The sequence below is a fragment of the Malania oleifera genome, chromosome 4 (genome assembly GCF_029873635.1).
Source record: "Malania oleifera isolate guangnan ecotype guangnan chromosome 4, ASM2987363v1, whole genome shotgun sequence".
Lineage (NCBI taxonomy): Eukaryota > Viridiplantae > Streptophyta > Magnoliopsida > Santalales > Ximeniaceae > Malania > Malania oleifera.
The window spans coordinates 57,972,493-58,116,671 of record NC_080420.1 but is presented as its reverse complement, the minus strand read 5'-3'; the positions used below and the strand labels follow the sequence as shown (position 1 = coordinate 58,116,671).

At 36.3% G+C, this 144,179-nt stretch overlaps 2 protein-coding genes across 7 annotated transcripts in view; both read right to left on the bottom strand.

The window, feature by feature from the left end:
- LOC131154350 (RNA-dependent RNA polymerase 1-like) overlaps positions 1 to 34,524 on the bottom strand; it is a 64,309-nt gene extending 29,785 nt beyond the window's left edge. The window contains exons 1-3 of one of the 4 annotated variants that reach the window (XM_058107057.1): positions 34,307 to 34,495; positions 34,097 to 34,165; positions 8,064 to 8,601 (exon numbers count right to left, since the gene is read on the bottom strand). In XM_058107057.1, the coding sequence (XP_057963040.1) occupies positions 8,064 to 8,579 (516 nt within the window). In that variant the 5' untranslated portion in view covers positions 8,580 to 8,601; positions 34,097 to 34,165; positions 34,307 to 34,495. Of the gene's footprint in view, positions 1 to 8,063; positions 8,602 to 21,319; positions 21,591 to 34,096; positions 34,166 to 34,306 lie in introns of those variants that run through there. The other 3 variants (XM_058107058.1, XM_058107056.1, XM_058107059.1) reach the window with 3 other exon arrangements.
- Positions 34,525 to 79,649: 45,125 nt separating this feature from the next.
- On the bottom strand, positions 79,650 to 133,503 carry LOC131154281 (RNA-dependent RNA polymerase 1-like). Of its 3 annotated transcripts, none has more exons than XM_058106955.1 (5): positions 133,363 to 133,503; positions 115,043 to 115,580; positions 83,608 to 85,505; positions 81,680 to 81,830; positions 79,650 to 80,680 (listed from the first exon to the last, which is right to left on the bottom strand). In XM_058106955.1, the coding sequence occupies exons 2-5, from the start codon at positions 115,556 to 115,558 to the stop codon at positions 79,847 to 79,849; spliced, it is 3,399 nt and encodes a 1,132-aa protein (XP_057962938.1). In that variant the 5' UTR covers positions 115,559 to 115,580; positions 133,363 to 133,503; the 3' UTR covers positions 79,650 to 79,846. The 3 variants fall into 3 exon arrangements, with proteins under 3 accessions (XP_057962938.1, XP_057962937.1, XP_057962939.1); XM_058106954.1 differs by having other exon boundaries at positions 133,233 to 133,497; XM_058106956.1 differs by lacking the exon at positions 133,363 to 133,503 and adding an exon at positions 133,023 to 133,057.
- Between the last annotated feature and the right edge of the window lie 10,676 nt (positions 133,504 to 144,179).

Below are 144,179 nucleotides of genomic sequence, written 5' to 3'. Positions count from 1 at the left end.
ATGATATATGAAAGAGGGAAAAAGTGAGAAGAAAAAGTAAAAAATAAAATAATTTTTTGGTATAACAGTCCTGTAGCATTTACATAATGGCCGTAGCGGCCTTTACGTAACGGTCGCGGTCCATAACGGCCGCTACGGCCATGATTTTTCTTCCCATCGATTTCACGGTGTGAAACAATATCAATAACCTAAAAAATCGTTACGTAACAGCGTTATGTAACGTTCGTGGCCGTTATTTAAAACCATGTTGTTGCTCCAACTCACAGAGAACAAGTTCAGCAAGTTTCTTGACCTAACAGAAATCAACACAGGTGGCTAGAGGGTCATCACCATCCTAGAAGGCCTCAACTCGAAAGGATGGGCCAATCATCACCGCCATGAAATAAGTGGATCGTAGAGTGATCCCTAGCTCACCAGCCAATTCCAAGACTTGGTCAAGGTCAACAACCGAGTCATACTATTCGAAATCCCAATTGACCCCAAAGGAGCTTCACCCAAGCCTCTTCCAGTGCTTGATTGAGCTTGCCGTCACTGTGGTGGCTGCATCAAGCTCTCGGTTGGCAAATCGCAGATGAAGGTTGCAAAGAAGGTGAATGAGTGCATGGAGTCCTTCATAAATATCGTCCAAGAAGCTGCCAGAACCCCAAATGAACTTCTATCTTTAATCTTCTGGGCCTACCATCTTCAGCCCAGCTAATTTGCAAATTTTAAGGACATGGGTTCCAGGTTCACTACAGGCCACTCAATTTCAAGCTCAGGTTCCTTTCCTTCCAGGCTTTAACTCTCTGGGTCTTCCTCTCCTTCACCATCTGTTAAGCCATCTGCCTCCCCCCCCCCCCCCCCCCCTCTCTTTCTCTTCCAGCTCTGGCCCTTCTGTTTTCATGGACTTCCAAATCTGGTTTGGGGCTCCAGTTACACAGCAGGTCCAGCTCGAGCAGGCTGACTTTCTTTTGGCTGATAAGCATCCTATTGGAGAGCCTCCAAAACCCAATTCTGTGGAGGAAAATCTGGCAATCATCCCTGCAGCGGTCACAGGCATGCTGTGTTTTGAAGACTGCCCCCTCTCACCATCTTTGAGGGAACTCAATGAGCTGGAGGCTAGGGTTTTGAGGATTTGACCCTGCGGTGCCTACTAGTCCCTCCAACGTTACTAAAGAGACTAGCAAAAAGTTGCTGTAACCTTTCTGAAACAGTGCCAAAATAGGTAATGATTTGAGGAGTTGCTGTTGTGCCCAGAAATTGTCTTACTTGCAGAACAGAAACTCACAGTAGTCATCTGTTTGTTATTTTACGGATTTAGTAATTGCTTGAGTCAAAGAAGGTTGCCAAAACACTATTCTGAAATCTCAGTCTTTATTTCTAATTTTTCCTTTTATTCCTACACCTATTTGCATCAAAAGCCCAGCCTATACAAAATAATTTTAGTAAAGATATTTTAAAAAATGAAAGAATGTAGAATCTTATGATCCTACCAATCCTACTACGATCCTATTACGATCCTACCAATTTATGATTTTAGGTAGGATCAGGATCATTTTAATAAAGTAGATCAAATTGCAATTTTACAACCATGCTGCCATCCAAACCTCTTCATCATCCTCCAACACTTCCGTTACCGTAGTCAAAGACAATGCTACCATGGCTGAACTATCACAAGAAGAAGCTTGAGAAAAAATCTTCGGTGATATGTTGGATTCTAGCATGTTCTTCAATCATGGAAGGTACAGATTCATCGGCAAGAATCTGATCATAGATCAGTTGAAGCTAAGGACTCGATCCAAACACAAACTTGGTGGCCTAGATTTTTTCCTCCTGCCTCTTAACCATCTCAATGTTAACACTAACTATTTGATAGATAATGAGTTTGTCCCATATACCATTCAAAGTGCTATAATACTCACCTATGGAGCTACCTTTTGGTCATGTTTGGAAACTTTCTCATACAAGTAAAAGACGCGAAGTTTCATTTTTATCATGTGAGAAGCTTTCACGAAGATCGTCACGTATGACTTTGGTTGTTCTATAAAACATGTTTGCAGAAATTCATGGCTACATGCTATTCTGCATTCTACAACTACACTAGCAATATGTCATTCTCTTTCATACACTACTCATAATCCTCAGTCTTAAGAGAGAGCAGATAATGAATCAAATACTCGGGCTGCACTTCTGTGTTAACATACACATGTATTTCCAGACACCACAAGTACTTGGAGGACTCAACCAGTTTGGTGGCTGTGATTTGTACCTTACATTTAACAGCATTAGCCAAAGCTCTCCCTATAGAGGTCCAATCAGCACACACCAGTATCAAGAATGAAGAACACAACATGAAGAATTAGTTGCAGTTAAATAGCACTACATACCACACATAACTGAGCATGCCACACTTTGACAACACAAAATAGAGTAGACCACAACAAAGCATTGCAAACACTTAAATTACAATACAAGTGCCCTATAAACAACCTAGCACATATACAGGCATAAAAAATAAATCACATCATTGTAAGAGGAAACATCAGATTGTAACAAGTCTGCCAGAAGTGCGGTCTCCTTCTCCTTCTCCCATGGTGGCAAATAGTAGCGTAGGCTTCTTCTAAGCCCTATGGTCCTAAACTCTTATTTTATATATCATTCTGATTTAAATTTATTTTTTGCTACTTTCTACTTTCTAGCCAATGCCAATATAGAAAGTGAGGAGATCTAGAGAGCATAGACATGAGTCAAGCTCATAGCTCTACCCACCTAACCCTTTTAAGTTTCCACTTTCCACAATCTTGCAAATGAAGAAAAGTGCCCATGATATGAGAAGCGTGAAAATGTGTGGAATAGCTTGGGCCTTCGTACTTAGGGGAAGTCTGAAACATGGGCATGAATTATTGCACAAACTAATACATATTCTCATGAATCTTGGATATTTGGAATTTCATGTTACTATGCATTACCTAATATTTTAATTTAATTGCATGTTCACTAAAATTCTTTAAAGTGAATAGTAATTATAACGTTTTAAACTAATTTATTATACAAAATTACATACTTTTGGTATAATTACTTTTTTATATTCTATTTTGCTTAAGTTGTTTGTTGTGTGTCTTATATAGTTATGGGCTAATTATAAATATTTTACTTCAAGAACCTCTAGATTATTTTACACATTTATGTTTTACTAATTAATATAAATTATATAAAATATATAGAATTAATTTTAGTTTTGCATACATATATGTTTGACATTATGCTGAAAACACCAGTTTGACTACCTCATTGACCGACCAGCCCAATGGCTTCACTGAGTTAGACACCGGCACGGTTTTTAAAATCATGGTTAGAACTGCATCAAACTAGTCAGATTCACAAAAGTTTAATGCTTCGATACCATGTTGTAAATTTCAATTGAAGAAAATAAAAAACACATAGGGTTAACGATAGAAAAAAGGACAAAAGGAAGAGGAGGCCTAAGTTGCAGTCTCTTGGAGCATTCGTACAACTCTTGTTCTTCCCTCTTTTATATTAATAATAAAAGCATCAAGGGAAAAACTCCCCCCACCCACACCACCTTATTACTGAAAATAACATATTTTCTCTAAACAAATAATAAACCTATAGAACACTTAGCCCATTCTAACCAGATTTATTATTTGTATACCGTTGTCGATATAATGAAAAGGAAACAAAAAATAAAATTTGTTGCAGATTTGAAATAAATTCAAGTTTCAAAAGAAAATACAGACCTAGGGTAAGAGAGCAAAATAGAGGGAGAAAAGATGAGGAGATTAGAGGGACAAGTCCCTCCAGCTGGCCTTTGGAGCTTACCTACAACTCCAAATTTGCCTCCTTTATATATTAATAGGATATGAGAGACTAAAGTAGCCCAACTCACACCACCTAATTACGAAAATAGCATATTATTTTAATATCTTCAAACATTCCACTCAAGCAGGAGGTGCATAGATATCATCAAACCCTAATGTGTTAGGTCCTCACAACCTTAAACATAGCATCCCTCACAAAATGGCAATCAATCTCAATGTGCTTTGTCCTCTCATGAAACACTACACTAAGTTGCCAACTATGGCTCAACAATCACAAGAAAGAGCTTGAGAAGCAGACTAGAGTCGTGTTTGGTGATATGTTGGATTCTAGACGGTATGGATTCATTGGCAAGAATCTACTCATGGATGGATTGGTCAACCCAAACAAAAGTTGGCAGCCAAAAACTCTCCTGATTTCCTCTTAATCATCTCAACATCAGAACTAATTGGTAAATTGATATTGGGTTCCTCCTACATATCCTTGAGAGTGCTATAATACTCATTAATGGACCTACCTTCTTGCTCATATTTGAAAAACTTCTCATACAAGTCAAAAACATGAGTTTGGTTTTTATTTTGTCAAACATTCTCGCAAAGATCATCCATACAACTTTGGTTGTTCAATGATACATCACTTTTGCAGCAATTCATAAATGCATGTTATTCCGCAACCACACAAGCAGCGTCATTCTCTTTCATCCAATCTTCATAATCCTTAAGAGCCTAAAGATGGAACAGAATGAAACAAATACTCATGCTTCACTTTTTGGTTAATTTACACCCGCATTGCTTGAGAACCAAAAAATAAATAAATAGTTGGAGGACCCAATCAGTTTGATTGCAGCGATTTGAACGTAAACAATATCAGCAAAGCTTTCTTTGTAGAGGACAAAAAAATCCACCCCTCAATATAGACGGTACACACCAATACAAAGAATTAAAAACACAGCAAAAGTGCAAATTAGGCAGCACACACTAGCACAAAGCAGCACTCTAACTTCAAAGGTTGAGAAATTCAAAAGGCAGCCACGACTACAGAATTCAGCATTCTAGGAGGAATCACAGATATAAACAGCCTCTGCAAGGTTCGCTTTGACCACATAATCCACAACGAATAACTGCAGGCAATTAAGCAGGCATGCAGACACTCAATAAACAATCTAGCACCAGCTAGAAGCATTTGCAAGCATGGCTAGGTTATCACATACACACACAACATCATTACAGAATCTTCACTTGACAACCAATCAGAAGCATCAGAACAGCAACAACAATTTACAAGAAACAGTATGTAATTGTCTTTAGTCTTTACATCAACAAACTACCACAAGCCAGACAACACCCATAAGAGTCGCTCACGGCAGAGAGGAGGAGATGAAATCCTAAACAAATCTCAAACCAGAGAAGAGATCTTTATTTTAAGAGTTGGCATGGGAGAGAAAGGAAGAAAGGAAGAGAAATGAATACGACTTAGATTAATCAGGCTTAGTTAGGTTTGGTGCTCTAATACCAAGTTGCAAATCTAAAATAATTGAAGTTTCAGTCAAGAAAATACAACTCTAGGCTTAGAGAGGAAGAAGAGGAGATTAGAGGGAAAATACCAATTGACAGTTCCTCCTTTTGATAGAACATGGAGGATAAAAATACCCACACTCACACCACCTAACCACTAAAATAACATATTCTCTTCTAACCAAAACAAAGAATCAACAACATACGACTAAAGGAAATCCGAATTACAAGTGAATCCAAGATGAATGTGCCAAAATCCAAGTAGTCCCTACCATGGTTTGAAAACTTCCATGGTTTGAAAACTTGGACCAGCTTGTCTAACCTGATTTAATTGGATTCGGCCAACAGGCTGGTCTAGTCAACTTACCAAAACTGAAATTCTTATGAATTGGGATTGACCCGGCCAAACCAACCTGAAATGGCCAAAACTGGTCCGAACCGAGGTTGAAGGAGGGTCAACCTAGTCCTTGCTTAAAAAATAAAAAATAAAAAAAATTAATAATGTTGAAAAAAGTGAAGTGGGCTAACTTAAGCCTAGGACCCATGTGAGAGGAAATGAATAGCTTACAACTACACCAATTTGAGGCTTATGTTTATTCATGGAATCAAGGTTTTAAATTTCGATTTCGACTCAAATTTCGAAGCTCCAAAAGTACGGAAATTTTGATTTTGATGTCAATTTCGATTTCGATTTGAAAAAATAACGGAAATTAGTAGTAAAACATAAAATTCTTTGTGAAACTTTAGAAATGGTTAACAAAGATAATAATATAAGTTCTAGGACTAATATATAATAAATTAAATACATCTATATTTTGCATGAGATGGAAAAGTTGTAAAGTAGCATGTGTATCAAACATTTTGTGAGATAATGTATCATTTAAATATTATTTATTATACAAATAATGATAATTTAGACATGAATGATTAAATAAAATGTTACTATAAGTTTTTTTTTTTTCATATAATTTCAAAAGCACTTGTAATAATATTTTGTTTCGATAAAATAAATAAAATAAATTAAAAGAAAAATTCCACTTAACTCCTAAATCTCTCATTTGAATTCCGACAAAATTTCAATGTATAGTTAAAATTTCGATAAGTTTCGCTAAAATTCCGAGATTTCGATAAATTTCGGACGATTCGTTGAGATTTCAATGGAAATTATGCAAGACGGAAATCGACTGCCATTTCGATTTTGAGGGTGACGGAAATCGGAAATTTCGATAATTTCGTGGAAATTTAAAACCATGAATGGAATATGTCATATGTAATGCATTTACTCACTGTTTCCCAAGCAAACAAATTTATCGTATCTTCTTCCAAAAAAAATTTTGAAAAAATAATATAATAATAAATTGACATATAATACGACCACAATTGGCTTGTTTCAACTAATATTATTTACTAAAATATTATATAAATTATAAAATATTTTTATGAAAAATAAGAAAGTGATTCAATTTTTTTAAGGTGGTTGCTTGTCATTGTTTTTAGCTTTCATTGGACTAATAAAAGTGAATTTAATTAACATTTTTATAATATTTATTTATGTAATGATGTAATATTATTTTTGTAATACAATATTATTACATAAACAATATATATACATAATCATATTACAAATTATATCTTACTAGCATTACCGGTTCAACCATTCAACCCACCATTAGACCGGTCGAACCAACTAGGTGGCTTAACCAGCTCAGCCACCATTCTGATGCTTAAAACTATGGTCCCTACATTGAAATTTGGATAATTTACCAATCCTTGCTTCCTTTTTTTTCACTCAATATCAAATCTCTCTTTATTCTAACTATTCTTGGTCCTCTTAAGATTGGTGTAGAGGGGATTCTTGAAAAAGGAACGACCTCTACATCGTACATAAGCAATGGATATTCTCAATAAAGCCCAAAGAGGAGAACTAGGCAATCTTTGAGAAGCTTGAGCGTGATTGGTGGCAGGTGACAAGTTATGATAGCTCGAGAGATATATAGAGCTTGAGGTAATCCAAAAGTTAATGGGATTTCAGAGAGAGAGAGAGATCTCCCCTTGCCTAATAAAGGGCAAGGACTCACAACTCCCCTTACAATCCCTATTTTGAGCCTACCAAGACAAGATCTCCAAAACATCCCAAGATTAGGATTGGTAATGAGATCTCACCATGTGTCCCACGATCAATACAAACACACACATGTTAGTGTGACCTTGTGCAAGGGTGCAAACATAAATGGTTAACAATTAGTTCACAACTATCTGCACGCAAGTTCAATGCGTGCGAATTTCATAATTTAGAGCCAAACAGTAATTATGTGCATTTAGAATGGTATCACCATGCTGAAAAGAAATCCCCATTTGCTATCATAAGCATGAAGGGAAGCAAACAACAAACTTAAAACAAGAATCAAGTCAAATTACCAAACCTGAATGAGGAGATACTTTGCAAGATTAGGATTGGCAATGAGAACTCACCATGTGTCCCACAATCAATACAAACACACACATGTTAGTGTGACCATGTGCAAGGGTGCAAACATAAATAGTTAACAATTAGTTCACAACTATCTGCATGCAAGTTCAATGTGTGCCAATTTCATAATTTAAAGCCAAACAGTAATTCTGTGCATTTAGAATTGGTATCACCATGCTGAAAAGAAATTCTCTTTTGCTATCATAAGCATGAAGAGAAGCAAGCGACAAACTTAAAACAGAAATCAAGTCAAATTACCAAACCTGAATGAGGAGATACTTTGCACTTCGACTGCGTGAGCGATATAGCTTAATTTTCCATATGTTCTCATAGTCAATCTCAAGCTTGTATTCTACATGACAGTAGGAAAAACAGAAGTAGATTTTTCTTAGTTCAAGACCAAAATTCACAATAACATTTTTCCTTTTCCAAAGAACAGAAAATTTTTCATTTGAGATCTGGCACCCAAAGTGCAGTGTTATATCTTCCATGCTATGCAAAAAGGCCATAGGCTTTGGCACAATATCAAGTTCCATTTCCCGAGCCTTCAAATAAGAGTTCCCATACCATAGGCATTGATTAGCCAACTTAATAATCAGTTCAGCATCTTTGGAAGTTGTGAATTGGACAATAGCAAATGCTCTTGAACCTCCATTTTTGGGCACCCTAACCTTCAAAGCAAAAATAGTTCCACTACCTGTGTATCCCTCCAAAAATTCCTTAACTGCTTCCAGAGACACGTGAGATGGGAAGCCAAACACCTGAATAGTCTTACCCATCTAGTCCAAGTGAATTTAAATCCTGTTTCAAAATAGAATACAAAATCAGTGATTGAACACAAATATTATTTTGATCAGCATGCATGCTATGCTTAGATTAATAGGGAAATTAAAATTTACAGATTTTTTAGCCTAATTACTAACATTTCTTTTGCTAGGCTAGCCTAATAATTAACATGCTTTCCCTATAGTACAGTAATTATGCATTAGTACCTCACTATCAGAACAGAAAAAAAAATGCCACACCTATATTTATAAATAATGCCCGGTGCACAAGGATCTCACACCATCAGGCACCTAGGGGGCAAATATATGCAATCTTACCTCCACAGTCCACACTTGGGGGAACTGATTCTATGATTTGAACCTGTGACTTTCAGGTTTGGATGCAACACCCACTCACCCACATCATTGGGTCAGGACTTGCCCTATGCAGCCACAATTACATACACTAAATTAGTACAGAAACGACAAAATATTTTGCATTCTATGAGTCTTGCAGCAGAGCTTCCTACTCCCAATTGTAGAATCTTATAACACGACAACCAAGCAATACATCTTATAAGCATTCTCACACGAATGATTTTTTTTCACTTCCCCAACCCCTTTTCTTTTTTCTCAGGGGAATCAATAAACTATCTATTAAGCTGCGAATCTTGGTTCTATAAGAAAACATTTAAAAATACAATCAACATGACTGAAAAATCAAGGCGAGCAGGGGCTAGGGCTGCAAACGAACCAAGCTGCTCAGAAGCTTGGCTCAACAAGAGCACGTTCAAACTCATTCATAATGTAAAGGAGTAACTCCCAAGTCCAACTTTGTGGCTCGTTTACTAAGCGAGCCAAGCACAAACATGGATGGGCTCGGTTCATAAGTGGCTCAACTGCTTGGACTCGTTTAATAGACTTGAATTAGAACCATTTATGGGCTAGTTTAATAGCCTTTATAGACTGCAGTGGGTTTAGAAGTAGGGACTATTTATGCATAGGATTATTCAGCTCAAACTCCATACCTTAATTTAGTGATAAGCCTAATGCTCAAGGCCAATAGGCCAAAAAAACTCAAAGGCACTATTAGTAAGAGCCCCTTTCACCTTTTTGCCTAACAAAAACCTCTCATATCTCAAAATGAGAGGTTCCAAAAGAATCAAGCTGTTAGTGAGCACCTCAATAGCTCCGCTCAATAAGGGCTCATGAGTTCGTTCATTTGCATAATTAACAACTTAAGCCAAAATATTAAAGGTCAGTCTGAGCTCGGCTCAAGCTTGAGCTCAGTTAAAAATTTAATGAGCAAGGCAAAGCTTGGCTCGGCTCATTTGCAGCCCTACTAGGAGCTATAACTTCTTAAAAGGAAGGTCATTTATGAACCTATAAAGATGAAGCAAGGAAGCACTAGCAAAATTAAATTATGTTATCCACATCTTAATAATGCAGGAAACACTGGTTTAGAAAAGATCCAAATCCAAAATACAAGGTTCCTGCCTAGAATTTTGAAATTGCCAACACTATTAATTACAAAAGTTCAAAGAAGCTTGAGTAATACAAATCCATGGCATAATAATAAAAAGAAACTAGTCAACCCTCAGTATTGACCAAAAAGGCCAACTGAGATCCCAAGGCATCCCACCTCAAATTTGAACAAGACTTCTAGATTTATTTGGTCTTTAAGCTTGCTTCTTCTTATATTTTTGCCTCCAAAGAACAAATATTTGTGAAAGTTCACAAAAATTCATGATATTTAGGAAGTCCAAAAAAAGATATAAAGAAATCTTAAACTAGTCTAGAACTTCATACACATTGGAAGATACAATTATTCAAGGAATCCTCTAAAGGTTCTTGAACTCAAAAATAAATCACTACAAGGAAATTATTAAAAAACAAATTAGAATAGTAAAAACAAAAGGAGCAACACATGCCACATATGTCAGCAATGTGCATGGATTGAAACACCGGCCCTAGTCTGTATGAAATTGGCCAAGACATTGACCTCCATAAGAATTTGACTTTGGTTCCAGTATTTCTACCATATCCACAAGAAATTGATAGTTTTATGCCATATTTTGGCTCTCATGTCTTGAAATTGATCCCTCTTCAAGAAGAAATTTGCATGTAATATTTTTCTTTGGAGCAACACATGCCACATATGTCAGCAATGTGCATGGATTGAAACAACGGCCCTAGTATGTATGAAATTGGCCAAGACATTGACCTCCATAAGAATTTGACTTTGGTTCCGGTATTTTTACGATATCCACAAGAAATTGATAGTTTTATGCAATATGTTTACTCTCGTCTCGAAATTGGTCCCTCTTCAAGAAGAATTTTGCATGTCATAATTTTCTTCAGACGGCAATAAATTGGTCTCTTCCTACAATAAATTCAGCCTTGTTCACCAGAAACTGTGTCTGAACTAAACTTTATTTAGTTCTTAATTGAAGAAACAATGGAAACAAAAGAGCCAATTTGGTCCAGTTTCTCAAATGTGGTCAGATATATATATGCAGAAAGGAAGAACTACGAGATAGATGGATGAACTAATCTCTTAACTAGCCGGTTTCAATTCTCAAGTTTCTTTGCTGCAAAATCAATTTGATTACAAGATTTAGCCGTTGAATCCATGCATGAAATATCATAAGATTCATAACAAGCCTTAATCTAGATAGAAAACAAAAAGGAACTCTTGGACATAGATGCTAAGCACTACAACCTAAATTCATGTTCATAGTGCCATACCATCCAGCATGCAATCTTATAGTGAGTTGGGTTATGGACTCAAAAGTTCTTTACGTAAATTCACCGATGAAGGGGGTCCAAAAGTGTTATTCAATTGGTTCAATCAAATTGAGAACATCTTCACACATCGAGGCAACAAACTACAAGGCTGGCAGTTGCTTGCCTCAAGGGATATGCTTGTACTTGGTGGCATATACCAGCACAACAACACAAACTTCTTAAGCAAGCTCTAGTAAAGTGAAGTCCCACAAGGCATCTTATGGAAGATAAGTCTTCCTAGTCAACTACAAGCAGGAGATATAATTCTAGTTGTCTCTATTGTTCCCAAATGATCTACTTTACCTAAAAGCTAAAGTTGTTGGGTTATCGGTTGTCGGCCAACAATGTATATCAAGCCTACACTCCTCACACATGCAGCCCAATTGCACATGGCGAGATGAACAATGAATAACAACAATATTGGGAACAAGATAGTGTTTTTACTTACAATGGACATGGCAATAAAACTAGAACACAGAACCTCCTGGAAACCCTGGCTCACGTACACCACATTAAACAATCACTTTACCTAAAAACTTAAGCTGCTATGTAGTGGGCCAACAATGTATTTCAGACTTTAACACAGAAACATCAATAATTATATGCCTAATTTTCAATAGGTTGCTGATGCTCACTGTTCCTTCTAGGGAGATGAGCAACAATAAATTTTTTGGAGTTCGTATCAAGAGGTCAAAAGGGGCTTCCAATTGGAATGTCCAAAGACTTACAAGGGTAGAGGCTACTAAAACGAAAGGAAGTCAATACCTAAGAGTGCCATGATTAGGTTGTGTATGGAGTTATAGTTTGGGTATGAGGATGAAAAGTATTGAATGGCTAGTGTTTGCATGTTTGCCTTTCAACTCCAAGCCAAGGTTTTGTTTTTACTCCTAACTAGTGGAGATTACAAAATGTGAGCACCATTTTGTTTATCATTCTTTTTTATTTAGCATTATGACAATCATTTAGATTCTAATGTATTACATTTTAGTAAAATTGTATTTGTGATTATTTAGGTTTCAAAATTTGTTAATATGTATTTCTTGTTTGCAAAGCATTCCCAACATATAAAAGACCCCTGTGCAACAGTTTGACGAGTTGAATAGGAATAAAATTGTGTTGGATGTTTCCTAAATCAAGCTTGTTCTCATACTTTTCATATATTTGTTATGATCTCAATGCAAAATCCTTAATAGCAAAACATTGACTAATGATGACCATCTCAGTTATGTTTATACTTAAAAGCTGATTCTTAGCCCAAATCATTCCTCCCCATTCTGAAAACAAAACCAGAAACAAAGAAAAAGACCAAACTTAAGAGTTGATTAAAGATTTATAACATGAACAACATAAATGCTCAAAAGTAGCATATGCTTATCAAATGGTCATTGGTCATTTGTGATGATTGTACTTTCAACTTGTTTGATTTTATAACAGCTAAATTTACTGTGTTTTTATCAATTCAAGTTATATGAGTGACTGTCAAAGATGGTACAATGAAAGGAAAGGGAGTAGCAAGCTCACTCGCCAAGCATACACAAGCCACAAATCAGCAAGATAGGGCCCATAATGAGAACAACCTGCAAATATTTGCGAGTTCAGGATATTCAATCCTTCGCAAAATCAATCGACCCAGAAAATTTCTCAGATGTGCAAGTCACTAAGGTTTTCAAGAAGTGCAGCAAGTCATAACAAGGAACTGTAACTGCATAATATCAGAAGTCATGGAAGACCATGAGTGTAGAGAACAAATTACAGGTTCCATGTTGAAAACATCTCAAATTGGTTTGGCTCCCAGTCTTGAGCAGAAAAGGCCCCTTAGGCAGCAAAAACTTCATGCCGGAAGCAGATTCTTTGCTCCATGCTCATGCAGAAAATTCAACAGAGGCTCATGAAATGCTTTCAGGAAGGGGATTGGGTACTGCAATGTGATCATAAGGGTAAATTTGTAGTGCTCATCTGATGATGATGAGGAACTGCCACTAGAAAAATTAATATTGTCGGAGGTTACCAACTGTCCTCCTTGTTCGCGTAAATATCTTATCTTGCAGATGCCGAACTCATTTTATATGCACAGAGGAAAAGAGAAATATGAGGATAATACCATGAGTGATCAAAGCACTGCACAGAGGCAGACATTGCTTTTAATTGTTATTCACTTATGCAATAATATCTGTTTTCAGGTGTGGCTGTGGATCACAAAAAACTAAAATGAAAATGAAAGAAATAAAAATATTCAATGAGAATTAACTATTTGCTTCTAATTCCTCAATATTCTCCCCTCGTGCAAGATTTAACCATGACTGAATTTTCAAGGGCTCCTAGGGAACAAAGATCCTAATAAAGGCATGTTACCAGCGTCGTAGTCATCAAAACTAGCATGAGCTCACTGCACTGCCAGATGGTGCAGAAGGTTTCTGTCAAAACACCTGAAAACACCCCCAGGACACAACAACCTTCTCCTTGTGCACACGCTCACCAACAAGGAAGAAGGAAAAGCACAAAACTTAACCCAGATAGCAGAGAGTTCAAAGATGACTAAGATTTTGAATTCTGCAGCAGGTTCTGATAAAAATTGCAACATCTATATCCGAAAGATTGGAGACAGCAATATATACACAAATAAAATACTCACAAGGAATTGATAACAGTTAATTAATGACATAAAACAAAAATAAAAGTCGTCAACTAATAGCTATTCACCAAGTGCAAACTAAAATGGAAAATATTTTGGGAGGTAAACAAAGGCAACAATAAAATTGAAAGGATCAAAAGCCAAAACATCCAAATTGAGCTGGACTTCAGGCCAACTGTGAGGCTTGAAACTGAGATTTGCACCCCCTGTGCACAAAGACTGCATGTGTCATGCTTTGTTATCTTGTTTTCTGGACTGGGACCCCCCTCATCCTGAGTAGCATGAACTCTTAATGCTTGTTTATTATAATACCAAGGAGTGCACCTATACGGTGGTGAGGCAGCCAAACAAGCAATCCAAAAAGAGCTAAAAACTAACAAATTGATGAACAAGGCACCAAAGATAGGAGGAGACCAATGATTCAGGCTTTTGAAATATGAATCAAATACTTAAAAGCCGACAATTCTTTACATATTTCAAAAGGCTAAAGGAATGTCAATCAAGATGTAATGCATTTTATGTTGTGCCTTTTCGGCTATGAACTAGACTTATAATGATAAAGTGTCATCCATTAATATATAGTGTGATTTTAAATCTCCATTAACCACAATTCCATTTAATGAGTAATTGGGCTTAGCATCCATACCACATTTTTCAAGCATAGTTGTCCTACATGGGCTAACATGAATAAGCGACATGCTTGGCATTGATTGTATGAGTGCTCCAGCAATCTTGCCTAAGATCACTTAGGAGCAGCCACACTCAACACTTATGTAGGTGAATCCATTAGGTGTGCGCTAAGCACACCAACCCTAAGGAATATGGAATTTGTAAAGCAAAAGCCCAACCTCACAGATTGCACTGTCAAATTATTTTCACTATAGGAATGGGCATAAAATAATATGTTCTTAGAAACCACATTTCCAAGCCCTAGTTCCCACACCCCCCATCCCCCCAAAAAAATAAAAATACTTAGGCCTCTTAACAACTTCCCAACCAACTAGGTGATCCCTCTTATCCTCCCCAAAACTTGACCACAAGAAATCTCTTTTAATCTTCTCCAACTTCCCAACCATTCTACAAGGTATTTTGAAAAAGGATAAAAAAATAAATGGGAAGAGTAGCAAGGGAAGCACTACAAAGGTGATTCCCCCCCCCCCCCCACCCCCCCACCCCCTAATGAAAGACAAGCCTTCTTCCACCCCTTGATCAGCACTTCAAGGACTACACATAGTGATGGGCTGTTGGGCCTCCAGCCACCACTGCTGCTGCCATGGCTGCCAACACAGATCTGCCGTTGATGCAACCATCATTAGCACCTCTCCATGGTGCCTCATCCAGCAGCTACAATGCAGCCACCTAATGGTAATTTGGAAAGGAAAATAAAGAATGTAAAGTGCAATACCTACTATCATGAAATTTTTGTTGTGAGGGTGGAAATTCCAAATATCGCTATGAAATTGAATTGAGGAGAGTGACAAGAGGAGATGCATAAAAACTGTGATGCTTAGAGAAGGGGGAGAAATATGGAAAACAGTTTTAGCAAGAAATCTGAATTGATTTATTTTACTATTTTACACCTTTTTTTTTTTTTTTTTTTTTTGTTCTTTTAGAATAGATAAACCTTTTAGTTAAGAACATATTAGAAATTTTACAAAAAACATAAGAGGGCAGTTATTGCTCGTTTAAAATTGTCACGCTGAAAGCTGTTTTTGTTAAATGCTCTTGTCATAATGCTTCCCATTGTCTATTATTTCATTGCCTATTCAAGCAATATTTACCCCAAAAATTACAGAGCCTGTTCTAGATCTTTCACATCAAATTTTGAGGCTAGATTTGCACTATATTTAGCCCCAAAATTTAACCCATCATCCATATTTGTAACACAATTGCCATTTTTAATATGCATCTACCACATCATAGTAGAAAAGTTGTTACAAGCCAACACTTGGAAACTATAAGTTGCACTATGTTCTACATATCCAATAAACCTACAACCAAAGGTCATAAACCCAAGTTTTCTCTCTTTGTAGGTTTAATTAACATAACCATAACCAAACACGCTCACACTTATAAGATTCTAAATTAGGAGTATAGCAATCCACAAGTCATTTTGATTCTTACAGAGAATTCTACTTTGCATGTGACATGCTGAAAGTATTGCTTCCCCCACCCCCACACCCCAAATAATAATAACAATAATAGCAGCAGCAGCAGCAACAACAACAAAAACTAGCCATGGTGTCACGAATCAAATATTTCACACCTCGTGACGGGTCGTGCAACATTAGCTAAAGCACCCTTGCTTAACTAGTGAGCCAAAGTATACCACGGTTTACCACAAGAACATTCACAACAATCAAAAGCAAAGTAGTGGAAGCAGTAAGCACTTCATGGAAGCAAATGTCAAGCAAGGTTGTCAGAATCGGGATTCTACGTAGGATCGTTGGAGAGGTCTGCAGGATCGGATCATAGAATCGGATCGAGAATCATAAGATTCTACTTTCAGTGTAAAAAAGATATTTAAAATTAATGTATATGGAATTTTATGACAATTCTTAGGACTGTAAGCTTAATTAATAAGTCAATTAATAAAATTAATTAAAACATATTTAAAATAAATGTATATGGAATTTTATGATAATTTTAAAGACTATAAGCATAATAAGCACAGCTGCAAAAAGAAGAGGAAGAAAAGAGTCGATAGAGAGAAGAGTGCTGACTCTGCTGGCTGCTTAGGTGTTAGATAGAGAGAAGAGGACTGAAGAAAGGAGTTGACCACCAAAGAACAATCAGAACTTAGTGTCGACAGAAGAGTCGACTGTCAAGTGCTGAACTGAACATCGAAGCCTTACATAAGTAGTTGACTAGAGTAGAGGAGAGTCGGAGAGAGACGAGAGTGTTCAAATGGTTCACTGGTTGCTGCCTTGCTGCTGATTGAAGTATCGAACACCTCAGCTGTCGAACAGAGCCTCTGGTGAGTAAAACTGCACATCAAACACGACAAGCCTGTTACAGCCTTACAGGAGTACTCGACTAGAGTAGAGAAGAGTCAGAGGGAGACGAGAGTGCTCGAAGGGTTTGCTGGTTGCTGCCTTGCTGCTGATCGAAGAATCGAATACCAAAGCTGTCGAACAGAGCTGCAGGGAGCTATTTTGCCCTAGATTTTCAAGATTTTGGGCTTAATGTAAAAACTTTGGGCCCTCTTTTATAGTAAAAAACACACATTGGGCCTTACAGTTCAAGCCCAAAGAGGGAAAAGACCCATTCCAGGCATAATTGTAGAATCGTTACAATTTTACTCATGATTCCGGTTCCACAATTCCACCGATTCAAGTACGATTTGGGAGCTGAATCGTCAGGGTGATTTTGAATCGTATGAATCGTCCAATTCTACGATTCAAGTCATGATTTTAACAACCATGATGTCAAGCATGCAGTAAACGTTGAAGCAACATCATTCATTAACACCTCCATATGCAACATGTGTTTAGCGAGGGAAACACTCACCCTCCCTAAAAGAGCTTAATATGCTTCTTTAGCTTTAGCAATAGGAAACATTAAAATGACCGAGGAGTCACACTCCCACTGTACACTAAGTTTTAAACATACTCAAAGCATAAAACCTATACCACTATTTACATGATGGTTACTCATCCCATGCACACAAGACAAGTAGTCACAAGCAAGCATAATGCCCTAAACAAACTGGGCTCATGACACATGGGCATGCACCATGTGTGTATTATACAACTCTATAAATTTTTATTTTTAAAATTATAAAAAAAATTATTAAAAAAAAAAAAAAACACTATAAAGAAGGGCATGAGGTGAAGAATATGATTTAGTTTGATTAGAAGCGCAATTATAGGGCTGTTTTGGACATTTGGAAAACTCTAAGTTATGGGAATCTCCTTTCTTCATAGTATAGATAATAATACTAAATGGAAGGTCCCTCTACACCTAGTGGCAATAAGTTCATCATTTTTTTCAAAGTTATATTATTCTTTCTCCAACTCCATTAAAAATTCGAGTGAGGTGTAATTTCGAGTGGGCCTAGAGTCTCGTATAAACATAGATTCTTCTATCTTTTCTTTCAACAACAAGAGTTGGCCTAGAGTCTCCCATCAATACACAAAATCTTCTCTTTCCCTATGGATGTCTAAATTTTTTTTTGCAACATATGTGCCTCATGTTACCAAAGTCTACCACCCAACCCTTCTTGTCCACAAACCGTGTTCTCAGAAATGATAGCAGCTGCAACATCTAGTTTGAACTTGGTTTGGCAAGGTCGTTGTTCCTCTTCCTAGGTCTTGAGGAGCAAGATGCCCCGATTTTTAGCTGTTTGTGCAATCTTTGTACACATCGCCATAAGAATACAACTATCCAAGAAAATTCTCAAAAGAAACGCGAGGAAAGTAAAAGTTAGTCTCATTCACCGAGGTAAGGATCACCCCAAACAACAAACGAGAGTGCCAAGATGGCAAAAGGATTGGGCAAGTAAACAATTTCATTCACCCTCACCTTGCTTAAAATCATTCGCCTAGACCTGATTCACTAACCAAAGAATTGCCTCAATTCGTAAGCTGAGAAAAGACTAACACCCAAAAACAACAAGAAACTAAGACGAGTTGTGCATCTCCCACCTCAAACGTGTTACCCAAGTTGCCAATAAAGTTGACCCAGGGAGTAACCAAATAAGGAGCATGTGAGAAAGAAGAAAAGAATCAGAAGACAACTACAAAAAATCAAGATGTTTTGTTTCAGCTATAATTGTTTGTTGATTGCAAGATGCTTCAATAATTTGCTTCATTTAAGGGCTAGAATTGGGGGTTTCTTGTAACTCCAGGTTTGACTTGGAGAATAGAGACGTAGAAATATGTGACTAGTTTAATCTTTGTAGGGACCTTTCAATTATATTCCAACACATAATACAATTAGCCCAATGCTAACAACCTAATGTCATTTTAGCTCTCTCTCTTTTACAACTTCCTCTTCCTTTGATCTATTACTTTCTATCTCCTTCTCCCCTATTCTAATCTATATCTAATCACCTTCCTCCTTTCCCTTTTCTATGAATATCTAAAAAAATACGAATCATATCCAACTATTTACTATTCCACAAGGCATCCCTTGTGTAATAGGGACACAACCCCAAAAACCTCTAACATGATGGTTAGGAGAATGATTCCATCCCATCGATAACAAATCACCAACCTCCACATTATTATCAAAGGGGTGCTCCATGCATTTATGCCCACCATTAGTATACAAAACAACCCCTTTATTCTTCAGAGTTAAATTGTTGGTTCTAGGTTTGAACTCAAGTCTCATATGCTTGTTGTGTTGTTCAAAGTTCTTATTCCAATGTTTAGGATTTTATTCAACTAAGTTGGCCTTGGAGAATAGCTCCTTAATCTTTGAGCCTTAATCTGAAAGTTTGGTTAGGTCTTCTATGATTATTTGTACAATGACAACCGTGAAGGATTCCTTTTGTGTTCTAGCTACTATAGTACTCTTCTACCCTAGCAACTACAAAATCAAGCACTTCAGAAATAGATGATTTCACTTTTAGGTTTTGCTAACATAACTGTTAGAGGTTATATATGTATTTTAGTATTATTATTATTGTGTTAGTATGTTAATTAGTGAGAGTTAGTAAGGGTATTATTGTCATTAGAATGTATCAAAATTTGTATTATAAATAGATGGAGAGACCTATCTTCGAGTTAGGTCATTCATTTTTAATCAAATCTAAACATGGTATCAGAGCATGATCCTATCTAAACCCTATTTCCCTCAGCTGTCGCCAGAAAACACCATTCCCACGTTTGTTCTTCCCTAATCCACCTCCACCCCATACTAAATCACAAAACCAACCATATACCCATAATCAAAACCCCCTCCCCCCGGCGGGACAACCCACCCCACAAAATCCCATCATTGGAGGCCCCCCCACGCGCTAGCCAAATGCCAGCAAGGCTTACCCCATGGGCCGGCACGTGAGAGCAGTTGTGACCACTTTTTTCTTTTTTTTTTCTTTTGCGATCTTCTGATTCCTTCTTTAGACTACACTATCAAGCTGTTAGGCCAATTTTTTTCTCAAAAATTCAATCTTTATCGACCCTGCACTCGTGGTATTCCGTTAATTTCTGTTCAAGGTTTGTGAAGGCTTCCTTGTGAGTTTTTTGGTGCCGTGGCAGCGTTCGTATGTTCAGTTGTGAGGCTGTGGCAGTGCTATATCCATCGGTCGGCTGTCCTTGTCCGTGGTCGCGTCAGTGCTTCAGATGGTTTGTGATTGCTCTTGTTTTTCGTGTGGTTGCTGTTTGTGAGTGCTGTGGCAGCGCTATATCCATCGGTGAGTTGTCCACCTCATCCATTGTTGTGTCGGTGCTTCACATAGTTTTTGATTGTCCCGATTAGTTTTGATTGTTCTTCTTGTTTTTTATGTGATTGCTAATTTGTGAGTGTTGGGATGGAAACTATGAATCCCAAAAATTTGTTCCCTACATCATTGCCACAAATAACGACTCAAAAGTTGGATGGAAAGGACCATGTTCAATGGTCTAAAGTTGTTCGGATTTATTTAGCAGGATTAGGGAAATATGACAACTTGCTCCAATTTGAATCTTCTAATGAGAAGAGAAAAGACATGTCGGTTCAAGAAGATGCCTTGATTGTTTCCCTTTTATGAAATTCGATGGAGCCACAAATTGCACGGATGTGTATGCATCTAGGTACATGCAAGTAGATTTGGGATCATGTCAAACTTCTTTACTCCAGTAACATTACACGTATGTATGATTTATCCCAAGAATACTTTCAGTTACAACAAGATAGGAGCATTGCAAATTATTTTGGAGAGATGAAACGTATTCATGAGGAGCTTAACGTTGTGCAACCTATAACCAAGGACTTAAATTTCGGTCAAAATGTCGAAATTTCGACCGAAATTTCGGATTTCGAGGGGTCCCGAAAGGAAATTGAGAGACAGATTTGATTTTGTAAAAATTCGACCGAAATTTCGAGCTTTCGGCAAATTTCGTTCGAAATTTCGAAAATTTCGGCTGTTCTTCCGAAATTTCCTGGAATTCATGTGGAAGAAAAAAAAAAATAAATTGGAGGGAGGAATTTCAGCACTATTCTGAGTATTCTCAAATTTTTTTTTGCCTTTTCCCACGTGATTGTACACGTTGTGAAACCCGTGAGCTTATACAGTGAAAAAAAAAATCTCGCAGAGATACTCTGCACTCTGCAGATCCATTATTCAAACAAATAATTCCATCGACCACTACACAAATTATTTCTATAAATTAGCATGCATTCGGATACATACCTCAAGCTCAAACTCTCAAAAGCCTTCTTCTTCTTCTTCCATCTTCAAACTTCAAAAAAAAAACCCCAGATTCCAAATTTCTGCTGCCACCTGCATCCACTTTTGAAGTTCGAACTCCGAAAAGCCCTAACCTTCGAATCCCCTCCTGCCAGCCCTTCGAGCCTCTGCCTCTAGCCTTCGGCTTCACCTTCCACCTCCATCGTTGTCGGCGTCACACACAGTCGCAGCCAGCCGCAAGAACTCCAGCCTGCACTCTTCCTTTCTGCCGAGGCCCTCGCTAAGCTGCGAGCAAGAAACCGAGAGAAGAGAAACGAGGGACGAGAATTGGAGCCTTTGTCGCCCCTCCCTCCACGAGCAGCAGCAGCCAGCAGCTCCACAAAATAAAAAGGCTGCCTTAAAGGCTGGTTTATATTTTAAATTAGATGTCTTAACTCTTAAGTTTTTACATTTACTCAAAATCCCCCTTTCCCCCAATATATTTACAGCAATGCCCTCCTCTCTCATTTACTATTTACCCCTTAGTTAATGTTACTAACTTACTAGTTACTAACTTACTACTTACTACTTTACTAGTATACTAAATAATAAGTTAGTATAAATGTATAATAAATAATTAGTTAATAACTAGTAAATTTAATAATTAAATAAAATTAAAATAATTTACTATTATTGTCTTATTATAGTATAAATTAAAAAATTATTTCATTTATTTAAATATATTCATTTTAAAAATTTATTACTTAATAATAATTTTCTAAAAATTATCATTAATTTTGTAATTTTAATTTAATAATTTAATATTTCTCTTAGTAATTAATTTATCTTTATTTAGCATCGAAATATTTTTATTTTAAAATTATAGAGTAACATCCAAATAATTTTTTTTTTTTTACAAATTTAGAGTAATTTAACATCTAATCAATATAGCCTAGTAATTAAATAAATTAAAGTACTTATTAGCTTAATATAGTTTAAATTATTTCATTTATTTGACTAATTTAATTTTCATAATTTATTGGTAATTTTGTACATTATCATTAAATTTTGTAAATTTAATTTAATATTTTAATGTTTGTCTTATTTATTGAGATTATATTGATAATAAAACATCTCAAATAATTTTCTTTTAAAATTGTTGACTAATTTAACACCTAATTTTTGATTCATTGTTACCTTGTAGGAAAGTAAAATTATCTACAAAAATGTCTGAAGGAAGAAAACAAGATCCAGCATGGGAACATGGATACCCGATGTTCCAATGTCAAGAATGGATTTATTTGCAAATACTGCGGAATACAAATGAAAAGTGGTGGTGCAACAAGATTAAAAATGCACCTAGCAAATTACGACCCGCAGCATAATATAAAATTCTGCGACAAAGTACCTCCAGAAGTTAAGCAGGAAATGAGAATTGTTTTAGAAAGAAAAACAACAGCTAAGGCCAAAAAAATAGAAAGAATGGATCAAATAAAAAATGAATTGTGTGGGAACTTGATGCAATCACAACAAATTGATGAAGTTGATGATGTTGACGATATTGCATACCCGCCTGACATTTCTTCCTATGAAAGGTCTGCATATCGTCAAGCATTCTATGCTTCAAAACAGACGGAATGGGAAAGAGACCAATCTCGTAGGTTTGCAGGTAGGCAACAAGGAGGCAGTTCAGGGGCTAATAGTAGTGCAGGGCAACCTCAGATGAGGCGATCTCAAAGTGTGAGAGAGCCAGAAATAGAGCCATATATTTCAAAGCCTTCTCAACATTACAAGTCAGATGCAGCAAAACAAAGAAACTTGAAAAATTTCTTCAAAGGAGGTAAAATAAAAGAAGAAATGAATAGGTTGATTTCGAAGTTTTTTATATATGATAATGTTCCGCCTGAGAAGGCAAAATCACCTCATTTTAAAAACATGGTATGGGGTTGCCAATCAGCTGGAACGGGAGTCGATCCACCGACACCCTATGAAATCAGAACAAAATACCTTGATTTAGAGGTAAAAGAAATGGAAGACCACGTACAAGAAGTGAAGAAAAAGTGGGCCACGTATGGCTGCACTATAATGTGTGATGGATGGACAGGCCCTACAAAATTATCCATCATAAATTTCATGGTTTACTCGAAAGGAAGCACAATTTTTCTAAAGTCGGTAGATGCTTCTGACAAAATAAAAGACCATGAATACATATATTCCTTATTAAAACATGTTGTGCAAGAGGTAGGAAAGCAACATGTTGTCCAAGTGGTGACCGATAATGGTAGTGCCTACAAGAAAGCGGGTCTAAAATTAATGAAAAAATTCAACTTGTATTGGACTCCTTGCGCCGCTCATTGTATTGATCTCATTTTTGAAGAGATCGGAAAAAGAGAGGCAATAAGCATAGTGATCTTGCAGGGGAGACATATCACTAATTTTATATATAATCATGGATGGTTGCTTGCTAAAATGAGGGAACACTGTCAAGGGGATATTGTGCATCCAGAGGCCACACGATTTGCTACAAACTACATTGCACTTGATAGCCTACAAAAAAAAAGAGTAGGTTTAAAATCTCTATTCACATCTGATGAATGGGCTAAGCATGCTCTTAGTCGAACAAAAATGGGTAGAGAAATTGAAAGTACAGTTCTTAACCATCAATTTTGGGATAGAGTGGCAAAAGTTTGTAACATTTATGAGCCTATATATCGAGTATTGCGTATAGTTGACAGTGAAGTGTGGCCAACATTAGGAGTTGTGTTTGAAGCAATAAGGGTGATGAAAGAGGCCATTGAAATAGGTGCAAGAAGTGCAAGATGGGTTCTCAAAGTCATCAATGACCGGTGGGAAAGAACCCTTGAACATCCTCTTCATGCAGCAGGTATAAAATATTTATAAATTTCAAGAAATTCATATATCAAAATACTTATTACATATTTATATTTTACTTTATTTAATTGGCAGCTTATTTCTTAAATCCAAAATGTCAATACAAAGAAGGTGTTGGGGAAGATCTTTATTTTCTTGATGCAGTTCACAAAGTTTTTAACACCCTTGAGCCACATTCCTCGGGCCTGGATCAAATTGGAAATGAGGTATATTTTTAAATAAAATAAGTCTTAATCCATGTTTAATTATTCAATAACAATATTTTTTTTTAGATTATTATATTTAGAGATGCTAAAAGAAGCTTTGGAGAAGCAGCTGCTAAAGCAGCTAGGGCAACCATGGCACCTGGTAAGTATTTTTATATAAATGTACAATACAAAGTTACAAACTTCAAGTATAATCTACTAAGTAGTAAATACTAACTTGTGTTCTTAAAACATCTTGCACAGCTGATTGGTGGATGATGTATGGATCAAGTGCTCCAATCCTAAGAAAGCTAGCATTGCGCATTTTGTCACAAACCGCATCTTCATCAACTTGTGAACGAAATTGGAGCACATTTGCACTCATTCACACAAAGCAAAGAAATAGACTAGCCTACAGCAGACTTCAGCAGCTTGTTTTTTGTTATTACAACATGAAGCTTCGAATAAGAGATATGGAGGCCGAAATGGACAAAGTGGCTGAACAAGATCCCCTGGACCTTCTTGACATATCAGTTGAATTGGGTGATGAGGATGAGTATCCACTTTTTCAATGGATTAGGCCATCTCATCTTGATGAACGAGACGGAAGTCCCCATCCACAAATGGCCAAGCATGCACAAGATGATTTTGGCATCGATGTTAATCAGGTAATGGTAGAAGAAGTAATATCCAGTAGTGATGATTCTCAAATGAATCTTGGATCTAGATATGGAACTTCATCTATGCCCTCTGGTGGTGATGATGATAATGACGACGATGATGCTGGTGGTGACGGATCTAACCCCGGCGATAGCAGTGGGCAAGGTGGTGATGGTGGGGACTATGGAGGAAATGAAGGATGGCAAGATTATAGACCAGAAGTGGAATATACACGTCCTTCCCAACTAGAAGATGAGGGTCCACAAAGAGAAACACGTCCAGTTGATAGGCAGTACAGTCGTAGAAAAGGAAAAGGGAAGATGCATCAAATAGAAAAGGATACCTTTTCCCTTAGTATGGAATCTAAGAGTATAGGAACAGAGCACGACTCTAATAGTTATGGTAGTTATGAATCTACACAGAACAGCTCCTCACAATCTACATATGGCCAACCGTTTTCACATGCAAATGAGCAGGCACAACAATATGGAAATTGGCAACCACATGTCTATGGGTATGGACAAACACGTCAAGAATATGGGTATGAGTATGACCAGTATGTAAATGCAAAACAATCCTATGGACATACACAACAAGTAGAACATGCAAGAAGAAATCCTAGCACACGAAGATCTTCTAACCGAGTAGAAACTGCCATGAACCAGATGACTACGGAGGAGTATGAACAACACATGTACACCTATACTCAATATTTTGGAAATTATATGACATGGAGTGATTATTGTAAACAATATATGTCATCTCGAAATCCTAATGATAGGGATAGGAGAGATGACTTTGAGCCACCAAGAAAGTCCATGTGGTATTAGATCATTAAATGTATAATTTTTATTGAAAATGTAGTTGTTTAAATGATAATTTGTTGCCTTAAATCTTAAAGGAATAGCTTCAAAACTTTATAATCATTTGAATGTTCTTCAGTTCATAGTTTGTTTCGCGATATGCAGTTTAATATCCTACACACTAGAAACTTGTCATATATGCATTTTTTTAATGTATTTTGATACCATATTAAGCATAATCATCTATTCTAATATTTCCTAAAGTTTTATTTTAAATTTCCATTATTTACTATAAATTTCCGTAATTTCTTTAAATCGAAATCGAAATCGAAATCGAAATCGAAATCGAAATTGAAATCGAAATTTCCGTAAATTGAGACCATCGAAATTTCCATCGAAATCGAAATTTAAGTCCTTGCCTATAACTACCAACATTCGTGAGATGCAGAAGCAAAAGGAGCAAATGACAGTTCTTTGTGTTCTAGCAAGCTTGAGACCTGAGTTTGAGGCAGTTTGGTCCAAGATACTCAATAGTGTCGAGCTGCCATCATTTGTTGATGTTTATTCTCGTGTCCTTCATGCTTCCTTTAGCACGCATTCTCCTGTTCTTGCATCTAGCTCTGAGAGGACAGCCTTCGCTACGTAGAGTGATTCTAGTTCTCTACCAAACAACCGCAAAAGTTATAGCGGTGGTTCAAGTAGTCATAATGGAAGAGACAGACGAGGCAGAGGTACTCCTTGCAAGTGCACTCAGTGTCAACAGAATAATCATAGTATTGAGCAGTGTTGGGATCTTCATGACAGATCTTCACATGTTTCCAATGCAACCACCATTGACTTCACACCTTTAGGGGCAGCCAACGCAGCCACCACCGACTCCTCACCTTTAGGGTCAAGTGGGGGGCAATGTACTGTCTCTATGTTAGAGGAAGAGTATTCCAAGTTCCAGCAGTATCAAGTGTCACAACAAGCTTCTCTTCTCATTGCATCTCTTGCCCAATCCAGTAAGCACATAGTATGCGTGTCATCCAGTACTTCTCGTCCTAGTCCTTGGGTCATAGACTCCACTAACACTTATCATATCACAGGTATATCTAATGTTTTCTCCACTCTTCAATATTTTGCAAACTTACCTTGTGTTACTCTTGCTGATGGATCCACCACTGCAGTCAAGGAAATTGGGATTGTAAATCCCACTTCTTCTATTTCTCTTCCTTCGGTTTTATATATTCCCAAATTTCCTTTCAATCTTATGTCCATCCACAAAATTACTAAATCCATGAATTGTTCCGTGATATTCTTCCCTCATGTTGTGGTTATTCAAGATTTGAAGACGAGGAAGATGATTGGCGGAGGGCGTAAAGCTGGTGGACTCTATCACTTTGAGTTGCTATCTCCCTCTACCACCTTCACTACTATTGCCACACCTTTCCAAATTCATTGTCACTTGGGTCATCCTTAATTGGAAAAGTTAAAATGTCTTGTGCCTAATTTGAGTTCTGTGTCTAGTCTCAATTGTAAGTCTTGTCAGTTGTGAAAGCACAATCATGTTTCTTTTGCTTCCCGAGTCAATAAACAGGTTGCAAGCCCTTTTATGCTAGTTCATTCATATGCATGGGATCCGAGTAGGGTTGTGTCTAAGTTGGGTTTCCAGTATTTTGTAATCTTTGTGGATGATTATTCAAGAACGACTTGGTTATATTTGACAAAAGATTGTTTTGAGTTATTTAACGTATTTTGTGCCTTTTGTTTTGAAATAAATACTCAACTTGGTTTGCCAGTTCAAATACTTCAAAGTGATAATGCTAAAGAGTTTTTCAGTGCATAATTCACTACTTATATGACTCAATTTGGTATTGTTTATCAATCATCCTGTGCCCACGCTCCTCAAAAAAATGGGGTTGCAGAGTGGAAAAATAAACATCTTCTTGAAATCACTCACACTTTACTTTATCAAATGCATGTATCTAAAGTGCTGTGGAGTGATGCTATACTTACTGCTTGTTATTTAATCAACAAATTGCCATCCTCTGTTCTTAGTGGTAAAATTCCTTACTCCAATCTCTTTCCTAATTCACCTCTATTTTCTCTTCCTCCTCGTGTATTTGGGTGTGTGTCCTTTGTTCATCAACTAACTCCTTGGGTTGATAAGTTGGATCCTTATGCTATAAAATGTGTCTTTCTGGGCTACTCATATACTCAAAAAGGGTATTGTTGTTATAGCCTTGTGTTGCATCGCTTCTTTATTTCTACCAATAATACCTTCTTTGAGCCTACACCTTACTACACCCAGTCACTAAGCGCTTCTAAGATCAATGAGTCTCTTCCGTTACCTAATCTTCCAGATTCTACGTTGGCGTCCTTGCCCAACCAACCATCTGAGTCTTCATGTCGTTTGAGTCCATATCGCCTTGATCATCCTAATTTGCAGGTGTATTCACAACAACGGCTCCAAGGAAGAGAGTCCCCTCTAGCTTCTACTACCACACCTTTGGTTTCCTTGTTTGATGATCATACTTCATATGATGTTGATCCTCCTATTGCTGTTCGGAAAGATAAATGCACATGCTCTCAACACCCCATTTCCAACTATGTTTCTTATGACTACTTATCACCCTCCTATTATTGTTTTGTCATTACTCTATCATCTACTACCCTTCCTAAATCTGTTTCGGAAGCCTTAACCCATTTAGGATGAAGGGATGTTATGGTTGATGAGATAAATGTTGTACATGACAATGGTCTTGACAAGTTTGTGGTTTGTTGTCCCTGGTTTGCACTGTGAAAGTCAACCCTGATAGTTCAGTGGCTCGTTTAAAGGCTCATCTTGTTGCTAAGGGATACACTCAGGTGTATGGTCTGGATTACTCTAATACTTTTTCTCCGGTTGCCAAACTTACATCAGTACATCTGTTCATCTCCTTGGCTACTACTTGTCACTGGCCTTTGCATCAGATAGATGTAAAAAAATGCATTCTTGCATGGTGACCTTGAGGAGGAGGTTTATCAAGGGCAACCACGTAGGTTTGTTGCTCAGGGGGAGTCAAGATTAGTGTGTCAACACAAGAAGGCTTTCTATGGTTTAAAACAGTCTCCCAGAGCATGGTTTAGTCGTTTCAATGTTGTAGTACTTAAGTTTAATCTTCGATAGTGTGTTGTGGATCATTCCATGTTTTATCGTCATACTTCATCGGGTAGGATCCTTTTCCTTGTTTATGTGGATGATATTGTTATTACAAATGATGATGACAAAAGTATTTCGAGTCTCAAACTTTTTCTACGCACTAAGTTTCAGACCAAAGATTTGGTGTCATTGAAATACTTCTTGGGTATAGAAGTATCGAGATTTCGTATTGGAACTATTGTGCCACAAAAGAAGTACGTTCTTGATCTGTTAGATGAAACTGGCTTGTTAGGATCTAAACCGGTTGACACCCATGGATCCTAACAACAAGTTAATGTCGGATATGGGTGATTTGCTACCTAATCTTGGACAATACTAGAGACTTGTTGGAAAGTTGAATTATCTCATAGTTACTCAGTCGAATATATGTTTTGCAACAAGTGTTGTGAGTCAATTTCTAGATTCTCTGAGCACAAGTAGTTGGGACAGTAATTCACATCTTGAGACATCTCAAAGGTTCACCTAGGAGAGATCTTTTATATCTTGATCAGGGTCACACTTATATCCATGGATATACAGATGCAGATTGGGCTGGATTACCTTTTGATCGGAGATCCACCACTAAGTACTGTATCCTGGTTGGTGGTAATTTGTTTTCTTGGAAAAGTAAGAAACAAATTGCGGTGTCAAGGTCAAGTGTTGAATTAGAATATAGATCTATGGCTCACACTAACTATGACCTTGTCTAGTTGAAGAACATGCTGGAAGAATTGGGTTTTCCACATTCTTAGCCTATGAAGTTGATGTGTGATAATCAAGTTTCTCTTCATATTGCCTCCAACCCAGTCTATCAAGAGCGGACAAAGCACATTGATGTTGATTGCCACTTTGTTCGAGAGAAACTTGTGCAAAAGCTCATTACAACCGCTTATGTGAAGTCGGACATGCAGTTTGCTAATTGCCTTACCAAAGCGTTGAGGGGGTCCTCGTGTTAGATTCATTTGTGACAAGCTAGGAGCTTATGACATTTATGCTTAAGCTTGAGGGGGAGTGTTAGAGGTTATATATGTCTTTAGCATTATTGATCCGGTCACAGCTATACCCCGTAAGATCTGAACTGAACTATGTCAGAAAGGGGAAAGATATTATTATTATTGAGTGTGTTAGTATGTTAATTAATGAGAGTTCGCAAGGGTATTATTGTCATTAGAATGTATTTAAATTTGTATTATAAATAGAGGGAGAGACCTATCTTCGAGTTAGGTCATTCATTTTTAACCAAATCTTAACAATAACCATAGCTGAACAGGTTCACACTTAATAGTATTTTAAATTAAGACTATACCCCTTCCATGATTCAATTGCTTTCTAATACAGAATTCTACTTTGCATGTGACATGCTGAAAGTATTGCTTCCTCCAACCCCACACCCCCAATAGTAGTAATAATAATAATAAGGGCAAAAGAGCAAAAGACACTCACCTCCCTTGAAGTTTGCCAAAAAAGATCAAGAACTCGCCTGAGCTTTTTAAAATCCCACAAATCTCTCTTCAAGTTTGAATCTATGGACATTCACACCCCCTCATGTCAACTTTCTGTTAGTATTCAAACAAAAGTTTAAAAGTTATTTTTTTCTAATTATGCCCTCAATCAAGAGTTGCTAGCTCCCTACACATGATGTGGTTGAAAAAAAATTTTCCTTTGTGCCCTTATTTACATAATGCATTTAAAAACAATTTTGAACAAATATTTTTTTCAGTTATGCCCTTAATCAAAGCTACTAGCTTCCTACATGTGATGTGGCTGAACATATTTGAAAATATTTTTCCCCTTTATGCCCTTATTTACATAATGCCTTTAAAAACAATTTTAAAAAATATTTTTTTTTCCAATTAAGCCCTCAATCAGGAGCTGCTAGCTTCCTAACATGATGTGGTTGAATTTTTTTTTTTCTTTTTTGCCCTTATTTACATAATGCCTTTAAAAATAATTTTTCCCTATTTTGCCTTTGATTATATGTTGCCAGCATGGTACAATTTGCCTTTAAAAATATGCTTTTTCCCTTTTGCCCTTAATTTTCCTTTGAAATTTTTTTCCCCTTTCTTTACCCTTATTAAGTCATTCCATGTTGCCTACCTTCAAAACAAAATAGACATATCTATCAAATCGAAATCAACATTCAATTTTACATGCACATCTAATTGAAACAAAAATAATAAATTTTTGGCCATTAGATCCATATCTAAAACTATACTTTTTTATGATATGCTCCCCTTATTGCATGGTTAGTATCAATCTAGAACTCATTCTACTAGCAAAAATAGCCAGTAAGAATTGACCCACGGCAAAGTCTAGAAATGCGAAGAATATCAAAAACACACAGTAACTAATTAGACTAAAGAATAATATTCTTTACCTATTTTAGAATATTGTCAAACAAATGAGTTTGCAAGTAATTCGAAGTTACATAAATATTGAAGTAATGAGAGCCAAAAATTTATTATTTTTGTCTCAATTAGATATGGATGTAAAATTGAAGGTTGATTTCCATTTAACAAAGATGTCTCGTTTGCTTTGAGATAGGCAACATGAAATGGACTTCATAAGGATAAAGAAGTGGTTAAAATTTTCCAAAGGCAAATGAACCTTCTATAATATGTGATTAAGGGCAAAAAGGAAAGAATATTTTCAAAGGCAAATTGTACCATGCTGGCAACTTATAATTAAGGGCAAAATAGGAAAAAAATTACTTTAAAAAGCATTACGCAAATAAGGGCAAATAGGAAGCTAGTAGCTCCTGATTCAAGGCATAACTGGGAAAAAATTACTTTAAAAGGCATTACGTAAATAAGGGTAGAAAGGGAAAAAAATTCAACCATATCATACGTAGGAAGCTAGCAGCTCCTAAAACAAACTATTTTTTTAACTTTCGTTTAAATACTAACAAAAAGTATACATAAGGGAATACGAGTGTGCATAGATGCAAACTTGAGGGGAGGTCTATGGAATTTTAAAAACCTATGGGGAGGTCTTTTCCTTTTTGGCAAACCTCAGGGGAGGTAAGCGTCTTTTGCCCTAACAATAATAGCAACAACAATAACTTGCAACGAGCATGCACTCTATGTGTGCTCCAAAGCTCCCCAAATTTTTATTTTTTAAATTATAAAAAAAAACAAACAAACAAACAAACTATCTATAGAGAAGGACATAAGATGAAGGATATTTTGATTTGATTACACAAACAATTATATGGGTATTTTGGGGCATTTAAAATATTTGACCAAGCTATGGGAATCTCCTACCTTCTTAGTAAAGATAATAATACTAAAATGTTACATTCTTCTACATTTAGTGGCAATAAGTTCATCATTTCTTTCGGAGTTCAATTTTTCTTTCTCCAACTCCATTAAATTCGAGTGAGGTGCAACTTTGAGTGGGCCTACAATCTTCTATGAATATAGATTCATCTCTCTTTTTTTCGAAAAAAAGAGTGAGCCTAGAGTCTCCTATCAATAGAAATTCTTCTCTTTCCTTATGGATGTGTAAACTTTTGTTGCAACATGCGAGGCCTCATGGCACCAAATCCTTTTGGTGCACAGTAGTGTTCACTTCAAAAATGGCCGCAATTATGGCATCCAATTTGAATTTGGTTTAACAAGGTTGTTGTTCCTCTTCCTACGTCTTGGGAAGCACAATGCCTAGTTCTTAATATACAAAACTCCTTTATTCTTCAAAGTAAGGTTGTTAGTCTTAGGTTTGAACTCAAGCCTCATATTCTTTTGCTGTGTTTAAAGTTCGCATTCTAACGTTTAGGATTTTATTCAACTAAGTTGACCTTGGAGAACAGCCCCTTAACCTTCACAACCTTGATCTGAAGTTTGATCAGGTCTTCTATGACGGTTGGTATAATGACATCCAATAAAAACAAACATGTTTCCTTTTGTGTTCTGGCTACTATTCACAAGTTCTTTACTATTCTGGAAACTTCACAATCAGGTACTAGAGAAAGAGATGTTCATTTTTAAGGTCCTCCAACAATTGGTGATATTTTCTAAGTTAGGATTGTACAACCCTTACATTCAACCATCTAGAAGTGTAGAAAATTCTTTACAACAAATTTCAGTGTCCTAGAATCCTTAAGTTCAAAATTCTTGCCCAATGACTCCCAAAATTTACTTGCTTCTTCATTTGAGTAATGGCTCCTAGTTTGTTACATGACAAATAATGGCTTCTATTCAAGAGAGAGTGGTTGGAACTCACAAGTGAGGAGGAGATTGTTTAGAAATCTACTTAAGAGTTTGTCCCACATTGAAAAAATAGAGTAAAGAATAGGTGCTTATATACATGAGTTGGGCCCAAGACCCACCCATGGACTCCTTTGTCCCTAACATTTTGAAATATGAATCACACAAAAATCAACAACGAATAGAGAAAATTCCTGCAAAAACTGATGAAATTAAGAATATCTATTCCTATGAGTATGATGAAATGCAATGAGAATGAAATAAAAAAATTATATGCAAACATAAATTTCAAAAACAAGTCAGTCATGCAAAAGTGTATATTATTCCACTCAACATGTAATAGAATGGGAATAGACATTCCCATGATGACATTTAGAAATAATTATTCTTTGACTTTTCTTTGTCATGGACTCAAAAAATATTTTACATTATTATCCTTTTTATGGTCTTAGCACAATTTTTTATGCAAACTATCAAATGCCTCCATTATAACTATTCTACTCCTAGAATAGACATTTGAGCAAATATTGCCTCAGCAAGGCAAGTACTTCCTTTCTTCGAAACCAAAACAAAACAAAGACTTGGAAGAAAGATTTGGAGAATGTTATGTTAATATTATGACAATTTGACCCATTACAGTGATGTGAGGCTCACATCATTTGGATCCGCAGCAAAACATAACTCTTTTTTTGTCCCAGCGAACGTGGCATTTTATGATAAATTCCAAATCCTACATGGAAACCCATTCCTTTGCCAGCATCTCTCAACAAAACAAACCATTAAATTAAAAGGTTTTTTCCATTACTTTACCTATCTTCTACAGCAATTTATTAAAGAGTTTCCAAAGGCATTAAAAAAAAAAAAAACTACAATGCAGAAATGCATAAACATACTGGGTAAAATCACACACACAAAGGTCAATGAAGATGTCCAGACTGGTGACGACAGCAATGCATAAAATCCTGAGTTATCCCAAAACAAACATGAAGTAAGCATCAAAGATGATTTTTTAATATCCAAATCAGAGAGCCAGGAGAGCGACAGACACAGCGTGAGTGAGAGAAATACAGTAAAGAAATGGCAATGGAGGAAGAGCGTCTCACCGAAACCAAAGACGCAGAGAATAGCCAGGAGAGTTTTTAATATCCAAATCAGAGAGCCAGGAGAGCAACAGACACAGCGTAAGTGAGAGAAATACAGTAAAGAATGGCAATGGAGGAAGAGCGTCTCACCGAAACCGACGACGCAGAGAATAGCAGAGCAGAGCAGAGCAGAGGAGTGTTTCGGTCGTCAACCCCAGTCAATCTTACCGTGCCCTGCAAGGAAGAGGCATATGTGGGTCCCTCTTCTGTATAATATAAAGGCCCTACATAAAAAATTTTATATATGTTAATTAATTAGCTTAATATTAAAACGTTTCAGCTCTCTCTCTCTCTCTCTCTTACTTATTTTCCTCTAAGTGAGGAATCAAAAATTGAAATGTCAATTTTCTCTCTCATATTTAGTTCAACACCGAATTGGAATTAAAATTGTATTATAAAGTTTAGTATATATAGATATAGGATTTAGATACAAGGCTAGTTAGAATAAAAAGTTTATTCAATTAATTTAGTATGACATAATAATATTATAAATATATAATTATTATATAATATTATTTTGTTAAGCTATATACTAAACAATTTTTTATAATAAAATCATTTCGATAATCATGTACTTGATTATGTTTTACATATTATATTTTATCATGTTTTTTATTATTATTATTATTTTTAACTGTACATTATTAATATTATATTTTATCTTATATTATATAAGTTATATTTAATATGTAATTTATTGAATGTAAATAAAAATATCATATTTTATAACCATATAACACAATTTATTATTTAATATAAAATAATAATATAATAAAACAACCACCATAACATTATATTTTATTACACAATAGTATTTTATTTTTTTATATATTATATAAGTAATAAATTTTGCTATTATATATCTGTATTAATATACAATAGTATTATATTGTCGAGTAAAAGTTAGGAATCAAAATGTAAGTAAAAAGGGGGAATATCATTCCTGCATGGAATGAAAATCGGAATAAGATTGTCATAAAATAAATATTAGGAGTGGGAATCAACCATTCCGATTTCAATTCTTAGAGTTAATTATCAATTACCAACACCATCTAAATTTAATCTTTTCCATAATGTCTCCGTCTTTTTTCTCTTCTAATGTGTCTTCTAACTTCCTTTATTTTCTCCTTAGTTATATGACTTCTACAATTCCCTATCTACAATTTTTTTTTTTTTTTTTTGCACAAGGTACCCCTCATAAAATAGGACACTATTTCAAAAATTCTAACAAGGGTTGGGGATTACAATTCATTACTTCATCACATCCATAACCAATCACCAATATCCACATCATGAAAGGGTGTTTAGGTACCTATTTTCTATAAACACCTTTTGACATAACTAGTGGGACAAAACATTTTAAAAGGTGTTAACGCATAAAATTATCGAAGACCCTTTTGGCACACCTACAAGGGTGACTTTATGCTGCTAGTTACAAAAGGTACATGACAATAAAGACGTCATGTCATTGATGTTAGCCAAATTTTCCAATGTTGATTTGACGATGTTTCGCCAAAAAATTGCCAAGGAAAATCTTTGTGTAATTTCCCACACCTCTCACGAGATAGCAACCACAACAAAGATGTTCGTGGACAATATAAAGGGTGAGATAAGATCATTAATGGAGAACATATAGGAAACACATGTTTAAAGATTTAAGATTCACAATCGAAACTTTGCTACAACTTGCCCACAATCTTTTTATGAGTGTGGCTGAACTATCTTCTATAACTATTGTGATGGGTTTAACAACCTGCTTTTAGTTGAACCATCATTGTGATGATTTCAACCATACTTAATAGCATGTGAGGCATCAGCATGAATATTCCATAAGAAGTATCTTAAGGGATAATCCGGATAACTATTGAAATTAAATAATAAAGAAAAGAGAGGGAAAAAGAATTTTAAAAGGGGACACAGCAAGCTTCGTTGACAAATGCGGAGCGTTCGTTGATGAAAAGTCTTCTCGGGCTCGTCGATATGGACGCATGTCTCATCGATGAGAATTTACCAAGGGGCTGCTTTCAGAGCCTGAATTTCGTCGATAAGGACACCGTTTTCGTCGACGAACTGCCTCCATAGGCTCGTCGACGAGGCGACGTGGCTCATCGACGAGGCCAACGTGGCCAGCCACCTATAAATATGCAAAAAATTAGTTTTTCGCGAAAAATTTTTCTCTCTCATTTTCTCTCTCTAGAAAATGGTTTCTCTCACTTCTCTCTAAATTTCTGGCTCTGATTCTCCTCAGTTCGATGATCAAAAGCTAACACGGTAATCTTAGGGAGATTCTTTACAACCTAACTTGGGCGAAAATTCAATTTGAGCAGTTTGAGAACCATCCCAAATTTTGGATAAGTGGATTTTTAAGTATTTTCAGTATTACTAGTATTATTTGGGGCCAAATTTTGTATTCTACAAGAATATACTAGTGTTTTGTGGAATAAATTTGGGGTGTCATATTTTCAGGAATAGGGTGTTTTGGGCCCTTATAGTCATGGGTTGAGGACCCCACCAAGTATCCGTTTGGGAGCCTAGGTAAATTACAGTTCAAGAAATTATGAATAGGCAATTTCAGGAAATATGGGTGTATTAATTTACTGGGAAATTTGCATATGTAAATGCAGGTTTTTAGGGTTGGTACACCAAGAGTGCGAGAGTTGAGTGGAGGCCAGCCTCCCAGTCAGATAGGTAAGGGAAATATGCTATGCTAGGAATTTAGAAAGTTTATCAGAAAATTATGTATATATATCAGTTTATTATTCTGTTTTTCCAGAATATTATTATTATAGTAGGAGTTGCATATTTTAGAGCATGAGAATCTAATTACTTAATCGTGTGACATGAGTTCACAATAGTTTAGTATAGTATTTATACCATTTTTACAAATATCATTTTTTACAGTATATCAGCAGAAAACATCGATATGTAGTTTTCGTAAAATATGATTTATAGTATTTTCAGAATACCATGACTTTAGAACCATAACACTCAGTTATTCATTTATTTAGTCAGAAATTCAGATTATGCATATCAGTTTAAAAATGTTGTTGGTATTTCAAAATCATGGTAAAAACTGTGAGATAATTATAAATATCAGTACTAAATAGTATCAGATCGTGAGGAAATATTCAGTTAGATTCAGACAGCTAAGCACTGTATCGTTGCTACATTCAGATCAGAGTGCAACCACATATCTCAGATAGTATGTGAATTTCGTTAATCGTGTCTATGGAAAGATTGCAGTCTCCCCAGTATTCTGGGTGGAGGAGGCCGGTTTGACGAGGTAAAGATTAGTTATCAAGCTCGGAGAGATTGTAGAGGGCCGGATTGATGATTGGTAGAGCTTCATATTGACTTACCTGGTGGGTCAACCAATGTTAAGTCCCGCCTACAGGCCGCACAACCCTATCATGAGGGGTTAAATCATGACATTCAGTTCTAGGGTATTATCACAGTTGTTTCCATATACACAGATATACAATACAACAGCAAATTTATTATAATACTAGAATTATGCGTAGCTAGAAAACTCATATATGCAATTGTATTTTAAATTGTAATAAATGTAATCAGTACGGTATACTAGACTAACAGTTTTACAGTTTCAGTATTATATTAGTATTTTAAATGTGTAACTCAGTTGCCACACACTAGTGATAGCATATTTCTTCTTACTAAGCATTGTCTCACCCCTATGACTTAACATTTTTCAGGTGATCTAGTTAGGCGAGCATATCAGGCTCACAGGTAGAGAGATTCTCACGCTGCCCTTTTTGAAGAGTGAGTGTTTCCTGGGTGTTGATTGTTTGGGTAGATCCCAGGGTTTTTGATGGATGTCACTAGGAGTTTTGTAATGTATATTTTGGGACTTTTTAGATTTCTAGTATTGTAAATATAGTACACAATTTTATGTTTACCACTGCTTAGGAATGTAATGTGAACAGAGTTTCCTTAGTGCTTCCTTAGGGGCCTGAGATGTTTTTAGCAAATAATACAGAGAGATTTGCTATATATGTTTAAGTGGGAAAAAAATGGCACAAAAAATCAAGTCGTTACAAATTTGGTATCAGAACCTAGGTTGCTAGGTTTTGTAGACTCTAGAGTGCAGCGAAAACAATACCAGAATATAGGAAAAGGATTGGAGGTTTTTCTTATGTGGTCTGGGTACAAGATTTACGTGGTGGTTTCTGTGTCTTTCTTAGGGTGATGATTTCAGGAAAGTCATAGTAAACTATTGATGAGTCGTGTGTCTAGGTTACAAGATTGAATTTTGAGTTAGGAATAGGGGGGATCATTAATAATGAATATGAGATTTCAATTAGATGAAATAAATTAGATTTGTGTGGGAGATAGGGTCCTTATATTATGTTCTTCATCTTTTTAGGATGGACCCAAGGAGTAGTGGTACAAATGCTAGGGGCGACGGAGCTGGACCTTCTAGCATGGGGGGTAGAGATTTTGATGCATTACTGCGTAACGTCACCCAGCAGGTGATGGTTGAGATGGCTAGGAGCTCGGGGGAGCATGGTTGCACGATCGAGCAGTTTATGCGGATGAAGCCCTCATCTTTTGCTGGAGGAGCTGACCCGATTGTGGCTGAAAATTGGGTTCAGGACATTAAGGAGACATTGGCGGTGTTATCATGTACAGATGAACAGAAGGTGTCATTTGTGTCGTTTAAATTGATAGAGTCAATTTAAGGAGCTATTCTTCGAGTGATATTTTCCTGCTATCATTCGGAGAGCGAAGGCAGTAAAATTCCTATGTTAAATTTAGGGGCAGATGATAGTATCACAATATGCAGCACGATTTATTGAGTTGTCTCGATTTGCCCCACACTTGGCACCAGACAAGGAGAAGAAAGTAAGGAAATTTGAGGAAGGTCTAAGGAAGAATTTGTTTGAGTAAGTCATTGGTTTTTGGGCTTAGATATTCGTGGAGGTGGTGGATTGAGCTGCCGTTATCGAGAGTGAGATGCAGAGGGGTGCCGCAGCTTAGAGTTAGAGGAAGAGGCCCACACCTCAAGATTTCCAGGCGGGTTCTAGCCGGGGGCCATGGAGGGGAGACCGATATGGAGGAAGTTAGGGATGGATGATGGGGCGCAGTGGTCCTCATGGTGGACGGACTATTCTTATTTGTCTTAGATGTGGCCAAAGGCATCCATGGGAATGTAGTATGGGTGAGAACGTCTGCTATCATTATGGGAGGCCCAGGCACAAGTCTTGGTCATGTCAGGGATTGCCGGTCCAGGCACCAGCTCTCAGACCATTTCAGGGTGATCATTAGACGCCTCGTGGAGGCTAACAGAGGAACACTACACCGGAGAAGGTTTATATGTTGACGCTAGGTGACGCTGAGGCAGCTGGATACGTAGTTATAGGTACCTTTACTGCTTTTTCGTATAAAGCTGTTGTTTTGTTTAACACAAGTGTCACCCATTCTTTTATCAGGGTATGCTAAATTGACTAGGTATGAGGCACGGTTGTTAGATGTCGAGTTAGCTGTAGCTATGCCGACTAGATCAGTGGTGAGGTGTAGGAAGGTACTTAGGGATTTTCCAGTGGCTATACAGGGAAAAGTACTACCAGCTGATCTTGTGATATTAGACGTGCAGGGGTTAGATGTAATATTAGAAATGGATTGGTTGGCAGCTAATCATGCCAGTATTGATTGTCATTTGAAAGAAGTGATTATTATACCTCCTGTTAAGCAAAAATACAAATTCATTGGTTCATGTGTGTGCGCTTCGCCACAGCTTGTGTCAGCTATTCAGGTGAGAAAACTGATTTAAGATGGTTGTCAGGGATTTGTTACTTATATAAAGGAATTGCCAAAAGAAGAACTGAAATAAGTAGATATTCCTGTGGTTAGAAAATTTTTAGACGTTTTTCCAAAAGAATTATCTGGTTTACCACTAGATCGTGAAATTGAATTCACCGTGGATCTTTTAATAAGGTTAAAACCGGTATCTAAAGCACCTTACTGAATGGCTTCAGTCGAGTTAAAGGAACTGAAAGATCAATTGCAAGAATTGCTAGATAAAGGATTTATCAGGCCCAGTGTGTTGCCCTAGGGAGCACTAGTTCTATTCGTGAAGAAGAAAGATAGGACCATGAGGATGTGCATAGATTATAGGAAAATAAATAAACTGATAGTCAAGAATAAATATCCTCTTCCTAGGATCAACTATTTGTTTGATTAGCTTCAGGGGACCCAAGTATATTTTAAAATTGACCTTCGGTTGGGTTACCATCAAGTGAAAGTTAGGGTAGAAGATATTTCAAAGATGGCATTCCGAACTAGATATGGGCATTACGAGTTTCTAGTGATTCCATTTGGGTTGACTAACGCACCAGAAGTATTTATGGATTTAATGAATCGGGTGTTTCATCAGTTTTTGGATCAGTTCGTTGTAGTTTTTATATATGATATACTGGTCTACTCGAGGAGTTTTGAGGAGCACGAGCATCATCTGAGGCTAGTGTTGTAGACATTGAGAGAAAGAAAGTTGTACGCAAAATTCAAGAAATGTGAATTCTAGTTAAGGTAGGTTACGTTTCTCGGTCATGTGATCTCCGAGGACGGCATATCAGTTGACCCAAGTAAGATAGAGGCAATGGTGAGTTGGGTGAGACCAAGGAATGTCCAAGAGTTTAGAAGTTTTCTGGGTTTAGCAGGCTACTACCGACGCTTTGTTAATAGTTTTTTCAGATTATTGGGCCCGTTGACGTGACTCACTAGGAAAAATGTGAGGTTTGAATAGACCGATGACTATGAACAGAGCTTTCAGGAATTGAAGTAGCGGTTGGTCACCACCCTAGTGTTAGCTATTTCATTAGAAGAGGATGAGTTCATGATATACAATGATGCGTCCCTGAAGGGACTTGGGTACGTATTGATACAAAATGACAGAGTTATCGCATATGCTTCTAGGCAGCTTAAAGAATATGAGAAAAATTATCTTGTGCATGATTTGGAACTAGCTGCAGTAGTGTACGCTCTTAAGATTTGGAGGCATTATTTGTATAGGGGGAAATGTGAAGTCTTTATGGACCACAAAAGTTTAGAATATTTCTTCACTCAAAAAGAGCTAAATATGAGGCAAAGAAAATGTCTAGAACTTATTAAAAATTATGACTGCACTATTGGCTACCATCTAGGGAAAGCAAATGTGGTGGCAAATGCATTGAGCCGAAAGTCAGTGGGAGCAGTATTATCAGCAGTGGAGATTCAACACCCTATTTTGATGGATTTGGAGAGATTAGGCATGGAGCTAATAGAGGATGATCACCAGTAATTCATTGCTAATGTCGTGATTCAGCCTACATTGCAAGAAAAGATTAAAGCTAGCCAAAATTTTGACCTAGAGTTAGCGGAGTTGATAGAGAAAGTGCAAGATGGACAGAAGGAGGATTTCAACATATCAGATGACAGAGGCCTGTGGTTCCATACTAGACTATGTGTTCCTACAGATGCCTAGATCATGACAATTATATTGGAGGAGGCTCACAAATCTCTATACACCGTACATCCAGGTAGTACTAAAATGTATCAGGATCTACGGGAATCCTTTTGGTGGAGCGGCATGAAGAAGGATATTTGCAAAATTTGTAAAGCAGTGCTTGACGTGCTAGCAGATAAAGGCTGAGCACCAGAGACCCACGGGGCAGTTGCAGCCACTCTTCATTCCAGAGTAGAAATGGGATCACGTCTCTATAAATTTTGTTAATGGGCTACCTCCAGTGTGACCGAGGTTGAATGCTATTTGGGTGATTGTTGATCATCTGACGAAGATTGCTCACTTCATCCCTATTAAAGTCAATTATTCCATGAACAAACTGGCAGAAATATACAACAACAACAACAAAACCAAGCCTTAGTCCCACTAAGTGGGGTCGGCTATATGAATTATTTTCCGCCAACTATGCGATCATGGACCATTTCTTTTGATAGATTCAAGGATATTAAATCCTTACTCACTATGTCCTCCCAAGTTATTTTAGGTCTACCCCTACCCCTTCTACTGCCCCCTATAGTAACTAAGTCACTCTTCCTTACAAGTGCACTATAAGGCCTACGTTGCAAGTGTCTATACCATCTGAGTCGTCCCTCCTTTATCTTATCTTCTATAAGAGCTACACCTAACTTACCACAAATGTGTTCATTTCTTAATATATCTTTCAATGTTATACCACTCATCTATCTAAGCATCCTCATCTTGGCAACTTTTACTTTTTGGATATTATGTTTCTTCGTCGCCCAACATTCAAATCCATATAGTATAGCTAGTCTTATAGATGTCTTATAAAACTTCCCTTTCAATTTTAGGGGTATTCTACGATCAAATAGCACACTTGAAGCACTTCTCCATTTTACCCAACCTGCTTTAACTCTATGCATTACATCATCTTAAATTTCTCCTTCAGCTTGCATAATAGATCCAAGGTATCGAAATCTACAAGTGCTATTTATTTCTTCATCATCAAGTTTAACTTTGTCTCCAATATTCCTCCTATCATTACTAAAATTACATTTCATATATTCTGTTTTATTTCTACTTTCTTAAAGCCTCTAGATTCCAAAGCTTCTCTCCATAATTCTAACTTAACCTCTACTCCGTCCCTAGTTTCGTCAATTAATACAATATCATCTGTAAACAACATACACCATGGAACCTCCTTTTGTATACTCTTAGTCAATTAGTCCACCATTAAAGCAAAAAGATAAGGACTCAAAGTAGATCCTTAATGTACACGTATGATAATTGGAAATTCTCTAGTTTCTCCATCTATAGTCTTTACACTAGTCATTACTCCATTGTACATATCCTTAATGACATCAGTATACCTACAACATACACCTTTTTTTTTCTAAAACCCACCATAGAACTTCCTTAGGTATCCTATCATATGCTTTCTCAAGGTCAATAAATATCATATGCAAGTCCCTCTTCTTTTCCTAAACTTTTTCATTAGTCTTCTTAAAAGATAAATAGCTTCTGCTGTAGATCTCCCACGTATAAAACCAAATTGATTTTCTGAGATCTTCGTTTCTAACTTTAATCTTTGTTCAACTACTCTTTCCCATAGTTTCATTGTATGACTCATAAGTTTAATTCCACGATAGTTATTACAATTTTGAATATCTCCTTAATTTTTGTATATAGGTATTAAAGTGCTTTTCCTCCATTCATCTGGCATTTTCTTAATTTTTACAATTGTATTAAATAAATTAGTTAACCATATAATTCCGTTATCACCCAAGCATTTCCAAACTTCAATTGGGATGTTATCTGGTCCCATAGCTTTCCCATTTTTCATCTTTTTTAGTGCAGACTTAACTTCGTTAACTCTGATTTTGCGAAAATCTTATATTTTTAGTCTTTTCCTCATTTGACAATTCTAAGTTTAAGCCTTCTATTTGGTTTTCGTTAAACAACTTACTAAAGTAACTTCGCCATCTTTCTTTAGTATCTTCATCCTTAACCAAGACAATATCATCCTCACTTTTTATACATTTTACATTTCCTAAGTCCTTGTTCTTCCTTTCTCTAGCTTTACCAAGTTTAAATATATCTCTTTGTCCTTCTTTTGTACCTAATTTATCATACAAACTATTAAATGATCTATATTTAGCTTTACTAACGACCCTTTTTGCATCTTTTCTTGCCTCCTTATACTTTTCAAAGTTATCTCTATTTCTATATTTTTACCACGTTTTATACCAAATTCTTTTTGTCTTTATGATTTTTTGTACATCTTTATCCCACCACCAACTTTCTTTGCTATTTGAGAATCTTCCCCTTGATTCACCTAAAATCTCTTTTGCTATCTTTTTAATAGAGTTATTTCAAAGAGTATTTGTATCTATCCCCTCATCGAAGGTCCAATCCCCATCTTTGATCATTTTATCTTTAAATTTTATTATATTTTCTCCTTTAAGGTTCTACCATCTAGTTCTCCTACACTGGTTTATTTTATCCTTTTTCTTCCATATTTTAATGCATATATCTAACACTAAGATTCTATGTTGTTTGGTTAGGCTTTCACCTTAAATAACTTTACAATCCTTGCATGATAAACGATCTACCCTCCTAGTTAAAAAAAAAAAACTATTTAACTTCTATTTTGTCCACTTTTAAAGGTTATTAAGTGTTCTTCTCTCTTCTTAAAGTAAGTATTCATTATACTAAAATCATATGACATAGCAAAGTCTAAGATCATCTCCCTAGACTCATTTTTGTCTCCATATCCATATCCTCTATGTATCCTCTCATAATTTTTATTATCTCTTCCAACGTGTACATTCAGATCCCCTTCTATAAATATTTTCTTAGTCCCTGGTATGCCTTGTATAATACTATCCATATCTTCCCAAAACTGTCTCTTAAGATTTTCTGCTAAGCCAACTTGAGGAGCATAAGCACTAATGATATTTATTATTTGTTGTCCTAATACCATCTTGATTTTTATAATTCCATCTCTTGCTCTAGTTACATACACAACGCTATCTTTTAAGTTTTTGTCTGTAATAATGTCTACTCCATTCTTATGTTTTTCTTTTACAGTGTACCAAAGTTTAAATCCTGATTTATCAATTTCTCTAGCTTTCTCCTCCACCCACTTAGTTTCTTGAAGACAAATTATATTAATTCTTCTTCTAATCATTGTATCCACAATTTCCATGTTTTTACCCATAAGTGTCCCTATATTCCAAGTTGCTAATCTAATCCCAGTTTCCTGAACTAACGTCTTTACCTGCTCACGTCTAGAATGATGTAGGAACCCTCGTATATTTGACACCGTACCCGAGTGTCGACACGGTGTGTCACTTCGGGGTGACGACCTAGCCTACCCTCACCCATTTTTCGCTACACCCGGGTGGTTCAAGTGCAACGTGTCGCTCGTAGGGGACGCCACAGCAAATATTTGGTAAGGATTCATATCATACTTATCTGACAAATTTTACGCTAGTTGTCATCTACCTAACGCAACCCTCCTCCTTAACTCGAGCTTGGGACCGGCTGTGTGTGAAAAAATTAGAACATTAAGTGCATGACAGGCAGAGTTAGACTGGTAGAAATATATGTTCAGGAAATAGTTCACGTCCATGGTGTACCGGTATCCATAGTCTCAAACTGAAATTTCTTGTTTACTTCATGATTTTGGAAAAACTTTTAGGAGGCTATGAGAACATAGTTAGCATTTAGCACTGTTTTTCACCCTTATACAGATGGTCAGACTGAGAGGAAGATCCAGATATTAGAGGATATGCTTCATGCATGCATGTTGGATTTTGGGGGGAGTTGGACCCAGTTTATGTTGTTGGTTGAATTTGCTTACAATAACAGCTATCAGGCCTGCATCGGCATGACACCTTACGAGGCGTTTTATGGTAGGAGGTGTCATTCGCCTCTTTTCTGGGATGAAGTAGGTGAGGGGTGAGTTTTGGGTCTAGAGATGGTACAACAGGCATATGATAAAGTCCAACTAATTAAAGAAAGAATCAATACAAATTAGAGTTAGCAGAAGAGCTATGTAGACATTCGCCACCGGGAGTTAGAATTTGATGTGGGGGATCGGGTATTATTGAAGGTAGCTCCTCTAAGAGGGGTTATGAGGTTTGGGAAGAAGGGCAAGGTGAGCCCTAGATATATTGGCCCTTTTGAGATACTAGAGAGAGAGGGGTCGGTTGCCTACAGGCTAACTCTGCCACCAGCTTTGTCTAAAATACACGACGTATTCCGTGTTACCATGCTAAGGAAATACGTCCCAAACCCATCCCATATAATCAGTTATGCAGAAATAGAGCATAAAGATTCACTAGCCTATAAGGAAGCACCAGTACAGATCTTAGACTAAAAGACACAGGAATTGCACACTAAGGAAATTTAGTTGGTGAAAGTTTTGTAGAGAAACCAAGCTATAGAAGAAGCTTCGTGGTAGCTTAAGGAAGAAATTAGATAGAAATACCCACATTTATTTAATGAATTATAGTATTAGTTAGTGTTGTTTAGATAAAGACAAAGTTTGTTTAGTGTAGAGTGATACATATATAGTTGTATTGTAGATTATAGGATAGGTAATATTTTGATTTTGGGAGAATTTTCTTTTATGAGTATATTTGTAATCTCACAGGATCTTAAATGTAACCACAGTATTCCATCGCCACAAGTGAGGGTAATTAATAAAATAAGTAGTCAATTTTCTTCAGAGAGTGGTGTATGGTACAAATAGTAAATTTCGAGAATGAAATTTTATAAGGAAGGAAGAATGTAATAACTCGGATAAATATTGGAATTAAATAATAAAGAAAAGAGAGGGAAAAAGAATTTTAAAAGGGGATGCGATAGGGCTTCATCGACAAACACTCCGCTTTCATCGACGAAAAGTCTTCTTGGGCTCGTCAATGTGGACGCGTGTCTCGTCGATGAGAATTTACCAATGGGTTATTTTCAGGGCCTGAATTTCATCGACGAGGGCATCATCTTTGTCGACGAACCGCCTTGGTCCATTGATGAGTCCACGTGGCCAGCCACCTATAAATATGCAAAAATGAGTTTTTCGCGGAAAATTGTTCTCTCTCCCTTATTTTCTCTTTCTAGAAAATAGTTTCTTTCACTTCTCTCTAGATTTCTGGTTTCGATTCTCCCCGGTTCAATGATCAGAAGCTACCATGGTGATCCTAGGGAGATTCTATACAACCTAGCTAGGGCAGAAATTCAATTTGAGCAATTTGAGAACCATCCCAAATTTTGGGTAAGTGGATTTTTAGGTATTTTCAGTATTACTAGTATTATTTGGGGCCAAATTTTGTATTCTACAATAATATACTAGTGTTTTGCGGAATAAATTTGGGGTGTCATATTTTCAGGAATAGGGTGTTTTGGGCCCTTGTAGTCATGGGTTGAGGACCCAAGCAAGTATCTGTTTGGGAGCCCAGGTAAATTATAGTTCAAGAAATTAGGAATAGGCAATTTTAGGAAATATGGGTGTATTGATTTATTGGGAAATTTGTATATGTAAATGCAAGTTTTTAGGGTTGGTACACCGAGGGTGCGAGAGTTGAGTGGAGGCCAGCCTCCTAGTTAGATAGGTAAAGGAAATATGCTATGCTAGGAATTTAGAAATTTTATTAGAAAATTATGTATATATATCAGTTTATTATTCAGTTTTTCCAGAATATTATTATTATAGTAGGAGTTGCATATTTTAGAGCATGAGAATCTAATTACTTAATCATGTGACATGAGTTCATAACAGTTTAGTATAGTAATTATACTGTTTTTACAAATATCATGTTTTACAGTATATCAGTAGAAAATATTGATATGTAGTTTTCAGAAAATTTGATTTATAGTATTTTTCAGGAAGATTTCATTCTACAGTGTAGAATTATGCACATAAGGGTAGGTTGTAATAAAAATTCTAACTAGCTAGGATAAAGAGGAGGTAGCGACATTTTCTGGTAACACTGGTTTAGGTATGAGACAAATTAATTAGAGTTACTGCCATGGTCCCTTGCATGGCATGTAAACCCTAGTGCCCCCCTTTTGGCCGCAAAACTTGAACTAAGATTGTGATAAGGGATTTGAAAGCCTTCCAATTAATAGAGGATGTTGCCTTAGATTCACAAAATCATAGAAGAAGATTCATGTAGCTAACCCTAGGTGGTGGGACTTAAGGCTTGGTTCTGGTGGTTTTATTCTTGATACTCTTTTAACTTGTTTTTTTTTTTTTTTTAATTTCAAAATATACACTTACCATTATAATGTGTGCTAGCTTTATTTCGTCTATTTGTATAGTGATATTTACCCTTTATTGGAAAGTGTATGCCTAGAGGGTAATTGTGTTCAATCCAAATTAGTTATTTCTGCAATTGTTGCATTAGGGAGTAGTTTAGAGCCATATGTATTCTTTGAATTGTTTGAGGTGCATATCTTCCTGTTTTGCTCGCCAGACTATTATTATTATTATTATTATTATTATTATTATTATTATTATTATTATTATTATTGTTGTTGTTGTTGTTGTTGTTATTTTACTCCACTATGCAAGTTATATGCCATTACACTTCTTCATATTATAAGAAGGTTTATTATTATTATTATTATTATTATTATTATTATTATTATTGTTGTTGTTGTTGTTGTTGTTATTTTACTCCACTATGCAAGTTATATGCCATTACACTTCTTCATATTATAAGAAGGTTTACATATATATTTTTTATTTGTTTAGAAAGTTGTGATTTATCTGCATGTTAGGGAGAATATACCAACCATCTAGCAATCTTTGGAAAGCCCCTCACTTTGAATCACACTCCTAAAGCCCCTTTGCAAATAAGAAGGGCCTTACCTATGACTATTTCTTCTTATATTTGGATAGTGTCTGTTATATTTATAATAATGTTTTCATCAAAACATTTATTCATTATATGCATTTGTTCATTGAAGCTTAGACTTATTCAATAATCATTACTATACATTCATGTCTTATCGTAAATGTAAAACAAATCAATTAATATTCAATTGATTATTAGTTATACTATCTAGATTAATAATCAATGGAACATGTTAATTATTTGTTTCATTTACGATTAACGATGTTTGTATTTCAACCATTCTTGAATTGTTCCATCTGTGGACAATTTAGGAATTTGTATTTACATTATTGTCATCATTCATGCTTTGTTCATTCTCATTATATATTTCGATGGCATCTCTGCTTATGTTCTCTGGGCGCATATTCGGGTGCTCTGACAAGTTGTTAATGGAAAAATAGCAACATGTTCACTTCCACCATCTCGTATACTTGAATAACCATGAGAAGATGCTGCCAAAGTTTAGAATGAGTATGATCGAGGAATTTGAGCGATTGACTGCAATGTAAATGCATAATTCCTGAATGGGATAGGATTCGTACCCTTTAGACAAAAACTTATTGATTTTAGGATTCTTGATGCATGCTTCAGAAACATTATGAAATATAATAAAAATTATTTACTTGAACTTGTTATAGGCTAATTAATTAATGAACATGGACAAGAGTTGTATGAAGGCTCATGGTAGGTTTCTATCAGAATATGTACAAGGGGTACATGATTTCATAGAGCTCGCGCGCCCTCATGCTTACAAATCTATTAGAATATGGTATTATTGCAAGAAATGCCAAAACATAACATTTCAACATATTGATTTAGTTTGAAAACATTTATTAGACTATGAAATAGATAATAACTACATAAGATGAGTGTTTCACAATGAGGATTACAAAATTCTAAGTGATGAAGATGAAGATGAGGGGAACTATATCGAAGGTGGTGAAACACATTCGGATGGGTTCATTGAAATGTTAGGTGACTTGAAAGGGGGAATGCAGTGGACATAGAAGAGGGCAATGTGTCGCATACTGCTCTTGAATCTAGTTCAATAGGTAGCATACTTTGTGTTAGCTTTACCGTGATCCCAAGAGGGGGGGTGAATTGGTATTTTTAAATTTTACCTTCTAAGTATTCCTCCTAGCAGCAGTATGTTCACAAGCCTAGGGTCAATCTAGTGCAAATGATGTAAATGTGCCAGAGATCAGATGAACCAGTTTAAACAATCACACAAGTATCAGAAAGCAGTAAAGAGAAGATGACACGCGGATATGTTATCGAGGTTCGGCCAACCGCCTACGTCCCCGCCTTGGCTAACCAGCACAAGGATTATCACAATACCTTGCTCACTTAAACGGGTGGAGCGTCACCTATACAAACCAGGTCAAATTACCACAGGGCTGACCTCAACCTTAACCAGGTCAATTAGCGGGGCTGACCTCAACCTTTACACCAATCCTTACCGGGCTAGATTACCGCCCCCTCAGGCCACGCCTGGAATCTCTCAGATATACAATCAAAGGTACAATACAATTGTGCTTTCAAGTAAAGCAGATATGTACCACAAATGCGCACAAACACAAACACCACAAGTGATTTAAAATGTAAGCTCTGTGTGGTCTAAATATGTCAATCTCTCAACTATGTTTTCTATCAGTGTAACACGTACGTGAGAGTGTCAATAGTAATCTGTGCACTTCAAAATATTCAGTCAAGAGTGTTCACACATAATACCAAGCAAGCCTCAATATTATCAATCAATAGAATGCGTATGTGCTTGTATTGCAAGGTAGATAATCTTTGTTTTTGGTAAATGATATATATTTATAAAACTTGTACAAACAATACCACAAAGATTTATATATCACACACACACGAATATCCTTTCCCAAATATATCAATATGAACACCACAAGATATTCAAATATGTTTGAAAGTATTTTTGCAATCTCCAAACAAAAATGAACTTCCTAAGATATTGCAACTAGAGTGCAATACTTGGGATGTCACAAAGAGTCTTTCTTAGGGCAGGCTTATTGGCAAAGCCTCCTAAGAAAACTTAGGTTATGCTCTCAAAAATCGATTCAAATACACAGCAATATGAAGAGCTAACCAAAAATAAAAGACTCAATACACTTACAAATGATTTGGATAGATGAAAAGTGTAAGTTTGAGTAGGTTTTCAAAGTAATGTAAGTAGTAGGAGGCAAATATGAATATTTGGCTTGAGAGAAAATTTTTCTTAATTTATTTGCTAATCCGTCCTTAATCCACCAAATGAAGGAGTATATATAGACATACCAAGAATTTTGACCGTTGGGGACTTATTAGGAATTTTCAGAAAAGATTAATGACACTTAAGAAAATTTAACCCTGTTTAAAAAATTTAATCGCGGTAAAAAAATCAGGGCAACCCGAGAGGTCCGGTCGACCAAAAGTAGCTCGGTCGACCAGGACTCAAGTAGCTCGGTCGACCGAGGGCATTTTGAACTAAGGGGTCGGTCGACCGGGTAAGGGCGATTTTTGAAATCTCCGAGTTTCGGTCGACCGAGGCCTTTTTGAACTGCACGGCTCGGTCGACCGAGTTGTTGGGAATTCTCCCGAGGCGCTTCGGTCGACTGAGTTGTTGGAGTACAAAATTGGTCGGTCGACCGGGGGGTCAAATAGTTGACTCCCAGGTGGTTCGGTCGACCGAGGTCAAATGACCTGTAAGGGGTCGGTCGACCGGGACCGGATCAAATAGTTGACCCGGACCGATTTCGGTCGACCGGGCCAATTTGAACTGTTTGGCTCGGTCGACCGAAAGTGCACCAAGTGTGCATTTCGGTCCCGAATTGACCCAACTCAATCAATTTTAAGTGCCTAATAAACATATGTGCATATGTGTGTGTCCTAAGGCCACTTGGGGTCCAATTTTGAAGACACCGAAAAAGTCCGGTGTCGGTCGACCTTCGGTCGCCCGAAGGTACACTCTAAGGTCTTTCTATGGTTCGGTTTGAGCTTACAAAGTAAATCATTCATGTGATGTGTGTGAGCTTATTACAAACCAGTACCCTAATTACTATTACAGACAGCCTAATTACTATTACAGACAAAATTCACTTAGAGATATTACAATTGGGAATATGAAATTGTCTTCAAGCTTTCATGTGCCCTTGAATGTATGTTAGTATAAACCTGCACATGAACTGGATATTTATTAAATACAATTGAGTTTGTCATTATCAAAACCAGGGTGTGACCTATAAGGTCAACACTTTGCAATCCTAGTAAGTTAAATCAACCCAGTAAATCATTTTCTAATCTTGCAAGGGATGCACAGGTGCCACTTTATCAAAATCGTAAAAGTTATCAAAATTGGAGTTCTTGATAAAGTTGCTTCATTCAAGGATAATGCATCGTCAAACTCAGAGTGCGTTCAACATGAATTTGAGGCTAATTAAAGCAGCATTACCTGATAGTGAAACACTTCCAAAGTATTTTTATGAGGCAAAGACATATATGCGTGATTTGGGTCTCAGTTACAATCCAATACATGCATGTAGGTATGATTGTACACTTGTTTACGGTGAATTTGAAAATGCAAATTAGTGTGTAGAATGTGGTGAACTGAGGTATAAAACTAAGTGTATATATGCGTGTGAACATAACTGTGATGATTTTTTAAGATAATTCATGTTTTGCACATCAAACCTTCTCCTTAACATTGGTGGATGGTAAGTTATGCCTAACTTATAGGCTTACATGGTTGATCTATGTTACTCACTAGGAGGGGGGGTTCAAAGGGGCACACTTTTCTTAGAACTTGTCAAGTGTTTACTCTTGAAAATGAAGTGTTGAAAGAGTAAGTTGCTGAAAGTTGATCTAAAAGTGTGCCCCATTGAACCGTCCTTTAGTGAGTACGTGGATAAACCATGGAAACTTATAGGTTAGGCATGATTTACCATCCACCAACTTTTGAAGGCAATACTGTTGGTTTGAATGATTTTTGTGCTCCAAGGATGGTATGGAAAAATATTTAATAGGATGTTAGTGAGTGAGGTCAGTTCTGACAAGTCTGTGATAGTGGGGGTGGACGTGCCAGAGTTGACAGAGTTCATCCCTATGCAAATCAACATTGGTGGATGGTAAGTTATGTCTAACCTAAAGGTTTACATGGTTTATCCACATTACTCACTGAGGAGGGGTTTAAAAGGGTACACTTTTCTAAGACCTTGTCAAGTGTTTACTTTTGCAAATGAAGTGTTGTAAGAGTAAGTTGTTGAGAGTTGATATGAAAGTGTGCCCCTTCAAACAGTCCCTAAGTAAGTACGTGGATAAACCATGGAAACCTATAGGTTAGGCGTAATTTACCATTTACCAGCTTTTAAAGGCTTTATTGTTGGTTTAGATGATTTTTGTGCTCCAAGGATGGTTAGGCGAAATATTCAACAAGATATTATTGAGTGGGTTAGTTTTGACACGTCCGTGACAATAAGGTGGACGTGCCGAAGCTGACGGAGTCCATCCCTATGCAGATCAACATTGGTGGATAGTAAGTTATGCCTAACCTATAAGTTTACATGGTTTATCCATGTTACTCACGGAGGAGGGTTCAAAAGGGCACACTTTTCTAAGATATTGTCAAATGTTTGCTATTTAAAATGAAGTGTTGCAAGAGTAAGTTGCTAAGAGTTGAGACTTGATATGAAAGTTTGCCCCTTTGAACTGTCCCTCAGTGAGTACGTGGATAAACCATGGAAACTTATAGGTTAGGCATACTTTACAATCTACTAGCATTTGAAGGCTTTAATATTGGTTTGGATGATTTTTATGCTCGAAGGATGGTTAGGCAAAATATTCAACATGATATTTGTAAGTGGGGTCAGTTCCAACACGTTTGTGACAGTGAGGTGGATGTGTTGGAGCTGGTGGAGTCCATCTCTATGCAGATAAAAATTTATGAATGCTAATTTATGCCTAACTTATAGGTTTACATGGTTTATCCACATTACTCACTGAGGAGGGGTTCAAAGGGGCACACTTTTCTAAGACCTTGTTATGCTCTTGTAAATGAAGTGTTGCAAAAGTAAGTTGCTGAGAGTTGATCTGAAAGTGTGCCCCTTTGAACCATCCCTTAATGAGTACTTGGAGAAACCATGGAAACATATAAGTTAGGCATAATTTACCATCCAAACCAACTTTTGAAGGCTTTACTATTGGTTTGGATGACTTTTGTGCTCCAAGGATGGTTAGGTGAAATATTCAATAGTATATTAGTCAGTGGGGTCAGTTCTGACATGTCTGTGACAGTGAGGTGGATGTGTTGGAGCTAATAGAGTCCATCCCAGTGCAGATCAACATTGGTGGATGATAATTTATGCCTAACCTATAGGTTTACATGGTTTATCCATGTTACTCACTGGGGATGTTTCAAACGAGCACCCTTTTCTAATACCATATCAAGTGTTTAGTCTTGCAAATGAAGTGTTACAAGAGTAAGTTGTTGAGAGTTGATATTAAAGAGTGCCCCTTTGAACTGTACCTCAGTGATTATGTGAATAAACCATGGAAACCTGTAGGTTAGGCATAATTTACCATCCACTAGCTTTTGAAGGCTTTATTGTTGGTTTGGATGACTTTTGTGGTCCAAGGATGGTTAGGCAAAATATTCAGTAGGATATTAGTGAGTAGGGTCAATTCCAACACATTTGTGACATTGTGTGTTCTAGTTGTGTTTTTGATTCTTCTTATCATTGTTTGATTGCTTCTTTATATTTCATCATCGAGTGCTTGCATTAGGTTTGTTAGCCTTGGGGGCTACATAATCATGTTTAATATGTTTTGATGATATTAACCTATTTGTTGTTCCTAGTGCTTTCCATCTTTGCGGATCATGTTTAGTACAAGTTCAAGTGGAAAATTCATGAAGTACTGGATCAAAGGCAAAGATCGGATCGAGTTGACGTCAAGAAGGAAAGATCAAAAGGACACTCACTCGGAAATGACCCAAGCACAACCCAAGCAAGATTTATTGTATAATTATATGTAAAGGGGTTTGTTTGAGGTAGTATATGTTGTAACTCTTGCATTTTGTGCAAGATTTGAGCATAATGCATATGCATACTAGGACACATGAGTTGTTTATAGGATTTCACCTAAAGTCACAAACTCAACAATCATAGTTTTCAAATATAAACGAGTTTGTAAAAAGAATCCTAAACTCAAATATGTTTTCATAAAGGACAAGTTTTCAACATCCCTGTTTAAAAACATTTTGATACTTAGTCTAGATTGTGTCAAAACAAGCTTTATGTCCTAAGCACTCAAGAAAGTCAAGTATATTTTCATAAAAGGATATTCTAAGTATATAAGATATCGAAACTAACTTTCAAATGTGTTTTCATAAACAAAATATCTTATATTCATGGGACAAGTATTAAACTTAATTGGACTTAATATCTTTAATATACTTTTGTCCAAGATTGGTCTAAGTCATTAAAAGGCTCATTTGTAAGGAAAAATAAGGGACTCGTCAACTAATCACGTGGATTCATCGACTAATGTAATTCCAGTAGCCTAAATGAGTTTCTACCCAGTCACTCGTTGACGAATGACATTGACTCGTTGACGAATCGTAGTGACTTGTCGAAGAATGGCAGTGACTCATCGACTAATTAATTTCAAATAGCCAAACAATTTTTTAGCCTAGAGAACTCGTTGATGAATGTGGTAGACTTGTTGACGAATTGTATTGAGAACCGCGCACCAACGGCTAGAAAACAACTAGTTTCTTTTCGTATTTGCTCCCAACGGTCCAATAACGGTTAAATAGGTTTTTGGCTATAAATACAAGACTTTAGACTTCTTTAATATTTTTTTGGTGATTTATACAAGTTTCTCATAGATCTTGTTTGAATTATTCCTTGAGAGAGTAGTGTGAGGTTGTATTGTAATTGTTATCAACTCAAATTAAAGGAGCATCTCTTTGTAAATCATCTTCTTGGTTGTAAAAATTCTTTGTGAATCATTTGGTGAAGGTTCTTGGTGAACCGATTGGCAAGGCATCTTGGTGATCCTTGTGGCTCTGGGTGAGCGCGGTAGGGATTTGCTCCCAAGTGTAGGGTTTGGTACCCGAGTTGTAAGGCTTGCTTCACCGATGAAGGAGTATTTTAGTGGATTGTGGAATCCTTGGCTTGGTGCTATGGCGTGGACGTAGGCTTGGTGCCGAACCACTTAAAAATACCCGTGTTGAGCTTTCTCTCCCTTCACTTTTAATTTCTGTCTTGTGCTTGATTTACTTTATATATTGTGATATAATTTCTTGCAATCTTGCCAAGAGTTTTATTTAAAAGGAAAAAGCCTAAATACGTGAAAAGAGTCCATTCAGCCCCCTTTAGGACTCTACACCCAGGCCAACAAGTGGTATCAAAGCGAGGCACTTACATTTTCAGAGTAAAATCCAGAGCATAAAATATCAAAATGGCATATTCGGTGAACACCTCCACTTCCATTGGACGATCCATTTTTGCATCATTGTTGTTCAAAGGTACCAACTACCACGCGTGGAAAAATAAAATGGCCATTTTCATTCAAGCACATGACTTGGATTTGTGGGAGATCATCTCAAATGGGGACTTCTTCGTCACAAAGAAAAACAACAAGAATGAGGATATTTTGAAGTATTTAACGGAGCCTTCAATAAATGAAAAAAGGTTAGTTGAATTGAATTTTAAACTAATGCATATTATTTATTCTTGTTTAAGTGATTAGTTGAATTGAATTTTAAACCAATGCATATTATTTATTGTTGTTTAAGTGATGATGTACATAATCTTATTTGCGAATGTAAAACCACTAAAGAAATGTAGGATGTACTTGAAAACATTTATGGAAACACATCTCAAAATGTACAATAAAAATATGCATACTATTTAGAGAATATGAGATTTTCAAATTAAATGTAGATGTAGAAATTTCATCCACACCCACTCGGTTCACACACCTCATAAACAATTTGGAAGCATATGGTAGAGTTTATTAATTGGAAGATTATATTCAAAAAATTCTTCAATCTTTACCCAAGTTATCAATTACCATTGAAGAAGCAAGAAATCTAGAAAAACCTAAGATAGAAAATGGTCTTGCCTTAGATACACTTTGCACTAATCACCAAAAATTAGGTGAGTATGATATTGCATTCTTCACAAGAAAACTTAAGAAAATTTAAAGCAAGAGAATGTAACAAAAGGAAAAAGAAGAATCATGCATTGAATGCCTTTATTGCAATAACTATAGGCATGACATGATAAATTGCCCATTAAATCAAAATGAAGAAAATTTTCTAAATGGGGATCATATTGCCATAAATGGTGCTATTTGAGATGAAATCAATGGTTTAGCCACCGACGATGAAAATGAGAAAGAAGCACATCCTTGGTTCATGGCGAATGAACTAGAGGAAAGTAGTTTGGATGAGGAGGATTATGCACCTTCTTATGATGAAGTTGTAGAAAATTGTGCTAAATTATTTGATGAATTAGTTTTAGTGAAAAGGAAGAGCAAAAATATTGAGAAAGAGCTTACCTTTTCAAAACAAAGGGAATCCTCATTAAAGGAAGAAAACAATTCGTTGGAAATTAAATTGTCAAAATGCAAAGGGAAGGAGCCTTGTCTTTGCTCCACCTTAAAAGAGGAAAAATATTTCCCTTAAAAAGGAAAATGAGGAGCTTGTTTCAATAGCTCAAAAAGACCATGAATTTTTTCAAGAAGAAGTAGGAAATTTGAAAAATCAAAGTGGGAATGCATTGAAAGAAAATACTCTCTTGAAAAACAAAGTTAAAAATCATGGTAAAATCACAAGAGGAAACTCCAAAAAGTTTTTGGGAGTCAAAAGAAATAGTCCTTACCAAAAGAATTTGAAATCCTCTTCTAAATCTTATGGTTATGCCTCAACAAGTAAAAATAATGCAAATAAATGGAAACCCTCTCACACAAACCAGATTTGTTTATGTGAAAGAAAGGGTCATATTCGTTATTTTTGCCCTTATAGAGGAAATAGAGGCAAACAAAAGAAGTTGGAATGGGTAGTGAAGAAAGTCAACCCATTGGCACCCAAGGAAGAATGGGTACCCAAAGGAAATACATGATTTTTGAATTTTTGTTTCCTTAGAACCTAGGATTAGGAATTAGGGTTTAGGTAGATTTAACCAAACCTAGGTGAAATGGAATAAGTGTGTCTAAGTGAATTTATTTTGTGGTAAGTTAGAGACACTTATTAAATTTTTTATGGATAGAGCTTAAAGTTTAAAATCCCAGATGTAGACACCCCAATTTTAACCAAGCCACCCCAAGCAAACTTAATAAAACATGACTTAGCTTTGAGATCTAAAAGACCCGGAGTTTAAAAATTAAGACCCTGAGTACCTGTGAAAAAGAGTCGAGCCCGTTTAATTTCCTTCAGACATCCTCAATGGAGTCCCTATAGTTCCTGAAGCCACTATAGGCTAGGCTTCATTGTCCTTCAATTTCAGAGTCGAAGTCCTATTCTCTAAGGTTGATTGTACTTTCAAAAAACCCAAAATTAGTTCAGGGCACTCATTCTGATCAAAAGTGATCCTTTAAATTTTAGAGTTGTCGTTCTCCATGATAGGCCTAGGTTTTATTCTCCAGGTTTTCAATTTTAATCTCAAAATCCAAAAAGTTAGTTTAGAATTCACTTTTCCTTATAATAAGTCTAGGATTTCAAAACTCCAAAAGTTCATTTTAGAGTCCTCATAACGGGTCGAGTATGAACCTTTAGTTCCAAAATCATTGTACTGGTCCTCTAAGATTTAATTTCAAAGCCTAGGGATTAGTCTTAGTTAATCGAGTCTTTTAAGTGTCCATGAATCCGGGAGTTCCTTTCAAAATCTTAGGTCGTTTGAAGTTGGGTCTTAATTTCAAAATCAGTTTGTGTTTAGGTATTAAAGTTATATCCTAATGACCGCTTTTGTTTGGTTGAAATTGGTCAAGATTGTTCAACTGGTTTGGTCAAAATTGGTCAATGCTAGGAGTGGTGACTTAGGATGGGGTACATCAGTTGTTCAGCACAGAGGGCGTGTGCGTGCACATACATATGTTGGGATTTGAACATACCAAAGGGAAGCAAAAAGTATACAATAGAAAATAAATACAAGGGAAAGGAATAGTAAAAATTAAAAGTGTGTACAAGTAGGGGTTGCAAGAAAAACAACCCGAGGGTACATGCATCACAAAGGAAAATAATAATAAAAAAACAACAAAATACAAAGATGCCAAGCCCTCCTATCCCTGCAAGCCATCTGGGCATGTCCCTCAAAACCCTCCATTCTGGGTTTGCCACCTGGATTCCCTATTGCACTTGCGCAGAGAGGAAAGAATAAAATCAGTTAGCAGTAGAAAAAAAATAATAATAAAAAACAACAAAATAAAATAACAAGGATGCCAAGCCCTCCCATCCCTACCAGCCATCTAGGCGTATCCCTCACTGCCAGTTGGCATGCTTGGAAACACCCCAAAAGCCCACAAGTCCTTGGTTGCCACTTGGATCACCAAATTTCCTGCGCACCCAAAAAGAATCAATTAGTTAGGGAAAATTCAGAAATAGAAATTCACGTGCACAAGGAGGGAATGACACCTGTAAAGATAAACATTCCCTCTAAAGCATTCAGTTACAGGGGAATTGGTTAGTGGGGTATTGCATTGGCGCCAAATGCACTCCCAGACTCCCTATAACTAGGGAGTCCTAGCATTGTAGACAAGGGGAGGAGAGCATGGGGATACCCTACCAAATTGAGAGGAAGTGAGAACGAGGAAATTCTAGGGAGTGGTTCTGTCAAGAAAGAGACCACTGCATAGAAGTTCTTTAGGATTTGATAGCCGAGAGCCAAGAAGAGGTAGAGAACCTACAACCAAAATTCAGAACCTCCCATACAAAACTCAGGAAACCGACACTCAGGAGCTCACTTAGTATAGGCATTCAAACAAACACAGGTTGGAAAAAAAGACCAGAGGAGATAAGAAGAAGAGGGTAAAATTCATAACCATATTCCCTACTTTGTCAATAATCATGCTCAAATTGGTTAAAATGCAGGTATCCTCATCTTGAGTATCAGGTTCGAACCTAAACTCGAGAAGACCCTGAACCGATTAATCTTCCAAACTCGAACCTAAACTCAAGTTTGATTACTTTGATATTCCCTTATCTCGAAGTCGAGTTCGGACCTCGATCCATTTCAAGCTTAAGTTTAATTACCTCAAGCCCACTTAAAAGAACAACCCGAGACTTTACTTTAAAACCAGAAATGTGTCGGTCCCCATTTTAAAAATAACCCGGGCCTTCATTTTAAAACTAGAAGTGGGCCGACCCATCTTTAATTTTTTTTTAAAAAAACCTAGCCCACCTATTTTTAACCAAGCCCACTTAAAGACCCGAAGCCCATTTTGAACTTTAACCCTTGAACCCATTTTATTTTTAACCAAAAGCCTGTTGTTTAAAAACCCAAAGCCCATTTTGAACTTGAACCCCTAAGCCCATTTTAATTTTAACCAAAAACCTGTCGTTTAAAAACCCAAAGCCCATTTTGAACTTTAAACCTTGAGCCCATTTTAATTTTTAACCCCAAAAGCCCAGTTTAATTTTCTAACCAGAGCCCATTTCAAATTTTAACTCGAGGCCCACTTAATCCTAAAGCCAAAAGCCTGATCCCTCACTAACCTAACCCGCATGTGTCATGGACACGTGATAGAGTCCATGGGGCTCACCTGGGCTCATAAAACCTGTCCGGATTGACTCATGCGAGTCAACTCCGGTTTAATTTGCACTGCTCACTTTAGGTTGACTCGTTGGTTTGACACGTCCAACTCACTGAGTTGTGGATGAGCCAACTTGTCTGCGACCTCACTCGAAACCCTCACCCTACCTTAGGATCAGCAATGCACAACCAGTACCTAAATCAAGATTAACCAGGTAGACACAAGAGCAAATTAAAGCGCAAAAGCACGAAAACATAAAAGGGAGGGAGGATAGAAAGAAGGACTTAGCTCTTTGTTTTTTGAATCCTGATCAAATTTTGGGTTGAAAATCCAACCTAAGCCTTGCACCAGGTAGCCCTGTTCCTCTTTGTGTGTCCTCAGATGTTCAAATGACATCTCCACCATGAACTGCAGCTTTGTGGAAAGATTTGGTTAGAGCCTTCGGCTCTGCTTAGCAGTGAACATAGGGTTGGAGAGTTGGGTCCCTCTTAGTTAATTTCAGAGCAGAACGTAAGACGAGTTGGGGCTTCAGGTTGGAGTTTCAAAGTCAAATTAGAAGGATTGGGGGAACAGAAAGCTTCGAGGTGAGTGAGAGGATGGGTAGACTTGCAGGTTTAGGGTTTTGCAGAGATGGGAGAGAGAGAAGAAAGAAGGGGGAGCTAGGGTTTCTGAGTTTTGCTTTGAAGAGAAGAGAGGAGAGGAAGAGAGGAGATATATATATATATATATATATATATAGAGAAAGAGAGAGAGGGAGAGAGAGAGAGGGCGTGCGAGAATTGAGGGAGTGAAAAGTGCCAAAAGTAAATATTTTTAGTTTAAATATGGCTCCCCTCGAAGCCATTCGATTTGAACATGTGGCTTCCCCTTGACTGTTTGATCAAAAGAATCACGTGGCCTCCTTTCCACCTTCAGATCCCTGCATGCCATCAACGACGAAGATTTCATGGTGACAGGGGTATTAATTGATACTGACGCGCGTGTGTCCTCCATGTCTGCACCCTTTGACACGTGGCATCTTTGCTTCTCTCCTCCATAAATGCATAGGGACCTCTCTATGGCGGCCGTTCGATCATCCGACAATGGATGGCTTATATTTGGCCACGACCCTCATCTGCCCCTCACCCGCTCGCCTCTCAACACGTGGCCAACATGTCCCCTGTCACCATTGGATCTCCGCCTCGCATCAACGGTTCAGATCACCACAGCCAGAGCCCATCATGAAGGCCTACACGCTCCTATGCACGCCCGCAACACGTGGCTATCTGTTCCCTCCACATTTTATGTGCGAATACGGTTGTATACCCGCCCTCGGATCACACCCCAGCCAACGGTTTAGATTCCCCTCACATCATCAATCCAGACGTGTTCTACCACAACCATTGGATCGCTTCCCCTATCAACGATCACGATTCACCCTGTTAGAAGCATTATGAATGCTCGCACATATCCCTATTCGGCAGCCAACACCTGTCCACCTTTTTCCCTCACCATTAGTGCGCTAGCACGACTCATTGCAGGCCGCTAGATTCTTAATCTTAGTGGACAGCCAAGATGAAGCCAAGTGGTCCATTTGAACCCATCCCAAGCTCCACTCGGACACCGCCACGTGGCGCTATGGTCCTGACTCGGACCTTAAACCGGTCTCCTTCAAACCGGTCAAAGTTTGACCTGTCCTACCCCCTCCCTAAACCTGTTGTTACCTGTTTATTTCATTTTATTTTAAATAATTTCCCTTAAAACTTCAAAAAATCTATAAAAAAAATCATAAAAATTCAGGAAAAATGCAAAAAATAAAATAAAATAAAATAAAATCTTAAAAAATAAGGGAAAATCCCCAAAAATATTTAAAGTCATCTAGAAAATAATTCCATCACACATGTGTACTCACAAGTACACATGCATGCATGCACATGTGTATACACACTAACATAAATACACTCTCATTCATACATACATTCAAACACCTACACACACACACACACACACACACACACACACATACACACACATGCACATGCATGTACACACTCACACACATAAACATGTTTGCGTGCGACACATTCATATACTCAAGCATGTACTTACGTACACACACTCACATATCCATACATTGATGTACATACACCATATTCATACACACATGTTTACATGCATGTAATACATACATTCACACACTTATGCACATGCATGTCCACACTCATTCATACAAATTCACACACTCATGCACATGCATGTCTACACTCATTTCATACAAACTCACACACTCATGCACGTGCATACTACGCGTTCATACATTCATGCATGCATATGCATTCACACACATTCATACACATACGTGCACGCACTTCCATATACCATCACCTACCTATGCACGTACATGCATGCAGTCACACACTTAAACACACACATTCACGTACTCATGCATGTACATGCATTCAATGCTCACATTCACGTACTTATGCACACACAGTCATGCATGCGCACCCACTCATGCACGTGCACATTCATGTATGCACACACCGAAACACATGCTAACTCGTGCACCGCATGTTGACTTAGTCTTAACCATACCCTAAAAAGGTTGACCTTTCCGGTTTTTTTCTGGAACCGGTTGGGTCCTTTGAACCGCGATTAAGTCGGGTTAGTTTGTGACATTTCTACTTGAATAATTCCAAAATCATCAAAATCCACAAAAACATAAAAGTTAGAAAGGTCACAAAAATATTTTCAAACTTTGATTTTCATGGTCTTCCGTGTTAATTTTATTTATGCTATTTTAAAGTTTGAGAAAAATATCAAAAAATCACCCAAAGCACAAAAAATGTTTTCACACTTAGAAAAAATCACAAAAATATTTTAGGCCCAGAAAATCGTTTCCATCCCAAACAAACTTCCAAAAACCTCTCAGAATATTAATTTTTACTTAGAAAATTCTACAAAGATTTCAAAACCTTGGGAGTATATTTTCATAAACTATTTTCTCAAATTTCCATCTCGATGATTTCAAAGGGAGGTATGAGTTCTTTGAAGCACGATATGCCTCGGTTATGAGAGAATACCTATATAGTACCTTCATTTTTTTTTTCCAAATTTTGAAAAGGAGTAATCTTAAAGGCTTATTACATTTAATTTGTGGGATAATCTTCAATTAATCTGGTACCATTTATAAGAACGAGCGTGTAGGTGGTGCTAATCCCTTCCCTTCGTGTAACCATACTCCCAAGCCCGATTTTGGTAACGCAGATTGATTCTACCCCTAACAGGGTAGTAATCAAGTGTTCTAATCGCACTTCAAAAGGTTAGTGGCGATTCTATCACACATTGTTTTTTTCCACAAAAATATCTTTTTTCAAAATTCACACATTTTTCCCAGTTTGGAGCCACACCCGTGCCAGTGTTTTGGCGGGTCCAGGACATCGCAATAGCTTGGCGACTTCGTTGGTGATGTCGAGACCATTACCTTTTAAATTCACCGTTTTTCCCAGTTCGCAGCCGCACCTATGCTAGTGTTTTGGCAGGTCCGAGATGTCACGACAGCTTGGCGACTCCGTTGGGGATACTTGAGAGTCAAGCCGATGATTAATTGAGAATCATCTCGAAATTCTAATCTAATAAGCCTTCTTGATTGCTCCTTCCCTATTTTGTACATTTTGTTCATATGATTATTTTGTTTGTAGGTACTTCACAAATAACCACAGTAAGTAATTGAAGAAATGCTTCCCTTTGTTTGTGTTTTAATTATTTACTGAAAGCAAGCCATCTTATAATGAAATACAAAAAGAATTGTTTTCACTACATAAGAGGTTCATTAAGATGTCCAAAAGAAACATCACATTAAAATGACAAAATAAAATGCTAATGAACAAACTAGAGTCATCTCAATTAGCTGAAAAAGAAAATGATTTGGTTATTGGTGAACTTGAAAGTAAAATCAACAAGATGGCCAAAGAACTAGTAAGGTTACAAGAAAATTGTAAGGATATAAAATATTCAGAAATACTCAATCTTGAAAGTAAAATAGAGGACCAATATAAAATCATTTATAACTCCATAAGAGGAAAGGAAAACTTTGATAAACTGGTTGGATCGCAAAGAATGTCTTTAGACAAGGAAGGCATAGGATTCAATGGAGTTGAAAATAATAAGAAAAAGAACCTCTACATGGGGTATTTTGTAAAAGCTTCTAAAAACTATGCTAGCACCTCCTCAACTAATGCATATGATCACACCACATGTTTCCTATGTAAGGAGAAGGGACAAATCAGATTTGAATGTCCATTTAAAAGGAAAAATGTTAAAACCAAAAAGGTGTGGAGAGTAAAAAATACAACTAAAACAAACCCAAAAGAACCTAAGAAGATTTGGGTACCTAAAGTACCATCTTAAATCCTTTTTGTAGGTATGTTTTAGGTCCACCCCATCAAAAGACAAGTGGTACTTAAATAGTGGTTACTCAATGCATATTGTTGACTTTTTGAGTCTAATCCTTGTTTTAATGCTGACAAAGCACAAGTTACTTATGTGTGTATTTAGCGATTCAACAGGTTTTAATTCAACACACACATCAGGTGACTGGAAATGGAAGCCTTGAAGGACGTAAAGACTATACACTTAGGTGCACTCCATGATGTCAAAAGAGCGAAGAAGAAGACATATTTGATTTAATTTGTATATGCATTTAGGTTTTTATATTTTGGTCTGTAATAAATGCATACATCCAGCATGATATGACTTAATGTTCAGATAGGCCACAGACAGACCTTAGGTTTGATCGACTGACGTTGTGTTTTTAGGCTTAATTAAGAAACCTAGGCCATAGAATGACAATAGGAACCATGACCCTTACACGTGAATGTCACATGCTTTTTCACTAGGGTTGAAATTGCATAAGAAACCAAACAGAACATAAAGGCCTTTTTTGTGATGTTTCGAGCGACCAAACCTTGGTAATATAAAATGCCTCGGTCGACTAAACTAGCTGGAGGTCAATAGTTGACCATGCCTCAAGCGACCGAATCAAAATGAACGTAGCTTCCACGGTTGACCAAACCCGATTCATTGACTTTTCCACTGTCCCTGAGCTACCAAACTTGTAGTTCAAAAGGGCATTGGGTGACTGATCCTTATGAACTGGTAGACCAAACCATGCACTGGGCACCCGAACCTACGAAGGTTTGGGAAATCACCTTGTCCCAGCCAACCGGTTCTCCCCATGGCAAACCGAACCCTATTTTGGCTATGAGTTTGTTCGGGCGACCAACCATATGAATTGGCCGATCGAACCTCTCGGGTTGTGATATTTTTAAATGCTTAAATTAATTAAGCTTTCTAATAATACCCAGTGTGTCCTCAATGGTAAAAAATCTCCCAGTCTTTATATATACCCCTTTCATAACTTAAATTAGCAACTTTGATTAACAAATATTTTCTCTCAAATTTTTCACTTAATCAAAGTTCCCCCACACACACTCTTATTTCAAAAATCACTTTGGGGTTAAATTTTTACACTGTCCAACTCTTTTTATTATTCTTTGGAAAATCTTTTGAAAGAGAGCATCTTTATTTTAGGGCATTTATTTTTGCATCCATGCTTTCATAGAAAAATTTTTATGTTGCAAAAATTATTTGAAAAACCAAAACCCTAGGTTCTCCTACTTCTCATGAAAATATTTATGGAGAAATATTTTATAGGGTTCAGATCTTTAAGCATTTTATCATATATATTATTTTTCAAAGATTGAAAATGTTAGCACCCTTACTCTACTGAGCATAACTCATATCATTAGAGAGTACATGTATTGAGCTTAAATGTGTACATTTGTGCTTGTATTTAGAAGCATGTTTATATGTATGAAAAATATTTTTTATTGTATCAGTTGGGTTCATCTCGTAAATTGAATTGGGGATTCTCAGCCTTGTAAGTGAGACCAGTTGGGTTTAGCCCAGAATTGAACTAGGGAGTCTTAGCCCCATAAGTGAGATCGGTTCAGTTCGGTCCAGAAATTGAACTAAGGTTTTCCTCGCCCCGTAAGGAGAGGATGTAAATGGCTTCTGCTCCGCACATTTAAGCAAGCAGGGATAGTGTAACCCTTGAGGGGTATGCCCAAGGTGGGGACGTAGGCAGTATTAGCTGAACCTCATTAACAATTCTGTGTGTTATTCTCTCTCTATCTTATTTAAATTCTTGCATTTTAATTTCAATATGTGTATGAATATTTATTTAATGTCATAATTATTTGCATACACACATTTGATTTAAATAAGATATATTGCACACGTGTATGTTTACTTTCATTGTTAAAATTATTTTACATACACGTGTGTACATTGAATGGGATATGATATATGGTGAATCAGTGTAAATGCTTAATTTAACTAAAATATTTTAAAACCCAATTCACCTCTGCCCCCTCTTGGGATCACACCATTTCCAACACATATGACTAAGTTCACGTCATTAACACTAAATAAAGGTGGACATGTCACTTTCAGAGATAATGCTAAGGGTAGAATTACCGGCATCGACAAAGTCGGTAATGAACCCTCCTTGATAATTGATAATGTACTGTTGGTTGAAGGGTTAAAGTATAATATACTTAGCATTAATCAACTAAGTGATAAAGGTTTTGATTTAACATTTAAAAAAGAAAAATGCATAGTTGAACATACTGAAAAGCCTGACATATTGTTTTTTGCAAACTGGGTTGAGAACATATACTATATAAATTTTGAAAACCTAGTATCTCAAAAGGTTAAATGATTCACAGCCTCAAATGAATCTAGTTGGCTATGGCATAAGAGACTAGGACACGCTAGCATGGATTTGTTATCCAAGTTAGCTAGAAAAAAATTAGTTAAAGGTCTACCCTGCATAAAGTTCACAAAGACAAAGTTTGTGATGCTTGCCAACTTGGGAAGCAAACCAAGACTAGCGTTAAGAAGAAGCAGTTAATCTCCGCTAGAAGGCCACTAGAAATAATTCACCTAACCTGTTTGGCCCCACTAAAACACAAAGCCTAGAAGGAAAGAAATACACTTTCGTCATTGTTGATGACTACTCCTGGTTTACGTGGGTGTTATTCTTATCCTCCAAGGATGAAATGTGTAAAATGCTAACCAACTTGTGTAAGAAGCTTCAAAATGAAAAAGGGTATGGTGTTTTACACATTAGAAGTGATAGAGGTGGAGAGTTCAAAAATAAAGATGTTGAAAGGAAGAATAGATCACTTCAGGAAATGGCTAGGACCATACTAAATGAGCATAACCTGCCTAAATATTTTTGGGCTGAAGTAGTGAACACTGCCTGTTATGTAATGAACAGAGTGTCCATTAGAACCAGTCTAGATAAAACCCCCTATGAACTGTAGAAAGGAAAAAGATTAAACATCTCATACTTTCATGTATTTGGATGTAAGTGTTTTGTTCTAAATGATAAAGGGGACCTAGGAAAATTTGATGCTAAATCAGATGAAGGAATCTTAATAGGATATGCAGTAAATTGTAAAACTTTTAGAGTCTATAATAAGAGAACCCTATCTGTTGTAAAATCCATATATGTAGCATTTGATGAAGAAAATCCTTTGTTTTCTAAACCTACTTATGTTGATGATATAGACATAAGAAAAATTTTAAAAGATTTAGCGATTCATGAAATCAAGGATGAGAGCAATGAAACTCGAGCACCATCTAATGACGGCTCTTTAGAATATTCTGAATTCCCTAAGGAATGGAAATTCATGAAGAATCACCCTATGGACCAGATCATAGGTGAACCGTCACGAGGGGTGTCCACTAGGTCCTCACTGAAGAACATGTGTAATCATTGTGCATTCCTATATCAAAAGGAAACTAAGAATATAAATGAAGCAATCAATGATGATTCATGGGTAATAGCTATGCAAGAGGAATTGAATTGGTTTAAAAGAAATAAAGTTTGGAAGTTAGTTCTTAGGCCCACTGATCATTTAGTAGTTGGCACTAAATGGGTCTATAGGAATAAAAAGGATGAAAATGGCATTGAAAAGCAAGGTGTAGTCCCAAGAGGGGGGTGAATTGGGTCTTAAAATTTCTGTTGACCTTATAGGTCATGCCCAGTTTTGATTATGATAAATACTCATTGTGTCTAATGGGTATTTGAGATTATGTGCAGGAACCTCAATTGTCAAAGATCATAATGCACATGGAACAAATAAAGATTGAAGACCAATTTATATTTAGTGCTGTAATATATATCTCATTTGCAAAATTGGTCTGTAATAGTTAATTAGGATCTTTGATTTGTAATAAGCACACACATATCACATGCATGATATAATACGTAAGCTCAAACCAAATACAACCTAAAGTGACCTTAGAAAGACCTTAGGGTTTACCCTTCGGTTGACTGACACCGGATTCTTTTGGTGTCTTCAAAAGGACCCAAAAATGACCCTAGGACACTCACCATTGCACCTATGAATGTTAGACACTTGAATAGAGTTTGTGTGAATCATAATAGGACCGAAATGCACACTTTATGCACTTTTAGTTGACTGACCTTGGCAGTTCATTCTACCCCGGTCAACCGAAACCGGTCTGGGTGAACGGTTGACATTTCGGTCGATTGAACCATTGTAGTTCAAATCCCCTGGTCGACTGAACCCTCCTGAGGTCAACAATTTGACCACCTGGTCGACCGAGGAAAAATTGAATGCCAACTACTTGGTCGACCAAGGGTCCTCGAGAGAAATCCAAACTGTCTGGTCGACCAAACCATTCAGTTCAAAATGGCCTGGTCGACCGAACCTTGATAGAATAGAAAATCACCATGAACATGTACATTTCAGTCGACCGAGTCTCCAGTTCAAAAGTGTCCTAGTTGACCGAACCATATGAACTTCGGTCGACCAAAAAGGTTTCTAATCGACCAGATCTCTCGGGTTGCCCTGATTTTTTCCATGGTTAAAATATTTTAAACATAATTAATTATTTTAAAATGATTTAAAACTTTCCTGATTATTCTCAATAGGTCCCTACGGTTATATTTCATGGGGTGTTTATAAATACCCCCTTATTTGGGATAATTTGTATGGGATTAGCCAATTTGATTAAAAGAGATTCTCTGAAATTCCCAAAACCTATAATACTCATATCTAAGCCCCAACCACTCATACTTACCTTCTATTATTGCCTACATCACTTGTAAGTTGATTGAGTGTTTGTGTTGAAAGGTTTGCTCTCCTTGTTTGGTGATTATTTGATATGATTTTTATTGAGAGCTAAACCTAAGTATTCTTAGGGGACTTTGTTAATAAGTCTCTCCTAAGAAGACTTGTATTAAACTTCTGAGAAGACTTGTATTAAACTTCTGAGTATTGCATATTCATTGCAATATCTTGTGAAGTTTGTATTTGTCTGTGGATTGCAAAATCTCTTCAAAACACTTCCAAATATCTTGTGGGATTTATTTTGATATAACTTTGAAAAAATATTTATTTAAGTGATAGTGATCTTTGTTGCAATATTCATTCACTCATATATTATTTGCTGAATACAAAGATTACACATCTTTTGCAAACCAAGCATATACATTATTTGATATTTCCTTGCTTGAGACATCGTGCTGATTGAAATATTTGAGACTTGATATCTTTGTGTGAACTTAGTGATTGAATATCTTGAGATACAAAGATTGCTTGTTGATACTCTCACGTACTCATCACACTGATAGAAAATATATCTGAGAGTTGAGATATTGGATCACACTGAGCTTACATATTAAATCATATTGTGGTGTATGTAATTTCGCGTAGTTGGGTACATATCTGCTTTACTTGAAAGCATAATCACTATACCATTTCATTGATTGAGTGAATCAGTTGTATTTTCAGGAACAGGCCTGAAGAGGGAGACTAGTCCTGGAATAGTCCCGAATTGGCTTAGATCCGGTTAGGAAAGCTAGGTGCACCATCCTGGTAAGACGTGTAGGTTAAGGTTAGCCCCGCTAATTGACCTAGTTAAGGTTGAGGTTAGCCCTGTGTTAATTGACCTGGTTGTAATCGGTGCCGCTCCACCCTTAAGTGAGCTATTAGTGGAATCCTCAAGCTTGTGAGCTAGAGGCGGGGACGTAGGTACAGTTGGCCGAACCCCGATAACAGTTCATATTTCTGCACTTCATATTTAACGCACGTGTATGTTATTATGTGAATGATGCGCTTAATTTAAATTTCTGTATAGTATATTTATCTGTGTATTTGGAACTACATAAAAAGACTCTAGGTTGTAATATTCAGCTAACATCTAGTTCAACCTAGGAGAAAAGTTTAAAATTCCAATTTACCTCCCCCCCCCCCTTCTCTTGGGAATACACCAATTCTAACAATTTCTTTTAATTCTCTTCAAGAATCCTTAACCTCTTTTAAGTCTTTTAAATGAATTCTTGTTTTCTTGTTGTTTTATCAAATACACCATAAATTTTTAAAACAAAATTCAATCCACAACTACAACACAATCACAAAATTAATTCAGAGTAATCACAACCAAAACAAAATAATCAATACTTTAATTCTTGTAACAATAGCCTTGTATCAATATGAAAAACTTTGCTGAACTTGTATAAGCCCTCTGTCAAAAATTCAAAAACACACTTCTTCCCAATGTTCAGCTTTTAAATAAACTTTCAGATTAATAAGTTAAGGATGATCAATCAACGTAGCCCCTTTCGATTTTCACAATTAATGCTGATCAAACCAAAACAAATTACCTTCCAATCTATTTAACAACCAAACACTTAGAATTTAGAGTTTGATAAAGCATCCACGCAATTTATAAACTTTGCTGAAAAGTAAAGAATAGGGAAGAGAGAAGAACACAAGGTTTTACGAGGTTCGGCTTCAACACAGCCTACGTCCTCGCCCTTGGCAAAAGCACCAAAGGATTCACTATCACCGTTCCTTTACCAGGCGGAACAATACTGATTACAACACTCCTTGGTTAAGGCTAGAGCCCACCTTCTCTAAACAATATTTCCTTGTTGGTCCAATGATTAAACACTCGAACCGTCTATCAATCTACTACAAAGATTTAAAAAAAGATGTACAAGAATTGCTCCTCAAGAGTTGATTAGTACAAATAAAAAAACTATGTACTTCAATAAAATTCATAATATGAAATTCAAATTGAAGCTCTAGAGATTTATCACCATAGGAATCTTTCAATAGGTGAAAGAATTAGTATTTGAAGCACAATCTCAGTAAGAAATCAGTAAGACTTTAGAGAACTTTGTGGATGTTGTGAGCAACAAAGAACTTTCAAAATTTCAGAATGCTTGAAAGAGAATTTGATTGCTGAATTGATTTCTTGGTGTCTAAATTAATGTAACTTGAGGGTATTTATAGATGTAGAAAGGTTTATAACTTGTTCCCCAAGTTTACTTGGAGTAGGGTCCTAGTTTTAGATTAATTTGGGCTTCAAGTAATTGAAATTTTAAAAATATGCACGTTGAGTATTTTGAATTTTGCCGCGAGCTAGACGACTGTGTGCTCTCTAGTAGTCGTCTGTCCATGTATTTCAAATATAATTTTTACAAACAGAAAGGTGGCAGTCACTTGTCCTCAGGGTGGTAGTCTTCTGTCACTGAACAACCAGGTTTTTTTAAAACATACAAAAGAATGGTAGTCGATTGACAAAACCCACACAGACGTCTCATTTTGCACTGACAGTCATCTGTCAAGTGCCTAACAGTCGTCTGGCATGCTTCTGTCTTCCTTGTTTAAAATCCTTTAATTTCCCAGTCGTCTGTCCATAGACAGACAATCATCTGTCAAGCAGATTTCTTCTTTTAAAAAAATTTTTATCTCTCTCATCTTTGCTTAATTAATCTTGGAATATTAACTTGTTTAACTTTGAAAAACATGTTCCAAGACTTTAAAACTTCAGGTTTCTAAGTGTGTCTTTGCCTAAAGAGCTTCAAAATGAAAATTCATACTTGAACAAACTTGAAGTACTTACAAAACTTGTTCTAAAAACAAATTTGATGCTTTTTTGCTTTGAGCTCCTTTTGTCGCTTTAATTATTACTGAAATCATCTTTTCCTTTTTGTCGTTGATCTTTCAAGCTTCCTTGAGCTTTCATTATGGATCACTTGTATTTATGTAAGGTTTTCCTTGTTCCTTGATCGTTGTGAGCTTTCAAGATATGGCATTTGAAGTTTGAGCATTTGGATTTTCCTTTTTATTACTGAAATCATCTTTGCTTGAAATAGTATCACTTGGAAACACATTAGATAACCTTACTTTGTTATCATCAAAATCAAGAGTTGTAAGCCTAGCTAGGCCAATAGGCATTGTAGTATGTAACAAGGCTAGATTAGTAGCTCAAGGTTACAATCAAGAAGAAGGTAATGATTATGATGAGTCCTTTGCTCCCGTAACTATTGGTGCATATGTTAAAAGTAGGAACTTAGCCTTGAAATCTGAACCTAGACCTAAGCCTTGAGTCATTGCAGATCTGAGCACAGTGAGCCCTAAAATCTGAACCTGAACCTAGACCTGCACCCCTAAACCTGAACTTGAGTTTGGACCTATACCTACGAACTAAACCAGAAAGAAAACCCCCCACGAGCCCATACTAAAGACTCGCAGCCCAAAGAACCCATTTTAAACCTAGGCCCAAACCCCTATTTTAACTAAGGGCCAAACTCATTTTGCTTTCTATTCAAATTTTCATTCTATTCTTTTCTATTTCATTTCATTCCAAAAACCAAACATGACATTAACGTCATTGTTTGATCTGTCCCCTAGTGTGTTGTTCTCTGTGGTGCTTTGCTCCCTTTTATTGAATAAGTTCACTGTCATACAAATAAAGCATATCAACATATACATGTCATATAGTTCTGATTCGTATTCCTAGAAATTTAATCAAATTGATAGCTAGAACCTACCTAGGATACTCTTAGTTCAATGTTTGAGTATGCCATGAAATTCTAATACTAAACTGATTAGCATGCCAGAATTTATATTTTTAAATTTTAGTGTGTGTGTGTGTGTGTGTGTGTGTGTGTATTGTATTCACTAAAGACAATGACACTATAGTACTTGGAGAGATTCAACCACAGCAAATGGGACTATATATAAAGGTTGTCGGTGAGGATTCTATTGGTTGAAGGAAAACTTAAAACATTGAAGATCTTGATACTTGCATTTCTTTTATGTTGTATTGCTAATGCTATTTTGAAAATATTGATCGTAATTTTTGCAATGTATGCATTAGACAATTGGTCTTTTTTTCCCCAGTGGAACTGGCAATAAACATTGATTATTCCTATATTTGTAGGCCTAAACTGCCATTTCAAGCCTACAATTTACCCTGGCGTGCTAGTGCATGTTGCCATCACCACTGTTTTCTTGTGGGGTTGCACTTTTTTGAGTCTTCTCTGTATTCTTCAAATCTTTCTTGCTATGGGCGCTCTTTTGTTTGAGTGGGCAGCATATTTTGTGTCTTGTGCTTTTTAGGTGGCTTGCCTTTTTTTCATGGATTTAACAGATATAAGTTCAACTGATAGTGTCAATGTTGTGTGTGTGTGCTTTTTTTTTTTTTTTTCTTTTTAAATATTAAAATATTTAAGCAATCCCTAGAGATAGACTTATTTCATAGACTCCTTTTTAAGCTTAATTTCCTTTTGGAGGTAAGAAGATGACATAAAAGTTGTGAAAATTGTCCTAGCAAACCATGAAAGAAAATGATAAAAGAATAAGCAGAAGAAAGAAAAAGAAATGAAAAATATATAGTGACCTGCTCTAAATTCAAAAAGGTAAAGGTAGGGACACAACACATATGTTCTTACACGTTTAAAGACTCTTCAGCTGTATGATGCATAAGTTGTACTCACGCTAGGTCTGTGAATAAGTTGATCTAAGGTGGTCTTGGTTAGGTGTGGTGGTGAGAAGATGCTAGGGAAAGGGCCCGACACTTCATTCTTGGGCTGGATCCCATTCTCATGAGACTAGTGCACTCCATGCTTAACGTCAATTCTTCAAAATATATGGGATGTTTGATCTTGGCATTCTTCCTCACATATGAGAGTGAACCCATTTTCTAAGTGTTTCTTAGGGTATACTAGTGAGGTAGAGTCAAAACGACTGTTCTGTAGGTGATCAAGGGTATCCTGAGTGAGAAAGATCATGGACTTTACACATGCCTTGACGTGACCTATTTATACTTGAATTTACATGATAATATTAACTCTGAATTGTAATTGCTGGATTAATTCTCTATGAGTGTGTTTTTCTTAATGGCTATACCATGTTGAAACTCGTATGAGTGATTTGTTTCGAAGTTGTTTGTATAACAAAGTTATGGATAAAAGAGCATGTGTGTAATGAGGTTATATTCTTGTATGTAAAATGACATAAGTGTGTTGCATGTTGTATCACCTTATGTTTACTGAGAGTGGTGTTTGTGGGTATCACCCTGGAAACTCTCATGAGACTACAACTTTTGCTGGGATCAACCTAGGGATTTAAAGCCTTGTTGCATATCGTAAATGCAACTGTGTTTCCCACAAAAGATTAGGTAGATAGGATTTTCTAAGTTTTCTTAAATTTTTCTTTGCTCGAGGACTAGAAAAGTGTAAGTTGGGGGTTGTGATAAGTCCCTAAAATGTACTATTTTAGGCCATCAATTACCTTTATTTACCCTCATTTATCTTGTACGTAACACTTTGTTAACATAGTTCGAAGTTAAGCAAGGTTTGTTCGTGTTTCATGAAAAGCAGGTTAAAACAGAGGAGTTAGGCATTACGAGGAGCTAAAGGGGAAATTAGAGTACACAAAGCCTAAGTCAGATGTTGAGCCAAGTCTCTAAAGCCTAGGATCATCAAAAGAGAAGAAGACTCTGTTCAACCATGTGGTGCGACCAGCAACACAAGGGGCGACCAAGTCACAAGCTAAAGACTCTAAGGTTTAGACTGAAGAAGAAATGTTGTAAGGTTTGACCAAGGGATCAACCAAGTGACCCTCGAGGGTGACTAAGTTGAGACACTAAAGCTGATTGAGCCAAGAAATACCGAGAGTCTTGATGAAGTGTTTGACCAAGGGGACCATGAAGGGCGACTATGTTGAGTTCCTTAGATTTCCTAGAAGATTGAGATTGTGCAAGTCTCGACTATCAACTCGACCAGCAAGTCCCAATAATGCGACTAGGTCGAGAGAATCTTAAGTTGAATTCCTGGTTTCCCGCAAACCTTTACTAGGGCGTGACCAAAGGAAAGCATGGGTGCAATTTGGTCGACAATGACGATCTTCTGCGCGAGATACTGGCAAAACTTTCCTATTTTGAAATTCAAACCTTGTATGCTCTAATGGGTATAAATACTAGCTTCGAAGATGTTCTTAGGGTTCCTCTTTGGCCTCTCTTAGGTTAGTGACAAACTTAAGACGTCATTGAGAGCCAAAATATTTTAGACTTAGATTAAATTTACTGCTTTCCTGGTCTTCCATTGTATTTTCTGGTGTTAGTGGCAGACATTCTAATTACAATAGAATGACGTTTTATATGCTTTCCATTTACTTGATTTGTTTTACATGCTTTGATTTAATTGCTTTCCTTTATTGCTTTCCTTTACTGCTTTAATTGTGATGAAGTCTTAGAAATATGATAGCACTACGATCGATTTAGTCAGATATACATTGTAGGCTATGGATACTAAAAAGTTTTTGTGTGGTAATTGAGATAGGATATATTCCAGTTCTCGATTGTGCTCCGGACGATTGGTGAACCCTTGCTACCTTATGCTCTCGAACAGTTCCTTTCACCATATACCCTAATACGGATAGTTGACCGAACGACGTTTATGTACATGACATCCTACGTCTGATTTATGAGTTGAGCATTGCTTTGTAGGAGTAGAGATAATTTAGACTTTACATGCTTTTAGTATGATGTTAGAAAACCCAATCAAAATCTCTCATTTTTACTTTCTTTTACACAAAGCTATAATAAACTAGATTGGAAACGATTGATAACTGCACTTTTAGTCCCTAAGGTTCGACACCCAACTTTCTCACTTTCTACAGAATTGAGATTAGTTAGGTTTTATAAATATTATCTTTAGTAGTTAAGGACCTAAACAAGTGCTAGTTATGCTTGGTAGTACATCGTAGTGTGAGAGACTTCATAACATTTTGTTTTTTGTTTGTCATAATTGGTATAAAGTGTTGACATGAGACTCTTCCCATATCCACCATAATTATAGTTTGAGAGTGACTCTTAAATTTTTAGTTTCAAGAATCGAGAATGAAAATGTAAGATTCGATACAAATTTTTAAAATTAATTTTAAATCATATGCATATACTAATGCATGGACAAAAAAAAAAAAAACAATATATTAAAAAAAAAATTACATCTTATCAATAAAAAGTTATATTTCATGTGCATACTTTCTCTAAACAATAAAATCCAAGGAAGGAGTCAATAAGATTTAATAAATCAAATTAAATTTTATGTTGTTTAAGGGAAGGAATAAAAAAATGATGCAAAAATTAAATATTGGTTGTTCATCAAATATAAAAGAAAGTTCATATTTCATGCATATGCTTTTTTTTAACAAAACTGATAAACGAGTGAACAAATCATTAAAAAAAAAAAAAAAAAACTTTAAATCTTAACATCTCCGTGAAACATGAATACTTGACTACTTGACAATGTTCTGTCTTTTCTTTTCAATGGCAGAACATTGTAATCTTCTTCTGGGAGTGAAGAATGGTTTTGTGTGGCAACAAAAACCCCAAAATGCTGTTTTATCCTATTTTTCAGCAAAGAACTCGCTATGTTAACTCTTGAGCGCCTAGAAATTTTCAGCAAAGAAAAAACTTGACCTACAAAAATGGTCACCTGAGTTCATTCATTGATTATTGTACTGCAATTCTGCCAATGTAATGTTGTGTTTATAGAGAGAGAGTACTAACTTCCATTTACCAAGTTATATCTTAATCCAAAATAGCAGCAAGGCAATCACGAGCACAAATTTTAATTAACAAAAGTTTTGCATGTCATAGTAAGACTTCCTCAAAACCCCACAAAGACTCCTCTTCAATTTATTCAACATTTAAGGCTTCAATTTTGTCCAATCTATAAATAGAAATGGGATTATATAAGTAGCCATTTGGATTCTAGATTATCTATAACATTATAGGTATACCAATATTAGGTATACCAATATTATTGTTCTTTGGGATTTCAACATTGGTGCTACATCTAGCTAGTTGCAATTTGGCTTAAACTCAAAATTAAGTGCTTAAATTCTAGAAAGAATAAACAACAAGAGAAACGCACGCCACAAAAAAAACCATGATTTAGATTTTAGTACTAAAAAATTGCACAAAAAAAATACTTACTGTGCTATCCATGCTCAAATGCTTGTCTTTTATGCAGAACATCATCAAACCAATAATTTCAATGAAGTGGGGGCATGTTTGGTATAGTTGTTTTCTAAATTATGTTTTCATTTTTATATATCAAGAAACAAATTTTATAAATGTTTGTTTTTTATATTGAGAGTTTTCTATTTTGATTATGGTTTTCAGTTATTTTGGAAACCTATTACCAGAAAATTTAAATATCTAGAAATAGTTTTTTTTTCAATTAAATCATTCATTTTATACATAGTTTTAATTAGAGTTAAAATAAAATCATCATATGAATTTAAATAAGATTAAAATAAAAATACCCATAATTTTTAAAAAATTAAAAAAAATAATATCAGTCAATTACAAAATATTTTTACTATTTTTCAGTTGTCTTGTACAATAAGATTGTTATTATAAAGTGAATTTTGAATATATATATATATATATATATATATATATATAACAAATAAGTAGAATAATTATAATAATTTTTATTATTACTATAAGTATTTTTTAATTTTTATTATTTTAATAAAAAATTTTAAAATATTATTTGATTTGAAGGCAAATATAAGAATTATTTAATTAAAATTTTAGTTTGTTTTAACTTTACATAAGTTGCTGGTTTTAGATTTTGTTTCTGTTTATGGCTTTTAGTTTTTGTTTTCATAATTTTTTACATTAATACCAAACGGCTAAAACACCAAGTATAGTTGAATAATTTTCATGCCAAAGTTGCTTTCAATTAAGATAATAAACCTGTACCACTACCACATAGCACTTGGCATCCAATGATCCAAATAGCCGGATAAAAACAATATGAAAATAATATTTACTAAAGACAATTAAAGCTTGCAAATGTAGTAATAAAAACTTGACATATGAAATCAAAAATTCTTTCAACCTAATTGCCATGAAAACTAATGTGCAGTTGCCATCGCAAAAGATGCTAACACTATAGAACATCATACCAAATCTTGCAGTCAGATGAGAAGCTTAGGATCATGATCAGTTGAGAGAGAGAGAGAGAGAGAGTAGGATGTGATGGCTTTGGTTTGAATGAGAAAAGAAGCTTGCAAATTATAAAGGATCATGATCAGTTGAGGGGGAGAGAGAGAAGGATGTGATGGCTTTGGTCTGAATGAGAAAAGAAGCTTGTAAATCATAGGATCATGATCAGTTGAGAGAGAGAGAGAGAGAGAGAGAGGAAGAAGATCACATTAATATGCACCTGGGGCTGTATCAAATGGAACTCCCAACTATAGAGACTGAGATTTGAGGGGAGAAAATTTAGTTATGAAGACCTACAAGGGGAATTTTTGTCATGTATACATTTGAATTTGCATTTGATGTTCACGCCATAATTTCAAACCAATACCGTAATTTGACTTTACTCAACCGAATGTACACTTCAGAAGCTAAAATCCCAATGACGTATTTGTGTTTGCACTCTCTAAATTCAAATACACATGCTGAAGTTCATGTTCCCAAACAGAGTACCAATAACTTTTGTCTAGGTCATCCTAGTAGACCATCAGGAGATAGCAAAGAGATGAGATGTTGTGCTTTCAAAGTTGCATTGGCTCCAACAGAGGCAAAGATGGCACCAAGTCGATGAAGATGATTCTATATGGTTTAGGTAAACTTTGAACCAACTATGGCAAGGAATGATGCATTGGAAAATAAGGCAGCCACTCTGTACAATTTTTTCATTAAAACAAGATCAAATGACGACACAAGGAAAATCAGGACTCTGCAGGAACCATAGACCATAGACCTGTTATTTTCTAGTACGAATCAGCATAACACTTCTACATCAATAAATACAAGTATATATACAACTGTCAACCAACAAAACGTTGGTGGAAGTTAGGGCCATCATATGTTCAGCTATTTCTAGATATACACGCGCTTAGAAAACACTCTTGAGAATCAGAGAGCTAAATTTATATTTACACATCTCAAGTACAATAGAGTAATTTAATTCAAACTTAATCCATGATCAAACTGGCGCGTTAGTGATGACAACTTTAGAGCCCTTCGGATACTCGTCTTATCCCTCTTGATGCGAACCAATTTGTCATAGACACACCATGGAAAACTAAAGAAATGATCTCGATTCATTCCCTCGTTGTAGCAACCCCAATAACTAGAATGATATGTGACATAATACCAAGCTGATGCTTTAGCATATTCATCATCCTCTCCAAAATCCAACCCACTTCCCTGCTCACTGAACCAGGCCCTAGCTTCCTTCCTCAAGGACCTCACAGCCACAGTAATTTGTTCCAAGTCTCTTCTCCTATTGAAGGATTTTGACATTTTCAAAATACTCCCACTGATAATTTCACCCTCTGTTTTTATCCCATAATAATCCATCAGATTCCCCAACTTAAAATCATAATTGCTTTTGTAATAAAATGCATCAGCAATGTAATCTTCAAACCCATCATATTCCATGTCAGGGTCATAAGAACACCTGGCCGTTTCACAAGGGTAGGATCGCATAAGGCTTCTGTCTGGTTCATCTTTCACTTCCCGAAAAAGCTTTCCAATCACTCTGTGTGATTCATAGGTGGGTTTGTTGGGCTTCTCCATGAAATCAGGATATTCTCTGACATGTAGATGAGATGGTATTTCAGCAGGCAAACCAGTTTTTGGGAAGTCAACAGCAACTGAAAATAGCGCTGCAAGCTCAAGGCATGGATTGCTCATTGCTCTCTCGAGCTCCCTATCTGCAAATACAGTGTGGGCATTTGCAATGGTACCTAAGCTGTCATTAACAATATAGTTGGCAAAGTACTCCTCAACTTCCTGTACCACAGAAGAAAGAAGCAACATTTGAGGAACTACAGTGTTACAGGTGCATCTTCACAAGATACTACAATATTTCCACTGAGAGAAGACAAAAAAAATGCTGTCTCGAAATTATAATTTTTTATCCCTGCTAAAAAAATTCACCACTGAATGCTACCTAAACGTAAGTGTGGGTGTATATACATGTATATATAAACAAATGCAGACCTGAGTTTGGATACCCCAACCTTTATATTGTTTGTTGCCCATAATTATAATAAGAGAATGGCAACTATCTCTAACAAATTGTACACTTCACCCAAACTAGTGAGATTCCTTTTCTTGGTATTAAAATTATAATACTAAAAAACCAAGTATTTAGCGAGTCAGTTGTAGGAAAGTACTATAAGTTCTGCATAAAGCCCTTACTAAATTGATGAGATTCAGAATTCAAAACATAAATGGAGGATTCTCTTCTCTATTTGAAGATTCATAAAGAGGGGTAACCAACCGAAATTATGCTTGTAGGTTGTTAAGACCATATTAAGTTATTACCATTCAATTTATAGTACATAGCAGTGATGAAGATTACAAGTACAATATATATAAGAATTAATTTTTGCCTAAAAAATCAGATGGAGAGGGTACTAGGACTAAGCTTCTTCACATGATATATATGTTTTCAGAAGCTACATTGAGTCAATGAAGGACTTTAAAAAGTCACTAATTGCTAAGTAAACCGAGGAAAATATGCCCTTGTGATGAAACTCTACACTATAATTTCAAATTTTCCATTTAAGACCAGAAGTCCTCAATCCCTCCCCATTTTTAAATATGGACTCATCACTTAATTAAAGGGACCTTCCAAGTGATGGTTAAAATTAGAGCAAAGAAAATTCTAGGAATTAGTATCCATTTGCTTGTAATGGCATCAAAAATTTTAACAGGGTTGAACAAAAAGAATATGCACATCAAATAATGAGTTCCAGATTTATGTAGTATGTTAGAGAACAGCACCTCAATTGTCACATCATGATCCAAGTGTATAGGTGGTGCAGGTGTGTAGTCCATAGGTTGGATCTGCCGTGGTGGAATTAGTTCATGGTCCCAGCAAACAAAGTAGATATCTCCATCCAAATCACTCCCCGAACATTCATTGGGATGAGGTCTGATATTACAGTTCAGTTAATACCAGCAAACAATGTTTAAATGTAGAAATTTCTGAACAAATGGATGAGAGCCCAACAGCCAAAATCAAAGGCAAACAACTTCAAGGAAGAATTCTACGCAAATGGATATTATCTATACTATATATAAATGTACAAATAGTGCAAATAATTTTTTGGACAAAAATATCCCTATCTTAAGTAAGTTTAATTAAAAGAAGTAAATTTCTATGCTATGTAGAAGTATGAACACTCTAAATCAATTTAGTGAGCAAAGGTATCCTAATATTTTTAAAGACAACATTCCTAAAAGAAATAAATTTCTATACTATATCATTGAACTATAAATAATGTAAATCAATTTGAGCATAAATATCCATATCTTTGAAAGTAAGACCATATATTCTTATTTCTATACCATATATAAAAAGTAAATTCAACCAAAATTGGATAAAAATTACATCTAAAATGTCTACAAGTTATTGTTTGAACATAAAAGAACAAACAAACCTGGTTTAAAAAAATAAAATAACAGTATATACATACCTATATTTATACCCATGCTATAAATTAATAAAAGTATTTATAGGTAAATCATTTTGTGGAAAAATATACTTAATTTTTAAAGTAATACAAAACACTTCTAAAAGAAAGTAAATTAAACCAAAATTAGATAAAATTATATTAATAAAAATATATTTTGGATAAATTAAATGTCTGAACTTAAAGAAAGAAACTTAAGAAAAAAAATTAACTAGCAGTGTGTATATGCATCATAAATAAAAGTAGGAATAGCGTAAATCATTTTGTAGAGAAAAATGGTAGCATCTTTTAAAAGTAAGACAAAGCATTTCTGAAATTCAAGAAAACTTGATAAATTTGCAATTAATATTTTTATTTTAAATAGGATCATTTAAAACCTAAAAAATTCATCCGATAAAAAAATAAAATATAATGGTATTATAAATACTATATAAAGGTATATTCAAAATGAAATACATAAAATCCTCTAACGTCTTTAAAATTATTGTGAAGGGTCTAACATCACTTGGATAATAATACAACTTCTATAAATTCCTTCATCATAAAATTATAGACCTAGAAGTACCCAAAATAAATTTTATATTCTTTAAAATTCAAAAAACTGGTTTAATTTAGATAAAATAACATTAATAAAAATCTATTTTGGATAAATTAAATGTTTAAACTTAGAAAAATAAATTAAGAAAACAAAATTAACTAGCAATGTATATATGCATCATAAATAAATGTACGAATAGTGTAAATCATTTTGCAGAGAAAAATGTTAGTATCTTTTAAAAGTAAGATACAAATTATGTGATTACATTATATGCAGTCAACAGTGAAATTATGTGATCACTTAATATGCAGCTTAATATTTTTTAGCTTTTTTTTTTATTTGCACAATGATTGGAAAGTTCATAATTTAGTGAAGTCATAGTTTTTTTTTTTTTTTTTTTGCACTCCATTTATCAATGCAATGCAACAAACCGATATATTTATCTTCTAATTTACCATATTAAATACAAAGGAATGACTTTGACATTTCATCTGTAACTGACTATACTGACTAGTACTGCTTATTTCCATGAGCATCAAGAATTTTATCAATATGTTTCTCTTTAAGATAGGCATGAGCATGAGAAAAAGTTAGGGAAGCCAATCCTTAATATGAAAGGATCATCCAACAAATAATACCATGGCATGACTCTGTCGCAGAAGTACCAATTGACTGGAAGGTATTGTGATGTATCATACCTGACTCCCTTTTGGGGAAAAACTACACAATCCACCATGTGGTGCAAAGCTGGCACATTAACAGCCATTAAGACACGCACATCACCTGGGTGCAAACAGGGGTTTTTAGCAACTACCACCTTTCCCTCAACAATGAGAGTCTGCCGATTTGATCTGCTGTCGCAGCACATAAAGGGGGAATCATCATAACATGCCCAACGTGCACTGCTTGAAAATTGCACAAATACCTGACCATATTCCAAGGTCCTGGTTTCATCTAAACATCCCATCATGGATCTTCCATCTGGAAGAAATATCCTTGTCCTAGTCCGCAAATCCAGCAATTTGGATGCCCGGAATGTTTGCAGCATCATTGAGAGGAATGGTTCATCATCAGGCTTATACCCACACATCAGCATTTCTTTGAGAATGTTTGTGCTCTCTCCTATAGGCATTAACTCAAGTGCCTCCTGTGCCTTCAACGGATCTTTTAAGATACGGTCCAGTTGTTTTATGGCTTCTCTTTGCTTCTTTTCGAAAACATGATCCCTAACCCCGAGAGTGGACAAAAGAGTGACCAGTTGACGATTGAGAAAACATGCTTGATATTTGCTCCATGCCAAAACATCTAATTTTTTGTTCTGTGATTCATACTTGGACATGCTCTTCCGTAATGATAATTTCATTGATGACGTTGGGTCAACAGCCACAACACCTTTGTACCCACCATAACGAATCTGAAATGCCGATGGAGTAAATTGTTTCAAGCCACATTTTACAGCCACTTTGTGAGCAAAATCGGCAGAGATCTTTCCGATTCCATCAGAGAAAACATATTTGGTTCTTACCCCCTCAACCTCTACATCAGGAATAATTTCAATTTCATGCTTACCAACAGTCAAAGTTTCTGTAGATGAGCTAAATGATTGTCCCAGTCGGGCAGCATATTTTGCCACATTTTTTATCTGATGAAAATCACCCATCCACGCCCTTATATCTGCAGCAGTAAGCCCAGTTCTTGAGGCAAAGAACCACGTAGAGTTATCTCGTAATTGACTCGATGAAAAGGCAAGAAATTCAAATTTCTTATCACCAACAGCTATGCCACTTCTAAGAGTGGAAAGCACCCTTCTATAAATTTCAGTACGTTTATTCTCATTCCCAGAAGATGCTCTAGGAGATAAATCTTTTGAATGCAGTTTATCCAGTTCCTCATCTACGAAAGACACTCGAAGAAAATTATCAATATCATCAGGGTAATTGCGTAACACCCTATTAGAGACATTGACCTCTGGACCACAGAAATATATTTTACATGGAGTAATGTGAACCCTACGAACATATACCAAACCAGTATCCAAGGAAATGGCAGGCGGCTTTGGAGGTTGACTAGATGCCGAGTACTTTCCGTACTGCTCGTTGAGCCACTTCACGGGTTTGTAACAGCACTCCTTTAAATGGTACAGTTTCTCTAAGGCATGTTCTACACAAACAATGCTTCTTCTACATGGATCAACCAACTGATAAAAACTATAATCGAGCGTTGGCCCAGAAAGACAGCCATTTTGAACCAATAAACAAATCCTGAACAAGATATTATATGGTAAGCTAACTCCAAGAGGTGGGTGAAGGATGGGGACAAGATTTGAATTGCCAGAATATGTTAAGCCATTCTCCAAAACAAACTGGCCATCATCTTCTTTATAATAAACAAAGTATTCTTTAAAATTAGGAATTCGGCAGTTATGTGGAATCTCCATACATAGAGCAGAAGATTGACCAATACAACAAGATGGAGTGAAGTCAGTTGTCCTAATCCATTGATCATCAGGAGAATCCCTGAAATAGTTGAGACCAGGATCTTCAAATACACTTCCAGAGCAAACATCTTTTTCATAAATCCGAGGGGCACCTAGTAACTAAGAATCAAAACAAAACAAAACAAAAATTGTAAACAATAATCCGTTAATTGTTGCATATATGTAACCAAACTAGTTAAAGCATTAGTACAACTCAACTTTAAGATATATGCTCAGCAAATTTCAATTGCCAATGACTCAATATGCATGATTGATATAAAATTTTAAGTCAGAAATAATTTAAGAAAAGAAATCCATTAATAAAATTCAATTAACACATGCATCCTGTAGTACTTTGGGATGACATAGAAACTTCAGCTATACATAAAAGTATACAAGTGAATTCTATCACCAGTTTGAGTACTACTATTATATCTGATAAGATAAAATTTCAAATTCCATATAAAATGAAAACAAAAAAAAAAAACAAATGTAACTTTAGTCCTAGAGATACAATAACCATAGAAAATAGGATTTTGAATTCCAAACCTATTAGTATTTAGCTGATTAGTGCATACAAGATTAAAAAAATTAAAAATATAAATTTAAAACCTACATGTTTAGGTGGTGCAGGACAAGTGTTAGAATATATAGAATTGAGAGGAGGGGAAGAGCAGCGGCAGGAATACAGAACAGAGAAGGGGAAGGAACAGAACAGGGGCGAGAATTCAAGGTCTTAAATTTGATTTCGACTCAAATTTCGAAGCTCCAAAAGTACGGAAATTTCAACGAAAATTTCGATTTCGATTTCGATTTGAAAATAACAGAAATTTGTAATAAAGCACAAAATTCTTTGTGAAACTTTAGAAATGGTCAACAAACATAATATTATAAGTTTTAGGACTAATCTATTACAAATTAAATACATCTATGTTTTGTATGAGGTGGAAAAGTCGTAAAATAGTTTGTGTATCAAACATATTTGTAGGATAATGTACATTAAATATATTCAGTTAATACAAATGAAATTCATAAATCATTTAAATATTATTTATTGTACAAATAATGATAATTTAGACATGAATGGTTAAATAAAATATCATTGTAAGTTTATTTTTTCATATAATTTCAAAAACACTTGTAATAATCTTTTGTTTCGATAAAATAAATTAAGATAGAAATTTCACTTCACTCCTAAATTTCTCATTTGAATTTTGACGAAATTTCATTGTGTAGTTAAAATTTCAACAAGTTTCGCTAAAATTTCGAGATTTCGATGAATTTTGGATGATTCATTGAGATTTTGACGGAAATTATACAAGACGGAAATCGGAAATTTCGACAATTTCGTGAAAATTTAAGACCATGGGTGAGATATAGAATTAAAAGAGAATAAGAAAGGAAGAAGGAGAAGAGAGGAGAAAGAAGAGCAGCAGAACCTACGGGAGAGAGAGAGAGAGAGAACAGAATAAGAAGAGAGATAAGGGAAAGATGAAGGAGAAGAGAGGAGGAAGAAGAAGAAGAAGAAGAAGAAGAAGGAGAACAGCAGAACCTACGGAAGAGACACAGAGATAAAGATAGAGACAGAGAGGCAGATAGAGAGGGAAACTGCAATCTGATTCAAATAATAACTGTACATCCACTAGCATGTTCAGCACTTACATCACTAATACAACTAACACATATTTACAAATAGGGCCCAACTAAACACATAATTACAAATACTAAAAGAATTCTCTAAAAAAAAAATATACAAAGATGTCCTCCATACACATCTTCCCTAAACCTATGCCTACAATGCGTGTGCCGAATGGGCAGCCTAGGGGGTATAGGTGGCCTTCCATCATTCTCCTCCGGCAGAAAGGAACTCTGCTCCGCAGAATGGGACTGCAAATATGACTCCAGCAAGTCAGGTGTGCTGCCATGAACATCATCCTCGGCAAGCCATGTAGCATACGACTTGGGGCCACCTCTCCACTAAACCAAGTAGCGATGAAAACCATCGTGAGGAGACGTCACAAACTCGCCACCCAAGATAGACTCCACTATTTCTTGTGCTCGAGAAATAAAGAGAGGCTGAGGAGCTGCTGAACCTGCATGGGCATCAAATGGCAAACCAAGAGGCTCAAAAGTGTCTCGGTAAGGTGTCAAATCCTCTACAATAAAAATTGGACTAATGGTCATATGAGTAGGTAAATCAAGTAAATATGCATTAGGTCCAAGTTTCTTAAGGATGAGGAAGGCCAATGGCACAAGCATGGAGCTTTTTAAATGAATTTCTAGGGTAGTGCTCAGGTCGTACGCAAACCATGACACTATCACCTGCATTAAACTCTCTAGATCTACGATATACATCTGTAACAAGCTTATAATCCATATTTACCCATAGCAAGTTTTTGCCTAACTTCAGCATGCAGCTCATGAATGTGACAAACAAAAGACTCAGCAGGCTCAAAAAAACAGGCATCTAGTGGCAAAGGAACAAGATCAATGGGTGCACAGGGCTTGTAACCAAATACACACTCAAAAGAACTCTTACCCATGGACCTAATCACAGAATTATTATAAGCAAACTCTACAGTAGGTAGCAGCAAGTCCCAATTGCCATGTTTTCTCCCACAACACACCTAAGTAGGTCACAAAGACTATGATTCACAATGTCAATCTGCCCATCAGTTTGGGGGTGGCAAGAAGAACAAAACAGCAGGTGAGTCCCACAAATTGTCCAAAGTGTCTTCCAAAAGTAGCTGGGGAACTTTATATCCCTATCAGACACTATGGAGGTAGGCAACCCATGCAATTTGACAACCTCTCTAAAGAAAAATTTAGCCACATGAGATGAATCAAAAGTTTAATTACATGGAATGAAATGTGCCGTCTTGGAGAATCTGTAAACAACAAATATGGAATCATGTCCCCAGCTGTTTTGGGAAGTCCAAGAACAAAATCTATACTTCTCTCCAAGGCATGTGTGGCAATGGTAGAGGAGTATATAAAGGCCAGTGTTGTGTCTCTTAGCTTTGGCTAATTGACAAGTGCGGTACTAAGACACTTTCCTAGCAACATCCCTCTTTAAGGAAGGCCAATAAAGCCCATCCTCAACTAAGGCAATGGTTTTATCCCTCCCTAGGTGACCAGCTAACCCTTTGGCAGGCAATTCCCAAACTAAAAGATCTCTAAAGGTAGTACAGGGTATGCATAACCTAGTACCTTTAAACAGGTATCCCTCCCGGATGACGAAATCTATGAAATCCCCATGGTAGCCCTCACTCACCTCATGAAAAATAATCCCAAAATCAGGACAAGTGGAGTACTCATCCTTCAGATGATCAAACCCAATGACCTTAACTCTCAAGATATGGAGAATTACAGCTACCCTAATAAGGCCATCAGCCACTTTATTCTCAACACTAGAACGATATTTAAGAGCAAAAGTGTACTCATTGAGGAACTCTACCCAACTGGCATGCTTCGCACTCAACTTCTTCTACGAGCTTAGGCATCGCAAAGCAAGAGGGTCAAATAAGAGCACAAACTCTTGGGGTAACAAGTAGTATCTTCAATGTTGGAGGGATCTCAATACAGCATAAAATTCTTTATCATATGTGCTAAATCTCTGCTTGGCATATGAAATTTTTTCATTGAAAAATGTTATAGGATGTCCCTCTAGACTCAAGACCTCACCTATACCTATCCTAGAGGCACCACAAGCCACCTCAAAAACTCTACTAGAGTCTGAATGCCTAAGTACAGGTGTTTTGATCATCTTCTGTTTGACCTCTCTAAAAGCTCTAGCAACTAATGGGGTCCAATGAAACTCTTCTTTCTTCAAACACTCAGTGATAGGTGTGGGAAAACATGTTTTGTATTTTATGATGTAAATACCTTAGTTTAGTTTATATTCAAAGCAGCTGTAAATAATGCTGCAAATCAGGCAGCATGCTAGCACTGAACATGTGCCTGAAATTCTGGCAGCATGTTCCAGAAATTCTGGCAGCATTTAGGTGCTGAAAATCTGCCTGAAAAAATGGCACTAACTATGTAAACTTCTTATATATAATGATAGCAAACCCTATGGAAGGGTAAGATATTAAGACCAAAAATGTAGACCCTAAAATTCAACATGGTTTCAGAACCTACTGCTGCTGTTTTTGCTTAGCTACCTCTATTACTCCCTGTCTCTCTCCCTATTCCCTGTTCATCCTCTGCTCTGTTCTGAGGAGAGCAGGACGTCTTTTGCGGTTTGATCTTTCTCTTCCTGGGTTCTGTGGAGAGCTTTAGCACAAAGAGCCAAAACTGACAATCCTCAAATCTGATTTGGTTGTTTTGAGAGTCGTTTAGGGACACACTTCCTCTTTGTTAGAATGTGCAGCATCCTTGGTAGGAAGCTGCGTGTTTTCATGGTGATTTGCTGATGTAAAATCAATTATACTCTGTTTCTAGTATGCTGCTGTTGGCCTGTTGCTGTTCCTCTGTTCCATGGGCTGCTATCAGCTAAACTCTATTTGCATTGCTGCCAGCATAATGCCTGCAGTTGCTGCCAGCATAATGCCTGTAGCTGCTGCCAGGTTGTTTATTAAATGCCTGCAGTACTTTTCTGTGGTCTGCCCTGTTCTTTGTGGTTAAGTTATTCCTCCTAGGACATTGTAAGCTCAGTTCTGCAATCATAGCTGCCTCTTGAAGTTTTGGATTTTGGAAGGTCTAAAGTGTTGTAAGTTCTGGGTATTTGAAGTCCTGAGAGCACTGTTTTGTGCTAGTGTCCCTTGCCACAGCTGTTTTAAGTACTCCGTCCTTCCTACATGGTGCTGTCACTTCAGTAGTTTCTGGTTTCCTTGGCATGAAAATTGCTACATAGGCAAATGCAAGGACAACCTTAGAAGCAAGAAAGGGTGTTGGAAATGCTTTTATTGTTGCATTTCAGTCTGGTGCAGTAATGGGTTTTCTCCTTGCTGCAAATGGTCTCTTGGTGCCTTACATTGCTATACTATGGTGATGACTGGGAAGGCCTTTTTTGAGACTATTACTGGTTATGGTCTGGGTGGTTCTTCCATGGCTCTCTTTGGGAGAGTTGCTGGTGGTATCTATACCAAGGCTGCTGATGTTGGAGCTGATCTTGTGGGCAATGTAGAAATAAACATTCCAGAAGACGACCCAAGAAATCCTGCTGTGATTGCTGACAATGTTGGAAATATTGCTGGAATGGGGTCTGATTTTTTCGGCTCATATGCCGAATCATCTTGTGCAGCTCTTGTTGTTGCTTCCATATCATCCTCTGGAATTCATCATGATTTCACTGCAATGTGTTATCCTTTGCTTATTGGTTCCATGGGTATTCTTGTTTATTTGTTCACCACCCTTTTCGCAACTGATTTCTTTGAAATCCAGGCTTTCAAGGAAATGGAACCATCATTGAAGAAACAACTTATTATTTCCACCATTCTTATGACTGTGGGAATTGGAATTGTTAGCTGGATTGCCCTTCCACCATCATTCACAATCTTCAATTTTGGTGCTCAGAAGGTTGTTAAGAACTGGCAGCTGTTCCTGTGTGTGGCCGTTGGTCTTTGGGCTGACTTATTATTGGGTTCATGACTGAGTATTACACCAGCAATGCATACAGCCCCATACACGAGGTTGCAGATTCCTGCAGGACTGGAGCTGCCACCAATATTATATTTGGACTTGCCATGGGATACAAGTCTGTCATAAGTCCTATTTTTGCCATTGCAATCAGTATTTTTGTTAGTTTCAGCTTTGCAGCCATGTATGGAATTGTTGTGGCAGCTCTAAGCACCATTGCTACTGAACTGGCCATTGATGCTTTTGGCCCCATCAGCGACAATGCTGGAGGTATTGCTGAGATGGCTGGCATGAGCCATCGTATCTGTGAGAGAACTGATGCCCTTGATGCTGCAGGAAACACCACTGCAGCTATAGGAAAGGGATTTGCCATTGGATCTGCTGCACTGGTGTCTTTGGCACTGTTTGGTGCCTTTGTGAGTTGCGCCGGGATTTCGACAGTTGATGTCTTGACCCCAAAGGTCTTCATTGGTTTGCTTGTTGGTGCAATGCTTCCATACTGGTTCTCTGCCATGAAGAGTGTATTAAGTGCAGCTTTAAAGATGGTTGGGGAGTACCAGAAGGTTTCCCTCAACACGCCTCTGATTCATGCCTCTGAAGGAAATTGTGAGTTGGGATTCAATGGAGAGAGAAACAGAGAAAGAAGAGAGGAAATTGTGGAAGAAGTGAAGAAAAAACCATGGCTAGCTCGGCCTCTGGTCTCCGTTAGTCTTCTGCAGTGTTTTTTGCTGATGATATCAGTAATGTTTGTTGGTCATCCAGGTGAATTAGCTCCCTCTGGTTCTTCAATGGCCACTTCTTTTGCAACTGTGACCAGTTTCAGCTTGTTGCTGAGAATGGCAAGTGCGCTGGATACATTATGTGGCCAGTCCTATGAGGCAAAGCAGTACCACATGCTTGGAGTTCACATGCAGAAAGCCATGTTTGTCCTTTTTCTTGTAAGCATACCCCTTGCTGTTATCGGGGCAAACATAGGATCCATTCTCATGACTCTCGGCCAAGATCCTGAAATTTCAAAGGTAGCCCTACGAGCAACAGCAGTCACAGCAGCAAATGCTGCAGTTGCAACAACAACAATATTATCTGCAGCAGCTCCAACAGCAGCAGCAGCAGCAGCTACCCTATTGATGCAAATCCGACAAAATAACGAGATCCAACAACGAAAAGGAACCCAAGATCGTTCTACATTCAAAATTGAACGATAGACCTCGACCCGTTGTTTACGACAAACAAGAACCTTGGTATATATGACCTCAACCCGTTATTTATTGCAAAACAAGAACCTCGGTATAAGGAAGATACCACAAGCGGTGATGGAAAAAACAGTTTGATAAGTCGTTGGTGAACGCCACGGGAAATCCCTTTAAGTTCTTATAGTTCTTCAAAGAACCGCAGAGAAAATACTCTCACAATTTACTGAATAATGATCTGCCTCTTTTCATTGTTTGACGCCTATTTAAAAGGCTGGCCATTACAAGGAAATTTTTTAAAATAGCTAAACTAAATAGGGCTAAAATCTGGTAAAGAAATAACTCTTACTTGCTTAAAAGAAGAAAGACAATCAACCCTTTAATTGGCTGATCACATGCCTAAAATAGAAAAGGAAAGTGGGGAGCTTTAAATGGCTGTGTTATCAGCCATACACGCCCATAAAAATCAAAACAAATAAACGGAAAATATATGACATGCAAGCCTTAGAATTAGACCCAAAAAGGGGTATTCTTAAACGTGTCAATTTAAGCTTAGCCTTGGCCAGATTCTTCTAGAACTTGAATCATGTTTATGAATCTTTGTTGCTCACGTGGGTCATGCTCAATGGGTCTCCATGAATTTGCTCGAGTTCATGCCTCTTGAATCAGTCCGTTGAGTACAACTTTACTTCCTTGCTCGTGCTCTCGTGACCGACCCAATTGGGACTTGAACTAGTTCCTTTGAAGTTGTGCTATGATTTCCATCATTCCCCTCCTTTTGAAAAGGATTTGCCCTCAAATCATCACCTACATAAAAAGGACTCAGATCAGTAACATTAAAAATAGCACTTACATTGTACTCACCGGGTAAATCTAGCTTGTAAGCGTTGTCATTGATGTGCTCTAGGACTTGGAAATGTCCATCTCCTCTTGGAAGCAATTTGGAACGTCTTTGCGCCAGAAATCTCTCTTTTCTCATATCTACCCAAACCCAATCTCTGGGTTCAAAAAGCAGCTTGTGACGCCCCTTGTTGGCTTGTTTTGCATACCGCTCTGCTCTTCACTCAATATTGAGTCGTGCTTTCTCATGAATCTGCTTGACAAAGTCGGCTTTCTTTTTGCCATCTAAATCAACATGCTCAGTCAAAGGCAAAGGAGATAAATCCAATGGAGTTACAGGATTAAATCCATACACAATTTCAAATGGTGAAAATTTAGTAGCAAAATGAACATATCTGTTATAAGCAAACTCAACATGTGGTAAACATTCTTCCCATGTTTTGAAGTTCTTTTTATGATTGCCCTCAATAAAGTAGACAAGGTCCTATTCCCTACTTCAGTTTGACCATCAGTTTGTGGATGACAAGTAGTAGAAAACAATAGCTTAGTACCTAGCTTGCACCACAGTCTTCCAAAAATAGGTCAAGAACTTAGCATCTCTATCCAAAACAATTGTTCTAGGCATGCCATGTAATCTCACAATCTCTCTAAAGAACAAACCAGCAACATGCGAGGCATCATCCTTTTTGTGACATAGAATAAAGTGTGCCATCTTAAAAAATCTTCCACAACCACAAAAATTGAATCTCTCCCAAGTTTAGTCCTAGGCAATCCTAACACAAAGTCCATTGAGATGTCAATCAAAGGCTCACTAGGAATTGGTAAAGGAGTATACAAACCGTTGGACCTCACTCTGGATTTAGCTTGCCTACATGTGACACATCTGCCACAAATTCTCTCAACATCTCTTTTCATGTGAGGCCAATAGAAATGTTCCTACAAAACAGCTAAAGTCTTTGCAACTCCAAAATGTCCCATTAATCCCCCACCATGAGACTCCTGCACTAACAACTACCTCAAGGAACAATTAGGTACACATAACTTATTCTCTCGAAACAGGAATCCATCAAGCCTAAAGAACTTACCACAAAAGGTTTTCTCACAAGCCCCATATTTCTCAAAAAATTCGTGGTCATCAGCATATAAATTTTTAATGTGCTCAAAACCAAGCAATTTTGCATCAAGTGTGGAGAGTAATGCATACCTGCGAGAAATGGCATCGGCGACCACATTCTCCTTACCTTGCTTATGTCGGATGACGTATGGAAACGTCTCAATGAACTCCACCCAACACGCATGCCTTTTGTTTAGCTTGTGTTAGCCCTTCAAGTGTTTCAAGGACTCATGATCGGTGTGAATCACAAATTCCTTAGGCCATAGGTAGTGTTGCCACATCTCTAAAGCTCAAACCAATGCATACAACTCCTTATCATAAGTTGGGTAATTTAAGGCTGCCCCGCTTAGTTTCTCGCTGAAGTAAGCAATTGGTCATCCTTCCTGCATAAGAACTGTGCCTATGCCAATACCTGAAGCATCACATTCAATCTCAAATGTTTTCGAAAAGCTAGGTAAAGACAATAAGGGGGCATTAGTCAATTTCTATTGATTAATTGGAACGCCTTCTCTTTTTTTTCTCCCCATCTAAATCCAACGTTCTTCTTGATTACTTCGGTAAGTGGTGCGGCTATGCTACTAAAGTCCTTCACGAACTGCCGGTAAAAACTAGCAAGTCCATGAAAACTACGAACACTACCTACACTTGTGGGACTCGGCCACTCTTGGATTGCACATACTTTCTCTTCATCAACCTGCATACCATGTGCACTAACAACAAATCCCAGAAATACAAGCTTATCGGTGTAAAAAGTACACTTCTTCAGATTAGCAAACAACTTTTCTTTCCTAAGCACATCTAAAACAAATTTCAAATGTACTACATGATCGTCCACGTTTTTGCTATAAATGAGTATATCATCAAAGTAGACAACAACAAATCTGCCTATAAATGCACGCAAAACATGATTCATAAGTCTCATAAAGGTGCTCGGAGCATTAGTCAAACCAAAAGGCATGACTAACCATTCATACAAACCATACTTTGTTTTAAAGGCAATTTTCCATTCATCTCCTTCTTTTATTCTAATCTGATGATAACCACTCTTTAAATCAATCTTAGAAAATACACAAGAACCATGTAGCTCGTCTAACATATCATCTAAGTGAGGGATAGGATGACGATACTTTATCGTTATGTTGTTGATAGCCAGGCAATCAACGCACATTCTCCACGTCCCATCCTTCTTAGGTACAAGTAAAACCGGAACAGCGCATGGACTCATGCTCTCCCTCACGTGCCTTTTCTCCAACAACTCACTTACCTGCCGTTGAAGCTCCTTCGTCTCCTCGGGATTGCTCCTATAGGCTGGTCGGTTTGGAATTGTCACACCGGGCACAAAATCAATTTGATGTTCAATCCCTCGGATTGGAGGTAACCCACATGGTGTTTCCTCGGGAAAGACATCCTCATACTCCTGCAAAAGAGAAACAACGGAACTAAGGAAAGCTAGGTCAAGTCCGTTAGTGTTTAGACATGCCTCTTTGTACAAAAGTACAATCATCGACTGATTTGAAAACATTTATGGCTTAATTTCACTCACTTTTGCATAGAAATTCTGTTGTTTTCTCTCTAATTTTCTCTCAATGGCTGAATTTTGATTTTCTTTTTCTCTCTCATTTTTCTCGGCCTCTTTCTAATTTTCACACTTTTTCTTTTGTTCACCCTCTTTCTTTTGATCACTCTCTTTTTGCAATCTCACTTGATCCTCATATACTTGTTGCGGTGTCAATGGTACAAGAGTGATTGATCGTTGATTAAGAACAAAGGAAAGTTTGTTCGTAAAGTCATCATGCTTCACATGCCTATCAAACTGCCATGGACGCCCTAGCAATAAGTGTCCCGCTTGCATCGGTACTACATCACACAACACTTCATCTTCGTATTTACCGATTCGAAATGCAACTAACACCTGCTTGTTCACCCTTATCTCACCACTATCATTTAACTATTGCAACTTGTACGGTCTAGGGTGCTTCATCACGGGTAGTCCCAATTTTTCCACCATAATTGTGCTTGCAACATTAGTACAACTACCACCATCAATAATCACACTACATACCTTGTCTTTGACATAGCACCTAGTGTGAAAGATGTTCTCCCGCTGCACTTCATCAACTCCCTTTGCTTGCAAGCTCCTCAATGCTCTCCTCGCCACCAATGTCAATGCATCAGGGACTAAATATTCCTCCTCGGAAACGTCCTCCAATGGTGGCATGTCATCGGTGTCGGAATCTTCTTTGTCAGTCACAATTTCACCATTGTCTTGCAACACCATGACTTGCTTGTTTGGACATTGACTTGCTATGTGTCCTCTGCCTTGACATTTAAAACATTTAATGTCACAATTCCTAGAGGTAGAAGTGTCAGTTTTACCTTGAGGAACGTGGCGGGTGTTTGAGGACTTGGGCTCGGATTTGGACGTTTGTGACTTGTCCATCTACTTGGTATAACTCAGATTCCAAGAGGTAGAACTGGAGTTAACGGGCTGCACGTGACCCACCCCCCTTCTTGAGTTGTTGCTCCACTTTGATGGCCATGTGCACCATATCTACCAACTCCACATAATGCTGCATCTCTACCTTATCTTGGATTTCCCAGTTTAATCCAAATAAAAACCTAGCCATTGTAGCATCTCGATCCTCCTCTACATTAGCCCGGATCATAGAAATCTCCATCTCCTTGTAGTAATCCTCTACGCTCTGGCTTCCCTGTCTAAGACCTTGTAGCTTTTTGTACAACTCTCAGTAGTAGTAACTTGGAACGAACCGCTTTCTCATCACTGTTTTCATCTCCTCCCATCTCTCTATTGGTCAATCTCTATTCCGCCTCTTGTTTATAACAAGCTGATCCCACCAAGTAATAGCATAGTCAAAAAATTCAATCACATCTAATTTTACCTTCTTTGTTTCAAAATAGTTGTGGCAGTCAAATACGCAATCCATCTTCTTCTCCCACTCAAGGTATGCTTCAGGATCAGATCTACCTTGAAATGATGGAATCTTCATCTTAATACTACCCAAGTTGTTATCTTCTCAGTTCCTAACTTCTCTAAACCGCCCTCCATGTCTCCTATTACTAACAACAGAATCTCGATCATCTTCTTCATCAAAACCAGCCCTATAAGGCTCTTCATCTTCAACCCTCACTTCCCTCGGTTGAACTCTTTCCCTTCTCACGTGTATTCTCCATTTGATCTATCCATTTGTGAACCTGCTCTAGTTCCAACTTCATCACACGCCTCATCTCACTCATCATGGCCTCCATAAACACTTTCGGATCAGCCAGTTCCGTAGCATCTTCGGCAACGCTCTTAGCACTATTGTGAGACATGATTGCTGCAGAGCAAAGTTAGAAAGAAAAAAAAAAGACCTCACAGTTCTCTCCCTTACGTGTTTACACTCAAGAATGTGAATCACTCTACACTCATGTTTCACTCAAAAAAAATACATGGCTTTTAACCCTCTAATGTTCTCAACACTCTTGCCTTTTTCCACTCGATAATTCTCTTCCAGTTCTTTTGAAACTAAACAATACTTCAAAATTTCCAGCAACAATTCACCAAGAACTCATCAAGGAATTTCATATTTTAAAAGCACGAATACAAGGAACACGACTGATTAGATTTTTGAAAGCACATAATAGCAAAACTTCCACAGAGAGAAAAAAAAAAACATTTGATTTTGGGGTGAGGTGATTTTTGGGCTTATTGGAACCCAAAATGAATGAAAACACCAGAACGATGCAAATCATAGTACAACTTCAAAGGAACTAGTTCAAGTCCCAATTGGGCCAGCTACGAGAGAACGAGCAAGGAAGTTTAAAGCTGTACTCAACGAACTGATTCAAGAAGCATTGACTCAAGAAAATTCGTGAGGCCCATTGAGCATGACCCACATGAGCAACAAGGATTCATCAACATGATTCAAGTTCTAGAAGAATCTGGCCAAGGCTAAGCTTAAATTGACATGTTTAAGAATATCCTTTTTTGGGTCTAATTGTAAGGCTTGCATGCCATTTATTTTCCTTTTATTTGTTTTGACTTTTATGGGCATGAATGGCTGTGTTATCAGCCATTTAAAGCTCCCCACTTTCCTTTTCTATTTTAGGCATGTGATCAGTCAATTAAAGGGCTAATTGTCTTTTCTTTTTTTGTTCTTCCTTTTTTTAAAAAAAAAATGATTAGCAACTGGCTTTTGATAATAACAGAATAAGATTTCAAAATAAACTAAAACAAACAAAATACAAGCAGAAAGGGGTAAAGGAAATTCGGCGAAACTAGGGTATGTAAACCGAATTTGGAAACTACAAGAACACGAAATAAAGAAACAAAAGAAAGGTTTCTAAGAGATAGGCACACCTAAACTAGAACTTGTGCTCTGATACCAAATGATGCGAATCCGCCAAAATAATGAGATCCGACAACAGAAAGGAACCCAAGATCGTTCTACGTTCAGAATTTAATGATAGACCTCGACCCATTCTTTACCACAAACAAGAACCTTGGTATATATGACATCAACCTGTTGTTTATTGCAAAACAAGAACCTCAGTACATGGAAGATGCCACAAACGGTAATGGAAAAAACCATTTGATGAGTCATTGGTGAACACCACGGGAAATCCCGATAAGTTCGTATAGTTCTTCAAAGAACCGTAGAGAAAATACTCTCACAATTTACTCAATAATGATCTGCCTCTTCATTGTTGGTGGTTTGACCAGCCTTCATTGCTGGTGGTTTCAAATGATCAGGCCTATTGCCATGGGATAATTGTTTGTGATCAGCCTTCATTGCTGAAATTTATTGGAGCAGATTCTGTTCTTATTTCTACCATTACCAGCCTTCATTGCTGGTGGTTTCGAATGATCAGGCCTTGATTGCCATGGGATCATTGTTTGTGATCAGCCTTCATTGTTGAAATTTATTTCTTACCAGCCTTCATTGCTGCTGGTTTCAAATGATCAGGCCTTAATTGCCATGGGATCATTGTTTGTGATCAGCCTTCATTGCTGAAATTTATTTCTTACCAACCTTCATTGCTGGTGGTTGACCAGCCTTCATTGCTGGTGGTTTCGAGTGATCGGCCTTAATTGCCAAGAGATCATTGTTCGTGAAGAATGTAGGAGGTTGCAGAGACAACTGCTACAACACAATCGGAGGAGATCGTTTGATCCCAACAAATTGCAAAATATCCAGGCAGGGGTTAAGTAGTTCAGTGTTTCAAAGTATTGTATCCAAGCTGGGAATGGAAAATACCTATTCACCAGCTCGAGGGGGAGTGTGGGAAAACATGTTTTGTATTTTATGATGTAAATAGCTTAGTTTAGTTTATATTCAAAGCAGCTGTAAATAATGCTGCATATCAGGCAGCATGCTGGCACTGAACATGTGCCTGAAATTCTGGCAGCATGTTCCAGAAATTCTGGCAGCATTTAGGTGCTGAAAATCTGCCTGAAAAAATGGCACCAACTATGTAAACTTCTTCTATATAATGATAGCAAACCCTATGGAAGGGTAAGATAGTAAGACCAAAAATGTAGACCCTAAAATTCAACAATAGGAGATGGTGCCAAAATGCCCTATGAATCGCTTAAGAAAGTAGCAAGGCCATGAAAACTGCGAACCTCAGTAATAGTCCTAGGCTCAGGCCACTCTCTAATGGCTCTAACCTTTTTTGGATCAGTGGCTATTCCCACACAAAAATCACAAAACCAAGAAAAAGAACAGTAGACTGTAGGAAGTTACACTTCTTGAGGTTAGCAAACAACTTTGCTTCCCTCAAGGTGGCAAAGACCTCATGAAGATGTATCAAGTGCTCCTCCCTAGATTCATTGTAGACCAATATATCATCAAAGTAGACCACTAGGAACTTTCCTATGAATGATTGTAGAATATGTGTCATAACCATCATAAAAGTGTTGGGCGCATTAGAAAATCTAAATGGCACGACCAACCACTCAAATAAACCATTTTGGGTCTTAAAGGCCGTTTTCCACTCATCTCCAGATCTAATTCTAATTTGGCGATACCCACAATGCAGGTCAATCTTGGAGTAGCAATTAGAGTCAGCTAGCATTTCAAGCATATCCTCAAGTCTAGGGATAGGGAACCCATACTTGATGGTGATTTTGGGGATGGCTTTAATATCCGCACACATCCTCCAAGATCCATCCTTTTTTTGGACTTAGGCAAGTTGGTACAACACATGGACTAAGTCTATGTTTAACAAAGCCCATGTCAAGGAGTCCTCCTTCCTGCTTATTCAATTCAACATGCTCTTTAGGGTTCATCCTATAATGTGGCAAGTTAGGTAACTATGAACCTATAATGAGATCTATGGCATGCTAAATGTCACGCATAGGTGGTAGCTCATTAGGTAACTCACTAGGCACAACATCAAAGAACTTAACTAGCAACTCTCCTACCTTGGGTGTGCACTCACATAAAGATTCTTGATACTCAGAAGGAACCTCTCGAGCGATGATTGCTAAAATGCACCTGTTTTCTAAGCTTTCTCACTCAAAAGTCTTACGATCAAGCAAGTGAATATTTCTTTGAATTGGGGCTTGACGGACTATCTTGTTCCTTAACTTAGGATCTCTGGGGTCGGGCTTGATAGGCATCAAAATGATGTTCTTATCTTTGTGCCTAAACACATAAGAGTTTTCCCTACCATGATTGGTTATATCATGATCAAATAACCGTTGTCACCCTAACAGGACATGGACGACATCCATCAAGAGTACATCTATAGTCTCCCATTTTGATGGGTGCAAGACACCTCTCGGTAACAGGTAGATTTGTCTTATTTTATGTAGTTCGCCTTAAAAGGTTGAGGGTGTGTCTCTCCTTTAATGTTTAATCTTCCTAGAGCAACATTAGAGATCGCATTCATGCTACTACCCCACATCAATAACAAGCTTTGCATTCATGCTACTACCCACATCAATAGCAAGCTTACATGTCCCATCTCCACAATGAATGAAAATGTGGGAAAAAAAAGATGGTGGTCCATTTCCACTTCTCACTATCCATGGTAGTGGATAAGACAAGCCTAACCACACTAACATGGTGGTCATCCTCCTCAAAATCATCTACAAGTTCACCCTCATCTCTCAAACACTCAACATCATCTACAACTTGATCCTCATTATCGAGCAAATTATCAATCTCACGCTTTAAAGCTAAAGCTCGTTAGGGATAACGGGCAGCAATATGACCTCTAGCATGGCAACAATGACATTGCACAAATGACCTACTAGCTTGAGGATCATTGAGTCCCTAGAGCGAACAACATGATGGGACTCTAGTTGCTTCGCAAAACTTTCTCTAGGGTTAGACAGAGGGATGGTAGGTCTAGGGTGAGGAAAGGATTTGGACTCACGTGACTCATTCACCTGAGATGAAGACATAAGAGAGCTCTTGAGATACCTTTTGATGGCAAGCACTTTTTGATAGGCTATCGCTAAAGACTCTGGAGAGAATAGCTCAACCTATTGATTAACATCCTCCTTAACACCATTCACAAACCTAGCTACAGACTACAATGCAATGTGTGAGCTCAACAACATCACTACTAAGTATCAGTTCCTCAAATCAATCAATGTAGCTAGCTACGGTAGTGGTTTGTTTATGGTTCAAGAGCTCAATGAACAACTAGCTCTTACAGGAAGGAGGGATGTACTTTTCTTTCAATTGTTGTCTCATCACTTCCCATATGGTAATAGGAGGCTCACACAATTGTTCCAAGATTTGTTGTACAGTTTGCCAATACTTCTTTGCTGGTCCTACAAGTTTCATCTTGGCAAAACAAACTTTATCCTCACCCCATATACTATACCAATTAAAGAAATCCTCCATCTCTGATAACCAGTCTAAAAAGGAGCTTAGGTCAAGTTTCTTATAAGCACGCACATCCACCTTGACCTTTTTTGTAACATCTCCATAGTCTTCCCAACCCTACCTATGGGAATGTGGAGCATGCCTAAGGCTAGGTTAATATTCTACAACATTAAAAACTCCTCAAGGTTACCTTCCTCAAACCTAGACACTAGATTAACCTAAGGCTGGAGGGGCTGAATTTGCCTACCGTTCTATTTTGGAGCCTGACTCATATTGTTAGGTACTAGAGGAACCCCAAGAGTAGGAAGGATACCCTAGGCTGACCCTACTAAATATGGGGATTCGTTAGGGTGCCTAATTGATGGCTCTATGTCTTCCACAACAAGGCATTTACCTAACATCTTCAAGACTTGGTCAAACTATATTGTGAGGTGCTCAAACTTTTGGTCCACAGGCTCATGAAGAGTGTTTAACCAGATAGACAAGGACAAGGTGTCATTTGGTGCAAGTTTAGTATAATCAGGGTCAACGAATTTGTTGGTGACCATGGTTAATGCAATATGCTGTATCAAGAGGACTAAACTTGACTATGAATGATATGAATTCTAAAATTACTACAATGCACAAGCATGAAGCTACAGAACATAATGCATATGAATGCATATGGTCTCACATGACATGGCAACATGGGAATGACTAGGTAAGGGTACGAACAATGATGCAATGATGAGTTAGCTAGGGCAGATTTTTTTTGAAGGGTAATACAAAACTTGGAATTATGCAACTATGAATTTTCCCTAGTCATATACAAACAATAGTCAAGAAAATGTGAGAGTTCATTCACCTTGCCAAAGATTTGGAGCACAAATTGAGTTCACCATTGAATTCCAATGTTAGTCCAACAATTTTTCAAGTCCCTACTCTCAAATTCTCAGGAAAACAGTCGTCAAACAGTAGTTGGAACTTGATCTTAATGTTGATGATGCTTCAAAATTCTGACATTTGCTCGGGCGGCCCAATATTAGGCTGTATTTGATCTTAGGAATGCAAACCAATCTTGATAACTTAATTTTTCCTCAAAAATATTTAAAATCTCATAAAAAAGTTCAAATTCTCAAGGCAGGAAGCAATATATCGCAAGTCTAGGCAAAACAAGGGAACCCGACAACTTCCTCACCTGCGTGGCTAGCGCATGGAATGCGTGAGCTGCCGATGATGGATCTCCAGTGATGGGTTCCGACTGGTGGTAGATCAGAGGGTAAGGATTCCAGTGATGGTGGAGGTGTAGCAAAAACAAATGCAGGAAATAAGGGATTTAGAAGGGCTGCTGGCTGGGGTAGTTTCAGGTGGCAGATGCAGACCACTCCCCTATCATATGGAGACGATATTGTAGGGGAAGGAGTTTCGGGGGTGTCTGATTGTGATGGTAAGGGAGATGTTGTGAAGAGAGATATAGAACAGAGAACAGAGAGAAGCAGCAACAACGGTAGGAATACAGAACAGAGAGAAGAACAAGAAGGGGAAGGAATAGAACAGGGGTGAGAGATAGAATTAGAGGAGAGATAAGAGAAGGAAGAAGGAGAAGAGAGGAGGAAGAAGGAGAAGAAGAAGAACAGCAGAACAGGAATACAGAACAGAGAGAAAAAGAAAGCAAAGGAACAGAACAGGAGTGAGAGACAAAATTAGAAGAGAGATAAGAGAAGGAAAAAGGAGAAGAGAGGAGGAGGAGGAGGAAGAAGAAGAAGAAGAAGTAGAGCAAAACATGTGTGGGAGAGCGAGAAAGACAGAGGGAAACTGCAATCTGGTTCAAACAATAATTGTACATCCACTAGCATGTCCACCACTTAAACCACTAATACAACTAACACATATTTATAGAAAAGGCCCAACTAAACATATAACTACATATACTAAAATTAGTCTCTAAAAAAATACAGAGAGTTCCTCCATACACATCTTTCCTAAACCTACACCTAAAATACATGTGCCAAATGGGCACCCTAAGGGGTATAGGTGGTCCTCCATCATTAGGCTTAGAAAACAAAAGATGATGAACAACTAACAGAAAGGGAAAAAAAAATCACAATTGAGCATGAAAAACCGAACTCCATGAGTAATTTATCAAGTTGTCTCTCCTTGTATGCATACACATGTGTATGCCTACACATATCGTGGCTAATTAGGCTGTCTTAGAAAAATTCATTAGTCTAGTAGTCAGCACTCTACCATCAAATCAAGTTTCTTGTTGTACGTGAGGGCTCTTGTTGGACTCCGCTTAACAACTTACGCTTTCTTGTTGGATCCAATGCTACCTAAAACATGATTCTAGTTCAGGGAACCCTCTTAAAAATATCATCATTCTTTCTTTCCACAAAAGCCAAAAACTAGCAAACCAAGCATAGTGTTGCAAAACTTCCTTTTTCTTATTTTTAGAAAAACCTCAAAACTTCACTCTCATGAAATCTAGCACTTTCTTGAAGTTCACTCATCACTTTAGAACTTAGCTTGAAATCTGTCTAAAAATCTAATCGTTCAAATTGATTTTTTCTCCATTTTATACAATTTCCTAAGAAATTGGGCATCTTGTTGCTTTCTAATTATTGATCTAACCTTTCAAGCAAAAGGTTTTGAAATTCTTTATAACATAAATTTTGTTTCCAAAATGGTTTAAAAATACATCTTTATACCATCCAAAATCAGCTTTCGACATGTTTCAATTGATCCTATGTAGTCTTTTATGCTTTTGGTAAATAATAGAGCTACTCAGAATTACAAAGATAGCAGAATAGCCATTTTCATTTGACATAAATCTTTTCCATCTTATGCTTAATGACGAGAAGGTTAACCTTCTCAGAATCATGGAGAACCAAAAGAGTAGAAGGATCTCCATCTTCCTCATGATGGGGGATATTGAGTGGCTCCTGGCAGCTTTGGATGACTTATGGAGCTCCTTCAACGCCAAGCTCCTTTCCCCCTCTTGGCTAAGTCGCTTGAGGTTGAAGGAGAATACACTGTTGCTCATGCTTCTAAATCGTGGTAGCGGATAGCGTAATGTAACGGTAACGGGCATAACGGGAAGCAGGGGTAGTGGATGTTACATAACGGGAAGCGAGTGTAACGGCCGTAAATTTTTTTGAAACAGACACAACCTTGTGCATATTAGCGTACTTGCATGCTTTAAGATTTTAGCCCTTCTTAGAAAGAGTTTGTGTATTTTGGATCCTTTCGTTCTAGTAACTAAGTTATTTGGTAAGGGAAACAAGTTTACACTTGTTTTAAACCACCATTGTGCGTGTGTATTTATACTTCTCATTGTTTTTATCTGTGATAAATTCTTATGTGTGCTAAATAAATTAATAAAAAAAAATACATTATACACTCCATCAATCTATTAGACACATAAGACATACGAATAATACAAATATAAAATAGCAAGAAAAGAAAGAAGGTTGAAGTTGAAAAATATAGAACATAAATATCACATTACTAATATTATCAAAATAAAATGTTTTCCTAACAAGTTAGTATTTTCAAAATTTTAATTAATGCATCTATTGTGAGTATTTAAAGAAATAGTAAATTCTGTATCATTATCATCCTCATTATAATTTTTTCCCCCTCTTGCCACTTGGTATATTGAAAATGATATATGAAAGAGGGAAAAAGTGAGAAGAAAAGGTAAAAAATAAAATAATTTTTTCGCATAACAGTCCTGTAGCATTTACATAATGGCCGTAGCGGCCTTTATGTAATGGTCGCAGTCCGTAACGGCCGCTACGGCCATGATTTTTCTTCCCACCAATTTCACGGTGTAACGGTATTAGTAACCTAAAAAACCGTTACGTAACAGTCGCGGCTGTTATTTAAAACCATGTTGACACTCCAACTCACAGAGAACAAGTTCAGCAAGTTCCTTGACCTAACAGAAATCAACACAGGTGGCTAGAGGGTCGTCACCATCCTAGAAGGCCTCGACTCAAAAGGATGGGCCAATCATCACCGCCATGAAATAATAGAGTCATAGAGTGATCCCTAGCTCACCAGCCTATTCCAAGACTTGGTCAAGATCAACAACCGAGTCATACTATTCGGAATCCCAATTGACCCCAAAGGAGCTTCACCCAAGCCTCTTCCGGTGCTTGATTGAGCTTGCCGTCACTGTGGTGGCTACATCAAGCTCTCCGTTGGCAAATCGCAGACGAAGGTTGCTAAGAAGGTGAATGAGTGCATGGAATCCTTCATGAATATCGTCCAAGAAGCTGCCAGAGCCCCAAATGATCTTCTATTTTTAATCTTCTGGGCCTAGCATTTTCAGCCCAGCTAATTTGCAAATTTTAAGGACTTAGGTTCTAGGTTTACTACGGGCCACTCAATTTCAAGCTCAAGTTCCTTTCCTTCCAGGCTTTCACTCTCTGGGTCTTCCTCTCCTTCACCATCTGTTAAGCCATCTGCCTCCCCCCCCCCCCCCCCTTTCTCTTCCAGCTCTGGCCCTTCTGTTTTCATGGACTTACAAATCTGGTTTGGGGCTCCAGTTACACAGCAGGTCCAGCTCGAGCAGGCTGACTTTCTTTTGGCTGATAAGCATCCTATTGGAGAGCCTCCAAACCCCAATTCTGTGGAGGAAAATCTGGCAATCATCCCTGCAGCAGTCACAGGCATGCTGTGTTTTGAAGACTGCCCCCTCTCACCATCTTTGAGGGAACTAAATGAGCTGGAGGCTAGGGTTTTGAGGATTTGACCCTGCAGTACCTACTAGTCCCTCCAACATTACTAAAGAGACTAGCAAAAAGTTGCTGTAACCTTTCTGAAACAGTGCCAAAATAGGTAATGATTTGAGGATTGAGTTGCTGTTGTGCCTAGAAATTGTCTTACTTGCAGAACAGAAACTCACAGTAGTCATCTGTTTGTTATTTTACGGATTTAGTAATTACTTGAGTCAAAAAAGGTTGCCAAAACACTATTCTGAAATCTCAGTCTTTATTTCTAATTTTTCCTTTTATTCCTACACATATTTGTATCAAAAGCCCAGCCTATACAAAATAATTTTTGTAAAGATATTTTAAAAAATGAAAGAATGTACAATCTTATGATCCTACCGATCCTACTACAATCCTATTACGATCCTACCAATTTATGATTTTAGGTAGGATCAGGATCATTTTAATAAAGTAGATCAAATTGCAATTTTACAACCATGCTGCCATCCAAACCTCTTCGTCATCCCCCAACACTTCCGTTACCGTAGTCAAAGACAATGCTACCATGGCTGAACTATCACAAGAAGAAGCTTGAGAAAAAATTTTCGGTGATATGTTGGATTCTAGCATGTTCTTCAATCATGGAAGGTACAGATTCATCGGCAAGAATCTGATCATGGATCAGTTGAAGCTAAGGACTCGATCCAAACACAAACTTGGTGGCCTAGATTTTTTCCTCCTGCCTCTTAACCATCTCAATGTTAACACTAACTATTTGATAGATATTGAGTTTGTCACATATACCATTCAAAGTGCTACAATACTCACCTATGGAGCTACCTTTTGGTCATGTTTGGAAATTTTCTCATACAAGTCAAAGACGCGAAGTTCATTTTTATCATGTGAGAAGCTTTCATGAAGATCATCATGTATGACTTTGGTTGTTCTATAAAACATGTTTGCAGAAATTCATGGCTACATGCTATTCTGCTTTCTACAACTACACTAGCAATATGTCAGTCTCTTTCATACACTATTCATAATCCTCAGTCTTAAGAGAGAGCAGATAATGAATCAAATACTTGGGCTGCACTTCTGTGTTAACATACACATGTATTTCCAGACACCACAAGTACTTGGAGGACCCAACCAGTTTGGTGGCTGTGATTTGTACCTTACATTTAATAGCATTAGCCAAAGCTCTCCCTATAGAGGTCCAATCAGCACACACCAGTATCAAGAATGAACAACATAACATGAAGAATTAGTTGCACTTAAATAGCACTACATGCCACACATAACTGAGCATACCACACTTTGACAACACAAAATAGAGTAGACCACAACGAAGCATTGCAAACACTTAAATTACAATACAAGCACCCTATAAACAACCTAGCACATATACAAGCATAAAAAATAAATCACATCATTGTAAGAGGAAACATCAAATTGTAACAACAGTCTGCCAAAAGTGCGGTCTCCTTCTCCTTCTCCCATGGTGGCAAATAGTAGCGTAGGCTTCTTCTAAGCACTATGGTCCTAAACTCTTATATTTATATATCATTTTGATTTAAATTTAGTTTTTACTACTTTCTACTTTCCAGCCAATGCCAATATAGAAAGTGACGAGATCTAGAGAGCATAGACAAGAGTCAAGCTCATAGCTCTACCCACCTAACCCTTTTAAGTTTCCACTTTCCACAATCTTGCAAATGAAGAAAAGTGCCCATGCTTTGAGAAGCGTGAAAAATGTGTGGAATAGCTTGGGCCTTGGTACTTAGGGGAAGTCTGAAACATGGGCATGAATTATTGCACAAACCAATACATATTCTCATGAATCTTGGATATTTGGAATTTCATGTTACTATGCATTACCTAATATTTTAATTTAATTGCATGTTCACTAAAATTCTTTAAAGTGAATAGTAATTATAACGTTTTAAAATTTCACAGTTATACTTGACAATTAAAATTTTTAATGTATTAGTTAATAATTTATTTATATTTCTAATTTATTATACAAAATTACATACTTCTGGTATAATTAGTTTTTTTATATTCTATTTTTCTTAAGTTGTTTGTTGTGTGTCTTATATAGTTATGGGCTAATTAAAAATATTTTACTTCAAGAACCTCTAGATTATTTTACACATTTATGTTTTACTAATTAATATAAATAGAATTAATTTTAGTTTTGCATACATATATGTTTGACATTATGCTGAAAACACCAGTTCGACTACCTCATTGACCGACCAGCCTGACCAGCCCAATGGCTTCACTGAGTTAGACACCAGCACGGTTTTTAAAATCATGGTTAGAACTGCATCAAACTAGTCAGATTCACAAAAGTTTAATGCTTTGATACCATGTTGTAAATTTCAATTGAAGAAAATAAAAAACACATAGAGTTAAAGATAGAAAAAAGGAGAAAATGGAGAGAAGGCCTAAGTTGCAGTCTCTTGGAGCATTCGTACAACTCTTGTTCTTCCCTCTTTTATATTAATAATAAAAACATCAAGGGAAAAACTCCCCCCACCCACACCACCTTATTACTGAAAATAACATATTTTCTCTAAACAAATAATAAACCTATAGAACACTTGGCCCATTCTAACCAGATTTATTATTCGTATACCGTTGTCGATATAATGAAAAGGAAACAAAAAATAAAATTTGTTGCAGATTTGAAAATGTGCAACAAATTCAAGTTTCAAAAGAAAATACAGACCTAGGGTAAGAGAGCAAAATAGAGGGAGAAAAGATGAGGAGATTAGAGGGACAAGTCCCTCCAGCCGGCCTTTGGAGCTTACCTACAACTCCAAATTTGCCTTCTTTATATATTAATAGGATGTGAGATACAAAAGTAGCGCAGCTCGCACCACCTAATTACGAAAATAGCATATTATTTTAATATCTTCAAACATTCCACTCAAGCAGGAGGTGCATAGATATCATCAAACCCTGATGTGTTAAGTCCTCACAACCTTAAACATAGCATTCCCTCACAAAGTGGCAATCAATCTCAATGTGCGTTGTCCTCTCATGAAACACTACACTAAGTTGCTAACCACGGTTCAACAATCACAAGAAAGAGCTTGAGAAGCAGACTAGAGTCCTGTTTGGTGATATGTTGGATTCTAGACGGTATGGATTCATTGGCAAGAATCTCTCATGGATGGATTGGTCAACCCAAACAAAAATTGGCAGCCAAAAACTCTCCTCATTTCCTCTTAATCATCTCAACATCAGAACTAATTGGTTAATTGATATTGGGTTCCTCCTACATATCCTTGAGAGTGCTATAATACTCACTAATGGACCTACCTTCATGCTCATATTTGAAAATCTTCTCATACAGGTCAAAAACATGAGTTTGGTTTTTATTTTGTCAAACATTCTCACAAAGATCATCCATACAACTTTGGTTGTTCAATGATACATCACTTTTGCAGCAATTCATAAATCCATGTTATTCCGCAACCACACAAGCAGCGTCATTCTCTTTCACCCAATCTTCATGATCCTTAAGAGTCTAAAGATGGAACAGAATGAAACAAATACTTATGCTTCACTTTTTGGTTAATTTACACCCGCATTGCTTGAGAACCAAAAATTAAATAAATAGTTGGAGGACCCAATCAGTTTGATTGCAGCGATTTGAACGTAAATGTTGGCCTTACAAGGCTTAACATCCTATTTTGATGCTAACAAACAAGTGGAACTTAACATATTTGATGAGTGATGATATTTCAGATCTTGCATATGTGAAAGCAAAGTCAAGTACTCACAAGGATTAAATTGAAGCTTATATTTCAAAGGAACATGATCATATGAAGCTTAAAGAATAATTAAAGGAATGGATGATATATTAAAGCTTGATGTCTATGAGAGGATGAACTTGATATGAAAGTTGAAGAAATGATGGACCCAAAGCATGGACATACATGAAGACTTCAAGAGATGAAGGATTTGGAATCTTAAGGAAATTTCATGTAAGTACTTCAAGTAAATTCAATATTGATGCATAAAGCTCTTAGGATTAATTACTTGGACCTAAATACCTTTTAACATACTTGGAAAATATTTTTATAAGGTCAGAAGTTGTTTCAAAAAGGTTAAAACTGTTTTTTGAATGAAAAGCAATTAAGTGGGATTTTTCCAATCTGTTAATTTTTCTACATCCATATTGATGAGCATATTTCTCTATCCAAAACTCATTATTTTAAAAAGTGTTCAACATGAAAGTTGTAGGATTTTCTCTTAGCTTTCTTTTGACACCAAGAACGTTAAATTTGTAGCTATATGGAGAAAGTTATGATCAAATTACTGAAAAAGGGTCAAAGCTGTCAGCAACACAGTAATCTGGTCTAGTCAGTCGGCTGACCAAAATGAACTGTGTTCAATCAGCTGAATGACCAATTAATAAAACTAAAATTTGGGAGACAAAATGCACCCAATCACCTGTCTAGTCGGCTGACCCTGCATAAACACCCTCCCAGCCGCCTGGTCAGCCAACTGACCCTACGGAAATTTAAAATTTGGCCTCCAACGGGAAAATTCTAAAAATTAGTTTTTTAAATCTAAATGTAATGAAAACTTGGGGGATACTCCAAGTCACTTGAGGATCAAGTAACATACTCTTTAAAGTCTATAAATAAGCCTCAAAGATCATTAAAATTAAGAACCAAGAACCAAGAATCAAAATCAGCCATCAAACTCTCTCAAGTGCTCTCTTCATTGAAAGGCTCTCTTGCTCATACCTTGTGTACGAATTCAACTGAGCTTTTACTGATCTTCTTCCAACGGAATTGTGCCACAAAGTCTAAATCTTTCAATCATTGAAAGAATTAATCGGTGATATACTTCCTCGAGCTTCAAGTTAAAATTCCATATTGTTATTTACTTTGAAGTATACTAGTTTGTAAATTGTACTAATCAGCTCCTTGAGGAGCAAGCTCTTTGTACACATCTATTTTATTTTTATCTTGTAGATTGACGAATCCAAGGATTGTTTGGATTGTTGGCTAAGTAAGGGGATATTGCTTAGAAAGGCGGGCTCTAGCCTATTTGAAGGAGTGACTGAGTGAGGGGATATCGCTTGGAGAAGGCGAGCTCTAGCCTTAACAAAGGAGTATGTAAAGGTTTGTTCCACCCGTTAACGGAACAGGTTTAGTGAATTCTTTGATGGTTTTGCCAAAGGCAAGGACGTAGGCTATGTTGAAGCCGAACCTCGTAAAAATCCCAGTCTCACTCTCTCTTTCCCTTACTCTTATTTTTCAGTACTTATTTCAATTGTGTGGATGGTTTAAATTTAAAAATCATATAAACTACGTATATTTGGAAATCAAGTAAACTTTAAGTTTAATTTTGATTTTGGTTGTGGAAACCGAGAGGGAGTACGTTGGTTGAACCATTCTTTGCAGAAACCATACGGGAGTACGTTACTTCGCTAAACATCCCAAAGGTAAATAAACTTAAGAGTTTATTTGAATTCTGAAGTATGGAAAGAGTAATTGGATTTTATATTGAAGAAGAAATTTCATATATACAGGGCTTTGTTCAAACTCATATTCACCACAGGGCTGAAAACATCAAAAGTTGAAAGTTACATATATTATATTGATTGTGATTGAATGGTATAAAACTTGAGATTAATTTAATAGCGTTTATATTCCAAGAGATCTAAATCTTGAATCTTACATCAATCTAATAGTGCTGCAGTAAACTTATATTTGGCAAACAAATTGGTTGTTGGTTTGAGCATTGTGATTGATTGGCTTTACTGGTTTAATTATTTGTGTGGTTGAAGATTGAATGTTTTATTAGTTGTCTTGTTGATTGTTTAAAAGAAATCGAGTTCTTATTTGATTGACAAAATAGATAAAGTAAAAGAATTGGTTAAATATTAAAAGAAGTTAAGGACTTTAAAAAGAACTAAAACAAAAGTTTTAAAAGCCAATTCACCCCTCACCCCCTCTTGGGAAGCTATCCTAATTTCAGTAAACAATATCAGGAAAGCTTTCTTTGTAGAGGACAAAAAAATCCACCCCTCAATATAGACGGTACACACCAATACAAAGAATTAAAAACACAGCAACAATGCAAATTAGGCAGCACACACTAACACAAAGCAGCACTCTAACTTCAAAGGTTGAGAAGTTCAAAAGGCAGCCAAGACTACAGAATTCAGCATTCTAGGAGGAATCACAGATATAAATAGCCTCTGCAAGGTTCGCTTTGACCACATAATACACATCAAATAACTGCAAGTACTTAAGCAGGCATGCAGACACTCAATAAACAATCTAGTAGTAGCTAGAAGCATTTGCAAGCATGGCTAGATTATCATATACACACACAACATCATTACAGAATCTTCACTTGACAACCAATCAGAAGAAGCATCAAAACAGCAACAACAATTTACAAGAGACAGTATGTAATTGTCTTTAGTCTTTACATCAACAAACTACCACAAGCCAAACAATACCCATAAGAGTCGCTCATAGCAGAGAGGAGGAGATGAAATCCTAAACAAATCTCAAACCAGAGAAAAGATCTTTATTTTAAGAATTGGCATGGGGGAGAAAGGAAGAAAGGAAGAGAAATGAATACGACTTAGATTAATCAGGCTTAGATAGGTTTGGTGCTCTAATATCATGTTGTAAATCTAAAATAATTGAAGTTTCAATGAAGAAAATACAACTCTAGGGTTAGAGAGGAAGAAAAGAAGAGATTAGAGGGAAAAGACCAATTGACTTTTTGATAGAACATGGAGGATAAAAATACCCGCACTTACGCCACCTAACCACTAAAATAACATATTCTCTTCCAACCAAAACAAAGAATCAACAGCATACGACTAAAGGAAATCTAAATTACAAGTGAATCCAAGATGAATGTGCCAAAATCCAAGTAGTCCCTACCATGGTTTGAAAACTTGGACAAGCTTGTCTAACCCGATTTAATTGGATTCGGCCAACAAGCTAGTCTAGTCAACTTACTAAAACTGAAATTCTTATGAATCGGGATTGACCCGGCCAAACCAGCCTGAAATGGCCAAAACTGGTCCGAACCGAGGTTGAAGGAGGGTCAACCTTGTCCTTGCTTAAAAATAAAAAATAAAAAAATTAATAAAAAAAATTAATAATGTTGAGAAAAGTGAAGGGGGCCTAACTTAAGCCTAGGACCCATGTGAGAGGAAATGAATAGCTTACAACTGCACCAATTTGAGGCTTATGTTTATTCATGGAATATGTCAAACGTAATGCATTTACTCACTATTTCCCAAGCAAACAAATTTATCGTATCTTCTTCCAAAAAAAATTTTTCAAAAAATAATATAATAATAAATTGACATACAATACGACGACAATTGGCCTGTTTCAACTAATATTTTTGACTAAAATATAATAATAAATTATAAAATATTTTTATGAAAATAAGAAAGTTATACAATTTTTTTAAGGTGGCTGCTTGTCATTGTTTTTAGCTTTCATTGGACTAATAAAAGTGAATTTAATTAACATTTTTGTAATACAATATTATTACATAAACAGTATACATACATATTCATATTACAAATTATATCTTACTAGCATTACCGGTTCAACCATTCAACCCACCATCAAACCGGTCGAACCAACTAGGTGGCTTAACCAGCTTAGCCACCATTCTGATGCTTAAAACTATGGTCCCTACATTGAAATTTGGATAATTTACCAATCCTTTCTTCCTTTTTTTTCACTCAATATCAAATCTCTCTTTATTCCAACTATTCTTGGTCCTCTTAAGATTGGTGTAGAGGGGATTCTTGAAAAAGGAACGACCTCTACATTGTACATAACTAATGGATATTCTCAATAAAGCCCAAAGAGGAGAACTAGGCAATCTTTGAGAAGCTTGAGCATGATTGGTGGCAAGTGACAAGTTATGATAGCTCGAGAGATATATAGAGCTTGAGGGAATCCAAAAGTTAATGGGATTTCAGAGAGAGAGAGAGAGAGATCTCCCCTTGCCTAACAAAGGGCAAGGACTCACAACTCCCCTTACAATCCCTATTTTGAGCCTATCAAGACATGATCTCCAAAACATCCCAAGATTAGGATTGGTAATGAGATCTCACCATGTGTCCCACGATCAATACAAACACACACATGTTAGTGTGACCTTGTGCAAGGGTGCAAACGTAAATAGTTAACAATTAGTTCACAACTATCTGCACGCAAGTTCAATGTGTGCCAATTTCATAATTTAAAGCCAAACAGTAATTCTGTGCATTTAGAATTGGTATCACCATGCTGAAAAGAAATTCTCTTTTGCTATCATAAGCATGAAGAGAAGCAACCAACAAACTTAAAACAGAAATCAAGTCAAATTACCAAACCTGAATGAGGAGATACTTTGCACTTCGACTGCGTGAGCGATATAGCTTAATTTGCCATATGTTCTCATAGTCAATCTCAAGCTTGTATTCTATATGACAGTAGGAAAAACAGAAGTAGATTTTTCTTAGTTCAAGACCAAAATTCACAATAACATTTTTCCCTTTCCAAAGAACAGAAAAATTTTCATTTGAGATCTGGCACCCAAAGTGCAGTGTTATATCTTCCATGCTATGCAAAAAGGCCCTAGGCTTTGGCACAATATCAAGTTCCATTTCCCGAGCCTTCAAATAAGAGTTCCCATACCATAGGCGTTGATTAGCCAACTTAATAATCAGTTCAGCATCTTTGGAAGTTGTGAATTGGACAATAGCATATACTCTTGAACCTCCATTTTTGGGCGTCCTAACCTTCAAAGCAAAAATAGTTCCACTACCTGTGTATCCCTCCAAAAATTCCTTAACTGCTTCCAGAGACACGTGAGATGGGAAGCCAAACACCTGAATAGTCTTACCCATCTAGTCCAAGTGAATTTAAATGCTGTTTCAAAATAGAATACAAAATCAGTTATTGAACACAAATATTATTTTAATCAGCATGCATGCTATGCTTAGATTAATAGGGAAATTAAAATTTACAGATTTTTTAGCCTAATTACTAACATTTCTTTCAGTAGGTTAGCCTAATAATTAATATGCTTTCCCTAAAGTTTAGTAATTATGCATTAGTACCTCACTATCAGAACAAAATAAAAAATAAAAAAAAAATGCCACATCTATGTATTAGAAATTGCAGCTATATTTATATATAATGCCCGGTGCACAAGGATCTCACACCATCAGGCACCTAGGGGGCAAATATATGCAATCTTATCTCCACAGTCCACACTTGGGGGAACTGATTCTGTGATTTGAACCTGTGACATTCAGGTTTGGATGCAACACCCACTCACCCACATCATTGGGTCAGGACTTGCCCTTAAGCAGCCACAATTATATACACTAAATTAGTACAGAAACGACAAAATATTTTGCATTCTATGAGTCTTGCAGCAGAGCTTCCTACTCCCAAATGTAGAATCTTATACCACAACAACCAAGCAATACATCTTTTAAGCATTCTCACAGGAATGATTTTTTTTCACTTCCCCAACCCCTTTTCTTTTTTCTCAGGGGAATCAATAAACTATCTATTAAGCTGCAAATCTTGGTTCTATAAGAAAACTTTTAAAATTACAATCAACATGACTGAAAAATCAAGGCGAGCAGGGGCTAGGGCTGCAAATGAACCAAGCCGCTCGGAAGCTTGGCTCAACAAGAGCACGTTCAAACTCATTCATTATGTAAAGGAGTAACTCCCAAGTCCAACTTTGTGGCTCGTTTACTAAGCGAGCCAAGCACAAACATTAGTGGGCTCGGTTCATAAGTGGCTCAACTGCTTGGACTCGTTTAATAGACTTGAATTAGAACCATTTATGGGCTAGTTTAATAGCCTTGATAGACTGCAGTGGGTTTATATGTAGGGACTATTTATGCATAGGATTATTCAGCTCAAACTCCATACCTTAATTTAGTGACAAGCCTAATGCTCAAGGCCAATAGGTGAAAAAAACTCTAAGGCAATATTAGTAAGAGCCCCTTTCACCATTTTGCCTAACAATAACCTCTCATATCTCAAAATGAGAGATTCCAAAAGAATCAAGCTGTTAGTGAGCACCTCAATAGCTCCGCTCAATAAGGGCTCGTGAGTTCGTTCATTTGCATAATAAACAACTTGAACCAAAATATTAAAGGTCAGTCTGAGCTCGGCTCAAGCTTGAGCTTAGTTAAAAATTTAATGAGCAAGCTTAAGCAAGGCAAAGCTTGGCTCGGCTCATTTGCAGCCCTACCAGGAGCTATAACTTCTTAAAAGGAAGGTCATATATGAACCTATAAAGATGAAGCAAGGAAGCACTAGCAAAATTAAATTATGTTATCCACATCTTAATAATGCAGGAAACACTGGTTTAGAAAAGATCCAAATCCAAAATACAAGGTTCCTGCCTAGAATTTTGAAATTGCCAACACTATTAATTTCAAAAGTTCAAAGAAGCTTGAGTAATACAAATCCATGGCATAATAATAAAAAGAAACTAGTCAACCCTCAGTATTGATTGAAAAGGCCAACTGAGATCCCAAGGCATCCCACCTTAAATTTGAACAAGACTTCTAGATTTATTTGGTCTTTAAGCTTGCTCTTTCTTATATTTTTGCCTCCAAAGATCAAATATTTGTGAAAGTTCACAAAAATTCATGATATTTAGGAAGTCCAAAAAGAGATATAAAGAAATCTTAAACTAGACTAGAACTTCATACGCATTGGAAGATACAATTATTCAAGGAATCCTTTAAAGGTTCTTGAACTCAAAAAATAAATCACTACAAGGAAATTATTAAAAAATAATTTAGAGTAATAAATTCAAAAGGAGCAACACATGCCACATATGTCAGCAATGTGCTTGGATTGAAACACCGGCCCTAGTCTGTATGAAATTGGCCAAGACATTGACCTCCATACGAATTTGACTTTGGTTCCAGTATTTTTACCATATCCACAAGAAATTGATAGTTTTATGCAATATTTTGACTCTCATGTCTCGAAATTGATCCTTCTTCAAGAAGAATTTTGCATGTGATATTTTTCTTCAGAGCAACACATGCCACATATGTCAGCAATGTGCATGGATTGAAACAACAGCCCTACTATGTATGAAATTGGCCAAGACATTGACCTCCATAAGAATTTGACTTTGGTTCCTGTATTTTTACCATATCCACAAGAAATTGATAGTTTTATGCAATATTTTGACTCTCGTCTCGAAATTGGTCCCTCTTCAAGAAGAATTTTGCATGTGATATTTTTCTTCAGACAGCAATAAATTGGTCTCTTCCTACAATAAATTCAGCCTTGTTCACCAGAAACTGTGTCTGAACTAAACTTTATTTAGTTCTTAATTGAAGAAACAATGGAAACAAAAGAGCCAATTTGGTCCAGTTTCTCAAATGTGATCAGATATATATATGCAGAAAGGAAGAACTACGAGATAGATGGATGAACTAATCTCTTAAATAGCCGGTTTCAATTCTCAAGTTTCTTTGCTGCAAAATCAATTTGATTCCAAGATTTAGCCGTTGAATCCATGCATGAAATATCATAAGATTCATAACTAGCCTTAATCTAGATAGAAAACAAAAAGGAACCGTTGGACATAGATGCTAAGCACTACAACCTAAATTCATGTTCATAGTGCCATACCATCCAGCACGCAATCTTATAGTGAGTTGGGTTATGGACTCAAAAGTTCTTTACGTAAATTCACCGATGAAGGGCATCCAAAAGTGTTATTCAATTGGTTCAATCAAACTGAGAACATCTTCACACATCAAGGCATCAAACTACAAGGCTGGCAGTTGCTTGCCTCAAGGGATATGCATGTCCTTGGTGGCATATACCAGCACAACAACACAAACTTCTTAAGCAAGCTCTAGTAAAGTGAAGTCCCACAAGGCATCTTATGGAAGATAATTCTTCCTAGTCAACTACAAGCAGGAGATATAATTCTAGTTGTCTCTATTGTTCCAAAATGATCTACTTTACCTAAAAGCTAAAGTTGTTGGGTTGTCAGCCAACAATGTATATCAAGCCTACACTCCTCACACATGCAAGATAGTGTTTTTACATGGGGAGATGAACAATGAATAACAACAATATTGGGAACAAGATAGTGTTTTTACTTACAATGGACACAGCAACAAAACTAGAACACAGAACCTCCTGGAAATCATGGCTCAAGTACACCACATTAAATGATCACTTTACCTAAAAACTTAAGCTGCTATGTAGTGGGCCAACAATGTATTCCAAACTTTAACACAGAAACATCAATAATTATATGCCTGATTTTCAATAGGTTGCTGATGCTCACTATTCCACCTAGGGAGATGAACAACAATAAATTTTTTGGAGTTCATATCAAGAGGTCAAAAGGGGCTTCCAATTGGAATGTCCAAAGAGTTACAAGGGTAGAGGCTACTAAAAGGAAAGGAAGTCAATACCCAAGAGTGCCATGATTAGGTTGCGTACGGAGTTATAGTTTGGGTACGACGATGAAGAGTATTGAATGGCTAGTGTTTGCATGTTTGCCTCGCAACTCCAAGCCAAGGTTTTGCTTTTCCTCCTAACTAGTGGAGATTACAAAATGTGAGCTTCATTTTGTTTATCATTCTTTTTTATTTAGCATTATGACCATCATTTAGATTCTAGTGTATTACAATTTAGTAAAATTGTATTTGTGATTATTTAGGTTTCTAAATTTGTTAATAAGTATTCTTGTTTGCAAAGCATTCCCAACTTATAAAAGACCCCTGGGCAACAGTTTGACGAGTTGAATAGGAATAAAATTGTGTTGGATGTTTCCTAAATCAAGCTTGTTCTCATATTTTTCATATATTTGTTATGATCTCAATGCAAAATCCCTCAATAGCAAAACATTGACTAATGATTACCATATCAGTTATGTTTATACTTAAAAGCTGATTCTTAGCCCAAATAATTCCTCCCCATTCTGAAAACAAAACCAGAAACAAAGAAAAAGACCAAACTTAAGAGTTGATTAAAAATTTATTACATGAACAACATAATAGCTCAAAAGTAGCGTATGCTTATCAAATGGTCATTGGTCATTTGTGATGATTGTACTTCAACTTGTTTGATTTTATAACATCTAAATTTACTGTGTTTATCAATTTAAGTTATATGTGTGACTGTGGAAGATGGTACAATGAAAGGAAAGGGAGTAGCAAGCTCACTCGCCATGCATACACAAGCCACAAATCAGCAAGATAGGGCCCATAATGAGAACAACCTGCAATATTTGTGAGTTCAGGATATTCAATCCTTCGCAAAATCAATTGACCCAGAAAATTTCTCAGATGAGCAAGTCACTAAGGTTTTCAAGAAGTGCAGCAAGTCTTAACAAGGAACTATAACTGCAAAATATCAGAAGTCATGGAAGACCATGAGTGTAGAGAACAAATTACAGGTTCCATGTTGAAAACATCTCAATTTGGTTTGGCTCCCAGTCTCGAGAAGAAAGGGCCCTTAGGCAGTAAAAATTTCATGGCAGAAGCAGATTCTTTGCTCCATGCTCATGCAGAAAATTCAACAGAGGCTCATGAAAAGCTTTCAGGAAGGGGGTTGAGTACTGCAATGTGATCATAAGGGTAAATTTGTAGTGCTCATCTGATGATGAGGAGGACTGCCACTAGAAAAATTAATATTGTTGGAGGTTACTAACTGTCCCTCACACATAATGTTCGCAGTAAAATAATCTATACCTTGCAGAGCCAAACTCATAATTCATGCACCCCAGAGGGGAAAGAGAAACAATGAGGAGAATACCAAATGAGTGTAAAACACAGCACACTGAGCACAGAGGTAGACATTTCATTTATTCAATATGTTATAATCGCTTATGGCCAATTATATTTAGTTATTTCAAGGTATATGGCATTAATGGTCACCAAAAACTAAAATGAAAAATGAAATATGAAAACCCAAATAAAAATAATCATAGAGTAACAATTACGAGTGGCTATCAAATTCCGCAGAATTATGCCCCTCGTGCAAGATTGTAGAAACCATGACTGAAATTTTCAAGGGCTCCTGAGAGAACCAAAGATCCTATAAAGGCCTTTATTTACCAGCATCGCAAGATCATCAAAACATGGCACAGGAGCTCACTGCACATGCCAGATGGTGCACAAGGTTCTCATGATACAAACACTGAAACACCACCCAGAGACAACAACGCTCTTCTCTGTGGTTGGTGGTATTTGTTTTCTATGGAAAGTAGAGAAACAATTGTGGATGTCAAGGGCAAGGTGACTACATAATAATCAGATCCTATGGCTCACACATAACTATGAATTTGTCTAGTTAGAAGAACACAAGCATGGAAGCAATTGGGTTATTCCACATATCTCATACCATAATGAAGTTGATGTGTATAAATACAAGTTTCGCTTCATACGTCCAGCCAACCCAGCTCAATGAGGGGACCACACACTTAGAAGTTCAGTGCCACTTGTGTTTCGGGAGAAACTGGGAACAGAAGCTCAAGTAAATAACTGGCTTATGTAGAAGTCGGACATGCAGGTGGCCTAATTTGCTATAAACTAGCGTTTGGGAGGGGGGGGGGGTGTGAACGGCTAGGAGCTTATGACATTTAATGACTCAAGGCTTGAGGGGGAGATGTAAAGGTATTATAATGTCTTATAGTACTATTGATCAGGTCGGCATACTATACCCCGTAAAATTATTGGAACTGAACTATATTTTAGAAAGGAGGACAAAGATATTAAATTAACTTATGTATTATTAGTATCATACATATAATTAAGATATTAGTATTATTTTGTGGATGTGTATAGTATGATTAAATTGTGAGAAGTTATCGCAAGGGTATTATTGTCATTAGAATTTAATTTAAAATTCAGCAGTAATAATATAAGAGGATACACCTAGCAGTCAAGTTAGGTCATTCATCTTAATCAAATACCTTAACAATAACCATGGCTGAAACAGGTTCACACATTATAGTATTTTAAATTAAGACAAATACCCCATTCCAATGATATCATATTGTCTTATCAGAATAGACAGAAGATACTACTGGCATGGGACATGTTTTGTAAAACAGTATTGCTTCACACCAAGCACCCCACACAACCCCCAAATAGTAGTAAATCATAAAAAAATAAGTCTCGAGCAAAGACCAAAAATACACATCGCCATCCTTAAAAGTTAACATGCACAAAAACAGATCAAAGAAACTCCCCATGATGTTTTTTAAAACACATAACCCGACAAAGCTCTCTTCAAAGTTTCCATCATAGGGACCACTTCACAACCCCTCATGTCAACATTCATGATATAAGCGAATAATGTAACAACAATTGAAAGTTTAAATAAATTTTTTTACGAAATCAAGAGCTACTACAAACGTCACTACACGTGAGGCTATTTGAAAAACAAAAATTTCATTGTGTCACCTTATTTATCAATAATGCAATTTAAAAACAAAAGCTACTACGCTTGACCCACACAAATGATGTATCTGAAAAATATTTTTACCCCATACTTCATTGTGCCCTTATTTACATAATCTTTAAAAACCATTATTCAAAACAACCAATATTTTTTTCCAAATTAAGACCACTCAATACAGGAGCTGACTAGCTTCCCTACCATGATGTGGTTAAATTTGTTTTTATCCCAATCACTTTTATTGGCCACACACCTTAATTTAACATAATATTACCAACAACCTAATATAATCAAAAAAAAATAATTATTTCACAAACCCATAATTTGATGCACCCTATTAAAATATATATATTACAATAGACCAGCAATGGATAAAACAAATTTGGACCTTTAAACAATATGTCATTTCACCTTTTTATTCCCATAAATAATAATTGGCCATTATGAAATTTTTTCCCTTTCTATTAACCAACTTATTACAGTCATTTCATAGTTAGCCTACATCATCAAAACAAAAATAAGACCTAATCTAATCAATGAAAATCAAACAAATTACAATTTTAACATCCACATCTAATTGAAACCAAAAATAATAAAGTTTATGAGACCATATACCATATCTAAAACTATATATCTTTATGATATGTCCCCTATATGGTCACAGGCATAGTTCAATCTAGAACTCACTACTAACTACCAAAAAAGATACCAATAGAATAATGACCCATGTCCAAGTCTAGACAAAAATGTGAAGACAATATCTCAAAACAACGTAGTACTAAATAAACTAACACAGAAATAATATTCTTTACACTAAATTTTGAGAATAAATTGGTCCCAAACAAAATGAGTTTGCACTAAATTCGAAGTTATATAAATATATGAAGCAAGAGGCACACAATTGATTAATATTTTGGTCTCATAAATATGGATTAAAATTAGAAGGTGAATTTACCGTATCTACCGAGATGTATTAGTTTGCTTGACAGATAGGCAAACATGAAAATGGCGTAATAAGGGTAAAGATGGTTACAAACATTTTTTCCGAGGCAAATGAACCTTCTATAAGTATGTGATTACGGGCAAAAAGGAAAGAATAGTTTTAAAACAAACAAAACACAAGGGCAAATTTAAACATGCTGACAACACTTTAATTAAGGCAAATAGGAACAAATTACTTTAAACAAGCCATTATGCAAATCCAAGGGCAACAAAGGGAAAAAAAAAATATTATTTTTCAGACACATCAACATGTAGGAAGCTAGCAACTCATGATTTGGGTACTGGGAAAAAATTACTTTAAAGGCATTACAGTAAAACTAAGGGCAAAAAGTGAAAAACAATATCACCATATCATACATACATTGATATTATTGTAGGGGAAGCTAGCAGCTCCTAAAACAAATTATTTTTTAACTTCTTTAAAAAAAAATAACTAACCAAAAGTAGACATAAGGTGAGATAACGAGTGTGCATTGAATGCAACTTGAAGTGGAGAGGTCTCATGTAATTTTAAAACTTATGGGGAGGTCTTTCTTTTTGGCAAACCCTTAGGGGAGGTGCGAGCGATCTTTTTTCCCATAACATAACTAGCAACAACAATAACTTGCAAATAAACATGACCCTGCTCTGTGTGTGCTCCAACTGTCCCAATTTTTATGTTTTTAAATTAAAAAAAACAACAACAAAGCAAACTATAGAAGAAGGCAAAAAGATGAGGCACATTTGATTTTTATTACAAAAACAATTATATGAGGTATTTTCGGTGCATTTAAAATAATTAGACAAAAGCTAATGAGGAATCTCCTATCTTCTTATAAAGATATATACTAAATTTACATTCTTCATACATTATAGTGACAATATTAATTCATATTCTTTACGAACGTATTCAATTTTCATTTTCCAACTCCATAAATTCAGAGTGAAGTGTCACCTTTGAGTGGGCCGACAATCTTCTATAGAATATAGATTCATCCACTACTATTTCTTCCAAAACAAGAGTTGAGCTAGAGCATCCTATCAAATAGAACTTCCTTCTCTTTCTCTTATGGATGTGTACACCTCATTTGTTGCAACATGTGAGGCCATACGTGGCGCCAAAATCCCTTCATGGTGCACAACAGGGTCCGTCAAATTAAAAAATGACAACGCAACTATGCATCCATTTGACATTATGGTTTCTAAAACCAGTTGATTGTCCCTCTCCTACGCTTGGACATCACAATATCCTAGTATTCTTAATATACAAAACTCCTTTAATTCTATCAAAGTAAGATAATTGTTAAGTCTTAGTTTTGAAACTCAAGCCTCATCTTACTTTTGCTGGATTTAAAAGTTCTCATGTCTAAACAGTTTAGGATTTATACTCCAACGAAGTTTAACACTTGAGAACACCCCATAAACCTTACGATCACCTTGGAATCTAAAGGTTTGATCAGGTCCATCTATGATGGTTGGTATATGACACACCAATAAGGCAAAACATGTTCCCCCCCAATTTGTTTGTTCCTGGACTACTATTCACAAGTTTTCTTTACGACCTGGACACTTTCACACAATCAATATTAGGAGCAACAGAGATGTTTCATACATTAAAGGTCCTCCAAACACATTGGTTGATTATTTTATCTACAAGTTATGAGATCATGATTAAAACACCCGTTACATTCAACCATCTAAGAAGTCGATAGCAAAGTCTTTACAACAAATTTCATGTCCATAGAATCACTTAATTTTCAAATTCTTGCCACAATGACATCCCCAAATTTACATTTCTTCTTCATCATTAGAGTAATGGCCTCCTAGTTTGTTACTGACAAAAAAATGGTCTCATAATATCAGAAAGGGAGTGGTTGTAAACTCACAAGTGAGTGAGAGATATGTTTTAGAATCGACTTGAGACAGTTTGTCCCAACATGAAAAAAATAGACGTAAAGGATAGTGCCATTATATCATGAAGTTGTGGGTGCCCAAGACCCACCCATGGAATCCTTTGGTCACCTAACATTACTCGAAATATGAATCACACAAATTCAACAACGATAGAGAAAATTCCTGCAAAAACTGATGAAATTAAGATATCTATCCTATGAGTATGATAAATGACAATGAGAATGAAATACAACAATTATATGCAAACATAAATATTCAAAAACGTCAGTTCATGCAAAAAGATTTATATTATTCCACTCACATGTAAGAAAATAGGGAATTGACATTCCCATGATTAAATTTTAGAAATCAATATATTCATATTGACTTTTTCTTTGTCCCTCAAAAATATTTTACCATTATTATCCTTATTTATGGTCTTAGAACCAATTTTTATGCAAACTAATCATGCCATCTTATTATAACTATTTACTCCTAGAATAACATTCTAGCAAAAATAGCGCTCACAAGGCAAGTACTATTCCTTCATTCTAAACCAAACAAGCCAAAGACTTTGAAGACGATTTGGAAAATGTTTATGTAAGATATATAGATAATTTAACCCACATTAACAGTGATGTGAAGGCTTCAACACATACATACTGGATCCGCGCAACCAACCCAAAACCAAAAAAGAATCACACACCACCACAAAAACACCACACAAGCAAAAAATAAACTCTTTTATTGACTCCCGGTGTACCAGCTTTGGTCCCAGTTTCCGCAAAAATGTTCGTCAGATATATATATGCAAAAGGTAGAACTACGAGATAGAGTTGATAACTAATCCTTAAATAGCGGTTTCAATTCTCAGTTCTTGCTGGCAAATCAATTTGATTGCCAGAGATTTAGCCTTTTGAATCCATGCCTGAATCTGCATAAGATTCAATAACTAGCCTTAATCTAGGTAGAAAACAAACAAGAACCGTTGGACATAGAGATGCTAAGCACTACACCTAAATGCAGGTTCATAGTGCCATACCATCCGCACGCGATCGATAAGTGGATTGTTTAATTGGCCGTCAAAAGTTCTTTACGTAAATTCACCGATGAAGGGCATCCAAAAGTGTTATTCAATTGGTTCAATCAAACTGAGAACATCTTCACACATCAAGGCATCAAACTACAAGGCTGGCAGTTGCTTGCCTCAAGGGATATGCATGTCCTTGGTGGCATATACCAGCACAACAACACAAACTTCTTAAGCAAGCTCTAGTAAAGTGAAGTCCCACAAGGCATCTTATGGAAGATAATTCTTCCTAGTCAACTACAAGCAGGAGATATAATTCTAGTTGTCTCTATTGTTCCAAAATGATCTACTTTACCTAAAAGCTAAAGTTGTTGGGTTGTCAGCCAACAATGTATATCAAGCCTACACTCCTCACACATGCAAGATAGTGTTTTTACATGGGGAGATGAACAATGAATAACAACAATATTGGGAACAAGATAGTGTTTTTACTTACAATGGACACAGCAACAAAACTAGAACACAGAACCTCCTGGAAATCATGGCTCAAGTACACCACATTAAATGATCACTTTACCTAAAAACTTAAGCTGCTATGTAGTGGGCCAACAATGTATTCCAAACTTTAACACAGAAACATCAATAATTATATGCCTGATTTTCAATAGGTTGCTGATGCTCACTATTCCACCTAGGGAGATGAACAACAATAAATTTTTTGGAGTTCATATCAAGAGGTCAAAAGGGGCTTCCAATTGGAATGTCCAAAGAGTTACAAGGGTAGAGGCTACTAAAAGGAAAGGAAGTCAATACCCAAGAGTGCCATGATTAGGTTGCGTACGGAGTTATAGTTTGGGTACGACGATGAAGAGTATTGAATGGCTAGTGTTTGCATGTTTGCCTCGCAACTCCAAGCCAAGGTTTTGCTTTTCCTCCTAACTAGTGGAGATTACAAAATGTGAGCTTCATTTTGTTTATCATTCTTTTTTATTTAGCATTATGACAATCATTTAGATTCTAGTGTATTACAATTTAGTAAAATTGTATTTGTGATTATTTAGGTTTCTAAATTTGTTAATAAGTATTTCTTGTTTGCAAAGCATTCCCAACTTATAAAAGACCCCTGGGCAACAGTTTGACGAGTTGAATAGGAATAAAATTGTGTTGGATGTTTCCTAAATCAAGCTTGTTCTCATATTTTTCATATATTTGTTATGATCTCAATGCAAAATCCTCAATAGCAAAACATTGACTAATGATTACCATATCAGTTATGTTTATACTTAAAAGCTGATTCTTAGCCCAAATAATTCCTCCCCATTCTGAAAACAAAACCAGAAACAAAGAAAAAGACCAAACTTAAGAGTTGATTAAAAATTTATTACATGAACAACATAATTGCTCAAAAGTAGCGTATGCTTATCAAATGGTCATTGGTCATTTGTGATGATTGTACTTTCAACTTGTTTGATTTTATAACATCTAAATTTACTGTGTTTATCAATTTAAGTTATATGTGTGACTGTGGAAGATGGTACAATGAAAGGAAAGGGAGTAGCAAGCTCACTCGCCATGCATACACAAGCCACAAATCAGCAAGATAGGGCCCATAATGAGAACAACCTGCAAATATTTGTGAGTTCAGGATATTCAATCCTTCGCAAAATCAATTGACCCAGAAAATTTCTCAGATGAGCAAGTCACTAAGGTTTTCAAGAAGTGCAGCAAGTCTTAACAAGGAACTATAACTGCAAAATATCAGAAGTCATGGAAGACCATGAGTGTAGAGAACAAATTACAGGTTCCATGTTGAAAACATCTCAATTTGGTTTGGCTCCCAGTCTCGAGAAGAAAGGGCCCTTAGGCAGTAAAATTTCATGGCAGAAGCAGATTCTTTGCTCCATGCTCATGCAGAAAATTCAACAGAGGCTCATGAAAAGCTTTCAGGAAGGGGGTTGAGTACTGCAATGTGATCATAAGGGTAAATTTGTAGTGCTCATCTGATGATGAGGAGGAACTGCCACTAGAAAAATTAATATTGTTGGAGGTTACTAACTGTCCTCCTTGTTCGCGTAAATATCTTACCTTGCAGATGCCAAACTCATTTTACATGCACAGAGGGGAAAGAGAAAAATGAGGATAATACCATGAGTGATCAAAGCACTGCACAGAGGTAGACATTGCTTTTAATTGTTATTCGCTTATGCAATAATATTTGTTTTCAGGTGTGGCTGTGGATCACAAAAAACTAAAATGAAAATGAAAATGAAAAAAATAAAAATATTCAATGAGAATTAACTATTTGCTTCTAATTCCTCAATATTCTCCCCTCGTGCAAGATTTAACCATGACTGAATTTTCAAGGGCTCCTAGGGAACAAAGATCCTAATAAAGGCATGTTACCAGCATCGAAGTCATCAAAACTAGCATGAGCTCACTGCACTGCCAGATGGTGCAGAAGGTTTCTGTCAAAACACCTGAAAACACCCCCAGGACACAACCATCTTCTCTTGGTTGGTGGTAATTTGTTTTCTTGGAAAAGTAAGAAACAAATTGTGGTGTCAAGGTCAAGTGTTGAATCATAATATAGATCTATGGCTCACACTAACTATGAATTTGTCTAGTTGAAGAACATGCTGGAAGAATTGGGTTTTCCACATTCTCAGCCTATGAAGTTGATGTGTGATAATCAAGTTTCTCTTCATATTGCCTCCAACCCAATCTTTCATGAGTGGACAAAGCACATTGAAGTTCATTGCCACTTTGTTCGGGAGAAACTTGTGCAGAAGCTCATTAAAACTGCTTATGTGAAGTCGGACATGCAGTTTGCTAATTTGCTAACCATAGCGTTGGGGGGGGGGGGGGGGGTGACAAGCTAGGAGCTTATGACATTTATGCTCAAGCTTGAGGGGGAGTGTTAAAGGTTATATATGTCTTTAGTACTATTGATCCGGTCGCAGCTATACCCCGTAAGATTTGAACTGAACTATGTTAGAAAGGGGAAAGATATTATTATTATTATTATTATTATTATTATTATTATTATTATTATTATTGTGTGTGTTAGTATGTTAATTAGTGAGAGTTCGCAAGGGTATTATTGTCATTAGAATGTATTTAAATTTGCATTATAAATAGAGGGAGAGACCTATCTTCAAGTTAGGTCATTCATTTTTAATCAAATCTTAACAATAACCATAGCTGAACAGGTTCACACTTAATAGTATTTTAAATTAAGACAATACCCCTTCCATGATTCATATTGTTTTCTAATAGAGAATTCTACTTTGCATGTGACATGTTGAAAGTATTGCTTCCTCCAACCCCACACCCCCAATAGTAGTAATAATAATAATAAGGGCAAAAGACCAAAAGACACTCGCCTCCCTTAAAGTTTGCCAAAAAAGATCAAGAACTCCCCTGAGGTTTTTAAAATCCCACAAAGCTCTCTTCAAGTTTCAATCTATGGACATTCACACCCCCTCATGTCAACTTTCTGTTAGTATTCAAATGAAAGTTTAAAAAATATTTTTTTCTAAAATCAAGAGCTACTAGCTTCCTACACGTGATGTGGTTGAAAAAAAAATTTCCTTTGTGCCCTTATTTACATAATGCATTTAAAAACAAAAGCTACTAGCTTCCTACACATGATGTGGCTGAAAATATTTTTCCCCTTTTTGCCCTTATTTACATAATGCCTTTAAAAACAATTTTAAAAAATATTTTTTTTCCAATTAAGCCCTCAATCAGGAGCTGCTAGCTTCCTAACATGATGTGGTTGAATTTGTTTTTTCTTTTTTGCCCTTATTTACATAATGCCTTTAAAAATAATTTTTCCCTATTTTGCCTTTAATTATATGTTGCCAGCATGGTACAATTTGCCTTTAAAAATATGTCTTTCCCTTTTTGCCATTAATTTGCCTTTGAAATTTTTTTCCCCTTTCTTTACCCTTATTAAGTCATTTCATGTTGCCTACCTTCAAAACAAAATAGACATATCTATCAAATGGAAATCAACATTCAATTTTACATCCACATCTAATTGAAACAAAAATAATAAAGTTTTGGCCATTAGATCCATATCTAAAACTATATATTTTTATGATATGCTCCCCTTATTGCATGGTTAGTATCAATCTAGAACTCACTCTACTAGCAAAAAGAGCCAATAAGAATTGACCCATGGCAAAGTCTAGAAATGTGAAGAATATCAAAAACACGTAGTAACTAATTAGACTAAAGAATAATATTCTTTACCTATTTTAGAATATTGTCAAACAAATGAGTTTGCAACTAATTCGAAGTTATATAAATATTGAAGCAATGAGAGCCAAAAATTTATTATTTTTGTCTCAATTAAATATGGATGTAAAATTGAAGGTTGATTTCCATTTAACAGAGATGTATTGTTTGCTTTGAGATAGGCAACATGAAATGGGCTTAATAAGGGTAAAGAAGTGGTTAAAATTTTCCGAAGGCAAATGAACCTTCTATAGTATGTGATTAAGGGCAAAAAGGAAAGAATAGTTTCAAAGGCAAATTGTACCATGCTGACAACTTATAATTAAGGGCAAAATAGGAAAAAATTACTTTAAAAAGCATTATGCAAATAAGGGCAAAAAGGGAAAAAAAAAATATTTTTCAGCCACATCACATGTAGGAAGCTAGCAACTCCTGATTTAGGGCATAACTGGGAAAAAATTACTTTTAAAGGCATTACGTAAATAAGGGCAAAAAGTGGAAAAAAAATTCAACCATATCATACGTAGGAAGCTAGCAGCTCCTAAAACAAATTATTTTTTTAACTTTCGTTTAAATACTAACCAAAAGTATACATAAGGGAGTACGAGTGTGCATTGATGCAAACTTGAGGGGAGGTCTATGGAATTTTAAAAACTTATGGGGAGGTCTTTTCCTTTTTGGCAAACCTTAGGGGAGGTGAGCATCTTTTTCCCTAACAATAATAGCAACAACAATAACTTGCAATGAACATGCGCTCTGTGTGTGCTCCAAAGCTCCCCAAATTTTTATTTTTTAAATTAAAAAAAAACAAACAAACAAACTATAGAGAAGGCAAAAGATGAAGGACATTTTGATTTGATTACACAAACAATTATATGGGTATTTTGGGGCATTTAAAATATTAGACCAAGCTATGGGAATCTCCTATCTTCTTAGTAAAGATAATAATACTAAAATGTTACATTCTTCTACATTTAGTGGCAATATGTTCATTTCTTTCGAAGTTCAATTTTTCTTTTTCCAACTCCATTAAATTCGAGTGAGGTGCAACTTTGAGTGGGCCTACAATCTTCTATGAATATAGATTCATCTCTCTTTTCTTCCAAAACAAGAGTGAGCCTAGAGTCTCCTATCAATAGAAATTCTTCTCTTTCCTTATGGATGTGTAAACTTTTGTTGCAACATGTGAGGCCTCGTGGCACCAAATCCTTCTGGTGCACAACAGTGTTCGCTTAAAAAATGACAGCAACTATGGCATCCAATTTGAATTTGGTTTAACAAGGTTGTTGTCCCTCTTCCTACGCCTTGGGAAGCACAATGCCTAGTTCTTAATATACAAAACTCCTTTATTCTTCAAAGTAAGGTTGTTAGTCTTAGGTTTGAACTCAAGCCTCATATTCTTTTGCTGTGTTTAAAGTTCTCATTCTAACGTTTAGGATTTTATTCAACTAAGTTGACCTTGGAGAACAGCCCCATAACCTTCGCAACCTTGATCTAAAGTTTGATCAGGTCTTCTATGATGGTTGGTATAATGACATCCAATAAGGACAAACATGTTCCCTTTGGTGTTCTGGCTACTATTCACAAGTTCTTTACTACTCTGGAAACTTCACAATCAGATATTAGAGAAAGAGATGTTCATATTAAGGTCCTCCAACAATTGGTGATATTTTTCTAAGTTAGGATTGTACAACCCTTACATTCAACCATCTAGAAGTGTAGAAAATTCTTTACAACAAATTTCAGTGTCCTAGAATCCTTAAGTTCAAAATTCTTGCCCAATGACTCCCAAAATTTACTTGCTTCTTCATTTGAGTAATGGCTCCTAGTTTGTTACATGACAAATAATGGTCTCTATTCAAAAGGGAGTGGTTGGAACTCACAAGTGAGGAGGAGATTGTTTAGAAATCTACTTGAGAGTTTGTCCCACATTGAAAAAATAGAGTAAAGGATAGGTGCTTATATACATGAGTTGGGCCCAAGACCCACCCATGGAATCCTTTGTCCCTAACATTTTGAAATATGAATCACACAAAAATCAACAACGAATAGAGAAAATTCCTGCAAAAACTGATGAAATTAAGAATATCTATTCCTATGAGTATGATGAAATGCAATGAGAATGAAATAAAAAAATTATATGCAAACATAAATTTCAAAAACAAGTCGTTCATGCAAAAGTTTATATTATTCCACTCAACATGTAATAGAATGGGAATTGACATTCCCATGATGAAATTTAGAAATAATTATTCTTTGACTTTTCTTTGTCACTCAAAAAATATTTTACATTATTATCCTTTTTATGGTCTTAGAACAATTTTTATGCAAACTATCAAATGCCTCTATTATAACTATTTACTCCTAGAATAGACATTCGAGCAAATATTGCCTCAGCAAGGCAAGTACTTCCTTTCTTCGAAACCAAAACAAAACAAAGACTTGGAAGAAAGATTTGGAGAATGTTATGTTAATATTATGATAATTTAACCCATTACAGTGATGTGAGGCTCACATCATTTGGATCCGCAGCAAAACATAACTCTTTTTTTGCTCCAGTGAACGTGGCATTTTATGATAAATTCCAAATCCTACATGGAACCCATTCCTTTGCCAGCATCTCTCAACAAAACAAACCATTAAATTAAAAGGTTTTTTCCATTATTTTACCTATCTTCTACAGCAATTTATTAAAGAGTTTCCAAAGGCATTAAAAAAAAAAACTACAATGCAGAAATGCATAAACATACTGGGTAAAATCACACACACAAAGGTCAATGAAGATGTCCAGACTGGTGACGACAGCAATGCATAAAATCCTGAGTTATCCCAAAACAAACATGAAGTAAGCATCAAAGATGATTTTTTAATGTCCAAATCAGAGAGCCAGGAGAGCGACAGACACAGCGTGAGTGACAGAAATACAGTAAAGAAATGGCAATGGAGGAAGAGCGTCTCACCGAAACCAAAGACGCAGAGAATAGCCAGGAGAGTTTTTAATATCCAAATCAGAGAGCCAGGAGAGCAACAGACACAGCGTAAGTGAGAGAAATACAGTAAAGAAATGGCAATGGAGGAAGAGCGTCTCACCAAAACCGACGACGCAGAGAATAGCAGAGCAGAGCAGAGGAGTGTTTCGGTCGTCAACCCCAGTCAATCTTACCGTGCCCTGCAAGGAAGAGGCATATGTGGGTCCCTCTTCTGTATAATATAAAGGACCCCTTCAAAATTGTTGTATTATAGTGTTTAGTATATATATAGATATAGGATTCAGATACTAGTTAAAATAAAAAGTTTATTCAATTAATTTAGTATGAAGTAATAATACTATAAATATATAATTATTATATAATATTAATTTGTTAAGCTATATACTAAACAATTTTTTATAATAAAATCATTTTGATAATTATGTACTTGATTATGCTTTGCATATTTTATTTTATCATGTTTATTATTATTATTATTATTTTTATTTTTAACTATACATTATTAATATTATATTTTATCTTATATTATATAAGTTATATTTATTATGTAAATTATTGAATGTAAATAAAAATATCATATTTTATAACCCTATAACACAATTTATTATTTAATATAAAATAATAATATAATAAAACAACCACCATAACATTATATTTTATTACACAATAGTATTTTATTTTTTTGTATATCATATAAGTAATAAATTTTGCTATTATATATATGTATTAATGATATATTTTATATTGTAATATGTAATATATTATTATATATCTATATTTAAAGATGTCATAATATTGATATCATTTTTCAGATTTATGTAAGATGTATTATATTCTATTATATTTTATTTTATTTTATTATATATAGCATTATACTAATATTATTTTTATATTTACTATATATCTAGTATATATAATATAACATTATAATATATATATATATATATATATGTGAGTTTGTGTATATTTAATATACAATAGTATTATATTGTGGAGTAAAAGTGAGGAATCAAAATGTAAATAAAAGGGGAAATCTCATTCTTACATGAAATGAAATTCGGAATAAGATTGCCATAAAGTAAATATTAGGAGTGGGAATTAACCATTCCGATTTCAACTCTTGGAGTTGATTCTCAATTACCAACACCATCTAAATTTAATCTTTTCCCTAAAGTCTCCATCTTTTTTCTCTTCTAATATGTGTCTTCTAACCTCCTTCATTTTCTCCTTAGTTCTATGACCTCTATAATTCCCTTTCTACAATTTTTTTTTTTTTTTTTTTTTTTTTTTTTGCACAAGGTACCCCTCATAAAATAGGACACTATTTTAAAAATTCTAACGAGGGTTGGGGATTACAATTCATTACTTCATCACATCCATAACCAATCACCAATATCCACATCATCAAAGGGTGTTTAGGAACCTATTTTCTATAAACACCTTTTGACGTACCTAGTGGGACAAAACATTTTAAAATGTGTTAACGCATAAAATTATCGAAGACCGTTTTGGCACCTCTGCAAGGGAGACTTTATGCTGCTAGTTACCAAAGGTACATGACAATAAAGACATCATGTCGTTGATGTTAGCCAAATTTTCCAATGTTGATTTTACGATGTTTCATCAAAAAATTGCCAAGGAAAATCTTTGTGCAATTTCCCACACCTCTCACGAGATAGCAACCACAACAAAGATGTTCATGGACAATATAAAGGGTGAGATAAGATCATCAATGGAGAACATATACGAAACACATGTTTAATGATTTACGATTCACAATAGAAATTTTTGCTACAACTTGCCCACAATCTTTTAATGAGTGTGGCTAAACTATCTTCTATAACTACTGTCATGGGTTTAACGACCTGCTCTTAGTTGAACCATCATTGTGATGATTTCAACCATACCTAATAGCATGTGAGGCATCAACATGAATATTACACAAGAAGTATCTTAGGGGAAGAAGTATGTAACAACCCGGATAACTATTGGAATTAAATAGTAAAGAAAAGATAGGGAAAAAGAATTTTAAAGGGGGACGCAGCAAGGCTTCGTCGACGAAAAGTTTTCTTGGGCTCATCAACGTGGACGCGTGTCTCATCGACGAGAATTTACTAAGAGGCTGTTTTTAAGGCCTGAATTTCGCCGATGAGAGCACCGTCTTTGTCGACGAACCGCCTTCATGGACTCGTCAACAAGGCCACTAGGCCAACCACCTATAAATATGCAAAAAACGAGTTTTTTGTGGAAAATTTTTCTATCTCTCATTTTCTCTCTCTAGAAAACGGTTTCTCTCACTTCTCTCAATATTTTTGGCTCTAATTCTCCTCGGTTCGACGATTAAAAGCTACCACGGTGATCCTGGGGGAGATTCTCTATAACCTAGCTAGGGCAAAAATTCGATTTGAGCAGTTTGGGAACCATCCCAAATTTTGGGTAAATAGATTTCTTAAGTATTTCCAATATTACCAGTATTATTTGGGGTCAGATTTTGTATTATATGAGAGTATACTAGTATTTTGTGAAATAAATTTGGGGTGTCATATTTTCAAGAATAGGGTGTTTTGGGTCTCTATAGTCATGGGTTGAGGACCCCAACAAGTATCCGTTTGGGAGCACAGTTCAAGAAATTATAAATAGGCAATCTCAGGAAATATGAGTGTACTGATTTACTTGGAAATTTATATATGTAAATGCAGGTTTTTAGGGTTGGTACACCGAGGGTGCGAGAGTTGAGTGGAAGCCAACCTCCCAGTCAGATAGGTAAGGGAAATATGCTATTTTGAGAATTTTAGAAATTTTATCATAAAAGTATGTATATATATCAGTTTATTATTTAGTTTTTCCAGAATATTATTATTATTATTATTATTATTATTATTATTATTATAGTAGGAGTTGCATATTTTAGAGCATACAAATCTAATTACTTAATCGTGTGACATGAGTTCATAACAGTTTGGTATAGTATTTATACCGTTTTTACAAATATCATGTTTTACAGTATATTAGCAGAAAATATCGATATGTAGTTTTTAGAAAATATGATTTATAGTATTTTTCAGAATGCCATGACTTTAGAACCATAACACTCAGTTATTCAGTTATTTAGTCAAAAATTCAAATTATGCAGATCAGTTTAAAAATGTTATAATTATTTCAAAATCATGGTAAAAATAGTAAGATAATTATAAATATCAGTTTTAAATAGTATCAGACCCTGAGCAGGGGCAGCCCTGCCTTTAGGCAATTGAGGCAGGCGCCTAGGGCCCCCAAATTTTTGGGGCCCCTCAATTTTTTTAATATAATAATATTATTTTTGAGTTCCAAAATTCTTTTTAATTAAATAATATTAATATTATTTATTTTGCTATATTCCCATACTTGACTTCCCAACTAATTAATAAATAATAAAATTATATTTTAAAATATAAAATAAATACAATTTAATTCTTTTTTTTCAAGTCTTATATTTCTCAACTAACAACTTTATTGTATTTCAAATTATCTATTACTCTCATCTCTCTCTCTTAGTCTCTCTAAAAAACTTTTTTTCATCTCTCACACTCTCATCTCTTGGTTTTTCTATGATTTTTGCTCCAACTATTGTGTTCATCATTTTCGGGCCTCCGATTCTATGTAATTTTTATCAACTCTAATTTTTATTTTAATATTTGTATATTATTTTCACTCTGAATTTTTTTTTTCTATTTTTTCTTAGATTTTGGAAGCTTTGAGATTATAGCATTGTATCCGACAAGAATCCGATACCTCTAAAGTATTGCTCGCCGATCGATTTGCAATAATAATAATAATCAGGTTATATTGTTTCAATCTACTATTTCTATAGATTTATTAAATTTATTTTTATTTGTTTACATAATTTGTCAATTTATAGTTAGTGTTAATTTTGAAATTTAATTATATCAATGAGAAAATATGACTCCGGATATGAAAAACGAAGAAAGAAAAAAAAAATTAGTGTCATCTCAAAAGGGAGCTCTTGATAAATTTATTTTTAATTCTAAGCAAAATATAAATGAGCAAGATGAAAATCCTCCAAAAAACGAGCAATCAATTCCAGAGATGGAATTAGAATATAATAATAATAATAATAATAATAATAATAATAATAATAATAATAATAGTGATAAAGATAACATTGATATACAGGAAATGTTCACTAATGATATTTCTTTTGAAAGACATTTTAATATAGAAGAAAAAATAAATAAATAATGATGATAATATTTATGATCCAAAATATTGGGAAAATATAGATATCAAATTACGAAATTTACTAGTTGAAAAAGGTCCTATTAGGGATAATGATTTAATTTTTCCAAAAGATGAAAATTCAAGACATTTTTCAAATATATATTATATTCGAAAATTATCAAATGGAGAGAAACATGATAGAAAATGGCTTATATATTCTAAAGATTTAGATAGAGTATTTTGTTTTTGTTATAAGTTATTTGGCCAAAAATTAAATAACCAACTACTAGCAAATACTTGAAAATCCTGAATATAAAACTTTAATTAGTGATTTTGCATCTCAAAAAGTTAGAAAAATTAATTTTAAATAAAAATAAAAATTAAACAAAATATTAAGGGTAGTTGAATAAATTATTCGCCTAGGGCCTCATATTCTCAAGAGCCGGCCCTGACCCTAAGGAAATATTTAGTCAGATTCAGACATCAGAGCACTATATCGTTGCTATATTCATATCAGAGTGCAACCACATATCTCAAATAGTATGTAGATTCTGTCAACCATGTCTATGGAGAGATTGCAGTCTCCCTAGTATTCTGGGTGGAGGAGGCCGGTTTGGTAAGGTAGAGATTAGTTATCGAGCCCGGAGAGATTGCAGTGGGCCAGATTGATGATTGGTAGTGCTTCACATAGACTTACCTGGTGGGCCAACCAGTGTTAAGTCCCGTCTATGGGTCGCACAACCCTGTCATAAAGGGTTAAATCATGACATTCAGTTCTAGGGTATTATCACAGTTGTTTCTATATACACAAATATACATTATAGCAGCAGATTTATTATAATACTATAATTATGTGTTGCTAGAAAACTCAGATATACAGTTGTATTTTAAATTATAATAAATGTAATCAATACGGTATACTAGACTAATAGTTTTACAATTTCAGTATTATATCAGTATTTTAAATGTGTAACTCAGTTGCCACACACTAGTGATAGCATATCTCCTCTTACTGAGTGTTGTCTCACCTCAGTGACTTAACATTTTTCTAGTGATCCAGTTGGGTGAGCAAATCAGGCTCGTAGGTTGAGAGATTCTCACGCTGTCCTTTTTGAAGGGTGAGTGTTTCCTGGGTGTTGATTGTTTGGGTAGATCTCGAGTTTTTGGTGGATGTCACTGGGAGTTTTGTAATGTATATTTTGGGACTTTTTAGATTTCGAGTATTGTAAATATAGTACACAGTTTTATGTTTACCGCTGCTTAGGAATGTAATGTGAACAAAGTTTTCTCAGTACTTCCTTAGGGGCCTGAGATGTTTTTAGCAGATAATACAAAGAGATTTGCTATATATGTTTAAGTGGGAAAAAATGGCATGAAAAGTCAGGTCGTTATAAATTTGGTATCAGAGCCTAGGTTGTTAGGTTCAGTAGACTCTAGAGTGCAACGGAAACAATACCAGAATATAGGAAAAGGATGAGAAGTTTTGTTCTGTGGTTTGGGTACAGGATTTTCGTGGTGGTTTCTATGTCTTTTTTGGGGTAACGATTTCAGGAAAGCCATAGTAAACTATTGACGAGTCGTGTGTCTAGGTTGCAGGATTGGATTTTGAATTAGGAACAAGGGGGATAGTTAATAGTGAATATGAGATTTCAATTAGATGAAATAAATTAGATTTGTGTGGGAGATAGGGTCCTTATATTATGTTCTACATCTTTTTAGGATGGACCCAAAAAGCAGTGGTACAAATGCTAGGGGTAAGGGAGCAGGACCTTTTAGCATGGGGGGTAAAGATTCTGATGCAGTACTGCGCAACGTCACCCAGCAAGTGATGACTGAAATGGCTAGGAGCTCGGGAGAGCGTGGCTGCACGATCGAGTAGTTTACGCGGATGAAGCCCCCATCTTTTGTTGAAAGAGTTGACCCAATTATGGCTGAAAATTGGGTTCAGGACATTGAGGAAACATTGGTGGTGCTATCATATACAGATGAACAAAAGGTGTCATTTGCATCGTTTAAATTGATAAAATTGATTTAAGGAGCTGTTCTTCAAGCGATATTTCCCTGCTATAGTTCGAAGTGCGAAGGCAGCATAATTCCTGCATTTAGCTCAGGGGTAGATGACAGTATCACAATATGCAGCACGATTCATTGAGTTGTCTCAATTTGCCCCATACTTGGCACCAGACGAGGAGAAGAAAGTAAGGAAATTTGAGGAAGGTTTGAGACAAAATTTGTTTGAGCAGGTTATCGATTTTTGGGCTTAAACATTCACGGAGGTGGTGGATTGAGCTACCGTTATTGAGAGTGGCATGCAGAGGGGTGTTGTAGCTCAAAGTTAGAGGAAGAGGCCCAAGCCTCAAGATTTCCAGGCGGGTTCTAGCTGGGGGCCATGGAGAGGAGACTGATATGGAGGAAGTCTTGGATGAATGATGGGGCGCAGTGTTCCTCAGGGTGGATAGACTATTCCTATTTGTCTCAGACGTGGCCGGAGGCATTCAGGGGAATGTAGTATGGGAGAGAACATCTACTATCATTGTTGTTGACTCAACGAGTCCAATCCTGTTTTGATAATGACAAATCACTTGGTATTTGATCTATGCATTGAGTTTATGAACAGGACCTATATTAAGCATGCACGGAAAGATAACGAGTCATGGATGCCATAAAGTAAAGCTTATACATATTAGAAAGTACCATGGAACTCAAAGATTATGAGAATCAAGATGCAAGCAGCAAAGCTCAAGAATGTCTTGGGAATGGGTATTTAGAACTCATATATCTACATTTTTGTATGATTTATCTTGAGGCTCAATATAACTTAGAATGATTTTAGGATTCATGCATTTCATGTACATCATTAGAGTACTTACATGGGCTTAGAAATGTGTTTAAAATCTTGAAAACTTGTTTTGTAAAAGGCCTAAGTGAAGAATCAAAGTATAATTTTAAATTGGAATTGAATATGTGTGAAAAAGGGGACTTCGGTAGCCTGAAGTTAACCTCAGGCGCCTGAAGAATTTCTTCGGTAGCCTGAAGATTAAGTTCGGTCGCCTTAAGAATTAAATGGGAAAGACAGAACCTGGTAGAGGTACCTCGGTCGCCTAACCTTGGAACCTCAGGCGCTTGAAGTTGACACTTCAGGAGCTTGAAGTCGAGTTCGGTTGCCTGGACTCGCAGGAAAGCCTAAAAGTCAGTTCTTTATTAAAAAGACACGCGAGGTATCTTATTGATCGAATGACTGAGATCAATTCTAAGGGTAATATACTATATATTATGAATATCTAAACCCTAGAACAAGGCTACGACACTCAAGAAAGAGAAGAACACATCTTGTTGAAAGAATATTGAAAATTTGCTCTTATTGCTATACGATTGACTACACTTCAACTTCTACTCATCGAGCTTGGGCAAATCAATTTAGAATCTCAAAGGGATCTCTCTGATACACCTTGATTGTCAACTTGGTATTGAGGTTTGATCATTCAAGTTATTATTTTCAAGAACTTCTCATCTCATTACTTGTTATTCAACATCATTAGAAAAGTTTGATCTTGAGTGTGCACATACATATAAAAATTGCTTTTGACGAGATCATTACTTGATAAAATTTTTTAGCTATTGGTTGATTGGTCTTTGATTCAAGAGTATATAAATATACATATATATTGTTCATAGAGCTTATTATTGAAAAATCTATTTTGATTAAAAGATTGATCTTGAAAGTGCCTATACGTATACATAGTTATTTTAAATAAGATCATTACTTGATTAAGGTTGTGTGATTGATTAAAAGAATTGATTCAAGTGTGTTTTTCAGTTAACAGATTCATAATTTAGATATTTTAAAACACTTGAATATATATATCTTTGGTGCTCATAAATATTTATGTTATTGAGGGATACTTTGTTTGGAAAACCTTATACTCAGTATTTTGATCTTTGAATTACATATCATATATCTATTTACATATTACAAAGATCGGGTTGTGATTAAATATTTTGAAAGAAAGCTTTTTGATATAGATTGATAAAATATTCAAGATAAAGCTTTTATCAAGTTCACATTAGACATATTTGTGCATCTTTACAAAGTGAACTAGAACCCTAATATACTCCAAAGCATTTCAAATATTTCTTTACTTGAGAGTTTTGGTTAAAGAGGGATTTTTATGTTGAAGCATATCATACATAAGCGATTGTATCGTTTCCATACATTCTGAGCTTCAAGTTACATCATATGTTAATGTACTAGGACTTTGAATTGTACTCACCAGCTTTTGTTAGAAGCAACATTGAGTGTTTGCAGATTTGAGCCTAAATTGTAAACACGATTCGGGTTGTGAACCGAGTGTGAAGAGGAAGTTGTACCTCTTGTAAGCAGCGAATTAGGAGGGAGTTGTACCTCTTGTAAGCAGTGGATTAGGAGGGAGTTGTACCTCTTGTAAGCAGCAGATTAGGAGGGAGTTGTACCTCTTGTAAGCAGCGGATTGTAAGGGAAGCTCCGTCCCAATTTAAGGAGTAGGGATTTTAGTGGAATCCTTGAGTGGGTTGCTCAAGGCGAGGATGTAGGCCGGGTTGGCTAAACCTCGTAAAATCGCGGTTGCATTCTCTCTTCCCTTATCCTTTTTATTTTCCGCATCGTATTTTAATTTCCTACTTGCTTGTGTATGTTGAATAACTTTACACGCACTTAATTGGGTAAAAAGGATTTCATTGATTTAGTAATTCAAAACAACATCAAATTCTAGCCATTAATTAGTTAAACATAGAAATAGAGATTGATTGGTAAATAAGTTTCAAAGAAATTCTTAAAATACCCAATTCACACCCTCTTGGGATTACACCTTAATCAACAGTTGTGGGATACCTAGGCACAAGTCTTAGTCATGTTAGGGATTGTCAGCTCAAGCACCAGCTCTCAGACCATCTCGGGGTGGTTATCAGGCGCCTCGTGGAGGCCAGTAGAGGAACACTGCACTGGCGAGGGTCTATGCATTGACGCTAGGTGACGCCGAGGCAGCTGGAGACATAGTTACAGGTAATTTTACCGCTTTTTCGTATAAAGTTGTTGTTTTGTTTGACACAGGTGCCACCCATTCATTTATTTCATCGGGTATGCTAAATTGACTGGGTATGAGGCACGGTTGTTAGATGTCGAGTTGGCTGTAGCTATGCCGAGTGGATCACTGGTGAGGTGTAGGAAGGTACTTAGGGATTTTCCGATGGCCATACAGGGAAAAGTACTGCCAGCTGATCTTGTGATATTAGACATGCAGGGGTTAGATGTAATATTAGGTATGGATTGGTTGGCAGCTAATCATGTCATTTATTGATTGTCATTTGAAAGAAGTGATTTTCATACCACCTGTTGAGCAAGAATACAGATTTATTGGTTCACGTGAGCGCTCTTTGCCACAACTTGTGTCAGCTATTCAGGTGAGAAAACTGATTCAAGATGGTTGCTAGGGATTTGTTACTTACATAAAGGAATTGCCAAAAGAAGAACTAAAACAAGTAGATATTCCTGTGGTCATAGAATTTTTAGACTTTTTTTCAGAAGAATTACCTGGTTTACCACCAGACCATGAAATTGAATTGGATCTTCTACTGGGGTTGGCACTTGTATCTAAAGCACCTTACCGAATGGCTCCAGCCGAGTTAAAGGAACTAAAATATCAATTGCAAGAATTTCTGGATAAAAGATTTATCAGGCCCAGTGTGTCGCCCTAGGGAGCACTAGTTCTATTCGTGAAGGTGAAAGATGGGACCATGAGGATGTGCACAGATTATAGGGAAACAAATAAACTGACAGTCAAGAATAAATATCCTCTTCCCAGGATCAACAATTTGTTTGATCAGCTTCAGGGGACCCAAGTCTATTCTAAAATTGACCTTCGGTCGGGTTACCATTAGGTGAAAGTTAGGGTAGAAGATATTTCGAAGATGACATTCCGAACTAGATATGGGCATTATAAGTTTCTAGTGATGCCATTTGGGTTGACTAATGCACCAGAAGTATATATGGATTTAATGAATCGGGTGTTCCATCAGTTTTTGGATCAGTTCATTGTAGTTTTTATAGATGATATATTGGTTTACTCGAGGAGTTTTGAGGAGCGCAAGCATTATCTGAGGCTGGTGTTGCAAATATTGAGAGGAAGAAAGTTGTATGCAAAATTCAAGAAATGTGAATTCTGGTTAAGGCAGGTTACATTTCTCGGTCATGTGATCTCCGAGGACGACATATCAGTTGACCCGAGTAAGATAAAGGCAGTGGTGAGTTGGGTGAGACCAAGGAATGTCCAATAGGTTAGAAGTTTTCTGGGTTTGGCAGGCTATTACCAACGCTTTGTTAACGGTTTCTTCAGATTATTGGGTCCATTGAAATGACTCACGACAAAAAATGTGAGGTTTGAACAGACCGATGACTGTGAACAGAGCTTTCAAGAATTGAAACAGCGGTTGGGCACCGCCCCAGTATTAGCTATTTCATCAAGAGAGGACAGGTTTGTGATATACAATGATGCGTCCCTGAAGGGACTTGGGTACGTATTGATGCAGCACGACAGGGTTCTCACATATGCTTCTAGGCAGCTTAAAGAATATGAGAAAAACTATCTTGTGCATGATTTGGAACTAACTGCAGTGGTGTACGCTCTCAAGATTTGGAGGCATTATTTGTATGGGGGGGAATGTGAA

What these genes read in the sequence shown, in the direction of transcription:
- LOC131154281 (XM_058106955.1), bottom strand. Translation starts at nt 115,558, where the DNA reads ATGGGTAAGACTATTCAGGTGTTTGGCTTCCCATCTCACGTGTCTCTG. An exon ending in TTTCCCCAAAAGGGAGTCAG is followed by an intron (nt 81,831 to 83,607) that starts GTATGATACATC and finishes CTGTAATATCAG; the next exon opens with ACCTCATCCCAATGAATGTT. An exon ending in ATCATGATGTGACAATTGAG is followed by an intron (nt 80,681 to 81,679) that starts GTGCTGTTCTCT and finishes TCTGTGGTACAG; the next exon opens with GAAGTTGAGGAGTACTTTGC.